Raw genomic sequence first — 112,630 nt, 5'->3', positions numbered from 1 at the left:
TGTGTGGGTGGATATGGATGGGTACATGGTTAGTGTGTGTGTGTATGTGCATGTGTTGTGCATTTCTGTGTTTGTACAGTTTGAGTGTGCGTATATTAAGTCACCTACCGTTTGCACTGAGCCTATTTTGAGCTTTAGTGAGTCTCTTGAAAAAACTGCAAAGGTGCTCTGAGAGCAAACCTTTCAGCGACTCCTCTGCACACTTCCCCTCTTGTTAAATCTTTATCTTTTGTTACTGGAGCCTAAAAGCACTCATCAAAAACACACAGGACACTAAAACCAGGGCGCTTTTAATGCAGGTGTTATTTCAGATTCACAAGCAGGACTGTGTTTCAAGAGGATCGCTGGCCGGGAGCGAGTGTCTTTGTAAACCGTGAATGTCCAGATGAAGTAAAAATGTCAAAGCCTTAATGGACTTGAATGTTAATTGAGGCATTTATCACAATGTTGAATCAAAGCTCTTACAAGGACATGGAAATGGGCTGCCCGGACCTCCCTGGCCCTGCCTGGAGTCCTCGAGGGATTGTCAGTGCAGCTCATGTTGAGTATGTGTTACAACATCCTGAGTGCTGTGGCCTTTAGGGGTTCTCCTCTCGACCGGCTGCAAATGAAAAATGAAAAACAATTCGATACAACTAATGAAAAGTAATGAACTTCTTTCGTGTCGGAGTGACAGGAAAACACAAAGTGATGAATCTGACAGCGTAACCTGGCCAGCGAGCGCACTCCAACTGTGCCAAGCAGGTAGCCTGGCTATAAATCACTTCCCTGTAGAGAGAATTGAAATAAGAGCTGAAGACCACATGCAGCTGAAGATGAAATCATCAGTTTAACAATTCCAAAAACACTGAATGTTTAGTTTGAAATTTCACTGTGATTAGTACCACTGATGCGATTCAGTTTAACACTTTCCTTTCTCATTATTAACTTATATTTATTATTAACTTTGTGTTTTATTGCATTTCTTGCCCCTTCTGTATTCCTGCTGTTTTTGTGCCATGACATTTTCCATTTTATTTTGTGAATCCCTTTATGTGCACGTCTTTGGTTGTTTTCTTTCCTTTGTTTTCTGCTCCACCCTAATCGTTTCCTCGTGTATAAATAGTCCTTGATTTTTGTTTGCCAGCTATATGAACCTATTCTGTATATACAGGATGGACATAGCTAACATGACAACAGCCACTGGTTTGTGAAAAGACCATTTAAAGCAGGGGTGGGGAAACTCCAGGCCTTGAGGGACGGTGTCCAGCAGGTTTTAGAGGTGGCCTTGATCCAACACAGCTGATGAAAATGGCTAAATTACCTCCTCAACATGTCTTGTAGTTCTCCAGAGGCCTGGTAATGAACTAATCATTTGATTCAGGTGTGTTGACCCAGAGTGAGATCTAAAACCTGCAGGACACCGGGGCTTGAGGCCTGAAGTTCCCCACCCCTGATTTAAAGCCTCAGCTTTGTTGCTATGACCATCACCAGTTTGGACGATGATTGGCTGTTGGTACAATTAACATCAAAGTTACTGTAAAAATGTTATTCATCAGATATTTGCATTAAAATTCTCCAAAAGGGACAAACACAGTAGTGAGATCAACTTCAGTGCCTGCTGCTGGCTTATCTGTCTCCTTGTGTGCCGCATTTAGGTTGTCTTTAAAACATCTCTTTCTGCTAAGATTTGTGTGTAAAAATACTGGGCAACAGATAACTGGACAAGTTATCTGTTGCCCAGTATTTAAAAACCAGATGTCTACAAACTTCTAAAAGTTACTGCAGGCTTGTAAATTTGGCAACAGCCATAAATAACTGTGTGGTTATTATTTTTTATAGGCTGAGCAGTCAGTACTTGCTGTAATTCAGTCATAAGCAGATAACCAAGTCGATGAGCTGATTCTTTAACTCCATTGTTCTCTTTGTATGACACTGTGAATAAGGAAATGTCAAATCTATCAAGGATAGCACTCTTTTTTTAATCACAGGAGCTGAAAATGTCACCTCATTATGACTCAAGAGCCATGACAACCTTGCTGGAAAAGAATCCTTTTTATATTGTTGGATCATAATGAGCTGTGTGTTTTGCCTACAGCTTCATCAGGCCTGATGATAATGACATACAGGTTTTGCCCATTAAAAACTAATGAAACAAAGCAGATTTTTCTGTGCCAGTTCAGTTTTTCCAGGTTTTTAAGCTATAAATGTTCTAACCATTCTTGTTTCTGTTACCAGCACCTTATGGCTGTTAATTTCTGCATCAACAAAAAGTGAAAAGTATACTTACCTCAACTAAATACCAGTCATATTTTTAAAAACTATTATTACAGCTGAGGTGGTTCGGGCATCTGACAAGGATGCCTCCTGGGTGCCTCCTGGGGTTGGTGTTCCTGGCATGTCCCACCGGGAGGAGGCCCCGGGGCAGACCCAGGACACGCTGGAGAGATTATATCTCTCGGCTGGTCTGGGGACGCCTTGGTGTTCCCCTGGATAAGCTGGAGGAGGTGGCAGGGGAGAGGGAGGTCTGGGGCTCTCTGCTTAGGCTGCTGCCCCCGCGACCCGGCCCCGGATAAAGCGGATGAAGATGGATGGATGGATGGATGGATGGATATTATTACAGTCAGATAATCAGAGCAAATTACCATTTTATTTCTCCCCAGTAGTGAACTGACACACAAAAATCAGCAGCAGCAGCTCAGAGGAATATAACAGTTTGTGTTTCTTTCTATTTGGTGACTTATTGCAGTGTTGCTTAAATTTAATCCCATTCACTTTGCTGTTTTTGTAGCATTTTTTGTTTCTTGACATTTTTGTGTGTAGAAGAGAAAAAAGATGTCCTCATTGTTAATGCTCCAAACAAAGCTCAGACTGTGCAGCACAAGCCCTGAGGGGCAAGTTCACAGGCAGGGTTTCCTTGTGTTAGCTGGCTTAATACAACCTAAAATCAGAAGTAATGGATATCATAGTTTGTGGTCGTTGCTAACCCAGGCTGTCTGTTCCAGGCTCTGTTTGCGGTCACACATAGCGACGCACAGTGCGCCCTGTGCTTCAGCTGAGAGGAACACGTCACACTATGAAAAATCCAAAACAATAATAACATGTCACAAATAAGGCAAGAAAGCAATATTTATTCATACTTCCCCCCTGAGTGCATGCTCAGTGCTGCTGTTCTAAAGCTGCCACGTTAAAAGCTCTGTGACTTTAAACTTGATACATTTGAATATGTTACTCCAGAAGCTCATTTAAGTCTGGCATTGTCCCAAAGTGAAGAGCACCCAGAAAATAAAGTAAAATTAAAGTGAAATCAATTTTCTGCCCCCTGTTCTGTTTGCTGCAGTAAAAGCGTTGTATTGTTATCAGGATGAAGCATAGAAATCTAAACAATACATGCATTTTCTGCATAGTTACTCAACACATGTGAATTCCTGCAGCAACCGTTTGTGCTGTTGTGCTGAAGTCACCAATCTGTGTGTAATATGGCAGACTGGTATCACCTGCAGTTGACTCCCATGTGTTTGCTGTGGGACATTGGCACTAATATGGCTGTGATTGGTTGGGTTGAATCAGAATCAGAAAGACTTTATTTATCCCAAAGGGGCAATTAATTGAAGGCACGTGCATTTAATTGTACTTATACTTTACTTATATTTCACACTTCAAACACTGCTGCTACATTTCCCTGTCTTTCTGCACAGGCCAGGGCCCATGCTGCCGCCTAAAGGTGGGATTGGCGGCCTACTCCGAATGGGGTCTGGGAAAACAACTGCTGTTCCCTGTTGCAGGTGTCAGCGTGTTATAGAACATAGCTGATCCTTGCCTTGGACTGTGCGTTTTGTTCTTTTTGGAAGTGGGACAGTGACGTGAACTGTTCTGCTTTCCAGTATCAAGGCAACTGTTTCCCCTTAAAGTCAGGTGTTCTCCTGAATGTTGGCCAGGACTAGAACCAGTGTGTTATCTGTGGCTCAGCTGGTTTTCTCATAAGTTAGTGCAGCTGCTAACAATCTATCCCACTCTATATAGGGGCCACTCTTAAAGCATATTAACAGGACGAGTATTAATGAAACGCTGGTGCTGATTTTAAACTCAAACAGCAGGTTAGGTGTTCAGCATGGGTTACACTGATGATTAGACTAGGTTAATAGAGAGACTTTGTGACATTCAAAACTGGCTTTAGGCTCAAAATACAAGTTGGGTCACCTGCCACTTTATTAGGTACATTTGTTCATCTGCTTATTTACTTAAATATCTGTTAATCTAGTAACGCAGTGCATGTAAACATGCAGGATGAAATTCAAACTGAGAATCAGAATGGGGAAGAAAAGTGATTTAAGTGACTTAGAACGTGGCATGACTGATGGTGCCAGATGGGCTGGTCTGAGCATTTCAGAAAGTGCTGAACTGCTGGGATTTTCCCACACAGCCATTACTGGGGTTTGCAGAGAAAGGTCCGAAATGGAGAAAATATCCAGTGAGCAGCAGTTCTCTGGGTAAAAATGCCTTATTGATGCCAGAGGTCAGAGGAGAATGGCCAGACTGTGTCGAGCTGATAGGAAGGCAATAGAAACTCAAGGAACCACTTTTTATAGTCAAGGTATGCAGAACAGCATCTCTGAATGCACAACACGGTGAATCTTGAGGCAGATGAGCTACAAAAGACCACACCAGGTGCTGCTCCTGTCAGCTAAGAACAGCAAACTGATGCTACAGTTCACACAGATTCATCAAAGTTGGACAATGTAAGACTTTGACCTTTTCCACTGAAACATTCAGAGTTTGGACAAATACCATTAAAGTATGGACCCATCCCAAGAATGGCACACTTTGGGCTCCTTATTTCTAGCTGAGCGTTGTTTAATGCCATGATGGCTTGGTAACCATGCAGATCCCTTTATGACCACAGTGCACCCATCTTCTGATGGTTGCTTTCAGCAGGATAATGCACCATGTCACAGAGCTCAGATCAAACGGGTTTCTTGAACATGGATTTAAATCTCTGAGGAATGTCTCCAGCACCTCGTTGCTGAAAAACACCATGAAGAATTGAGGCAGTTCTGAAGGCATGTACCTAAGGTGTACCCAACAAAGTGGTTATTGATCTTGTGGCTTCTTTTATTTTCAATAATTTGGTCTGTTTAAATTTGCCGACTATAAATTAAGTGCAAAAGTAAATAAAACACGTCTCCTGCAATAATTAGTGTAGAAAAGATCATTTGGGATACATTAAATGTAATGTTTGGTAAAAATGGAATTATTGGTAATGTATTGTTTTATTAAAGATAATATTTTATAGAAAGTTTAAAGGTAAGAAAACTGGAGAAACTGGTTGATTACTTAGTCCTCATTTTCTTTTCTGACATTGAACAACAAATAAAAACAATCCCGTTGCTGGGTTCACTTCCTCAGCCTGATGAGAAATGAAAATAAATAGATGCCGAGAGCTTAGATAAAAACAAATACCGAGGATGTTGTTTTACCATTTTCATGCTAATTATAGAGTGTGCAGTGAATTATTAAAAATTCATTTCATGTCACTGTTTGTTGCTCATTATTGAATTCATTGTCTTGAAACAAGCCTTAGATAAGGTTCACTTGGTTTCAATCTGGTCATCAGCTAGAGCAGATTTTCTCTTTTCTGAGTCGCACTCAGACCTAATCTACATTTCAGTGCTCGCTTGGTTGGACGTCCAGCTGTTCGCAGCATTTTCCCCGCTGACAGAGAAGGAGCCAGGCGCTGTTTTCTGCTGATAGCTCTCTTGAACAGCAGATAGAAAAGCTGAGCATCCCACTTACAGATGTTTGTGATCATTGCTCCAGTGAGATTAAATGCAAGCGAGACGGTGGCCAGAGATTCAACTCACAGAGCAGCGGCCTGGTCCTCGGGCGGCCTGCTGTATTGGTTTTGGAGGGCGAGCAGAGCTTTGGTGAAAAGAAGCTCCCTCGTCTGGGTAGAGAGCCAGTTTTCATGCGTCAGGGAGTTTGGGGCTAGATGTGCTACAAACGAGGGGTGAACGAATGAGCTTATGGTTCTATGGAAAAGTTCACACACTGAACAACTGACTTTAATACCTAGTGCAAGAGTTATGGTGTTGTCGTGAGTTGCAGTCTCTCCAAAATGTTAAAGCTCTCAGCCCTGCTTTGGCCAGTGATTTTGTTTCTTGGATGGAAGAAAGCCATCGGGGCTTTGAGATGTCAGACCTCATTGGTGTATTTATGGTGTGTGTGCATGCATGCCACGCTGTCTGTGAATTCTGCACGCTCACTTGTTAATGCTTGTCTGCCACGTATATGAGTTTTTATTAAAGGATGCATTCGTTTTTATCACGCTGTAAAATGTATTTGTCTTGTTTATTTTGACAGAACCGGATTAATGTTGGCAGAAAAATGTTAATGGCCAGTTACTGTGGCTTTTAAGAACGTCTTAGAGAATAAAGATGGAGAAGTCTTGTCCAAACGGAGAGATTTAGCTCAGTAAGCCACAGCATTGCACTGGCTGACATATTCCTTCATTACCATAAGCACGCACACTCGAGTTTATTTTGACTCATTCCCACATTTGCTGCCCTGCTGCCACTAATGGTTAGAGAGTACCAAATGTCTAATTATTCATGGCTGACAATAGTCCCTTAAGGTGTCTACACACAGTAAGACTTCAGAATTTTGTTTAGTTTACTGTGAGCTCTGTGTGGCATAGGTCTAATAAACTTGTACATGTAGGCTGTACAATGATCATTTCTACTGAATGCTAGACTACGATGACATCATACGAACATAGCTCCTGCTGCTACAACTCAACTTTTTTTTTTTTTTTTTTTTAAACATCCAGTCTGTTTGGTGTTGTTTTGGGCTGTTTGTTCTCAAGACCATTACAAATGACATGGGCTCAAAATGGGCTCTGGCAGGTGGAGGAACCATAAGATCCTGGTAGCGGTTCAGTTTTCAGTGAGGAAAAAAATGAGTCATCTCAAAACTACCAAACTTGTGAGCTCCAATTCACCCAGACTCTGAACAGGCTGTAGTCAGCTGACCTGTGCTGATCCCATAGATTGGCTGATGGCTCTGAGGTTTAGTTCTCTTTGTGGATTTAGCCAAATACATTTCACGATATATAAGCAGATGTTGCATGAGCTATCGTGGCTACTTTCCGATTGGCAAGTACTTCTTGTGAGCATCATCAGTTTAAATTCAAACTGACGTCTGCCGCCCTTGAACTAACCCGGTATGAGCGACACCAGGCTGTGATGGCTCTGACGGTCGAGCAGGTTGTGTGCTAATTGGACGGTTTGTGGTTTGATCCCTGAGTGTGATTTTTCACAGTGCATAGAACACATACATATGTGTCTGAACACGGCTTATTCTCACATAGCATGAAATTATTATCATTCAGTTTGCTGTGTATGTGTGAAATAACCAGATCATTTTAGCAAAACATATGCAGAGCTGTGCAATATATGCTTGGCGATACTTACGGAGAGAAAAGTTGCGTGTTAAATTACTTTGTGCTTTTGCTCCTGTGCTCTACCTAGATGCTGAAGTGAGCACAACTTTATTGACAACTGAATGGACACAGATCAGGCATGAGAGGAAAAAACCAGATGTGTGTATAGCTTGCAGGTGGGACCATGAGATGAATTTACTTTCTGAGCTCTATGAGATCACTTAGAAGGACGTGTGGGTAGAAGCACATACAAAAGGAACTCAGTTTGTATCGTTATGTATTAAACTGCCTGATTTGATTTATTTGTTATTACTTCATTAATTGCTCCCTTTAACTCCAGACAGTGATCATTTTTACCCTCATTCACAGTATGATCGCAGCCAACAGCATCACCAAGATCCTTGGGCACCTCTGGACTAACCAAGAAATTGCATTGTGGATACTTTGCTTAACACGTCCTAAACTCACCAATGTTTCATTAGCATTTTATCTGGACTACAGTTTCAAAGTTTTAAAGTTTTCCATTTTAAATGACAAGAAATGACTCTGTGCCTGACTGGCTGGACTTTACATAACTACATTCAGCTAATTATCAAGATCATGAGCTTTGCTGTATTACTAGTCCAATTAATCATCTGTCAGTCACACCATAGCAGCCTGTTTGGGCAAATTTTTGCACTGAATTAATAAGTTTCATGTCACTTAAAAATAAATCAACTGTGCTCGCTAACCCTGGAAAAAAGCAACATTATATTTCTGATATTTCAGCAGAATGCAAATGTGCTGGTAGCATATTTACCCTCAGGATTATAGATATGTGTCTGCAGTAACACTCTATGCTACAAATAAGTTGAGCAAACATTCTTCAGAAACATTTGTTTTTTGTGGGGATGGTGCTCTGCGATGAATTTCAATTCTATGTTTTCAGTTTGATTTTTGTATTCTGACTGTGTATGCATGTGCACTACTGTCGCTCTGTGTATCCAAACCTTGCAAAAACTAAACAATAATAGAGTGAATATCCTTCATTGCACCAGAGTATATATGTGGTGTTTGTTTTTTAGGTACAGTGATTTGGGATTTCCATTTACTCATTTTTGCTGTCTCTAGATCGTGTGTTCTGAACTTGACTTTTGCTCAGAATAGATTAAAATAAAGCGTAGAATTAGTTTAAAAAAGCCACAAAGTGAAGCTTAGCCCAAAATCCCAACAGATAGGTGATGACATTTATTTCCAACCCACATCAGCTCAAGGCTCAGGTAGAATATTTTTTGTTGGTAAATTTAATTCAAAGCATACTATTTAAGCTGTTTTACCGGGCCTACAGTTGCTGCGGCATCTGAAAGTCACTTTGCAATCCTGCTCATCTTCTTCATGATGTGTTTGGATCTTCTATGCTCTCCAAGCCTCGCACACTTTTCACATAGAATTCCACTGCAGCCAGACTGCTTGACACCATTTATCTCGCAAGCATCAGTCAGCTGCAAGATGGAACCAACTTAGCATCGCTGTTGAGTTTGACAACATGAAATAGTTGCATTTCCTACTTTGTTCCTTGAAAACTGTTCGCTGTTTTTCAGGTTTCTCCAACACCATCATAAATAACCTCTTTATGTCCCTGTAAATTTTAATATGTGCACTATACGGCAGTGGCTGTTCTGCCAGAGCCAGAATTACATTTTCCCCATTTTGTCACCTTGAAGTTTAGCATGATCTCCAACTCGAATATCCAATATTCTTGATCTTCAACGTGGGTGGGCGTGTTCTCGACACAGCAAGTCTCTTTCAGGACCACGCCCGCTGGCTCTAGCACCACCCATCTCACCCGCCTGCTTTTTATTAAAAATGAATTAAATGCTCGTGACACTTTCCATGTGAGAATCCCATTATGCTCGTATGCGTGTGGAAGGCCTGGAAGGTCTCAGAACAGAGCCATAGCAGCACATATAAATTATTGCACATGGAAATAATCTTCTTTTCACTTTAGTGGTGTTCTTTAGAAATGTTTGAAAACTGGATGAATATTATTGAAATTACACAGCTGTACACTGGTTGATCAAATATTGTTAAGAATTATTCAGAACTTGCTGATGTAACTCAATGTTGTAAGCTCATATGAATACTATGACTGTAACTGTGATTTTATCCAATGAATTGGTCATGGCCACCAGCATTAACAAATTAGGGCTCTTTTATTTTAAACTGTTCACCTTTTACACATTGACAGTTAACACAGACAAGCCTTTGTGGTCCCTCTGGCCCGAGACATGGTCAGTGACAATGTGTGCTGGATATCGACTGGGATGGCTTATGGTGGATGGAAAGCTTTCTCTCTCTCGCGCGCGCGCGCACACACACACACACACACACACACACACACACACACACACACACACACACACACACACACACACACACACACACACACACACACACACACACTTATGCAAGAACGGATACAAAAAACACAGTACAACATATACTAACCATCTAACATAGTCTAACCATCTAATGTAGACATCAACGGAGGAGGGGCTTAAAGTGCATACAGGAACAGAGGAGGGCTTTGCTCACTCCTACAATTTGTAACAACCTTTTAAATTATGAGTGACAGTAATCCTCCACCAAAGCAGTGATCTAAGTGCCACGCTGCATCTTTACAGAAAGCATATCCCCACCATATTTTAGCTCAAACGGCGCCTCGCTTCATGAAATAATGACACTGCATAGTTCACGGGGTTAGTCTTATATATTATTGCGGTACAATGTAGGTTCAAGTCCGGGGTCTAGGCATGAGCCATGGGCAGCAGGATGGCACAGAAAGCATGTAAAGTCCAGTGAGATTAGAGAAATAAATCCAGCATGAGAAAGCACCCGATGCTCTGAATGGAGGTTAATCCACATGAGGAGAGGTGAGAAACAGTACAGGTCTGATAATGACACGATGATGTTCAGTATTCTGGATGCATAGAAGGAGTACGTTTGCCGAAAGCACTCCTGGTCTGGTCTGGGTGACCCGTATGGTCAGTTCCTTGAGCAGAGGCAGAGTAGCTCCAGCTGGGTCGAACGGGTCAATAAGGGGCAAATAGGACTTGTGGATGGGAGGTCCTGACAGGCCCGGGGGCTGGGCGGAGCAGTGCAGCAGGCAGGGTTTGTGTCTGAAAGAGCGCAGGGGTCGGGGTGTGATTAGTGGCGCTGTTCGTGCGGTGCGTGAAAGAGTTGCCGATGGCTGCGGCAGCTGCTGCCACTGCCGCCAGGTGAGCGGGTATGATCTGTGTGGTCAGAGGGTGACACTGGCGCTCCTTCCCCAAAATCAATTTTATCTGGTGGAGACAGGGGAAAAAACAGTTAATACAGCCTTATATGTGCACAGGATAGAGAGAGCAAGGGAACGGTACAATCAAGACATCTCTGCAAAGCTGTCACACAAAGTAAACGTATACTCTAAACCAGGCAGGATACAATTCCTAGTATGTTACGTTTTCACAGCGATACAAGAATGTAATATTCTTTCATTTTAAAAAAACAAGATGGCTTTTGGTTATTGAATGTGATCTAAAGTTAGAGCAAATAGTTTCCAGGACAGGAGCATAAATCTAAATTAAACTGCTAAAATCAAGACAAGTTTTGCTGTTTGTAAATTAGACAAACTACCAATCCTGCTCGGTCTGCTTGGACCCACATTTTACAACGTTCAAACATTTTATTCAACTGCTGGATAATTAAAATAGGTCCTGCATACCACATCAGAAACTCTTTGTATTTGCTCACTGAACATATTAAATTTACTTTTTCCTGCTTAAGTTTCTGTTTTTGTTTACAGGTTGGTTGTGAGACCAGAGGCCTTTATTATGAAACAGGATTTTATCTTCTCCAGGTAACTTCAGGGTTAACGTGAGATTTCCTGTAATAGAAGGGGGTTCCAGCCCCAAGTCACATTCCAGATTAGTGATCAATAGATATGAAATCATGACCTATTGACTATCAGTTCTCCAGAAAATAGCATCAATTCTCAGAGCTCTGCATGGATAGTGGACGTTTTTTTTCCCAGATGAAAAAAAGTAAAAATTTATTCCTTGATATTTTTTCCTCTGTTGGCTGGGAACTATTTTTTGTTGGATAAGCATGAACGTGATCCTAAAGCCGGACATCTATTTGCACCTCCTGAATTTGCACATTGACTAAAGTCTAATTATATAATGAAATATTCAATATTAATTCATCAGATTCTCCCAAAGTTTAATGATAGAGTTGTGATATTGATAACTTCCACATTCTGCATTTATGCTGGATTTCTTTTGTGGCTTAGAATGGGGTAAACGTTATTAAGCTAATAGAGCTCTTCCAGTATCACTGACCAAACTGTTTAAAGGTCTCACACATTCATACAGCAATAGGCTAAATAAACTAAATGTGCAGTGCTTTTCCTCTCACACGCTCACACCGCTGTTCTCTCTACAGCCGCTGTGCTACTTCCAGTCTGTATCCTGTGTTTAAGCTCCTTATATTTTTCTAATATTCCAGTTTTATCTTCCTTTGTAAAATCCGCTGCTCTGCTGCCAGGAGGCAGAGCTGAAGTGGCTGGAGTTGAAGATGCTAAGATTCTAGTTTGAACAACAAGGAGAGACAGGATTTTCAGAAATGAGAGTATCAGAGGGGCAGCTCAGGTCGAGCGGTTTGGATTTAAAGTTAGAGAGGCAAAGCTGAGATGGTCTGAGCAGATACTGAGCAGGGAGAGCAAGTATGTTGGGCAAAGGACATTAATTATGGAGCAAGGAAGGGTCATGGAGCTACAGCGATGGAGAACAAGCAGAGTGGGTGAGACAGAGGCAGATGATGTGCTGTGGTGTCTGCAACATACTCAAACTCTAAACTGGGATAAACTTAACTGTAGTAAATAAAATGCATATAAGCAGAAAACTGACAGCATTGCTAAGGCTGTGAGATGAGGCAAGAGACTTCAATGGGGCATCAAACAGGTGTCAGAAATCAGCTGCTAATTGAAACAGTTTTGGCATTTGCCACAGCTGAGATGAGAGTGTGTCCAATATTGTTGAGCCGTGTTATCATCAACTCAACCTATTCAACTTACTAACCAGTTCTGCAGACCTAATAATGAGAATAATTCAGTGGCAGTGTTTCGTATAATCGAGATTATGTCCAAAAATGAGATAACTGCTTTAATAATATACTCTCACAGTTTTAACAGAGAAGGAAAATGACTAAAAAATGGAATTAAAGACAGAATATAAAACTCATGATGTGACAGGGACACAAACAGTGTCTGACCTCCAAGAAAAGCCTAAAAAAAGGGTTTAAAGGTCACCAAAGTTATCTGGCTTAATCTTCTGTATCAGTATTCTCATGGCACCAGTATGGCAGCACTTGTCATGGATTATCAATCACTGATTCAGGCACCGAAGCCCTGTGGGATGCATTCTTTACCCTGTGCTCATCAGAGAAGCTCCTCTCCGTTAACTCAGTCAATGATGGGTTTCAGAAAAAGTCATTTCCCCCACACTGGTAACCCCCATGCTTCGTCTCAGCAAACAGTGGGTGTGATGAATGCGCTTTTCTGGTGCCTCTTTTGTAAGATGAAAAGTTCGGCTGTCCTTTATCTTCCCCACTTTGATTCCATAGGGCTCATTATTGCATGCTGCTAATCATGTGTCATATGACACTCAAAAATCCTTTAGCAGTTGTCTCAACTCGCTGGGAGTGCGAGAGAGATCGAGTTTTCTACAAAATGCCAGAAAGTTAAACAATGACCTCAAGAAAGTACTTGAAAGTTTTCTTTTCAGTGCATTTCTCTTACTCTGCGGTTTGTCAGCTTGCCTGACTCTAATATGAACTGCTGTGATGCTGAAGACCACAGTCTGGGGCACTCCAAATAAGTTAAAACTGACATTTACAATCAAGTCTAAACAGCGTTCAACGCGAGCCTGCCTTCCACCTCCAGCACGCTGGCTCAGAAAAGCCTTCAGCCGTGCCATTTTTGTCAATAAAATGTCAAGTTTTCAAATTAAATGGCATCGCACACTGTCACAGGTTTTTAATAAAAGCTGGATAAGGGGTGATCCTGTTATGAGAGCTGACATTTTACTGAAACAGGAACCGTCGAGTGGACTGAGCATGCTTAATCAAAAAACACTTTAGTAGAGATGCGCAGGATTTTGTGCTGACAAACAAAGAAATTCTGAGTGTTGGTTTGTTTTCTGTTCTTTCCCACAAAAACAAAGTACGACAACAAGAAGCTGCAGCACCTGGAAGAGGTTAGAAAAGGAGAGAAAGACAAAGGATCTACAAAGTGCTGCTCGTGGGTTGATGAGTCGGTCTTCCAGGAGCCCATTAGCTGGGAGTCACTTTGCCTGTTGTGTTGATACCGATGGCCTTTCTAACAAAGCAGGATCAACATACCCCGAGGGGTTAGTTGGAGATTAATGGGGTAGTAAGGTGTGCTGAGCCCAAAGCCAGAGATTTCACGATAACAGCTTTATTTATTTGCCTGGCTAGGTCGCCATGGTGACCTATGTTAAGCATGTGACATGGTCAAGAGCGGGTTCTGCTCATAGTTTTGTGCAATATGTTTTTATTTTATTTTACAGGGAGCTTGATGGGCTGCCGTTAGTAACACTGCTAAATAAAGCCATGCAGTAAAATCTGAGCAGCACAAACTGTCCGGAATTTGCATGCATTCGGTTGGTGATGCAGAAAATTCCCAATCTGCTGCCACGTCTGTTCTATGCTGCTGAAGTCGCAGCCACAAGAGCACAGATTAGAAAAATCAATTAGTCTATTATTTGTTGCAGAGAACATTCAGTCAATAACATTTATTTCACTTTAATCTTGTGAAAAACTAGATGAAGTGTTTTGACACCTTTGTCATTGGGCTAAAGGAGTGCGTCAGACCTGAACGCACTTTGTAGCTTTCACACCTTTAATATGCAGCTATCATGTATCAGAAATAAACAGCAGCACTGACAGTGGCAAAATCCATATATTAACTTGTGAATTCACAGGATTAACCATTTTCTGCCAGCACGACTCGATTTCCTTCTTTTTATATATACACACACACATATATATATATATATATATATACATACATATACACATACATACATACATACATACATACATTATATATATATATACACATATATATATACACACACACACACACACACACACACACACACACACACACACACACACACATCTATATACATATATACATCTAGCCCGAATAAAAAAGAGAGCAATTTTTTGATTGATGTTTTGTTTCCTTTACAATATTATACTTTAATGTATAATATTGTAAAGGAAACAAAACATTAATCAAAAAATTGTTGAAAAACAAATTACAACATTGTATAAAAATTACAATCATCAACTCAAATACTTGGTTCTAATTGAACAGAAATTTCTATGAACTTGTAAGAACTGTGTAGGACTTGAATCAGTCTGTGTCAGATCCTGAATTTGAAATTTCCACTGAAGTCACGGGTAAGAGACAGTGGAACCAAGATCTAGGCCATTTGCTTTTTGAAGTTTGCAAAGACTGCTAAATTTTGCCAGCGGTAGTTCACTCTTTGCAACATAGTACGCTGTTCTAAACAGATTTTTCAGGTTTATTTTTAGTATGTTATTTGCAATTGGTGTTTGTTCTGGGAAAGATATTGCAGACTGAGCAATAATGCATTTCTTGCATTTCTCATGGGTTCTAATGGGGGCCTTTCTTAAAATGACTGGTCCCAGTAACAAAGGCGCTTGTGGACTCAGAAATCGAGAGAAAACCAACAACACACCCGGCAGAACATTATGTTATTTACACGGGTGCACATAAGTGGTCCGCATGTGCGCATTCGCTGTCAAAATAAAAGACGCGCGTTTGCGTCCATATAAAAGGCTGTTTTTGTCCGCTAGAGTGGGATTTTCACGGCACATTCCGCACCACATCTCTGTGCGTTCATCATTTGTTTGAAGCCAGCTCACCTCCTGCAACCACTTTTCCGAGAATACGCGCTTCTTTTGTGGTTCGGACTCCTTCTGACATTTCTTTGGAGGTGGAGGAACATCACAGTAATTGCTTAAAGGAGCTTGCTTCTTCGACATCTTTAAGAGTTCTAAACAAATGTCTGTCCTCCGCCTGAAAATCTTATGTACGCAAACACCCGTTGCAACTTCTTATCTTGTGCGCGTTTTTTATTTTGACAGCGAAGCCCCGGGACGTCGGGCTAGCGATTTTGCGAGCCCTGTATCTGATTGAGGAATCACTCATCTTTGGAAAAGAGAGTTTATTACAGAGAAATGGCTCTTTCCAAAATAAAAGCTATACTATACGCTTCTTCTGGGCTATATTCTCAGCAGCATATTGTAGCGGGTCAGGGCTGTTCGGGGTTCTGTTTGTACAGTTATGTTTTGTTTATGTTGCCATAGTGACGGGTGACGCCCTCTCGCTGCGACGGCGTGTCCTTCCGGGGTCAGAGGGCGCCTTGTGTGTTGTTGTTGCTGTGCGGTTGCCGCGCTGAGCAGTTAGCTAGCGGCAGTGTTCTTCTGCAGATGTCAATAAACGGCTGTGCTCCCTGGCTAGCTCACGGGAAGCAAGACCAAACGACACCTCCGTCTCCTCCTTGTCTGAGCTCGCCACATTGGTGTCAGAAGTGGGATGATGGTGGCACCCCATGTTCTGACCCGAGTGACTTTTCCCCCGCCGGTCGTGACCGGTCGGTGCGCCAAAAGAAGGCACCTGGACATTTGGAGGACTTTGTGTGGGGTAATGGGGTCGTCGGGGACGACTGACCCCTTAGGTGGGGCTATGTAGCGGGTCAGGGCTGTTCGGGGTTCTGTTTGTACAGTTATGTTTTGTTTATGTTGCCATAGTGACGGGTGACGCCCTCTCGCTGCGACGGTGTGTCCTTCCGGGGTCAGAGGGCGCTCTGTGTGTTGTTGTTGTTGCTGTGCGGTTGCCGCGCTGAGCAGTTAGCTAGCGGCAGTGTTCTTCTGCAGATGTCGATAAACGGCTGTGCTCCCTGGCTAGCTCACGGGAAGCAAGACGAAACAACACCTCCGTCTCCTCCTTGTCTGAGCTCGCCACAATATTAAACATATCAGGTCCCCATAAGGAGAATCATGTGCTAACGGCTGTCTAAATGACTCGGGTAAAGTTTGTAGCATGCATGCTTGTTGTTTTTGTCTGCTTCCACTTGTCTTTGCACTAGGATGATGTCTGCGTAAATGTGCAGTCATATTCGTTGTGTTCCCACTAGTGCTGTCAGCGTTAATCTCGTTGAAATGACGTTAACGCCACAACACGGCAATCTCCTTTAACGAGCTACCCCTGATCGTGGGGCTAGACGGCCAACACGTTAACGAGCTAACTGCGCTAACACACTAGTTCCCACCCATGTAATTGAGCATTGCGTGGCACATCCAACATACTGTTTTACTTTAGTCCATGATGCGCTTACCTTCAGAGTCATACGTCACATGAAAACCAAAATAATTCCAAACGCCAGATCTGAATGAGGGTGGGGGAGGTTCAATTTGTCATTTTGCAAGGAGAGCTTAACTTCTGTCTCGCTGGCTTGCCATGCGCTCTTCCTTCTGACGATGCTGTCTGTGTTAAGCGCTCAGTGGATCTGCGCTCGACAGTGCAGCCTAGGCGGAGTAGTCGAACGCAGATTCACTGAGCCAGGGCAAGCTAGCGAGACAGAAGTTAAGTTAATGCTCAATTACATGGGTGGGAACTAGTGTGTTAGCGCAGTTAGCTCGTTAAGGTGTTGGCCGTCCAGCCCCGCACGGGGCGTTAACGGAGATTTGCCGTGTTGTGGCGTTGACGTCATTTCAACGAGATTAACGCTGACAGCACTAGTGGGAACACAACGAATATGACTGCACATTTAAGCTGACATCATCCTAGTGCAAAGACAAGTGGAAGCAGACAAAAACAACAAGCACGCATGCTACTAACTTTACCCGAGTCATTTAGACAGCCGTTAGCACATGATTCTCCTTATGGGGACCTGATATGTTTAATATGCTGCTGAGAATATAGCCCAGAAGAAGCGTATAGTATAGCTTTTATTTTGGAAAGAGCCATTTCTCTGTAATAAACTCTCTTTTCCAAAGATGAGTGATTCCTCGATCAGCTAGATTTATTTTTTTATTACTTTGTTGTTTCAGCAACATTAAATTTAAAAACTGTACTTTTGAGTTAAAATATATATTTATAATAATATATGTAGAATAAATGACAAATTAAAAAGGCATGAACATTTTTTTTGTATCAAAAAAATATTGAACCGTGACACCAAAGTATCGAACCGAACCGTGAATTTTGTGTATCGTTGCACCCCTTATATATATATATATATATATATATATAGGGAGCCGGAGATCGACAGACGGATTGGGGCTGCAGCTGCAGTAATGCGGACGCTGCACCGGTCCGTCGTGGTGAAGAGGGAGCTGAGTGTAAAAGCGAAGCTCTCAATTTACCGGTCGATCTACGTCCCTACCCTCACCTATGGCCACGAGCTGTGGGTAGTGACCGAAAGAACAAGATCGCGGATACAAGCGGCAGAAATGAGCTTCCTCCGAAGGGTGGCTGGCCTCTCCCTTAGAGATAGGGTGAGAAGTTCGGCCATCCGGGAGGGGCTCAGAGTAGAGCAGCTGCTGCTCCACATCGAAAGGAGCCAGCTGAGGTGGTTCGGGCATCTGACAAGGATGCCCCCTGGGCGCCTCCTGGGTGAGGTGTTCCAGGCATGTCCCACCGGGAGGAGGCCCCGGGGCAGACCCAGGACACGCTGGAGAGATTATATCTCTCGGCTGGCCTGGGAACGCCTTGGTATTCCCCCGGATAAGCTGGAGGAGGTGGCTGGGGAGAGGGAGGTCTGGGCCTCTTTGCTTAGGCTGCTGCCCCCGCGACCCGGCCCCGGACAAAGCGGATGAAGATGGATGGATGGATGGAGATATATATATATATATATATATATATATAAAAATATATATATTTAAAGATCTGCATCACTTTTTCCTCTATGTCCAAAGCAAGCAACACTTCAGTCCATTTTTACAGAGACTGAAATGACACGACAAGCACAACTTTTTTTAAGGTGGATTAACAAAGCAAGCTGATAACCGCCGTTGTGGTAACCACAATCTCAAACTGGGTTGTTAACACAAAGCTCGGTTGGTCAGGGTCACATGTATCGGTCTATAAGCTGAGCTTTGATTGCTGCAACCTGCCATTGTTACGCTTGGTAGTAATGTGCCGTGTAAACACCTAAATCGATACAAAAAAAATGAATGGCACACAGATATTCCATAAAACACATGTAATACATAATAGTCTGTTAACGTCAAGGCAGAAACATTCAGTTTCTACAGCTCGACCTGCGTCTGCTTGTAGAAGACTTCCTTTATTTGTATTCCAGTAATTTCAGGTACAGTAAGTGTTATTCACCATTTATCAGCTGTAACTCTTATCAGTCAATAACACCACCACAGAGTAGCATTATGAGACAAACATGTAAAGCATGTTAGATCAGGTAGTTGCAGTTACTTCTTTTCTGCTCTGACTATTAACCAGAATCAGTTTATACCGAGATTTGTTTGAGTAAAAATGATAAAAGTTCCTCTAACCTGGAGCACAAATGGAGAAAAACTGATATGTTATCACATGATTAGTGTTTTACTGTGAATATAAATTAGAAATTCCCACAAAGAAAAGAAAGGTGTACGCTGTAAGTTATATTTCCTAAAATTAGGATCGGCCCAGAAAATTGAAGTTGGTGTATCTCTGCTAAAAAACCCAGGGCTAAATCTGGCTAAATCCTGCTTTGTAACGCAGCAGTCTGGACCCGTGTTGCTGATAAGATAACAGAGGTGTGCAGTGACTCACCGGCTGCTTGGTCTGGCCTTTCTGTGGTTTGCTGTAGGGGCTATATTTCGGTTTGGCTGGTTTACCTGCTGCTCGGTCTTTATGACGCCGGCTGCTGATGTGCTGGAAATGAGAGACAGATTCAAAACGAGTCACACTTTAATGTTGTCCTTTTACTGCGGTTATTCCAATATTAAAATGACTATTAAGTCATTTGTTTTTCTGACTTAATCATTAAACCACCTCCAACACACAGAGCAGGGAGTCCTCTTCATGCTCTACTGAAAAATATCCACATTCAGTTTCATAACAATCTGTCTGAGACAGCCTCTTACCCTAAAACTGCAGTACCGCAGCAATAAAATGTGCAAATGTGGTAAAGTGTTTTGAATGTGTGCACCAGTCTGTTAATGTGAACATGGTTTGTACTTGTACAGAAACAGTCAAATGAAAATAGATTGGGAGGCATCACTCGGGGAACAGAAAAGGAGGTACAATAACCAAAAACATACCTCTTGACTCATGGCAAAAGATCTTACAGCTTTATGGTTTTCACACCTGTGGTGAAAATGTCTGCACTTCTATCGCTGCAAGTTACACTGCAGAGCTTTTTACTAAATGCCACAGTATATCCCATTGTTAAATACAATTCATTTTGAAACCCTTGGAGATTCGGGCCAGATCTGAATAAACCAATAAAACAGAAGACAGAGAATTACAGTCTGACCTAAAGCCAGCAAATTCAGAGTGGGTACATGCTGACAACAAAAGGAAAATTTCTGGCTGTGTCTAAATTTCACAAGTCCTTGCAGTGGGCTTAACAATCATACTTTTCTTCTGCTTTCAGCTCTAACTAAAATGTTTCATGCTGGATTCTTTTCACAGAGAATTGCTGCTGTTCAGAAGTACTCAGCAAAAGTCCTCGCATGAAAAATTCATACAAATCCCGTCTGTCTTCAGGGAGAGAACTCGAGGTTAGCTCAGACTAAACAGAGTGGTCTTCAGCTACTGTAGAAGACGTTCCCCACATGACAGAATGATCAGCACTACAAGAAAAGAAGATTTGCACAGCGTCCCGCAGGAGCTATAAAGATACACACGAAGCTATTTCAGTCACAGTTGCATCTTTGTCACCTCTTATCGTACCTCACTTAATCTAAAATTAAAACAGGCAACTCCTTGACCGCACACTTTAACCAGCTTTTTTTAATAAATTTTTTTAAGGATTTCCGCATTCATAAAGACCTCAGACAGATATCCAACAGGAATAAAGGCAAAAGTCATTACTAGTTGCTCTTAAAATCCAGTCTGACTCGTACGTGACCTTATATAAGTTCGTTTTCAAAGAGGAACAAAATACCATTTTTCAGATTCAGACATTCAAACATCACAGAATAATAATAAAATAATCCTCAACTGAAAGAAACATCCATAAGCGGCAGGTTCATATCTCGAGGCGAGGATGAATTTGCTCTCCCAGCAGCTGCAGGTAACTGCAAGTTTTATAGTAATATGTTTAAAATAATAATGTAGTGTACTGTGCTTTCCTGCCTTCATCTGCAGTCTCAGATGGCACTGAAAAACAGACACTCACACCTGCGGCCAAGTTAAAGATCACCAATTAACCAAACAAGGACTTGTTATTTAATATATTCAGGTTTAAGATTGGTAGATGACAGGACTGCATTTCACACCAAGACACCCTGAAACAGCCAAGCACATTCTGCTTGTTGAACCAACGCTGCCTGTGTTGGTTGGGGTATGTTTGTCACATGGAGGATAAGAAGCTAGCTGTGGACAGCTAGCTCAGAGCACCATAAAAAGTCAGTCATCCCAAGCTATGTTTTAAGAAGGACAAAGGAAAAGCTCTTCCGCTGCCTGGTGATCTTTGGAGAGGTCAGGTCACTGCAGAGAGGATGCGCCCTGTGGCAACCACCTAAACCAGGACCTCCCAATTGATTTGCACCAACTGTAACACAGACTTCATGCGTCAGCCTGCAGTGCAGTAGCAGATGGTGTCAAGGCCCAATGACCATCTCGGTTTCTTAAGTCTGAGATGCCAATGGTAATTATTTTATAGTCGCAGTTTTCCCAGAGTTTCTCCCTCTCATACTGTGTTTATGAGATGTGTTTGTACTGTGTTTGTTTCCCGTCCTCGTATATCTTTGTTTAGAGTTGGTATTCATGTCTGCTTTGGTTGGTTCCTGTTTTCCTTCATGTCCTGTGTCACTTTTGCTTCCTTTCTGTCTTCCCCTGATTCCCTGACTGTTTTATCCTGTTGTTAATTGTGATCACCTGTTTTCCTCTCCCTCCTGTTTCTCATGAGTAATCAGTCTGCTGTGTACTGTATGTAAAGCCTTGTTTCCTTTTGTCCTTGTCGAGCTGTCTGCGAATGCTTCTCCATGCTACCTTGCTTACTATTTATAATCTGAGTTCTTGTGTTTATCTTCCAGGATTTTCTGCTCTTCTGTTGTGTCTTTGACCTTTTTTCAGCTGAAAGTAGTTTGGTTTTTGTTTGCGTTATCTGCATTCTGTGTTTCAGATCTTCAACAGTCCATATGACACTGTAGGCACAAGGAGAAAATGGAAGCTACGCACAACAAACTGACGAGGAGAGTCAAACCACTGACACTAACCACAATACCACTGTGGTACCCTTAGTGAAAGGCAGTCATAGAAAAATTGCACTTACAAGTTCTAATGTTTGTGTCAGTTTTCCAGTCTAGCCATCCTCCTTTCCCCTAAACTGTGAAATGACTCATTTGGATACACATTTATTCAATCAAACATATTGTTTTTACTTTAACTTATTATATATCCTCCCCCAGTCTGATCTAATAAAGTCACAATGGCATTAAAGAAAGTGGTAAACCTCCAAACAGACCTTTTTTTAATAATAGCAATGAAAATATGAAGCTAAGTTTCATTTAGCTATTGTATGTCATGCACTGGGTTTTATTTCCATTTCCAAATGCAGGGAATGTGTTTGACAGATATGGAAATAAAATCAATCCTTTCACAAATTAGAATATTTCGAGACTACTCCCTCAAAAGCCAAATGATTCACTGAATAATAAAAAAAAGACGTTGATGACTTTTAATTTTCTTTGATATTTATAATGCACGATGAACATGATGAGTAAAATGCCATATTATTATAAAAATTTTGATTTAATGTCAGTCTAATCCGTATCCGGCTTTGCTTGTTTAATAAGATCTTGTGATCAATTTTACACAGAAATCCATTTTCCAGTTTACTACTGAGCGAGTGTCTCGGGCTCCGTTTATATCTCTCACCTGTTTTAGCTGAGTCTCTGAGTTGACGTGCACGTCACATGTCTCACAGTAAAACGTTTTGTTCTGCAGGCCTGTGGATGATTTGGAGGATGTAGCCAGTTTGCTTTTGACTCCTGCTCGAGGAAAAGACTTGATGGAACCCACACCGCTCCTGGCCTCGAGCATCGTCTTGTGCTTCGTACCTGCAGGTTCAAACAGGAAGCAGTTTGGTCAGTACATGAATCTGACTCAACAGAGGCCACCTGAGGAAAAGGGGTCAACTTTTATATTATCCTTATGTCACAGATCAAAGTAAGTGAACAGTCCTATTAAACGCACTGAAAGTTGACCTTTTGACCAAATACTCCTCAGGGCTAGAGAGTAAGGGCCCGGTTGTACGTCACTCCCTGGAACGATACCTCCCCGAGCACTTAGCTACAAGGGCCAAGACTGGTTCACTGGTTCAACCAAAAACTCTTCTGAACTTGTTTCAGTTTCACTCAAACAGAAGCTCAAGTCATCAACACAGATGTCACTAATATGGGGCACTTATGCAGTAAATTAGCATGTTAAGCTGTTCATTATTCAGCAGGAAATCACTACATTTCAAATTGAAATGATTTTTGGGCAAACCTCTGGCAAACGATGCAACCGCTATTTGAAAGCCATTCGTTTAATCCAGATATATTTAGGTCCAGCTCTTGTAGCTCCGTGGTGTAATCCAACAGGTTGAAGAGCTAAAAGAAGGAGATCCAAGTTTATGCAAAACTGTCACTGCCAATTGAACTCAAGCACTGAACCCAAAGACGGACTTTTCCTTAATCAAAAGCAAACGGAGAATTTTAGCTTTTACAACTGCTTAAAAATACTGTTGACAACAATGGGCTGCAAAGCATGGTCGAATGTTTATGAGATGACCAAATACTCTGTAATGAAGAAGCTTGATTTGTGTGAATTCGTGTAGAGCTTTGTGGTCACTTGTGAAATCCAGCTGCCCGATGAGTATTTCAGTAAGTGTTCGGTGTTTTCATGGTGGAGAAACTGTTTAGAAATCTTTATTTGACTGTTTTATGTTGTTGAAACTTTAATGAAAAAGTCAATGTTTAAAACAAAGATATCGCAGGCAGAAGCAGAGGAACAACCTCAGACTGAAAGCAAAGATGACAGTGTACTGTCATTTCCCTGTGTTGTGTCTGTGTGTTTGTGTGTGAATGCAGTATGAGAAATTTGTTTGAAACAATGACTGCTTTGTTTTCAAAAGCAAGGATGTCTCACAATACCTGATTAAAGTTTGATAAAAGGTTCCTATGGAAACTACAGAAGGATAATTGAAGAATTGTGTTTTTTCAAGCCCCGGAATGATTGCTGAAGACAGCGGAGATAACTCTACAATAACGACAAACAAACGCTTGAACACTGAAGGAACCCAGCAGATAACAACCTTCCCCACAAAAAGCACTGACTCACTGAAAAAATTATTTCAACACAGATGCTGTCATGGAAATTTCACAACATGGAATGAAACAATCATGCAGAGTCCGTGTTCACTGAGAAAAACACAACCAGCAGGTAAACACCTCATTCGTACAGCAGAGCCAACCTTACTTTTGTTTTGTTTCAAGTTTGGGGGAGAAAAAAAAGGTCTGTCATCCACTCAAACTCTCCACGTTTGCGGCAAATCTTGGCACACGTCTCTCACCGCTATTGTGAGCCTCCAGCTGTGACGCGGAGTTGACTGCCACTTTGCAGAGGGAGCAGTAGAGAAGACGGCGAGCTTTCTCCTCCTCCGTTTCTGCGTCTGTCTCCGCTTCGGGTTCGGCATCGGGCTCCGGGAGGTCGGGTTCTGACGGGGAATCTAGCTTCGAGTGCCCCTCGTCTCCCCCAGCAGCTGAGGTAGTCTCTGGGGCTGCGGCCGCCGTGCTGCTCGGCACTGTCAGCGAGGCCACAGGTGCTGGCGACGGCGTGGTAGGGGTCGCCAAGGATGCCAGGGGTTGTGCTGTTCTGAGCACGGGGGAAAGCGCTAGGGGCGCTGTTCCAGGGAGGCCATCTGTAGGGAGAAATAAATCACACAAAGAAATGTCTTTGGTTTGAATCATATTGCTCCATCCATCATTCACGGACAGAAATGTTTTATTCATGTGGTGTTCACCCAACAGGTGGCTTAATGTGTCTTTATTGAGACTTCACAGGATCATTTCTATTTTTATTTGTTTGCTTTATTAAAGAACATAACATGAAATATTGATCTAAAGTAAAAGAGGTACTGCTGTACACTGCTATGCAGCCCATGCCTGCAGTGCTGCCCTACTTTTTTTGCCTCTGTCTCTCTCTCTTCTCCTTTTCTATGTTCATGAGCTTTGTTTCTTTTCTCTATCCTATTGCGTGCCGTGTCCAGCCAGAAATCAGTCTCAGTGTGCCATCCTTAAGGATAACACCCTTTGCACAATATACACAAACTAGGGATACATTGTTAGAGTATCTCCTAACTCCTAACAATATTTCATAACTCATTAAACTGGAACTAGTTCAGCACTAGTACTGACTGATACTTGAAGGCAAGGCATCTGTATCATATTGCAAATGGAAAAAGCTGCATCTAAAAACCACGGTGAGAGGGGGACTCTGCAGATATGTATTCATGAGCTGTTTCAGGTATTTAAGATGATCAGCTGTGTAATCAAACTGTCTGCCCTTCACTGTTTGTGTGTCGAGGCCATATGTGTGTTTTATAAATTAAGAACATGAATTTATCACAGCTCAATCTTCTTGTCACAATTAGCCACGCTGTGAATTTCATTCATGGCAGGCCTAATTATATTCAGACATGAACAGTGCTACTCGCAGTGGTAGATGGTGTAGATGAGCCGCACGTCATATTTAATAGATTCACCTGAATCACTTTAAAATGATGTCTCTGAAGCTAGCACAGTTCGTTTTGTTAAACGTGCTAAAGCTCGACTCCTCTCTCCTTGCATCTCTTCCACTACTGAGTCTTTGATGAGAGGGACTAACACACATGGAGATGAGGTGAGGAAAGGAATCAAGGATGCACAATCTGAGAAGGTAGGTCAGTGTTTGTGTGCAGCCCTGGGTGTGGCTTTCTTCCACCGGCACCAGGACTGCCGCACATGGCTTCAATCAAGTACTCATCAAGCTGCAGTGTTTATATTCCTTTCACTCACTTCCTGCCAAACTGTTTGCATCACCGGTGTGGTAGCAACTCCTGGCCCTTTTATAAAGATTTTCTTAGTTGTAACTTGGCTCCGTCCTTCTTCACAGCTCACTGCCCGCTCCAGTCTCACACCAAAACAACACCGTTCATGTGCCCGTCCACTCTCCACCAGTTACTCCAGCTTCTTCCCCCTACTTGCTCCTGCTTTGCCAGCTCAAGACTCCAACATGGTCTGTTTTTGGGGCATGCCAGCTTTTAGTTCTAAAACCTCAAAGTATATTCAATTCATGAAAGCCGAGATTTGGAAATGATGGCTTATGATGGCTGGATTCAGATCAAGTTATTTTTTCTATTAATTATATAAACAAAGCTGAACGGTACAAACTATATACAAGCGGATCCTTGAAAAACAAACATCCAAAAGCTTTTCCATCCAGACATGTTCGTTGTTTGGGAGCAGACAGACGTCATTTTGCAAAATCAGCACATACGGAGCGGTTGAGAAGCTACAAATACAACATGTTTTGTTGCTAAAACTTGGAGAAACAAACTGCACCGAAAGCAACAGCTCCACAGTCACAACAGCCTTAAACATATACTGCAGATAAACGTGGCAACATGACTTTGGCAACATAAACCCTGCTCGGTTTCGAGACATCTGTCATGAAACAGAATGGAAACGTGCACTTCCAAACACTTGTGCAAGCTGATGCATGTGCATCACCATCCAGTAACACACAGAACGCAAGTGCAAGAGTTTCAAATGGCAGCCATCAGACTTGCTCTTGTCACTTGTTCTAGTGTTTCTCTCAGAAAAACACCATCACACTCACTGGAGACTCTGACATGATAACACAAATAGTGCCCTGAAGGATAAAACAAAAAGAGATTTTAACTGATGAATGAAAGTGACAAGATGTGAACTTCATAGCTGAGGGAATGTGTAACAGTTTACAAGGGTGTCAACCTCAGTTTCACTAAAGGCCACAGTGGGAAATAAGAATCACATGAAGGCACAGACATTTGTTGACTTGCTTTAACTTTATCGAAAGAGTAAACGCAATTGAAGTCCTAAAGTTGTTTAGCCATTATATCATTCAGTCAAGCAAAATAATGATAATGCGTTCTCATTACAATTATACAAGTTGGCTACCATACAGCCAACTCACAACACACCAGCCTGGATATGACTCCTGGGTCATTTATTAAACCAAATGCATCCATCCATCCAGGTGTAAAGCAAACCAGAGAATCTTTTCATTTTGTTCTTGCATGTGTGTCTGAAAGTTTTACACAGTTTGTTTCACAGGCCTGAACATGACAACTCTGTGTGGTACATTTTATTTTAAAAAAAAGACCTTTGATTACATAGATTATATGTACCATGCAGCCTTCTGCCACTAAAATAGACTGCTCATAAAATTTAAACTGCCTTTTGCTCCATCGCTTTATCTGAGCTGAATCTCATATTGTGCTGTAGTCAGTTTTTTCAAAACCTCGAACATCAATATGATGGCTCAGATTGTGTTCCTGCAAAACAGAGATGTGTCATAGCAAATACATCACTCTTTCAGGACTGAATATTGTTTCTCAATCGAAGCTTATTTCCAACACTAAACATTTGTTCTTGTTTCTCTCTTTTCTTTTTTTTGGTCAAAATGTGGGATTATTGCAAATTTTATTTATTTTTTTGTGGATTTTGTGTTACTTTCTTAGCATTTGGAGTGAGAAACTTTCAGACCAACCCTAACACTATTTTGAGGTAATAACCCGAATTTTTGGACAAGCGTCTAGGAACCTCTTGAAATCACCTTTCCCTTTTTCCTGCCTTTTGTGGTAAATATTGCTGATGTCTACAACAACAGACTGCATATAAAAGATGGATTTGGCAACCATGCTGTCGCACACTGTTTTGCTCTGTTACATTTTTGAAACTTTGAGCTGATGTTTTTTTGCTATTGCTATCTTAGCTTGTTAAAACAAGGCATCAGGAGTACGGAGAGGATCCGACTGAGGAGAGGTGCTGCTTTGCTAATCAGAAGATTTGCCTGTCGATGAGCAACGTCATTATCATGTTTACATGATGAAGAATCAACGAGAACAAAAGACGATCAAGTGTTTACTGAGGTTACAGATCAAAGGAGCCGTAGACTTCTTTATGATCATTCTTTTTGCAAACACAGTAGTTATCCACTGCTGCCAAATGATTTCACTCTTTACATGTGGAACTGATATCCATTTTTCATATACAGGGTGTGCTTACAATTAGGGGGACCAAAACATTAAAAGTTATATACAGACTAGATTAAAAATTTTCAAAGGAGTGAATTGAGCTCTGAAGGACTAAGTTTGATGTCTCTGATTTACACAGTCAGCTCTTCTGGTTGTTTTTAGCTTAGTCTCTGTAAAGACGGACCCAACACACTGTTACGATTATGGGTTTTTAATAGCACTTTCACAGGTTGAGCCTCTCTGTTCGCAGCTTGTCTCGGCACACACATCTCCTGCTCCAGTCTCCGGCTTCACTATAAGAAAAGAGACGTCTTATTAAGCAGATCGTCACCACCTGTGGCCTCACCTGCCTTCCCGGCACCACCCGCTTAAGGTCTCTGTACCACCCCTCCCCTGCAGCTGAGGGACCACACCTCCACCACAGTCTCTAAGCTCAGTAACCAGGAATATAAATTTTATTGCTATATATTAGTACAGCCCAACACTGTAAATATACCACATTCTTCTGAACATGGAAAAACTTAAGTATAAAATGAAGACTAAAGCAAAAGAAAGAAAGTATTAAAGTTTAAAATAAAATGTTTACTTCATCGGCACAAAAACTGATTCAAGCCGTACAATCAGACTCAAAAGAACACACATGACTTTCTAGACCAAAGGCAAGAAGATCTGATTTCTATCTAAGGTGTTAAAATTGCTCCAAGATGAGTTGTTCAGGCGATTACTGATTACATGCCAGATCAGGCACATAAATATGAAACAAACTATGCAAGCAGTCGCACCTCTAATCTGCTATTTGTATGAGAGATCACATTAACGTGTACAAAGAGGCTGCTGAAAGACATGTCTGATATTTTTAGGAACAAACACAGCAGCAGATCAATATATTTGACTCCTAAAACAACATCACGTGTCACAGTATGGAATACAGAAGACTGCTGCCACATCTGCGAAAATGAAATTTTGCCTTGGCGGCTCCGTCTGATCGATGCCAATGCCTCACAGTTCCCCGCACTCCAGTGTCACAAAATGAAGATCAGCCAGCCAGGAGAGCAAATCAATAGTGAATTATGTCATGCTATTTTTGTGGGCCATTATATATGGTTCTTATTTATCCCAGTTGGCGCCACAAAACTCTCCGAACGTACATTGTGACTGAGATCGCTCAAGCCAAAGGTTACAAAATATATCAGAGTTGAAAGCAGCAGACCTCCAGCAACAGAGCTTTATATGCTTTACATCTAAAATGATTGCATCAGGTGAATACTGCGTATAATTAGTGAGTGCTGAATGGTTTCTAACTGTAAATTTTAGACAGTACACTTTTGTCCATTAAAGTATTGATTGGAAACCGCACTAATTTTCCTGGCATTGACTGTATTCATGCAGCATGTCTGTCTTCTCTGAACCACCAACAAAACCACAGACCACTCCATGAATCTACTTCTCCACAGCCACAAGGAACATCTATTTTTAAAATTGTGATTTTTTTTTTTTTAAATAAATGCTTCATCCAACCACTTTTCTCCACATTTTCACAGTTGTCCAAAGTGGCAGCCAGCAAAGCAAAGTGGCCAATATTTCCTTCCCCTGAGCCACATCTCTCAGCTCTTGCTGGGATGTGTAGTCCTTGGGGTGTTTGCTGCCTGAAGGCTTTTCTTCTTCTCCTTGAACATGCCTGGAACACTTTTGCAGGAAAGCATCTGAGAATCCGCTCAATCCTGAAGCACCTGACAGCATTACCTTACTAACAGGGTTTTTGCACACCAACTGAACACTGTGCAGAGAAAAGCCTCTAATTTTACAATGCTGTGTTGCATTTCCTCCTAATTTTACAGAAAAATGAACAAAATGAGGGGATTTAGAGCAAAATAGGGGATTTTAGAATTTATATGATTGTTGTTGATCTTGCTGAAGAAAGGAAAAAAAAAGTAGGAAAGTTAATTTTATACTTCTGGATTCAGAGCTTTAGAAATCATCTTTCCTATTTTACAAGGAAAAATGCTTAGTGTAGCATCCCAGTCAGCCATTTTCTGCTGGTGTTCAACTTCCACGCCATTTCAGTATCCTACGAAAACTATTGGCGCGTTCTTGTTTCCATGGTGCCAAATCCTGCCATTCTGTAAAAGCTGCTTGCGTCTTCTTAGCATTGTTCCTGCACAACAGTGCACCGTGGGTAAACATGTTATTTTTCCACTGAGCAGATTTAATGTCATAAAAGATCACATTTCAACCTGAACCACACACAGCCAAGCAGCTTTCAGCGCCTAAAGAGAACCAACAAATGACAGGGCAATCTTCAGTCACATGCCGGGGCGGTATTTGACGCCGTGAGATGAGAACACATTGAAGCTATTTTTTCTCGGGCGTCTGCTCTGAAGCCGTACACTGTTTGAAACTCATTACAGCTGCTCAGACCTTTGATCTCATTCTTTGGTTTTGATCAGCTCGTGACTGACAGATTGACACTGAAACTAAAAGCTTTGCCTGAGACTGGATTTATTCTTTACCCCGGCAGTCTAACCGAGCCGCTGACAACTCAGAACCAATCTGCTTATCAATCTCACACTCTTCAGACTCCTTCGCGTATAAATAACACCCCGCAAAATTCAAAGCAGTCACTCATTTTTAAAACAGTGTTTTCCAAAAAGCCACGCAGAACATCATTTAGATGCGCATCGCTAGCAGCTTTTGCTGTTAACAAATATCTATCCATTAATTTCTGTGAACCTCTAATCCAATTCAGGGTTGCAGGAGGATGGGTGACGGGTTGAGCTGCTATCATTGGTACACCCAATCCATCACAGCATTAACAATTAAATTATAAGAATTTTACTTTTTTTATTTCTATTTAATTTTGTATAATCAAATTATTTTATGAATTTCATTTTGTAGTATGTCTTTGATCAGAGCTGTTAAGAAAGAATAAGAATTACATTCGAGCCTGTTCTCACTGCATGGGCATCAAATAATACTGTTAGTCGAGTGTTTAGTCAAAGTTCTGTGTCACGGAATTCTGAGACCATTATCACGACATCATATGAGTAGTTAAAAACCAGCCAACCAGTTAGTAAACGGAAAGAAAGCAACGAGTGAAAGTTAAACTCAACATGAATCAGTTTCCAGGTGCACAATCATGTGGTTTGTATCACTGGCACATAGGGCTGGGTGTCGTCACTGATTTCTAGAATCGATTTGATTCCGATTCACAAGGTCCCGATTCGATATAATCCACGATTCAATTTGAATTGGAGAAATTTAGCCTCAGACAGCCAGAAATATTATAATTCTGATCATTTATGATTACATATCGATTTTCTATATCTACAAAAAGAAAGCTGACACTTGTGAGACTTCATCAGAGATGTTAGCATCACAGCAGATGCCTTTGTATCAAAATAACAAAACATTAAAACACATGAAGATCGTCCTGTTCCAACTTTGTTATTACCCTTCAAATATTTGTTGAACAGTTATCCATCTATCCATTCTCCTCCATTTATCCAGTTCCAGTGGAGCCTATCCTAGTTACCATGGGGCACACTCAGGATAGGTTACCAGACTATCGTAGGGCCAGCACATGGAGACAGACAACCATTCACACCTACAGGTAATTTATAATCCGACCCCACTAACTGTTGGAGGAAGCCCAGAGAGAACCCACACATGCATGGGAAGAATATGCAAACTTCACAACGAGAGGCCACAGCCAAAAGGTGGATTCAAACCCACAACCTTCTTTCATCGTTAGCAGCAATGCTAACCACCGTGCTGTCCCCACATGTTTGTTAAACATGTGTACATCGTATTTTAAACATATTTAAGATCTTTAGACATCAGATAAGAGTCTTATACAACCAATACTTATAAATTAATATACAATTTTTTCATGAATAAAGTTTAAATGATAAAAGTGCCATTGATTAATTATAGCTATTATAAAGTGATACTGACTTAAGCTGCTGATTTTCAGCAGTTTAATCACTTTTGTGTTGCTGCAGTTCTTTTATCTGATCTGTCCTCTCAGATCTCAATAGATACCCTGGTTAGAGTCTATTGCTTGCCGACTATACTAACTTCACATTTTTGAGCATGGCACAGTGTGCACGTGAGGATATCTAAACTCTTCTGTTATGTCAGTAGATGCTTTGGATGCCTGCAGAGTGATTTAAGGAAGAACATCTGGTATTAAAAGACTATAATTTCCAGGTTCTGCAGTTATAAACATGACTTAAACATTTACTTAAAAATTTAAACTCAACTTGATAGGGGGAAATAACTTCACCAATTAGCTGTGTGTATATCCTATTTTCAGTGAAGCAGACTTTATACAAGGACGAGAAAATCTACCCAGTCCTGTCAATCACAGCACAGTCAAAACACCACCATACCCAAAGAAGTAATTAATTTGTCAAAGAAGAAAAAGTCGATCTTGGGAGGAGACAAAACAATCCCTTTGGAGTAGTGTGAGTAAGGGCATCTGCTGCTAAATTAAACACGAGGAACTTCAACTGGTTTAACAGCAATTTTCAGCATGAATGTGGCTTTACATCGCATCCCATCAAGCCATTACTACAAGAACAATAATTAATTAGTTAACTATTTATGATATGGCTGACCCTCCCAGTCCAGATAAGTAATGTTTATGCCACAAGCAGAGCAGAAAAGCGACCTCTTTGCCCCCTGCAATTACCCACCACTTTCTCCCAGTCCGCTTGGGTATGCCAAGCGTCAAAACAACCTGAAATCACAGCGATTAACTCGGGCAGCCTCGCTGCGTTCACCAGCTACCAAAAGTCTGCCATCACACCTGCTTCTCTGGGCAGATTTTCAGTGGCGTGGTGAGCAGTCTGAGTGCAGTTTCAAAACAAGTTCACGTAAAGGTTTTAGTATTCTTGCGAGCCAGCAATTCTATGCCTGTGAGTTATCATTTAACTGATTTTGGCAGGGGTTCTCACAATTAGAGAGCTGAACTAGATGCACCACCAGAATCTGAGATACTCGGGTCTATACTGGGGATTTTCTGTCCTTCGTGTATCAGAAGTAACATCATCGTAGGAGAATAAATGTCTGTATCAGTCAGAAAACTGACAGGCTAATGAACAGCTTTGCAGGGTGCTTTTGTTGAACAAAACTTCAACATTTTGGCAACATCCTTGTGTTTTGATACCTCAGAGAGACATCAACCAGTTCTCTTTGTGAAGTTGGCAAAGAGACAGATCTGTTTGGTATAGTTTAAAACAGCGGCTTCAAGCAGAGGGAAATAATTAGCTTCCACGAGATAAAGCGCTCCTTTATAGAGTTCCAGTATTATGAGGTAGTGAATGGTGAGTGTCAGCTTGCTAACATCAGTAAAGACCACATTAAAGAACCACTAGGGTGTTGTTCAGATGTAGGAGAAAAAGTAAAGCCAAAACTTCCTCATGAGGTGAGGATGCTGATGTTCAGCGATTTCCACAGATGTATTTTGTTTGTATTTCTCTTCACAAGCTTCTCCTCAGCAAATATTTTACTTGCCAAGTGCTTTGTGTGAAAGGTCAGTATTGCTTGCTTCTCAAGTGAGTGTTTAATCCTGCAGATGAACTTCAATTCCAGCATTGTGAATTGTTATAGTCCTGGTTCTGCTCTGCAGCAATGTGTAGCTCAGTCAGTGGTTTTCCACCTGGTGCAGGTTCTGGCTGGTATGGACCTCCACTTAGAGAGACTACACTTTACTACATGCAAGCTTCATTTAGGAACAGCGGCTCTGGAGTGCAGCCCCAGGTTAATGCTACCACAACAATTGGTAGAGTAACACAAGATATTATTGGCCAGCGCTATCTACTTAGCAGCAACTGAGCTTTCAAAATAAGAGCGATGTGTTTTCAAGTACATAAATCACATACAATGTTATTTTCTCCATAGAAAATGAAAACACTGCTAAAACATACACCAATATACTCGAGTGGCCATACCTGGGGAAACATAATATCTCATTTAGGATTGAAAGCTTTGGGTTGGCTCATTTCTAGTGAGCTTCAAAGATGTTGTTGGCATATTTTTTAATTTGCACAGATGATAGAAGTTTCCACCTGCTTCCAGTCTTTATGCTAAGCCTACTTAATCAAATCCATCGATACATTAAATTTTACTTAGCTGTGTGAATTATAGCTCGTGGATATATTTAACCATTAACGTTTGATAAAAATGCAAAGGAAATCTGTGAGGTTCTTCTTCATCTGCTTCCTATAGAAGCTGGTTGGTGAGCCCATCCCATGTTAAGTCATGCATGTATTTGCCCTTGTGTTGGGGTGAACTCATCTACCACGGTGTCATTAAAGAGCCATTTGCTGTTCGAGGACCAGGTGATTAAAGTGTACTTTGGCTGGCCTAGGACGCCCTGCTCTCCGGGAAGCCTCTTGTAATCCATATCCCCAGTCAGTGTGACCTAACTGGCTGTGCAAGGCCCAGTTAAGAACTCAATCCCATCTCATTAATGGAGGTAATGACTGTGATCAATCTAAAGTTGGTAAGGGCGAGCCGGGCAGGGTATGTGGGAGAGAAAGAGAGAGATAAATATTGAGGGCCAGGTAAAAGAAGGGGAGAAGAAACAAAAGGGCTGAAGACACAGAAAGATTGAGTTGGAGCGAGAGAAAAATAAGTGAAATAAAAAGTGAAATGAGAAAAGTAAGCAACCTGTGAGACCAAAACAATGGGAGACAAAGTGTGCGAAAGAAGGAGGACGAATGACAGACGGTGGTAGAAAGAGGGGCGTGTGAAGGTGAGAGGAAAGAGATAACATTAAAAGGGAGCAATCGAGTAAAGGACACAATTAAAGAGGGAGAATCTGAGAGGCTGAGAGTGGTGAAGGCAACAATGATAAAGAGAATTGAGCGAAAGGCAGATGGGGAAAGAAGCCGTGACCCTTCGAGACAGAACACAGCCTCTTTTCTTTCCTCTGTTTGTACCCCAACCTCTCCCGACTCCCCTGACATTTCCTGTGGCGATAGAGGAGAAACGTGGCTCGGAAAACTTTCCGCCCTGTTTAAGCTTTCGGGCAGTCACAAGACTCCCCAGAGATCTGATTACCTTCCTCAATGAAGCTGGATTAAGCTCTTTAATTAAAATGATTGGGCCTTATTATATGCTGTCACAATTTAAAGGACATAAATCCCTCATGGCCCTTGAGTTCTGTCAAATTTCATTTGACATCCATGATTTTTTTCCTCCCCTCTTGTCAGTATTCAAAGTGAGTAAGTGAGCAAGGCTGAATATTTCCAGCACAGAAGACTGATAAGATGACAAATTTGCATTTACAAATAAGTGTGCGTCAGTGCTTGCAGTCATCTTTTTTTGTTGTTGTTTTTGTCGAAGGGGAAAAAAGCTGGATTATCTCAGACACTTAAACACAGCAGGCGTTATTGATTTGAATTCATCTCTTTCCAGTTTCATTCTAAAGCAAATGATCCGTATCTAATTTCTATTGGAATGTTCCTGTGGTTACACGTTGGCGTGCAGAAACCTCACAAATGAGAACGTTTGCAGCGCTGCGCAGGTATGGAGCCAATCTGGTCACACGCTCATCAGGTATGCTGCTGCCTCTGACGTCTGTTAGAGGCTTTTTTTGAGCTTGCGCGTGTACATGGATACACAAAGGCTAGAGCAGGGTGGGGTGGAAGGGCGGTGGAGCTAGCCTCCTGCCTCCCTGCAGCCTGCCCCATTGTACAGCTGCTGTCAGTGCTGGCATGGCTCCCCTGACAATCTGCTCTTTAATAGCTAATATCAGGGTACATTTCCTCAGGCACTGGACTGGAACTGAGAGATGGCGGGCTGTGCTATGGGCATTTCTCTCTCTCTCTCCCACGTTGCCTTTCTCGCTTTACCACTGCTCTCTCTGGTGCTGGTGTAAAGACGCGCACAAACACACTTGACAGGCAGCAGCTGAGTCATCTGGCTAATCTGCTATCTTACAGTGTCCAGTTGCACATTCTTCTCATAGAGCACGCAGGTACAGTAACATTATGATGTAAAGAATTTAGATGCTATAAATGTAAGTACACACTTTGAAGCAGACCCGTAAACGATAGGCTGATGTTCTTTGAAATGTATTTTTTTAAGTGGTGTTTGCTTGCTCTGGTTATTAGAGAGGCTTTCAAAAAGCCTGGAAAATGTTATCCCTAAACTGCAAATACATTTAGCTAAACCAATGAATTATAATCACTAAATATACAAACATGCTTTTGCAATTTCACAGTAATTCAGTGTAATATTTAGAGTTTTTAGAAAGATCTAAACATTGGTTAACCTGACCTAATTTGAAATTAGCAGTTGAATTATTGCACTGTGTTTAAAAAGAATATTTTCTTACATGCTGAAGGATGAAGGAACCCGATGCTCTCAGGGTTTAGTGCGTACAGATTGATGACAGAATTATTTTCTTTGCTGGATAACAGCCTGCAGTCGTCTCACACACGTCTCCGGAACAATCCTGGCCCATTCTTCTTTGGCAAATCTCTGAGCTCCTCCACATCGGATGGTTTCATATCATGGTTCTTTGTCCTCGGTTCAACTCAAAGACTTTCATAAGGATTAAAGTCAGGACTTTGTGCAGGTCAGTCAACAATGTTTTGGGTCGCTGTTGTGTTGGACACCAGAACAACAACCCAAAGCCAGTTTGGGTCACTGACTGCTTGAGGTTTTCTTTCAGAATATTTACTTCCGTCTTTCTTTAGGATTTTGTCCACCGTCATGAGATTACCGTGTTACAGAGGCACTGAAGCCTCCCTGCAGGGTAATATTCCCCCCACCGTGCTTCCCTGAGGCGAAAGTGTTCTCTGGGTTGTATTTCTCTCCCTTCTTTCTCCAAACATTGGCAGTGTCTCTGTGGCCAAAGAGCTCTTGTTTTGTCCACCCAAAGACCGGCTTACATTATGCATAATCATTATGCATTTTGCATAACCTTTCTCCAGGTTGTTCTTAGCAAACTTTAGTATAGCTTGAAGGTGTCTCTTCTGCAAATGTGCAGTTTTCCTTGGTCCAGGGTTCTACTTATTCTCCTTTTTTAAGATGACAATCCCTGCCTTGGCTGTGTCATTCACTAGTGTCTTGGCAGTTGTTCTGGGGTCTTTAGACACATCTCTCACTAGTTTTCTTTCCAGAATCTTTGAAATTTTTCACATCCTTCCTCTGCCAGGTTTGTTCTGTACAGCGTGGCTCTCTTTGAATTTATTGACGATACTTCTTACTGATCAAGCACACACATCCATACATATGCAATAATACTAAGTGCAATAATCCTTTCTGTCATCGTTGTATTTTTACTCAGTTGTATATAGCATTTGTATTTGTATTCTATTTTTATCTTATTGTATATTTATTTTATTTTATTCTACTGTATATAGTATTTTATTTTATTCTATTCTGTACAGTTGTGTACTGTATTTATTCTTATTGTATTCTAATTTTTGCCTCATAACTTTTGCACTGTCCACTTCCTGCTGTGACAAAACAAATTTCCCACGTGTGGGACTAATAAAGGTTATCTTATCTTATCTTATCTTATAACTTTGTGTCTCCTGCTTTGTAAGCATTAACATTTTTTTCCTATTTTTAAACTGATTTATTTCAAGTGACAGCTCAAACCCTTCCTGAAGTTTATATACAGTTAAATCACAGCTGTGGTTTGCTGTGTCGATCAGTAAAAAAAAAGTTAATAATACTGATTATGTTGCATTTTGTTTTTCTTTTCTAATTCTGTCATTGTGTGCACACAGATATAATTTATGTTTTTAAAGAAGACTAGTGTTTTTAGAAATGTTGTGTTAAAAATCACTTGCTCTGTAAAAGAACAACAAAAAAAAATATTTAAATTTCATAGGGAGGCTAATTATTTTGTCCTCATCTGTATGTAGAAGGGGTTAGTTACTTTTACTTACTGCTAAAATCTTAATTCACATGACACAACTGAACTTCACGCAAAACCAGCAGGCAGGGATGAAGTCCCTTACCATGTTGGCCAATCAGAAACACTGACACTTTTGGTCCCGCCCACCTGAGAAGCAGAGGAGTTTATTGCAGTGTCGTCAGTTTAAATCAGTGTCAATTAAATGTGATGTGGACCACAGCTGCATTACCTGTTGTATTGTTAAGCCTACTGCAGCTTATTTTTAATTAAATCCACAACATGGCAGAATGTGACGGATATCACAGATTTTTGTTTTAACACCCACCCACACGCGCACCAAAGGTGAAAGGAGGAAAGTGTGATTTTTGCAGTAAATGATGTTAATGGCAAAAACAGCTTATGAATACAAATGCAGAGGTTGTTCGTGGAGTCCTCCTCCCACTATTATTTGTATATTCCAGCTGTGCGTGATGTCTTTTATGCATCCACGCTCATAGCTCCTTCAGCACGCCTCCTCTCTCCTTGAGATGCATTTTTGGATTTGAGATATCCTTTGAGATGAGCAGTGAGATCAATTTCTGGGTCAGAGGAATCCCGAGAAATAGGGGCAGAGGAGAGAAATATCAAGGAGGGAGAAAACTGAAAATGGACCTTTTTTGGAAAATTCTTGCAGGGTGAAGATTTTCAGCTCTGACTCCTCATTTTCCTGCTATTTAAAGTTTGTGGTCGACAGGCAGGAACATGAAGAACAGGTGCTGTAAAAAATAACCCGGTGTATAAGTCGACAAGTTTAACCAGCTTCAAAAGTTTCATATTGTATTCGCAAACAAAACAAAACAGTAAAAAACTCTCGGCATTAATCAAATATTCACCCAACTGCAGAGCTCTCATTACAGAACACTTGCAATCAGATGTATTTCTACCAAACACAAATGAGCAATCAGATTACATTGTTTCCACCATGGATCTGTTGTACTGAAATTATAATGGAAATCATGTATTTTTCCACTTGTAGTTAACAGAGCAAAACAATCTAATTGAAAGCCCACTCTGCAAACGTGCACCGAGCTCTGCCTCCCTTTTTCCACCGACTCTCACCACGGCCATTACTCTTCTGCGATCTCGGCATTTCATTAGCGCCAGCTTTGTGACCCTGATATACCATCAAATACTTCAGCCTTACAGATAATGCAGCATTTACCCGCCTCGACAATTAATTCTTTTGACATCTGAGTACATTAATATTCATTACCCCATGCCACTTGTGACAAACCACCACCCCCACAAGCTGTAGATATGATCGTGAGATGCTGTATAGAAATATAGTTGTTGTTTTTTTTCTCCCCTCTCTTTTTTTAAGGGCATTGAAATGATTAATAGCCATTTGTCTGTGTGGTTATGACAGCTTGTTGTTTAAGGTCCCAGAGGTCTCTGTCTGTGTATAATGTGTTTACAATTTTCCCCAGGCTTGAGTGTAAGTTTAATGTCAGAGCTGTGTAGAATCCATTACAGATGAGTATCTCAGTTCAGGTGCAGTGGGAGGAGGTCAATGTCTGAGCCCTACCTTTGTTGTTTGGCCTTTTTATTTTTTATTTTTTTTATCTCAAGAAAACGTGCTTTTCCCTCTGGCGTGCAGCGCTATTTCGCGCTTTAAATTGTTTCAGTGTCGGTTGGCCAGTTTTTAGAGATCCCTTTCTTCCCTTAAATATAATGCAACTGAAGGATGTTTGCCTTGTGATGTTCAAAGCACAACATATATAAGTTTGAAGAACTTTCTGATGACTACCAGCTGCACACTTCTTTTCAGCTAGCGCAAAAAAAGTGTACAGCTGGCGAACATTAGTAGGACAACTCACGTCAGCGAGCCATCATCGATGCTTTCATCGTGTCTCAGTGTCGGGAACATGAGACTGTTCATGCACACTTTCTTTTGCATAGTACTGCAGTTCTCACTCTGGGGTCGGTGGGGGAAAACGGCTCATTGCAGAGATTAAGACCTCAGAAATCTGCAAACTTTGTGGCTTAACTGTATCAGCTTTTCAAATTATTTTTTTTCTTTTTGTTTGGTTTTATTACTGTTGCAACTTTTAGCACAGCAACATAAATGATATTTAGTTTAATCTTATTCAAGAGAAGGCGACCATTACAGAGATATCTGCAAAACTGACATCAAAGCAATCCAGATGGCTTTTCAGGAGGAAGTATTCCTTTAAGGTCTGAATGTCTTCACATCTATCAGCTTTTTCCACTAAAGGCTGTATGATTTTATAGAAAAATATTCAATCACCGTCACTGCATAGCTAACTTTCATAGTTACTGTAGCTTTGGAAATATTTCAGTCAGATTGAGTTATATTGGTTTGATATGCTGTGTAGCAGGGCTCTGCACTGGGATTGAGGAGGTAAATTAGAAGTCATCTTTTCATTTTCAAGAAAGAATGAATCACAGATGTGCCACTTCTAAATGACTTTCTACAGGGTCATTTTCTACTTCACAGAAAAAAAACACACTGACTTTGATGATGTTAGACAATGATGGACACAAACGCACAGCAAGGAAACAGGCTATTGTGGCTAAGGTGGTCTTCAACAAGCATACGTGATAAATATTACAAATGATCAAACTGCTCTTACTTCAAAAAGCAACTTTACAATAAAAAAAAGTCTTTTTTGTTTGTTTTTTGGAGCCAATTTGACCAAAAAAATGTCGGAGCCACAAAATTTATTTGGGCCTTATAATGAAGGTGATACAGCCTATTAAGTATGAATTAGCCTATCAACATCACTAATAGGTGTAAATAATTAAGATCATTAACCACATGAGACTACTCTGCAATGCGATATTTACTACTGAACTACTAATGTTGAAGGTAAAGCTCTTCTGTTTTCCTCAGCTGCACATCGCAATCGACCTTTAGGTCTGTAAAAACAATATTCTGCTTGTTCTGGAAACATCTCACCACATTACTTTTTTCTGTTGTTTGCTAATTTCTCATTGTGGTTCAAGCGTGAGAGTAAGTCAGCAGCATTAGCACACAACTCTGTCCAAACACACTGTTAAAGTCTCTGTTTTTCCTCCCTGGATTTTCTTTTTGTGGATTAGGAATCCACAGCTAGAGGGACTCAGGACCAGCCATTTATTTGTATACATCCATGTGATCCACCAGTGTTGAGGTATATCAAAACTAATAGAACGTGGGTAGCTATGGACATTTTAATTGACAAAATATGAAAACAATTGGTAAAATTTAGGTTACACGTTTTTACAGCTGGATAAACATGAGGCGTCATGTACAGAGATGATAAATAAAGTCAAGAGATTGGACTCACTGCACAGCAGTCTAGCATGTCTAAACTTTTGGATGCTAGTGTATAATACAAAAAATAAATAAATAATAACTTTTCCACAATCACACGAGCCAAAGACGGCTCCATAATCACAAGTTGTCTACTGATACAGTCTATTAAATCTTATTGTCGAATTAAAAGAACAACATAACTAATCAGTGTTTAAAGACAACCTCGTTTTATTTCAGTCCATTGTTTCATGTTGATTCCAGCTGTGTCTATTTTAAAATTCCAGATTGTTTATTTTACAGTTTAATTCTTCCTCAGTGACCATTACATTTCAGAAGACACGTTTCATTGTGACATTTCATCAACGGGGCTTTAGTGCTTCTGTCTGCTGCTTTACTCAGATAACTCGCATAACCGCCGCTGCCATGTTTGTCCTGAATGACTGACAGAAATGCTCAAGAGGAAAAATTGTGTTATGAAATAAAAGTGGAGACAAAAATGACAAGCAATTAAGTCGAAATGTTTGTCAAAATTACATGTTGACGAATTCATTATCTAATGTGGGATTCGTTCAAGATGACATTTAAAAATTCGATGGAAGCAAAAGATGACGGGAGATGCTTCACAACTTAACTTTGTAAACGTTATTTTCAAACATATATATCTGCTATTGTGTATTCTTAAGTAACTTCAGGGTAACCCCCTGACCGTGGCTCAGGGGGTTGGGAAGCGCATCAGTAACTGGATCGATCCCCGGGCTCTCTGTCCTGGTCGTTGTGTCCTTGGGCAAGACACTTCACCTACCGCCTACTGGTGTTGGCCAGAGGCGCCGATGGCGCGATATGGCAGCCTCGCTTCTGCCTCCACCAGTGTGTGAATATGAGAGCGAATGAATAGTGGTATTGTAAAGCACTTCCAATCCATTATTATTATTAATCACAAAAACTCTTCTGTAAAACCTGATTTCTTACAAATCCAGTTGCTTAATTGCTGAGTCCTGAATGCTCAAAGCTCCCACTAAATATGAACTTCCCACAGTTCACATGAAAAGAGTAAACAGTGAATAACTATTTAATTAAAATGTAATTCTCAGCAGCAGCCGGGGGGAAAAACACATTCAGTGCATTAAATATTTAGGAATATTAGATATAACATGTTTCCTATGTTGGTCAGAGTGCGTCGACTCTTTTGTGACATAAATACACGAGAAACTTAGATTTTTAGCTCAAAGTAAAGTTACTTAGCGCATAATATAAGTATTATAAATTTAGCCATAATTTCTGAAATGCATTTAAGATTTAATAACTACTGTCCCTTCAGATGTGTGACCTCCAAAGTCATAGCTTGACTTAGCATTACATCACATCACATCCCCTCTCTTACGGTAAATGTCGATAGACTGCAGTGTGGGTTGGCTTCAGGGAAGCTCGAGTGCAAATTGCTTCTGTTAATGGTTTGACATTTGTATAGTAGCTAAGTAACTCTGCGGGGTACGAGACAGACTGCAGCCAGGTGTGAAGCTCTTAATATAACTTAAAGACTAACACATGATGTGCACCATGTGAAATATATAAGATTAAACTGCCTGTTTGTTAATGCTCTTTTATGATACTGTTTTAGGGGATACAGAAGAAAATTGTTATCCGGCTTATTTGAGGACCCTGGATATTCCACTCATCCATTTTCTTAACCACCTATCCAATTCAAAAGCCACGAGGGGGTTGGAGCTTACGCAGACTATCATGGGGCCAAACCCTAAACAGATTCACAGGATATTCCTCCTGAGAATTGACACAGTTTTCAAACATTGCTATATAACGTTTCACCTCAAGTATTCTTTAAAATGCCCGTATGTGGCTTAATAACAGGTTCATTTTTTGTGAGTCTACTATAATATGTGCATGTTTCAATGTGAGGAAAAACATTACTGCATCTCTTTTTTTTTTTCTTTTTTTTAAAATTTGTAATCTTTTCCTGAAATGCTCAGTTTTAGCTGTTGTGCCCTTTTGATCTCCCTCTGCTCTCCATGAGTGCACCAACAAAATTAGGTGTTAGTTAGCTTCTACAAGGTCTACAAATGTGGTTGTACAGCACGTGGCTGACAAAATCCTTGAGTTTATTCCAGTTTGAACTCAAATCAGACCCAGATAAAGAAGAGAATCCTGCATTCATCCTTACATTATAGATTTTACAGAGATTTCATTCAATACTATTTCTGAAATTACTTATTGTGGCCTTCAAATCTGTATTTCTTTGTGTTTATGTTGTTTAAAAAAGTATCAACTTAAATTTCATGTGACCTGGTTGAGAAGCAAAATTTAAATCAAATGTTCTTCTTCTTGTTTTTAACATGTAACATCAACGAATAATAACAAAAAAGCTAAAAGGTTCCACAATTTGTGGTTGGCCCTAAAAATTACAACTTTAACTCACCTCTGACGTGTGGGAAAGGGATTCAAATTAGTGTTGGGTTGTGGCTGAGACGTAAAGTTGAGGAAATCGCTCTGTCAAATCATCTAAGGCTCTTGGAAAAAAGCTGAACTGGACTCTTCATCTCTCATCTGAGAAGCTTCAGTTCTACAACCAAATGGTGGAGAATCCCAGGCATAAAAACCTGGTATAAATAGAAGTTCAGTCACTGTCCCTCCAAGCTCCTTAGAATACCATGAGAACCCACAGACTCTGTCAAGTAACTAAAAATGATGGGCAGTGAGGAAGCTTCTTTTTTGAGGGTATCTCAAAGTAACTGCAAGTTAGAATGCAGATGTGTGAGGCAGTGATGAGGCTAACTCTGTTTGGGAAAACCACAAAACATGTCACATGGGTGCTTTAAACTTCAGGCGTCAGGGCTGTATAAGGTTCTACATATGTATAGGTCACAATGCAAAATGCACTCCAGAAATGTGCTCCTAATTTAAATACTTTGGAACGTTGGAAGAAGACATGGTTTAAGGTTGAAATTAATCCCAGAGCAGAATAGCTCAATGTGTTTCTAATTACTCTAAAAAACTTCTAGTGTTACAGTTGAAGGGGAAGACTTTCATTGGGCCAATTTTATGACATAATAATAGGCAGCTTAAGGAATATTACGCTTCAGAAGACAGAGAGGGCAGGGCTCCTCGGCAGTGCTTTCAGGTGCCAAATACGTTATCCTCCACAGGGCCAATATGGGACACAGAAGATAAAACCATTTAATATATTGTACATCTGGTTCCTGTCAGGCGCTGAAAGTTGCAGTTAGTTTGTGTTTACCTTTAAACATGTTTTAAGCAGACGAATACCACAGAGACCCAGACTCTAAACACCTGGCCAAGATGACTGGATTTAGAAAGCCACCTGGCTGCAACATGATGAATATTAAGATACACAGAGTCAGCACACAATAATGTGAACCAGAAAATTAAAATTAAAAATGGAATAAGGGCAGATGCAAAGTAGAAAGCCAGAAGAAGAAGATGCAAAAAAAGCAACAGGGTGCTTTGTACCAGGAAGTGAGGTGTAATCCAGAAATTACAGTCTAGATTCATCCATTAGAAGTGCCCAAACATCTCACATCTGTTTGTAATGTATCAGAGAGGATATTACAGCAGTGGAAAGTTATGGTGCAAGTCATTTCAGCTTTGGTTAATATATTGCAAGGTAAACAGCAGGAATACTGGTGTGCACGTAACAAAGTGCCTGAGCTTGATGTTTTCTTTTTTTTTGCCAGATTACCATGTAATGATTTCCAGTTGCCCAGCACGTTGCACCAATGGAATCATCTCATGCAAATGAGCGGGCATTACATGTTTTGTCACAAAGTGTTGTTGCCTGTCAGCACTAGATAACACAAAAAGCACACTTAGGCCCTACCTCATCCCTCCCATTGCCAACCCAGGCAACACAGGGCTGATATAATCAACAGTGAGTCTATCCAGGTCCTAAAGTGATTACAAGTTGAGTGCAGCAAATCAAAAATGCCAAATAGGAAGGCTTGGAGGTTTAATGATGATTCCCAACAGAAGGGCTCCATCTACATAAAGAACAGCAACAAAGGTCTTGCGTTAGGAATAGGCAGGAAAATACAAACCTTTCCTCTCAGTGTTGTTGGGGACCTGTGAGGTGTTGATGCCCTTGGCCATCTCCTGGTTGGCGGTTTCCTTGGTGACCACTGAGCCTTTGAGCTTACTCTTCGGGGCGTCCAGGGCTTTTAGCTTCTTGGCATGTTTGGTGCCCTTGTAGTGGGCCAGGGCCTGGCTCTGTGAGAAGAACAAATAACAGGCTGTGGGAAAGTGGCTACAAAGTCTGGATGAATTATTAAAATATGAAAACTAAAAGAACACAGACTAAACATAATTAGCAGGCTCAATATCCCTTGCAGCCAATTTTAGAAAATAAGTATTAAAGCTAAATGTTTAATACACCGAGGTACCACTGGCGTTCAAAGTTATTTATGTGGTTTATGACTGACTGAATAGCTACTACCTTTCCTCCACATGTACTAGTAAAGGGAGCATTTTTGGATCAAATATTAATTTGTTGTTCCACAGCCAATGACTAGTTTATAAGGCCTGGATGTCAAATATTTTACCTATAAGAGGAATTTTGCTAAATCAGCTCATTATATCAACAATATAGTTGCTGTTGCACCTCCTGGATAGCTGCTAAAGTTGAATTTTTCTGGCTACTTCAGCTATAGCCATAAAAGTTTGCATGAAATGATCATTAAGTCTAAATATGAGGCTACTTTCTCCAAATGGGACCTGTTATGATTATTTCCAGCTCCAGATTTGTATTTGTGGAATCTACTAGAACAACTTTGCATGAGTCACAGATCAAAATGTTTTTATTTATCCTAAACGGAGCCTTGCTGCAGCCCTTTAATTCACCCTCTCTCTGAATTCAATTTCATTTCAGTTCAATTTGTTTATAAAGCACTAAATCCCAACAGTGGTCACCTCAAAGTGCTTTATATAGCAATGTAAAGACCTTACAACAATACAGAGAAATCCCCACCAATCAAACAAGCCCCTGTGAGCAAACACTTGGTGACAGGGGGAAAGAAAAACGTCAGATTAGCAGGAAGAAACAAGCTCAGGGAAGGGCAGCCATCTGCCATGAGCGGCTGGGGGTGAGGGGAGGAAGACAGGACTGAAACAAGATGTTTTAGTTCCTCTTCTCTCCCTTGGAGCCATCTTTCATTTGATTTGCTGGACTTACAAACAGAAGGTTTGAACAGCAGGTGGGTGGGGCTTCTGTGCTCACCCACACCTGTGTGCCTGATATGATCGTCCTCGGGACATCCATTTTCACTAGAGTCACAATGGGGAGGAAACCTGGGCGTTTAGATCAGCTATTTATATCTAAATCCATGCATCTACATATCTACACTATATATTTTACAACAATAATAACTTGATGTCAGTGATTAAGAAATTTTTGTGACCCATGAAGTTTAATTTATGCAGTGGCCATTTGTTTTAAAGTCTGAGCACGTAACGCCACCAAGATTCACCTTCACAACAGATTCATCAAGTCGCACAGAAGGGGGACATATGCAAAGACTTTGAGCTGCCCTTGTTTACCTCTGCGCACTTTGCCTGTGGCAGGAATGAAGGTTTTAGGACGTATCCAATTGGAATAAATAAATACGCCAAGCATGCATCCCCAGAAGACACCGGTAAGCAGTTTTATTTATGCACCGCGGTGGGGATATTTACCAAAGACTGCTGGGATAGAAAGCCCTTTCCAGGTAGTATCTCTGGATTAGCATATTGTTTCTTTCTGTCCTTTTCAGTAATTAGTGTGCAGCGGTTTGGATTATTTTTAAATGAAAGGAAAACAAGAACTCGGGATCACATAACAAAGTTCTTGTAACATGCCTTTTGGGCATTCAGTATATTACCTAAAATGGTCCGCAATATAGTGTGCAGACTGTGAACTTTGGCGAATAACATGAGAAAGTGCACTAGAGTATGTGACAAGTTAATAGGATGAGACAAGTAAAGAGGTGTCATTACACTAGGTGCATAAAGTTGCCAAGAACTCATAGTTCAGTAATTTTGTTGGCAAAGGAAATTGCTGGAGTGCTTCGAACATTCCCCCTTCATCCTAGGAACCACTTTTGGATGAAGCCTCACTTTTTCAAAGAGCGTGTGCATCTTGTTCTGGCAAGAAACCATTCATTTTAGCCCGCATTCATCACCCTCCAGGTATCAAAGACATAAGTTACCATTTGTCATGAGACACAGCTGATATGGATGGGTGTTTAATGCAACCACAGAAATAATTCATCTTTCATTAAAGCAATGAAGTGGAAGAATTGCCTGAACTCCGAGTCTGGCACATGCATGATTAAAACTAGAATGGAAATCATTTGTTTCCCTTTCAGGTGCTCTGCGAGGGGTGAAAACACATCAAACAAACCAGCGTTGCAGGGTTTCTTTAGGATTTAGAGAGGCTGCTGGAAACCGAAAGGTCACAGTTTAAATTCCAGTGTATCCATCAACAGCCGTGAACAATTCAGCCCCCTTGTGCATCATAAGTAAACCTCAATAAAAGTGCTGGCAAAATAAAATGGAAACTCTAAGCTTTGTTTTGCCGTGACATTAGGCTGGCATGTTGCCTGATTGTTTTGTCTACATAGAGCCTGAATAAGGTTCAGAGTCACGATGGGAAAAGTTATGACGAGAACTTTTCTGTGAAAGGTGTGCAACCATATTCATGGAAAAACCACAGCAGTAAAGGGTCAAAACACAAAGACACATCACAGTACAACTACTTTAACCAGTGTTTACACATTACACACGTTTTTCTTTTCTAAATATGTATATTTAGAAAGTACTCTTCTTGTTGACCCTATTAAGGGCAGCTTGAATAGCTAATTCAATAGCTAACTGAAAAGCCATCGCATTGTATTTGTATAAAAGATCTTAATTTTATTTAGTTTTGGTTTATTCTCAGACCTCAAATTAGTTTCATTTCCAGTTTCATTTTTACTCCACTGTAAAATTCCCATTTAACTTTAAATGGTGCGTCTAAACTCTAAAGGCCCAATTATCTCCTTTATTTGTTAGTGCAGTCTAAAATGTCGGTCCAGGTGACCAGAAATGTGATTTAAGATAAATGTTAATGCTCTCTGCGGCTACTAGATTTGTAGCCTAAATAAGAAACCAGTTGATAATATTTTAGAAACTTTAGAACAGTTTTAAAATTCCCCTTTGTGAGGAAAACAGACAAAAACATAACCTACATCTCAAAGATACTATAAATGTTCTTTTCATTCCCTTTTTGTGTTATATTAATTCTACTTTGATTATCTGTATGTCTATGCATTTAAAGCAATTTTAAATAAATCTTGTGAAGTAACTGTTATTTCAGCTACTGCAGTTTTTCAGTCATGTATGGGACATTTAAAAAGTTCAGCTGATTCAATTAAACATTTGTACAGAAGTTGGGAAATTCAAAGGAAAATAACCAGAATCCTTATACTGGCCACTGTCTCGCTGAAGAAGATTAGTTGGTTTTGACTTCACAATTCAATTAATTTAATATCATTTAAATAAGACTGACCCATTTCTTCCATAAACAGAAAAGCTGTTTTTGGTTATTCAGAGCAGATGAAACTTTAAATTCAGGGGAAAGTTCACAATCCAACATTAATGATTAATGTAATATTCAAATAAAATTATCTCCAAAGCCCAAAACTGATGCAATGGAGAGTAAATCTATTCATTGTATTTTTTTCATATGTAGATTTCTTTTTTAATGGAGATGGAACCATCTACCACTTTTATGTGTAGTATTAAGTTTATACACCATTTTTAGCCTGCCATAAATCTTTATGATTTGCACAGTGTGTATACGAACCTTTCTAGCCAGTAGTATCATGACGGTGCACGCTATGGAACTCAGAAAGTTTGTAGTGATGTTGTTTTAGGGGATTTTAAGTTCTTATTTTGAAAAGAGCTGAGTCTCTTACACAGTGCATGCAACCAGAAACCCACCCATTCACAGTCCTGTGGATGAGTTAAGACCCCAGTAAATGACTCCAAGTCACAACAAAGAAGCACCAGTCGCTGTTTTAACCCATAACAGCCAGTGTGCGGGCCTCAGTCTGATGGGGAGCAAGGGCATGTCTCACAGCAAGAAGCCGCTCCCAAGTCTGATTCATAGTGTGACTCAAATGTGTTGCGACTTACGTCAAAACCAAATGAAAATAAACACATTCTTAAAACACATTTTCATCTGGTACCAGCCTGCAGCCAACACCTGGTTGCTGTTGAGTTATTATTAGATTTCCCTCAATAAAGTTAAATCCAACTCGATGGTTCCTGTTGCTGTAGGGTAGGGTCATAAATTTTTAAAGATTAAACTGATTTGTGAATAAATGTTTAATCCAAAGTAAAATATCTGTATGACATTCTTATGTATTATTTACTGTACTACATGTACAGGTCATCAGTAACTTTAACTACTGAAGTTAAACTTTTATTTTTGTAATAAAAAATAGGTTTATGTTAATAAATTATTCTAATACATCAGTAAATTGTGTTTCACTATTGTAGCTTGTAACTATGAAGCTGTTTTTTAAGACTAAAATAATGACTTTTTCCTTAGACACCAACTCATGTCAACCTCGGCCCTCATGATGAACAAAATGTGGCTGTTATTACTGGTCTTAATCAGGCAAAGCAAGATCAATGAAAAACAATGACACCCAGGATTATTAATATATATATGAGGGAGTCTCTTTCCAGTCATTATATATGACATACGTGAAGAAACTGTCCAAAACTGTGCAGATGCTGAGCGTGCCTTAATAAAGAGTTGAGTTGTCCCAATCAAGATGTCCAACAAGCAATCCAAAACAAATCCCTTTTTTCTTCCCAACTCTTAGAACAACTCCTGAAGCTTCTTCATTTGTTTGCTAAGCGGAAGAAGCTGCTTCATGTGTTTCCTCACCAAATCCTGGGCAGCTGCCGTTCTTGATTTCACTCCCAATGGTGCTGCAGCCAACACCATGAAGAACACTAAGAGCAGGTCCAGGAAGAACAGAGCCAGCAGGCAATGATTCTCTTGAATCACTCCACACCAGCCCAGGAGCCAAAAATCAGAGTCACGGTGGGGGTTCTGGGGTTGTTTTTTTGTTTTTTTGTTTTGCTTTTTTTGGTTTGAGAGATTCTTTACTCCTGATAGGGATTAACACAACCCCAGGGAGGAGACACACATCCCTTTCGTGTTGTGTCAGAAAGGACTTTGGGGGAAAAATCTCAAATGGGTTCGCTGTGGCGAACTTTGTGAATAAGGAATCGACTGAAAGTATTGATAAAGTACTGAAACGTAAAGTTGAAGTATTTTATGACGCATTGTATAAAACCACTTGAAGCCAAAGTAAGTCAGCTATTGTTTGATGAAAACAGGTGTTCACCTGTTCCACAGGTGGGTCTTGCTTTGTGTTTCTGATGTCCTTTTTCTCTGCCTGTTTCTGTCAGTGGGTGCAGTCAAGTCGAATTTGTTGTGGAAGGTTTTTAACTGAGTGATGTGACCTAAACTGAATGACAGTCTTAAAAAGAACTGCTTAAATGAGCTAAGTACTAGGAAAAGGTGCTTTAATGGTTTCTTTCTTACCTCCTTTAGCACTTTGCTTACAAAAACAATCAGCATAACTGATGAGTGGCACAAATCTAATCCTTAAATATTAATTAAAGGTCCGCTTTCTATTTAATGCCATAACTTGTTGACAGGTTTTAAATTTTCACTGGCAGACTGTTAAATCAGCAGCTGAACTGTGAACATTATGCTGCTGTAACAAAATCTCCTTCTTATCAAGGCGGTTTCTTCATTGCCTTCTCTGTCTGCTGTTGTATTACTGGCCTTTAGAATTATCATGAAATTAATTTTTACCTTAGGCCAGATGGGATAAGAATAAAATGCTCTATTGGGATAATATCATACTCTCAGTTCTTGCAGATATGATGGGTCTGATGAGTCAGGATTTTGTATGTGAGAAGAAGGATTTTAAATTAAATTCTGGTTTCAATATTAAAGACCTCTGGTACTAACTAAGCCCCCCTAGTTCTAGTACTTTTGCTGCAGTGTTTTCAGAGATTGTTTAAAACAGCCAGATAAGAAGGAATTATAATAATCTACCAAAGAAGTAACAAATACATGAAATTGTTTTTCAACATCATTCTGAAGAAGAATGTTTCTAAATTTAGGAATGTTTTACAGATGAAAGAATGCATCTTTATTTGTTTAATGTAACCACCGAAAAGAATATGCTGGTCAAAAATAACTTTAAGATTCCTCATAGTGTTGCTGTGCAATGCCAAAGTAATGCCATCCGGAGTAAGCATGTGGTTGGACACCTTTCTGAGGGTTTTAGGACAAAATAGTATAAGCACTGAAGTACTGCTTATCCTTCTCTCTTTAATACATGCCTGATAGTAGTTTAACTAACTGATCTCTGTCATCTGGCGTCACTGATAAATAGAACTGGGTATCATGTGCAAAGCAATGGAAATGTAAAAACTGTCTTTTTTCATGCATCCCTAAGAGAAGGAAAAAAAAAATATTGGTCCCAACACGGAACCGTGTGGAACTCCAAGAATAACATCTGTATTCAAGGGGGAGTCCCTTGAACTAGTCAGATGGATATGACTCAAAATAGTGCAACGTGTTTCCTTTAATACTGCGTCATTTAGTCTCTGTAGGAAAATGTTGTGAATAGCACTATCGAATGCTGCATTAAGGTCTATGAGGAAAAGCAGAGAGATGAGCCCACTGTCAGTGACCACAAGAAGATCATTATTTCATTATTAGTGTTGTTTTTGTTCTATGATGAGCTTTAAATCTAGACTGAAAGTCTTCAAATAAAGTAAGATATACTTTACTTATCACTGACTTGGGAAATTCTTTTGTTACAGCATTTAAAAAAATAAACACAACAAAAATATAACACGTAGCTTTAAGAAGTAGAATGATGTATGTCAGTAAATAATACAATGTTGCAAAAATATCTGAGTCAGGTAACAACTAGTCAGAAACCAAAATAAATATGATAAAGCAAACTAATCTGGGTTTAAATGACAAATATTAAGTGTATATAATTAGCTAAAAGAATTCAAGATTCTGTGCTCCGCTTTTAGTCGCCATTCTGTTTTCCACCTCACTATTTCCAATTATATTTCATTTGTTTTTTTATCAGCCTTCTGGAGTTTGTTCTCTCTGACTTTCTATAAGTTCAGTAGGCTTTGTATTAAAGCTCACTTTTTGTTAAGTAGTCTGCATTTGGGTCTTCATTTTGGTAAATTATAATTGCTTTCCTTTTTCCTGAAGCCACGTAATAGTATTTTTTCAGGCATTATCGCTGCTTGTTATTCAAATTACAGAAAAATATGGAAGGGGGAAAAAAGAACAGGCTTGAGATTATTAAGCAAGGTCTCCGGAGAGGAAATTATTTCTCTTTTCCACAAAATAATGCCGATACAACTAATAACACAATAATGATGAAAACACTATTAAAGTGGTGACAATTCATGTTGCCAGAGCAGTGAATTAAAATGTCACTGATAGCTCAGAGGCTGCGTTACTGATAGTTTTTTAAAACTTGTTTTGCCATTAAAGCCTTAATTAATTGTCATCATGAGCACAAGGAACATTAAGCTGAGTTTTAATTCATAAGCTGTGCAAAGGGTTTTGGTGGATTTGCAATAACTTGCAAAAAAAAAAAAGTAAAAGCAATAAGTAGGTGTTCCAGATTTCCTGTTTTTGTCTTCTTCTGCTATGATGGGAATATTATTTTTATTCACTAACGTGATATTTAAAAAAAAAAAAAAAATCTACCAGTTCACTCACATCTTTTCACCAATATTATTTTTGTTGTGCACGTGCATGATACAATGTCAAATAAAAAACAGTCCAAACTGTAGAGTTGTCTTTGTCTGCATTTATTAGAGCTAGCACAGCTGCAGCTTTACATCAATCTGAGAGAGGGCAATTCAATCTCATCTCCTGCCGAACTGCTTATGGAAATATTATTACTGTTGTGTTGCACCTAAAGAGACCACAGTGTTTATTCCAACATGAGACCGACATGTTAACTTGTCATAATAATAACATCAACGCCAGGGTTTGTCAGTATGAATTTTGAAGAAAACAGTAGCTACACAGGGTGGACTGAAAAGCCTTGTCCTTCATACTCAGAAAGAAAAAGAAGATGCCATAATTTTTTAAACCCTGGGATATCACACATTTTCAGACAGCCTCTTAATGAATGCATTTATAGTGTTGCTTCGGGTTACAAAGAAAAACGCTAAGATCAAAACACAAATACAAAGCCTGACTCATCATCACAGCTGGACATTGATGGCATGGAGTGGGTGTGAATGTTGGAGTGTTGTTTTCTGAAAGTGACAGATGATGGGCGACACAGGCTGACCATACAACACGCAGTGCAGACAGAACAACAGAGAGAGCATCCTTCTTAACCCTCTGTTATAAAATACCAAAAGCACAAACCCAAATAGACTTATTGGGGAATTGGAACAGCCAGTGCTGAGTAAAAAATCCCAATCAGTGCCACTCACAGATTTAAAGAATGAAAATGCACTTGATTTGGGAACAGCATATTTTTGGATAGAGTCCAGTGGTGATGCTTAATTTTCTGCATCCAACTGACACATTATCAGTTAAAAATCATTTTCAGTATGCCTCATAAACCTGGGAAAAGTAGTGAAGTAATAACACGATAAAACATCAGGTTTGTTCTTTAGAATTGTGAAAGCTGTATTCTGTATACGAGATCAGGGTCGAAAAACAATCTTCTGTTTACTTAAAAGTAGGCAACACAGAATCACTGTGTTGTCTGTGAAAAACGGAGAGAAAATAGCTCCAGAAGTGGAAAATAAGAGTGACCTCCACAGCGTGACTATTTAATTATGCTTTAGGACATAAACACTAGGAAACAATGGGCTCATCAGCATTTCCTAGCCTTTTTTTTTCCATGTACTGATTTTATGGAATATGGATATACATGAACACACATCAGCACACACCTTTCTTGCAGGTTATGTCTTTGTGCTTGTTTCCTAGGTTATATATTGGCAACCTGTCCAGACAACAACCCCCCAGAACCCTGAGATAGATACACTGTTAAGAAAATAAATCAGTGGATGCGTGAATGAATGTCCAAAAATGTTTTTTCCCCTCACCAAGGCCTTCACCAGGTTAAAGAAAGGATTCCTTGTCCAGTCAAATAAATCATTCACAACCTTTACTTCAGTCAGGACCACTTTAAGAAGATTGTGGTTTCCATCATGTGGAAAGCTGGAGGTGAGGACAGCAGCACAGAACACAGCAGAGTACTGACAAAGTCACGGTTCACAGCAACAGGGTTCGGGGTTTGAATCCTGCCTGGGGCCTGTCTGTGTGGAGTTTGCATGTTCTCCCTGTGTCTCTGTGGGTACTCTGGCTTCCTCCCACAGTCCAAAGACATGCATGTGGTTAACTGGTGATTTAAAATTGCCTACAAGCAGGTGGACTGCTTGATTTCCTTGTCTCTCATTTTTTTAAGGCTTCAAGGAGGCAAGCTTGATGTATCTTTCGTATTACATACGTGAAGCTCTCATTAAAAAAAACACCCACCCTTATTCAAATGTTGCTCAATGTTTTTATTTGACCGTTGAGACATAAAAGTTCTCAGATCATCAATTCATATGATGTTGGGGCCCAATAAGTGAATTTACTCTGGTTTCTATGTAGGTCTGTTCCTCAGTGACTCCTGCTTTTATCTGAGCTCCCAAACACAAAAAAGTCAGCCCTGGTTGCAAGGCAGGCAGGCAATGAGCGAGACAAGAACCTAATAATTATTAAAACAGGCCATCCTCAGAGCTTGACAAATAACATTTGTCGTGTGGTCAGACAGATTTGGGTAACCTAAATGGAACAAATTAATCAAAACAAGAAAGTAAATTGTACTGTGCACACAACAGCATTCGTGCACTGTGTAGTAAAACAAGGTCGTGACATACATAAAGTGTTTATTTCTCCTTAGTGCAAATAGCAGGATTTATAGATGTGAGAACAGGGGTGTGCGTGTGCGTGTAGCTGTTCTGTAACAGCCTGCACATCATCATTTGCACATCACTGAAAAAGGTAAACAACGTGGAAGATCATCATGTGTAATGTTACTGCACTTTGGCATGACACTTCTCAGGCCAGAGGCTGCAGACTTATCAACGTGTTCTTCAGATGGCTGCAGGAATTTAATGAAGTAAAGGAGAGCGGTTTTCATTAAGCAGCAGTGGACAACAAATACTAAAATACCAGCGATTCTCTCTTCATTACCTTATTTGATTAAACCTCCCACCCCTTTGTTCCCTCCCTTTGCACTTGGCACTAAAATCCTGCACAGGTTGGCAAAGCAATTTTCAGTGGAATTTTTTTCTGCTTATGTAAACACCATCATCATGTGAATTAATAATCAGCAGCTTCTCTGTGTGTGTTTGGCTCACATTCTTTCTTGCTTGCTCTCTCTGTATCACACACACAAAACACTAACTAATGTCACTCATGATCATTTTGGTCTCAGCCTCTCCTGACACGCTTACTGTGACGTGTACATTTGTTCCTTTGTGTTTCAAGAAAGAATATTGAGAAAGAAAACCTATTAGCTTGTAAAAGGGCTAAAACGTTAACTGGATAAAATCCACAAAAACAAAAGTCAAGGTAAATAAATGAAGGACTTATTTGAAATGCAGTCGATGTAAACTGGAAATAAAGTGCTTCTTGTGATGGAGCAGATGAGACTATCTGGTGAATCACTCGCTCTTAACAAATTGCAGACTTGAGGCATGTTTATGACCCTAACTCATAAACATGACTGCAAAGTAAAGCAGAAAGATCTTAAAATCCATTAAAGCTGAGAAGGTTTTTTTCTTTTTAAGATCTCAGGCCATTAACTGGTTTTTAACTCGACTGTCTTCTGTCCTCAGAATGTTTCAGTATTGAGTATGAAGGACAGGTCGAGCTTCTCTCCCTGCATCATCTCACATTTATGATAAACGATCACTGGAGCAAATTAAAACAATTCCCTGTTGTATCCTTGAATAAAATAGAAGAAAACAGCTCCTGAGTTCATTTTCAACCCCCTCTCTCTCTCACAGTGCTACCTGTCCACTGACAGCTGAACACAGGCTCTATTTCTCTAATGAAGCTTTAAATTAGCAGCTGATGGATAGTAAATATATACTAAGGCAGATTTCCCCATGTAAAACATAATAATCTCATTCTGAGTAATCACCTACCCATTCAGTGTTTGAAAAGAATTGATTACTCATTTAATCATGGAGCCACCACACTGCTATTTGGGGATACAGCTGATTTAACGGCGTGCAGCAGGAGCCGTGATTTTCCTTTTAAATTTTTTGATTACTTTGAAAATGGTATGGAAATCAGGTGCAGGAAGAAATGAAACCCATCTGCCTGTCCGTCATTTAAATTTAGCGAGCTAATAGCATTGCCATGCATTTCATTACAGCATATTAGAGCGAGCACATATAATCTACATTCGGTTTGGAACATATGATATATATTACTGAAACTCAGTGTGATGATGACAAATATAAGGACAAGAAATCCTATCATACTGAAGCTGTTATGAGCTTTGCAGAGCGAAAGAGAGCTACACGGCATTCTGAAACTCCTCAACGTGTCGAGACACTTACGTTTTGTATCCAATCTCTCCAGATGATGTGGAAACACAAATTTAATGATTACCCGTTTTAAAAAGGGTTGTTCCTATCCATGTTTCTAATTTTGTGTTGATATTTTTTGGACCACAAAAACTTTGCATGAATCACTTTAAATCATGTACATTACTTCATCCTCTGTCCATTAAAGCTCTTTTATTTCACTTTAAAACAACTTTACTGTGACTGGCCATAATAAAGATGTTATTAAGATCCAAAAACAGAAAACAGTTAGAAACCATTACCACCACTGTAGCCGTATATAGTTAGATCCATAATTAGATATTAATGCAATTTTTGTAATTTTCCCTCTGTACACCACCACACAAAATACTCAAGATATGATTAAAGTGCCGATTTTAAACTTTAATACAAGAGTTTTATCAAAAGTATTGAATTAACTGTTTCATAGGCTCAAAAGTAAAAAGCTTATTTCTATGAGTTCTAAAGATATGTTGATGTGAGTGAAGGACGCCATAACTGTGCTGAAAAACCAAAATAAACTATCAGAGAGTCAGCAAAAACTTTCAAAATAACCAAATCAACAATCTGGTACATTGTAAAAAGAAGGAATGCACCGTCCTGCTCAGCAACCCGGCCACAACAATCCAGTTCAGCAACATCAGAAGCCTGCAGAAAACAACAACTCTGAATAATCACAAAATCCTTTCTAGAACACTTTCAAGCAGGTCGAGTTATCATTGTCGATGTCTACAATTAAAAGATGTCTTCATCAGTGTAATCACAGAGAGTTTACAACAAGGTGAAAGCCAGTGGTTGCACTCAAGAGCAAGGAGATTAAACTGTCAGAAAACGCTAAAAAGAGCGGCACGCTTCTCAAACCAAGATTGACTCGTGCGAGAATGATGGGAAGAGAAATGCATGAAGAAACGCCAGCCTAGTCTCATAACCAAAATCTGTCCATAAAATGAACACAATTCTCTGTTAAATAAGGTTTCAACTTATGATAGCGATCATGAACTCATTAGGAAATGTTCTTGAGGCAATAATCAAGTGTTGCCCTTTAATGTTGCATTCACTTTTTAGATCTATGTGCAGTCTATGGGCCAGACTTACAAACATGTTACCCCAGTACAAACTGGGTTTTGGTGTAAAAAAGAAATGGTCGGTATTTACAAAAAACCCACAGTGACAAGGTTGTGTGTCTGAGGTGAGAGATCATTTTTGCAATGATCTTGTGGAAAATGTAGGGAGGAGAATATTTAAATCAAGCGTTGAGACTGATGTTTGCACCCATTTTATTGATGAGAGCACTGATATTTAAGGCATGTCTACTGCGAATATCCATGACAGTTTTATCTGTACATGTTCTGTTTCATAGGTGAGCTCTATGCTTTTTTCTTTTTTGTTTGGTACACAAATTGTTTTCTCTCCTTCTCTTCCTCACTATTTCTCACCTCTCTCACAACAAGGTAGTGAGGCTTTTAATTGTGTTTTTCAGTGGATAAATGGAGACTCTCCTGGGGTGTGAAGAGGACATTTCCTCCACCAGGTGTGCCGTGGATTCCAGCAAGTTTTCCCCACACAGGAGACAAGCCTGACAGGAATTATTATCAGGATTTAATCACAGGAAGTCAGCTGCAGTTTTAGCTGCTGAACTGTAGGTCAAACATGATCCAGAAGAGTGTCAGGTGGCTCTGACTCGAGTGTGTCGATTTTGAATATGAATATACTTTATAAAAATTATAGGTTACATTTTCTTTTTCTTATCTAACTGTTGTTGTTGTGGGCGGTACACCCTATTTCAGCTGATATAGGGCAAAAATCACACACTATTCTATGAGATTTAGAAATATTCCATAAACCCTTTAAATTCATGCTCTCCATAGAGCCAAAGATGATGCACTGATGCAGGCTGTTTGTAAAGCAACGACGTGGTGTAGATGGAGCTTTTTTCTGGTTTTTTTTGCAGAATTAAAGCCCGGCTCAGAAAAATCAAAGGCACCCATCTGGTAACACTGGACTATGATTTACAAAATAAATGCCATGTTGTAGAAAAAAATAATACTTGCAACTCTAAACTCATCCTGGTAGGCATTAATTAAGAGTCAGTTTATCATAGACAATCTGGGCTCCATCTGCAAACCAAGATGAAACCTCCAGGGCTGAAAAATGAAGAAACATGGAAGCAGAAAAAAAAGCAGTTCCTCTTGGTGCCACTCGGGGATGACTTCAGAAGACACCATAGAGCTGTATGTTAAAATGCAACTGAAATATTTACAGCCTGGTTAGGGCAGTGATGGGCAGTTGTCGCCACCTGGTAAGTCTCATCTACACTAACTGGACTCACTGACATGGACCTTTCCACCATGTTCGTCCTATTGATGCAATTAATATTGGCTGCTGTGCAGTACCCACCATACAAAAAGCTTGTATTTTCTACTACAGAGAAAATGAGAAAGTAGAGTATGATATGAGGTGCATCTCAGTGTCAGCCATATATATTTACATTGAGCAATATACTGGGATAATCATAATTAGAGCTATTTGTATCTATTAGACATGTTTTATAAAATTTTGTATCTTTATAATATATTTTATTATTTATTATAGTTCCATTAGTTTCTGTTCTTACTGTCATGGAGCAACTGTGACCACATAATTTCCTCAGGTATTGATAAACTATTCTGATTCGGATTGGTGAGATGACCTCTTGTACTGCATTGGACCCATGCAGTTTATGCAGCTTGCTAACCCAGCGGTTCCCCACTGAAGAGCATTTAAAAGAAAGCAGGTTGTAGGCCCACCCACCCACACTGACTTCACTTTTCAGACCCTAAGATCAAGGCCATCTTTTTATATGCAGTCTATAATGATTTAATAATAAGTACGCAGTGGCTCGTAAGGTTATTAGAATGCAGAGTTCCTGTCATTATGTCCTGTTTCATTCATTTACATCACAAAGATATTTTTTATATCATCCTTTTGTCTTGTTCACAGCTAAAACCAAACCCTAACAGAGCACGACATGCACACACATTTAATGCACTGCTAAATCGCTCTTTGACTGTCCCCACGCAGTGAATGAAGAAAATTCCACCTTTTCTCTTTAAAACTTCTATGTTACCCTTTAATCTTACCCTTTAGCCACAGTGACAGTATGTGTTACCGTGTGCAATAGAATACCTTCAACTTCAACAGAGCATTAAGACAGTATGGCTGACAGCAGGGCAGGAAGAGTTTTAAACTTTCTCCTGTGCAGGTTGTGATGTGATGCCATTTTTCTCATGTCTTTCTTTTTCTTTTCAGTGTTCATCTCTTGCAGGAGTACTTGTGACTTTTGAACTTTCTTTCCTCTTCAGAAGAAAACTTCCTCACCTGTGAGTTGAACCTCAGTTGGCAAACGCTGCAGGAGACGTGCTTCCTCTTGGCGGTGGGAGGGAGTCCGAGGGTGTGATGGAGGACGGCTTTCTGCACCGGGTCCATCTGGAGGATGGAGAAAGACACACAGAGAGAGGATAATTAAAACGGTGCTAAAGCCGACCTGTAAATCAGCTTCATTCCGCTCGCTCGCTTGACTGTGAAAAGAAAACAGGCTGCCTGGGGCTTTCTAGAAAGCCAGACATCCATCTTTCCCTTCAACAGGTGATTTCTGGCTCAAACATTAAAACTGAATTAATGGTCTATTTGCTTACTTTAGGCATACGCCACCACTCTTTACTAATCTTACAGTAATGGCTTTTGGCAAACTCCCTCAAGGGAACAGTTACAGGACACCTGTGGCTTTTTTTATACTATTTTTAACAGCATGTTCTCACCTGAAAGCACATTAAATTTAACTTGCTAGAAGGTGAGCGAGATCTTTCCTATGCCTACCAAATCTCAGATAATATACTGTTGTTGAATGGCCACTTGAGCTTGGCTCCAAATTCAAGCCAATCTCTGTAGACGACCATAACATGCAGAACTTAACAGCAAAAATAAACACAGTGGCTGTGTAGTGGTTAACACATTTGCCTAACAATCAAAGGGTCCCAGGTTTGATTCTGGGAAGAGACACAAATACCTTTAGTGCTGCCTCAGGAAGAACATCTGTTAAAAAAAATCTGCCAAATCAAATGTGGAACTACCTGCTGAGGTGATCGCTTGAGAATAAAGGAGCTAACACCAGAAATAAACATGTTCACAGTAGATTTGCGACCTGTCCAGGGTATATCCTGCCTCGTGCCCTACGACAGCTGGGATAGGCTCCAGCTTCCAACATTGCTGCTGCTTTCTCTACTTTCCATGTACCATACACATGTGAAAGAGACCAGAAAAAAGCAAATTGCTCTTTCACTTTCAGCTCAACTCATTAAACCCCAAAAGCACTGTAAAAACAAAGCAGTGTGTGTTACTCTCTGGATATTGGAAATGCAGCTGCTTTATTGTGAACTGCAATTCTTTATTGTGTACGCATAAGTGATATCAAGCTGTGCACAGATAATAACTGTTAGCACGATCAATTCTTTGTTCATTTGACAGAAGACAGAATACCAGTGCCCAAACCCCACAAATATGAGCAAATGCCCTTCAGCTGCACACCGACTGCACTTTAGAACTTGCACAGCTTCGTGTTGCTTGTCTGTTTGGTGTGTGTGTGCCTCCCTCTGTGTGCTGACAGAGCTTTGGGGAATGAACAAACACATCTGCCTCTCTCATGAAAAAGTCTGAATAGGCACCACTTGGCTGGGGAAAGTGGAAAGGTGCCGGCTCCGCGTGGGAGGATTAACTAACACACCTCGACAATTGTGCTGCAGAAGGTGGGCACAGTGATGTTATACTGTCGCTTTCTGTGGAAGCTGTTCAGCTGAACTGAAGCATTACTTTAAAAGTATTTGTGTGCAGAGGTAGAAAAAGAAGCTTGATGCATTTTTTATTGTGATTAGAAAAAAAAGAAAAAGACGAACAGCGGTGCCACAAAGTGGAACCAGGCAGTTGTCTTTTTTAAAAAATTCAAATCTTTGGTCATCTTTAAAAAGTTTTACCTCTTATTGGTCTATACTGACAATGATTACTGACATTTTGATCTTCACCCACGTCAGCCATGGGCAGGCAGCAGGAGTCAGACAAACAACTTGAAAAGGACTAAAACAGGAAGGGCAGTAATTGTGTGCAGGTGACAGCAATGACTGGAACGTTACAGCAGCTTGGCAGCAACAATCTGGAAAAGACCGGCTAAAAACTGTGTCTCTGCTGGGACTCAACGAATGCCTAGTGGGTGGGCAGAGTAGCCGCAAGGTCAGCTGTTCTCAAGAGGAGGTAAACTCTCTGAGGGCAACTTGAGTATAGCTGACGTAAGACAGGCAATGGAAAATTCCAGGGAAGACACAGGAAAAGTGGGAGAAGAAAACTGCTGAACAAAAGAGCGGAGGAGGAGTTCAGACATCATCCTGACAGAAATCCTGCTCTGATGATAGAGATCCCTCCAGGAACCTAGACACATGATGAGCAGGTTCACACTGACCTAATGGTGAAGCAAATATTCTGGAGCAGAGTAAAGCACTTTGGAGCAGTGAATTACACTTCTGATTTCTAACGTAGTTCACTTGAATTATTTCCTATTGATTAAAACCCAAGACAATGTCTGGGAAGCACGATTTGTTGAAGCTTAGCCAGAGGCAACAGGCTCAGAGCAGAATCAGATGTGCTGCTTTAATGAAAGACTATTGTAATGGGAGTTTGGTGCTTTTAGTATAGTTTTATAAAGTCACCAAAACCACAACAGAGAAATGAAAAAACAAGTTTATACCCTAGAATTGTGTGTTAAAAGATATGCCCTTTAAGTAAACTGTGAGGTCATGATCTAAAGTTTTTCCTGGAAGAGAAAAGAACTGCAGTGAGTGACTGCAAATGCACAACAGCAAGCACGACTGGGCTGTCAACAGCGAAGAGAATGAATCTGTGTTTCCTTATTTGACAGAAATCTTATCAGAAATGCTGTTTTTGTTCATTTGAAATGCAAATATTTGCATTATCCTAGAGGAAAAGCAAACTCAGTCACCAAAAGTTAAGAATAAGAATATGAAAACTGCAGTGGATTTTCCTTTGGCTCTAACTTACACGTCTTACAGATTTGTCCTGTCTGTATGCAGGACAAATCTGTAAGTATTGGGGAGACCAAGACTACGGACATAGAAATGTCAGGACTATCATGAAGCCTAATGCAAGAAGTGCTTCACAATTGCCATCTTGGTGGAGATCATTGTAATACTGAAAAGTACCGCTTATTACCCACTGTATGGCAAACAGAAGCAATATTCAAAGCAGTCACATTACTGTAACTGTATCTACTTGCATAGCTTTAAAATATTTAGCCTACAGACTGTCAAATTTGTTTAGATGCTGAGCAGGCTGAGCATTCAAGGCAAAAATCTCTATTTTTCCATAAGATTTAACAACTATTCTAGTCATGACTAGATTTTAATTCTATTATGAAGTTAATAATATGTTTGACTCAAATGCCCTGATGACGTGTTACACTGTAACGAGCGTGTATTCTAGAGAACATCAGTATTAGATGGGGTAATTACTGGTTCTCTTGTTCAGTGTGTCTTTTGCTGCGTCTCCCTCCTCCTTACCCCCAACCGCTCAGCCTGGTTCTCCCAGACGGTTCTTCCTGTTAACAGGGAGTTTTTCCTTGCCACTGTTGCCAAGTGCTTGCTCATAGGGAGTCATGTGCGGGTCATGTGCTCATTGGAGGTTTCTCTGTATTACAGCAGGGTTTTTAACTTAGTAGTATAAAGCACAGATGACCAGATGACCGCAAGATAAAAGAAAGGTTTAAACACAACCATCTAAAGTTTAGGTAGTAAATTAAAAGAAAACTGCAGACCCAGGTCTTACATCAAAATCCATTTTGATTGCAGAGTACGTGTAATAACACATGCTTGCTTTTACTTGGTCTGCCCTGCCTTTGTAAATATAGTTTGTGTTGTTTGTATTTTCATGAAATGTTTGTCTCAAATAGAGTTGAAATCGCTTATTATTGTCGCTTTGGCAATCAAAGTCCTGCAATAATAATACAAGAAGAATTGTACCAGTTGAGCTGTCACAGAAATGAGGGTGTCTCTGACAAATTACTCACTATTGTTCACAGACAATCAGCAGTATCACAAAATAATCCTCAATCCACTGTAGCAATCATCAGTGAGGGGTGCAACTGTGTTTCATTATTACCATGATCAGACTCTGCAGTTTACCGTTATTGTCTTTGAACATCCTGTTTTGGGTTAATGTGATTTTTTGATTAACTTAAAATGTAAGAACATAGAACATAAAATCAGTCTCTATGCGGATGATGTGTTGCTTTTTCTGCAAAACACACAAACCAACCTCTCTGAGGTAATTACTTTAATAAACTGGTTTTCAAGAGTTTCAGATTATTCAATTAACTGGCCAAAATCTACAGTTCTCCCCATTAACTGCTCCTTCCATAATTCTTCCTCTGCCCCACTGCAATCCGGAAATATTAAATATTTAGGTATTAATGTCTCTCCTAAGCTTTCAGACTTAACTAAACTAAACCACATCCCACTTCTAAAGAAAGTAGAAGGCGATCTGACTAGATGGAAATCTTTACCCATATCACTCATGGGAAGGGTCGCCACTATAAAAATGATGATCTTGCCAAAAATAAATTACTTATTTTTGATGATCCCTAACAAACCATCACAAGATTGGTTCAGATCTCTGGATTCATATATTTCCAAATTCCTTTGGAAAGATAAATCCCCGCGTATTAGCTTAAAAACGCTACAAAGAACCAAGGATAGAGGAGGATTAGATCTGCCTAATTTTCACCAATACTTCTTAGCCAACAGGCTTCAGTTCATCTCAGAATGGTTAAAACATACCTTCTTAGTTGAGCCCTGGCTAGATGTTGAACAGGCACTATGCAAGGATCTAGAGATTTCAGACCTACCATTTATTAGCTCAAACATCAAAAGACATGAATGCTTTAAAAGTATCAACATCAGCTTTTCTCTAACAGCATGGTGGGAGTTTCTAAAAATAACGGAGTCTTCATTAATCCCATGCAAACGTACACCTATCTGGAATAACCCTGACATATTACAAAACAATAATATGATTAATTTCCCAGAATGGAGTTGTAAAGGAATTAAATACTTAGAACATATATTAGAGGGAACAGAATTTATTCCATTTGACAGACTAGTTGAACAATATGGGATCAACAAGACAAGGTTTTTAGAATATCAACAAATTAAATCCATAGTAAAAAAGAAATTTAACCTCAGTCAAGTTGAATTACAAACACCACTAAGTGCGGCACATTTTCTTACTCTTAAATCCCCCAAATTATTATCTAAAATATACAGAACACTTTCTAAATTAGATGAATCAATATCCCTTCCTACTGCAAAGTGGGAAGCAGATTTATCAGTCAACCTAGACCAAAACTTCTGGTCTCAGATTTGCTTAAAAACTTTTAAATTAATTAAAAATCCCAGTCTGCAATTAATACAATACAAAATACTTCATAGAGTGCACTATACAGGTCATCGGATGTTCAAGATGGGCTTTACATCTTCCAACAACTGCTCACACTGTCAAGGCAATACACCAGACAATTACATCCACGCTCTTTGGTTCTGTCCACCAGTGCAAAAGTTTTGGCGCGAGATATGTGAAGACTTATCAAAGTGTCTGAAATGTAACATCCCAACTTCCCCCTTAGTGTGTCTACTGGGCAGCTTAGATAATGTCACTTCAGAAAAGAATATAGCCCATATGATCTTCACTGCCCTATGCATAGCCAAGAAAACAGTCCTCATGAACTGGAAAAATAAAAATAATCTTAATTCTAACCAATATAGAAATTATCTATTAGATTTCATTAGTCTTGACACAGCCTCTGCCACCACATTAGATCAATTGCTCTGGGCCCCTTTTATCAGCTCCATCACCTAGTGGGGGTGGGGGGTCATAGTTTGGTCCCGCCTTCACTGTTGTGATTGGTGAGGGGGTAGGGACAGGCTTAGGGCGTCGGGGGGTTCCCCGGAGGCATCTTCCTTGGGGAGCTCAACCCGGGGTAGCGGTCACGTCCAGTTGGGGGCTCTGTTGGCTCTCAGGTGACTGTTTCCTCGCGGCTGCGTGCAGCGGGGCTAGGGGAGGGTCTGTGCTGACGGACGTGGGTTACTGACCTGGCAACCTGGCTGCCCCTGGGTGGGTCCGGGATGGGCGTGAGGTTCTGGGGGCGCTCCGTCTCTGGGCTGGGGCCCGGGCCGGGCCTCGGGGGCTTGGGTCCTGGTTGGTGTGTTGCCGGGGTTGTGGGCGGGTGGGTGCATGGGGGCCCGGCCCTGGAGCAGGGTGCCGCCGGTGCGTCAAGCCGCCTGGGGGGCTCTTCAACTGGTGGGGGGGATGGTCACATCTTGCAGGAGCTTTCTTCTCTTCAGGAACTCTCTGCAGGAGGGGGAGATACAGGAGAGGTGGAGGAAGATCTCAGCCTGGGCGTTTACTGTCTTATGTAGTCTGGAAGATGTGTGGATGGTGGGGTGGGTGCAGTTTTCTCTGTGGTGGGGTTGGGTGGACTGTCCAGGGCTCTGTGGAGCCGGGGGGCGCTACTGCACTGGGCCCCGGTCTGATGGGCCTGGGCCCCCCTTCCCTGGCGGGTCGCGGAGGGTGGGAGTGCCTACTGGGGTCAGCGGGGGAGCTGGCCCCAGGGAGGGGTTACCTGCCCCTCCCTTCCTTCCCTCCCCATCTCCAGCTGCCTCCCTCTTCCCGCTCCTCCACAACCACCCACACATGCAGGGCCTTGGAGTGGGGGTATGTCACCAGGGTGCAGAGGAGGCTACCCCCCCCCCCCCCCCCTGTCCCCTTCTGGCTGCCTCTGCCTCAATTTTATCCCACAACTTAGACATTCACATTATTCACACTCTCATTACACATACATATAGGATCTTGGGGGTGGGCACAATCACGGAGTCCAAATCACCATCAGGGTGTATACCTCACCCCTGACGTCGTTGCCCACCTCTCAATTTTAAATACACTTAGTCATTGAGGGCTAGCAGGAGGGACTATGCGCTTACCTGCTGCTCCTTGGCAGGTAGCTCCATGCCCTCCTGGGTTTTAATTGCACCTTAGAACACATATGCATCAACACTACAATGAGCGGGTGGAGGGAGGTTTGGAGTCTTCTCCCACCCCCATTCTCTGCGGCCTGCTGGAGCGGGAGGGCTAGTAGGAGGAGTTGGCCGTCCGACTGCGGTCTGGGGTGTGGGGCCTCCCTGCTGCTGCGGAGTCGGGGTGGTCTGCCTCTCCCCACCGCAGGGAAAAGGGTAACACCACCTGGGTCTGGGTGCAATTCCCCCCTCCAGGGGCAAGGGTACCTAGACCCGGTTTGTAGAGTACGCTTGGGGAGTGTGATTGTGTGTACAGCGTCTCTTTATGTCTGTCTCCACGTTGGTTGAGTGTGGAGTGAGTGCATATGAGAGCATGAGGGTGGGAATGGATGTTTGTGTCTGTGTGTGCCTGTATGTCTGTGTCTATATGTCAGGTTGGGTATCAGACGCCACCTCTCTGGGGACACCTCAGGCCCTCCAAGGTTTGGAGGCCTATCTCCACCCACCACCACTTCCCCTGCCGGTGGCGGACTCCCTCAGGTGTCGGTGTGTTGGTGGTTCTTTGTGTCTGGAGGTGGGCGTCCGGGTACACACCGGCTCACTCCTTGGCGGCCGCTTGTCGGGGCCTGGGGCCTGGGGCTCGCTCGGGCCCCTTTGGAGGTGGGGTGCCCCCGGCCTCTCGGCCTGGGGCTCGGTCACTCAGGCACAGCTGGGGGCCGGCGGAGCTCACGGGCGCGTCACTGCAACTCCCCCTGACTTCTGCTCCGCGGCTGCTGGGCGAGCCCTCATCTGGGACTCTCCTCAGCTCTTACTGGAACAGTGGCGCGGCTGCCCCTCTGTTGGTCTTCCATGGTCTCTTGTGTTCTGGGGGCCTCTGGATGTCTGGAGTTTTGATCTCCTCCATACCCGCTTCACACCCTGGAGGACGGGGCTGTGGCCCCCCCACACTCCCTAGCAGATCATTACATGGAGAAACCTTTGGAATGCAAGCATGCTGATCCACACAGGTATGCACACATGGGTATTCACAGACGCGGACTAAAGCTTTCTTGGCTGCTGCCTCAAAGCACACTGTGCGCTGTCTATCTTGCGTGCTGCACAATATCGTTTATTATTTAGTAAATATTGATATCTATGACTAGCTAGTTTATTGTGATGGTGCTTTGTTTTCTCTATTATTATGTTGCTCTTTGTTGTTTGCTGTCTCCTCTGTTTGTTTTTTTTGTTTGTTTTTTTTTTTTTTCTCCATACAGGTGACCCAGGAGTTCTTTTTTTTTTTTTCTCTCTCTTCCCCCCCCTTCTCACCGTCTCTTCTCCCCTTTGGTTTTCTTTCTTTCTCTCCCCCTCTTTCTCTCATTCATTCCCCCTGTCCTATTTATTAAAAAAAAAAAAAAAAAAAAAAAAAAAATGACAAAAGATGAACTGAAGCTCTGCCATCACGTAATGTCGCATACTGCTGTTTCTGATGTCATTTAAAAAAAAAGAAAAAAAAAAAAAAAAAAAAAAAACTTACACTGCCCTTATTTACTTAATTTCAAACCAGGGGCACTCTAACTGTACACTATTAAATATCAGGGAATCAAAATTAGGGACAAGGTGGTAAACACAGGGGAACAGTTAGGATAGAGCCAAAAGGAAAGTCAATAATGGACTTTAAAAGTTCCCACACTTTCCCTGTTTCAGGCTTGTGTGTATTTACAGAGCGTCCCTAAAGGGTTTGAAACATTTACTGTTGCCTAAAGATGAATGTGACACTTTTAGTGTGTTTGGTTGTTTAAAAGTGCTTCCAGACTGGCTGGAAAACAAAATGCAAACAGTCTAAGGTGCGAGATACCTAGGCAAAGTTGCTTTTCTTGTGTGGAAAAATACTTACATTTACATTGAAGTGTGCAGCTATTCTGAGTTTCACGACTTCTGATTATTCCGTGACAGAAGCAGAGAAGAGGGCAGACTAATAAAAGCTTTTCCATCTCCACCAGTATTCTCAGCAGGTAGAACGACCTAACACGCCTACTCAACAGATGGGAAACTGGAATATGTTATCAGCTTTAATGAAGAGTGTACTGACAGAAAATAAAAAGAAAATTAACTGTTAGAAACACAAAGGCAGTTCTAACATTTCTGATATCAATAAAGAAACTCTTTAACATCCTGCAGCTACACAGCCCAGTCTACACTGGCCACTTCCATACATACATCTATTCAGCTGTATGTATTGAAGCACAATGAAGCACAGTGTGGCTGATCAGCCACATGGTTTGAACTGGAAGAAAGGGGAGTCAAGTAACTTGAACATGGATGGATGGAATGGTTGCCGACGCCAGACTGGCTGGCCTAACTATTTCCAAAAAAGCAGATCTACTGGGATTTTCCTGCGCAACAATCTGTAGAAAAACTGAAAAAGAGAAAATATCCTGTTGATGTCAGAGGTCAGAGAATAGCCTGACAGCTTCAAGCTGACTGGAAGCTAACAGTAACTCACATAATGACTCATTACAACCAAGGTATGAAATCCAAACAACTTGAACCTCGAAACAGATGAGCTACAGCAGCAGGTGGCCGGTTAGAGGGAGGTCTGGGCTTTTATGCTTAGGCTGCTGCCCCCGTGACCTGACCCCAGATAAGCGGAGGAAGATGGATGGATGGATGGATGGATGGATAGTTGCCATGACGTTATTACAACAGTTTTGTAAGGATTTCTGAGCATTTTTTCTAGACGTCGAGTCTAAAACTAGTTCCTAAATGAAAATGGGATCATTTACATAATGTCTGTCTGACGTCCACAACGGAGTTTGTAGCTAGGACAAGTCTGTGTAACTTATATTTTTCTATAAAAAGGTATTCCATCATGAGGCATCCTTGAACCTGTGATTCTGCAAACCAGTATGGGGATCAATATATCAGCATATAACAAGTATATTGTTAACATGGGACAGACAGACGAACGCTGTCATAGACTAATAAAGGAAACATTCAAAAACACAGGTGCAAATGGTCACAAGTGAACATCGTATTAAAAACCAAATTTTAATGAATTTGCTTCCATTATTGCAATAATATCAATATTTATTGATTTATAAGAGAGGGTCTGACTCAACTACTGTTGTAAGTAGAATTAACATTAACATCTACAGTGCAGTGTTTGCAAACAGTCTTGACTGGGAAGAAAATGTCAACGTTTCAAGCATGTTTGCTGAAGTGCATTAGTCGTGTAGGCAATGTCAAGCAGGTAAAAGAAAATAATGGCCGCTTTTTTAACCGAAACGCACTCGGTATTACGCAGTGAAATGTGAAGCCTGGCGAAGATCAGCCTGGAAACATTAAAACACTGTCTCTGCACTGCATTAACAGAGAAGGGACTCTCCTCAGCCTTTGCCCTGACACACTTTGTTGCTGAATTGGACAGAAAGACAGAGTTATGCAACTGTCTACCTTTGTACTGTAAATCTTGCCCAAGTTATTTGGAAAGAGAGAAGAGGATGACACACGGATCTGGCGAGGCTCTCTGGCTCAGGAAACTCTACAGCAGAGAACCACACTCGCTGCAGCCTGCTGGGAAAGTGGAGCCTGTGCTGTGGAAAGCTAACGCCAGTTAAAAACATCTGGGCCATAAGAGAATGGGTGACCTCTTACTAGAAACACGCACTGGGCAAGAAACATGTTATTCCTCTTTCATTCTGCCGCAGATGCTGTGAAATGAATCCGCAGTGACGAGGCCACAAAAAGTAGCATAATCAGTGAAGATTTTTGTAGCTATTCGTGGAAATATCATTAATCATCGGGCATAACGTGGTGAAAAGAAGACTCAGGACTCTCTATCTGAATTTATTCTTCTGTGCTGTTCTTGGCTGGGCTGTTAATTTATCAACAATTCTCCATCGAAAACCCCCCCGCCACTGCGCACGTATCTTTTTAAGAAATCCCCCTGTCATGTATCATTTAATTCCTCCCCACGCCGATGTGTACGGGGCTCGTCTGCAGAGAGCAGCTGCAATGCCAGAGCTATGTTATTCCTTTGCTCCCTTCAACCACCCACGGAGCCACCCTCACACTCCACATGGACCACGCCTGCCAGAGACTGAAATGTTGCCGGAGCAAATGTACCACGACCCACATATAATCCACTTGCAAAGCACAAACACCCACACACCAAAGGCATATCACAGGCAGACTCCCATTCTGAAGCCTGCAGCAGTGTGCAGTGCACCATCTCCAGCTGCAGCAAATTCAGTGTCATCTTTCAAATCACTTCCTAAAGCTCTAATATGCAGTTTTTCCTCAGCTGGTCGAGTTCCAGCACCAAAACCTGTCAATCATCCTGATGAGCTGTCTGCCTCGAAACAGCCTCTCGCCCCGGGCTGAGGTAACCGTAAAGCCACCACAGCCGATCAGTGAGCAGATGGCGAGCACAACCAATCTGCAATTAGAGAAAAAGAAATGTTTGCGGTGCTTTTTGAATAGGTCTTGCAGTCACGTAAACATCCCTAACAGGGTTGATAACGCAAATTTAGGTGAATGTTGCAGGTTTAAGATTGCAAGCCTAATGTGAGATTAAACACGTCTATATTTAAGTTTAAGAAAAGCCTTTTCTGTTTCTTTCTCCTGTTTACAAAAAAAAGTAAATGTATTTTTCTTCCCCCCGGCGTTCTGTCTGTTGGTGTCTCTTTTCATTCCTCGGACTGTGTTTGATTTCTACTGATGTCTTTGTGTCAGGGGAGACGTCGGCAGAGTGTCGACAGCGAGGGAGAATAAGCAGGTCATTTGCTGGATGCTATCTGACAGCCCACAGAAGGCCTGTCCATCTCAAAGTTCAGCACAGCATCCGACGCTGACGCTACCCCACTCAGCGCTGCCGGATAATGTGACAGGACATGACAGTGATGAGCTGAGATGGCGGTCGACACTAGCTGACGTTTACAGCGGACGGCTGGTAAAAGGGTCAGAAACACACACTGAGTGCTGTCTTTTCTGGCTTTGCAAGGATTCAAATCCCATTACTCGCCGATATGGGTTTGTGTGTGACAGCAGTTAGTGCCAGTCAAATAGGCTGGATTTGAAATACACACACAGAGCATCACATAATCAATTATTTGACATTTCGGATTAATTTGTCCCTCTGAGTTGTTTTCAGGGAGATTATAATCACTTTGAAGCAGCAGTATGTCACATTTTTACTGATCTACACCATAAAATGGCTGCAATGTAACTGCAGGAGGCTGGTAAGTCAATACCAATAACTTACTGGCCCAGCAGGGAGATTCTTATATTTAATGTAATGTTTTTGTCACTGTTCTCTGTGAGCAACAGCATTTGTATATGTACCTTTATGTTGGATTAGAATCCTCACAATTGAGATAAATGAGTGTTTTGCATTTGTATGTTTTCATCTTTATTATGTCAAGACAGTTGAGAATTGGCATTGTTTTTACATGTGGTTCATTGCTCCCACCTGTGTCTTGATATTCAGTCAGTCCTCCATTTGCATGTAGCCCTGTCTGCCTGTGTTCACTTATATAAAAAGGGATGTTTTGCAGGTCATGTGACTTGCATACAAAATGATCCCTATGAGTGCCACCGATTCAGATGTTGATGATGTTGATAAAATGATTAAAAATATTTAAAGAACATAGAAATTTAACAGTAAAATGCAACACTGTTGCAAATAAAACAGAAGTTTAATGCTGCAGAAAATCATTAATCTGGTGAGTAGCTGCACAGAGCAATAAAATTAAGATTTTAGTTTATTTTTTTCTTTTATTTATTTATTTATTTTTAGCTCTGAATGCTCCTACTTGTTTCTGAGGTCTTTGCTGCACATTACAGCTCTGAAGTGACCAATCATTTAAAATGCACACTTTAAATTTTATATTACTCTACAGTGCTTTTCCTCTCACGTGCGCTCACTGTCCTCTGCTTTGTCTGCAGCGACTGTGTTGCTTCAGTCTCTGTTCCAATTTTGTTTTTAATCTCTTGATTTTTCTCCATAATATAGTTTCATCTTCCTCTGCACAATTACCCACTTTGTTGCCAGTACACTTCTCAATAACTGTGACTGATCAGGTGCTCCCAACAACATCGCATTAGTGTGAATGCAGAGGGGAAACCCTGGTTTAACTTAGTGAGTGGATAACTAACTCTAAGTCACCGCTAATCCTGATCTCCACTGTTAGAGTAACTAAAAATTACCTGGAGTACAAGTACCAGCTGTATAAAATACAGAAATATGTGGAATAGATAGACTGCTAATAGGAAGTGCAGAGGAATGAGAGAAATACAAAACATAATGACCTTAAAGAAATCACATATGAACAATAGAAATAATAAAATAAAAGTATATCGAAACATATGAAACAAATGAAGGAAAAAGATGAGCAAAAATGCTAAAAGCTGTATTCTAACTCCATAAACCGCAGCTAAATTCCAAGAAGCTTATTTTGTTCATCTGGACTGAGGGTTTTCAAAATGCTACGTCCAGATGAACAGAATCAACTTTTTGGGATTTTCTTACCTGGACGATTGAGCATGCATCAATACATCGAACAGCCAAAATATAAGGCCAGTGTCTCCAGGTGTAGTGCACAGAGGCGCTCTTTAAGAGAGCAGCTCGCTGTAGCTCAATGATGAGAAGCCTCAGCAAGGGCAGAGAACAAACTGGTAATTACATTAAGAAGTCCACAGTGCCTCACAGCCTAACTGCACCTGTGTGACTCAGTTTAGTAGATTTGTTGCTGGAGGTGAGTCTTTCCCATTGTGTGTGTGTGTGTGTGTGTGTGTGCACAATTGTATTCATGGGTGTGTGTGAGAGAGGAGTACTCACAACCACAGAAAACTGAAGGCTGTGAGTGGTAGTCACTTTACTTTAGTCAGCCATAAAGTGTGCAGATAAGCTGAGGCTGCAGTAAAGAAGTTACTGAAAGGGAAGAGAGCCGTTATAAACAGGACCGCGGCTCCCAGCTGCACCTGATTGTTTACCATAACATTATGTGAACATAATGTGATCATTTCTTTTATTTTAATTTGCATGATTATCATTAGTTTGGGTATAATACAATACCCCATTACAAATAACAAACACACACAGAGCACATATAAACAAAAAGTTTTTTTCTTTCCACATTTTTTCTGTGAAACGGATACTTTGTTAACACAAACGTATGTTTGTAAGCTTTATTTCAGATGTGTTGCAGTTCTGGCTGATTTACACCAGTAGAGCACGTCTCTATTTTGCTTTATCATCTTGTAAGCAAAAAACAAAATGCTGGTTTACTATGCAGTATAACTCAGACCTTTTCATTATGCATGTGGATGTATATACATAATTTATGTGAGCAAACAAATTACAGATTGCGGCTTAGAGGTTCTTATAGGTGGAAATCTGCTCTCTGTGCACAGAACTGGAAGCAGCATTCCTGGTTTTCAAATCCACCGACTCTGGACAGAAAAAGAATCGACTCTTCTGACATTACAGGCTCAATACTCCATACGTGAAGATTTTGGATTTAGTGCGTAATATTAAAATACCTGATTATGGCTTGGAAAACATCACTGTCCTAGAAACTGGAGCTCAACAGACAGGACTGGATCTGAATCTGCACTGTCCCAAGTTTTTGTGGTTAATGCTTTATTTGTTTTTTTTTTTAAAAAGAACACACATCATGTATTAACACATGAGGATTGTTAAATCTTAATAGCTATAGTTTGATGTTATTGCTATTTTCACTATATTTGTAGCAGTTGTAGATGTGGATTCTTTAAAGTAATTTATATGCATATTCTTTAAGCAGCAAGATAGCACATAACTGCCCAATCCCACATACACAGTGCATACATAACAGAGGACAGGAGCTCTATGCACACAGTGTGCTGTATTTTAAATATGTTTATATGTTTAACATGGTGTTTAAACATGATACAGAGAGGGAGAGAGAATGACTGGTTAATGAGGTCTAAATGCTCTGTTCACCATCATTCAACTTGCTTACTATTCACTAAAGTGGAATGAATGACCTGTCAAACCTAATTCTTTTCTCTATGTGTCTCCCAATTACATCCAGCACCTGACCCAGTCCGTTACTTCATCATCAGACAACACTGTAAGTTGCTGCGACACAGAAAGGACTCCACTCCAGGCACTCATAAAAAAAAAAAAATCAAATCAAAACAAAACAAAGGTTAAGCACCTAAAAATAATCTTGTTTGGTAAATTAATTAGAATGTGTAAATAGACAAATTAAGTGGTATAACTTTTCTTTATCTTCCAGTCATTTCTCATGCACGGGCATGCCCATTATCATTAGGTATGCATATGGTAAATAGAAATGTGGTGAAGAAAGGACATGCTTTGCACAGAAAATGAATAAGCAATTAAATGTGAGTGACTGGAGACAAAAATATATATTTTTTTATTTTATTATTTTTTATTATTAAAATGGAACACTAAAGAGACACGATAACCTTTTACTATATGTTTTGAAAACATAAAATGTATAAATATAGCAATTGCTGAGAAGGAGCAGAAAACGTTGCTCACACAGCTAATGGGTAACAGACGGCCAAACCTGCAGAAGAAACTCCACCAACCTAAGCAAGCTAACTGACAAAATAGTCCAGTAGCTTCTCACTCCAAAACAGAGCAATAGACAATGAGACTTTAGACCATTACACACCAAACATGTTTCTTTTTTGAGGAAAAAATTGTCCTCAAAAACAAACTGAAAAAGTTGAAGATTAAGCCATGATCAGCTGCTCCTCATGTTTCTAAACAAGAAAATTTAAGAAATTGAGAATCTGGGTTCATCCTATTCTCAAAGGAAAACAGCAGCAGGGAGAATTTCATGGTTTAATCCAGGCAGAGAAATCATTTGCTCGGAGCAGCATCTATGCGTGTTTAGTGCCATTGCGCGTTTTGAGGTATGGGCCGGCTTGTTGCCAAATGCAGTAATCTGATTGGTCAGATCTCATTATTTAGGTGCAATACATCGGAAAAATTGAGCATGGTGGAAAAAAACGTATATCCCCAAAGTTTGATTCTGTTCATCTGGACGTAGAGCTGGGCGATAGAACGATAACGATATGTATCGCGATATAACTTTTACTCGATAGAGAAATTAAGCTATCGCGATAGACCTCGCCGCTCTTGTCCTCTTCAAAAAAAAAAAAAAAAAAAAAAAGGTCAGCCGATCCAAATTCAGTAGCGCAGAGCTGAACCAATCACAGCCGCAGCGTCACGTCGCGTGACTTGCTACGTACAGCACAAGTGCCAAGCCGCACGTGTGTTTGTTTGGGAAGCAGCCAGCGGGTAATGGAGCCAGCGCATAATGGAGGAAATGAGTGTGCCGACTAGAAAAATCAACCGAGCGTGACCGAAGAGAAAACAGATGATGGTTCCAATGCCGGAGAGATTGTCGAACGGAAGAGCCATAGAAATTCCGTAGTTTGAAGGTATTTCGGCTATTTCAAGTCTGACAAAAAACAGAGTAGCGTGCACTGTAAATTGTGCCGAAAGCAAGTCTGGAAATACAATAAACTGGTGCATGCGTCACACTGTGCGCCACGTTATTGTTTCGGTGAAATGAATTTCTACAATACTGTTAATTCTACTCTCTGCAGTGTTTAAATGCTTACATATACACACAGTTACTGTCCCTCCACACATACGACTCGGTTCTGCTTCTATGCCGCAGCTTTGTTTACTTTTTCCCACCGAGGCTTCTAGACTTCTGATTGGCCAACATTTCTGCACGGTTAGGAATCTAGCGCCACCTGCTGCTTTGGCATGTTCATAGCAGCGTTTTCCTTCATTTCTGCCTTTACGTGTGAACGGGATTATTTTTTAAAACGAAAAGGGAAAATCTCAGTTTTCAAAAATACCCGTGTACGTGTGGACGTAGCCTCAGTCTCTGACTGGAAGCGCTAATTCGTCATTCGGCTTTTGTCAGACTAAAGTAACTGTTAAAACTGTTTGAAAAGCTCAGCTATACAACAAGGAGAGATTGAGAATTTCCTTTTAGTTCTCAGTTTATTTGATATTGACAAAAGTTAGTCAGTTTTGTCTGTTCTTCTGTAAAACAAACTAAGATTTATTTTTAGAATTAATATTTTGTTTCTAAGTGGAATTGACAATTTAGTCTGTTTCATTTGTTCTATTTTGAAACTTAAACGCTTTAGCGGCTGCCTTTTGTGTAGTTTGCAATATTTGCCTTTATTTATCTGAAAAAGTCTCATGTTCCTTAAGTACATCTACCCTGTTGAACTTATTATGGGAAATAAATATTTAAAAACAAGCTGCTGATTATTTCACATTTTACTTGTGAGCAACGGCACATTTAAATCTTACAAATATAGTTATTTGGCTTATATCGTGATAGATATCGTTATCGCCTGAAATGAAAAAAACATATCGTGATATGAAAAAATCTCATATCGCCCAGCTCTATCTGGACGTAACGTTTTCAGTGGGAGAAACGTTTCGTCACTCATCCAAGTAACTTCGTCCACAATCTTATAAACAGTACATTTGCATAATGACCGAAATTAGCACCACTGAAGGAACAATGGGCTGGCAGGTCAGTTCCTTCATCATTAATATGCAAATTCTCATGACCATTGATCAACAACCACTGACCAATGGCCATGAGTACCATTCACAGAGTTGGGGAATGGCTGCAATCACAGCATTTTACGTGTCTGGTAAGTAAAGGACTTTGCACCAATGTACGCACAAGCCAGGCCACACTGCAGACCTGCAGTACTGTTTGTACTGACCAGAGCCGGCTTGTGTTTTCTCCCAAATAATACAGACACTTGGTTTGGACACATGGACAAAATGGACGATATTTGACCCCACCTGATTCACAAACTCCTCCATGCGTCTAAGTATAATCAGCCATTCCAAACTAAAGTCATCCCTTACTTGCCTTTCATCAAATAACATCTGTGTTACTATAGATCTGTGCCTACTGGCTGGTGGTCATTCGTTTAATAAGCTACTGTTTGCATAAGTTTACATGGCTCCCTACAGAGACTGACTTTGGCAGTTTGACTTTGTCCAGTGTTACCGTAGTGTTTCTGTTAAAGATGTCACTTGCCCACTGCACTATGTTCCATTAACTTCCCCGACTTGTTAAATGAAGTAAAAAGAGCACTATTAAAATGATCTTATTTATAATTTAATAACAAAAAAGCAGAGAGTTTTGCATGCTTTCATTCTTTAGATTAAAGTTATCTTTGTTCCTCCCAATTATCTGGAAGGTCGGGTGGCTGTAATGTTTCTGCCCGCATGTTTCTGCTGTACACATGCTCCATTTACTTATGTGAAGTCTAATGAATATAATGACTCCAACTGTAGATAGATAAAAGGGGGGGGGGGGGAAGAACAATTTAATTGTTGAGGGCTTCACTGAGCAGGAAAATTCACACTTTGAATAATATTCATAAAAGCCACGTTCTGCCTTGATACTCTTTGTACATATTCTGATGGGATTAAACGGGTTACTAAAAATCTATTTGACCTTGTTAAAACTTTAAGCTTCCCCCTTTAAAGCCTTTGGGGAAAGTCTGTTTCCACTTGATGGTTATATTTGTTTACCTGCTTTTCATTTGAGTGGAGGCTCTTCAGACGGTAAAATCTCAACAAAGTGACTAAAATCTAATTTTCCACATTTGTTCTGCAAGTCAAATTGATTAAAATGGATTAACAGAAGTACAACTAACTAAAAGTTCACTTCTTCCAATGAACTCATCACAGTTTTTAAAGCAAAGTTCCTTATTGATGGGATTTAAGCAGTGCAATTATGGAAAAGAAAGGCTCTTTGTGAGTGGATGAGTTTTACACTGAAGACCGAGCACTGCACTCTCTTTGGTTTCACTCTCCAAGACATATTGTTGCTTTTTCTTTGTTTTTGCTTGAACATATCTCCACCTTCCATTACTTCAGCTTTTTTCTCCATTTTTCGCTAACCCTGAACCTCGTTTTTTTCTGCACTCTTTTTCTTCCTCCCTGCATTTTCTTTGCAGTTCTCTCTGACAGACATGGTGTTATTCAGCAGGTATGCATGTTCCCTTCACATTTTCCCATTGCTCTTCCCCACTGACCCCTCTCAAACCACTGGCCACCTTCAGGATGAAATATTGAACTGGGCAAGCTCTCAGCAGGCATTTGGCAGCCTCACACTCCCTCGTGAGTCCAGGTGAGGTGAAATATAAAAATGTAACACCATAACCACTTCTGCGCCAAGTCCTCCCACAGCCTTCAGCCATTACATCCCATTCAGTATTATCACAGTGTTCTAGATTTCGTCTCTTGTGGCTATTTAAAGTAATTATGTTTGAATTTGTTTTTATTAGAGCTTTATTTGTATTTCTCAACAAGCCGACGAGCTTCCCTGTCTTTTAAATCAAAGCTTTTAAAAACGATTTCCATGTAAACAATATAAGTGCGATTTATTTTTTTTCTAATTTTTGGGCAACATTATGAGAAAACAAAAACCTTATTTTCTGTGCAGGTTCTGCAGGATCAATACTTAATCTTGGTCCTTGAATCAATGCAGGTCCTACTTTCATCTGCACATGACTTTTTAAACCTATAATCTTTCTGCACTGAGCTTTACGGGTCAAACAATTAGATGGGCTAACATGTTGGCATTTTGATTGTTCACAGGTTTGAGTTTTTGTAGAAAAATATTAAATGCTCCAACGTACTTTCAAGAAATACTCATGGCATGGCTCCACCTCTTCTTTAAGCTTTGTTGTACTGCCTTTAACTACGTGTCTACAAATATCATAATTTCTTTGCACAGAAGCCTCCACTGTAGCCAGATTTAATTTAATTGCATGTTTAGTATACTACAAAAAATATATTGTGATTGTGTTTATCATTGATTGTCAGCTGATGGATTTTAGCTCAAATCACTGAAACGTCATATAGGGCTACTAGATTGACTGCAGACCTTTTTTTAAGAAGACCAGACAAATTCTAAAATTGTCTTCTTTTAAATCTTTTTCACCAGTTTTTGTTTTTTTTACCATTAGACACAAACACACCTGTATCATGATTAAAATTCTGGATTTAATAGCAATGGCATCTCAGACAGCCAATGTGAAGAAAACTACAAACATATAATGTTCAATATTTATCACTGAGATATATTTATTCAGTACCACCACAGTACCGATATGTAAATATGAAACATCTGTTAAAATATGTGGGCAGGGCTAGCTGCCATTTCAGTTTTGGAGCCTGACTAACACTGCACTGTATTTTGGGGCTGAAAGCGAGACCAAAAATCTTTAAATACACATTCATCACATATAATACTGAACGGACACATATATGTATATAAGGAAAGGTTTCATTCTCAAAGAACAGTGAACTGTCTACAAGCTAGTAAGCAGCTTACATGAAGATACCACTGACTCTGCACTGTCCTCAGCTGTGGTGCTTCTTTAGCACATTTGCTTCAGAGCTGACAGTATCATAAACAGTTAGAGACACTCTTCAACAAACTATGTTACTATTCAGTTCAAGTCAATTTTATTTATGTAGACCAGATTCACAACAACGATCACCTCAAAGCACTTCCTACTACTACTAAGTGACCCTAATAAAAAAGCAAAAGCACAGACTTTATAGTCGCCGTGACATGACTCTCGGTTTATGTACGCACATTTTAAAGTCTTGAGTTTCGCATTTTCTCTGTCGACGTCGTTTTATAAACCCTACATGTAAATGTGTCTTTTTTTTGAGTAAAGCTGTAAATTTTAGGGGAATACAATTTCAGTCCAGATGCAATTTTTAAATAAAAAAATGAAAACCTTATTGCTCCATATCAGCTAACATATATGCTAATACTGAAAAGCCAACGATGGAAAATTATTGTCCAGAATCATCAGCTATGGATATACCAGATATGCTTTATTGAAAAAGTGTTGCATTAAGACTGTCACTGAAAAAACTGTATGAAGACGAAGTAGAATAAGTGTGTACTCAAAAACTGCATGTATTTACCTTGTAATATGCATCTTATTAAGCTAAAGAAAAGTGCAGCGCCAGGACAATGAAAGTCTTTTTTGCATATAAATGACCAAACTGGAACTGCTGTTCGATTGTGTTTTTGCTAAATTCCCTCGCAGGCTAATTTCTAATCCGTCATTCTGTCAAACTGCTTCAGCTACTCCCACAGAATGAAGGGGAGTGTCTCACTCGACAGCGTTCAATAAAATCTAAGATTAAACGATTTATCTTCTCATAATATTCCACCATGAATATCAAACAAGGCGGATTCTGTGGTAATGAGAGAGGAGCCCGAGGAGCGTGGCCATCTATTGGATTTCCAAAATCGATGCCCTCCAATATAAAAATACATGAGCCACCTGCAGACACTGAATCTTAACAACGCAACAAATGCGCCGTATTCCCTGTAACTCCTCAAAGGGCCTGTAGGGATTTAACTTTCTAATCCTACGCTCATCGATGTTGGTATTCTTTAGCGTTGCTTAATGCTGGGAACATTTGCTGAGCAAGCATGCTCTTTATCAAAGCCTCCCTGCTTCTCATTTATCCAGGTCTACATGTTATCTGTTACACTAAAGCCTGGTGCTATTAAATATGAACTGTGTTCGCTCAGAAGTTGAAATTTGGGGGCCTCCCCTGTGGTTGTGTGTTCTTCTCAAACTGCACACAATGTCAGCTGAGTATTGTATTTTCCCAGGCAAAGCAGGAATTTAAACCACTGAGTGTCTCAGCCCAGTTTCTTTAACTCCACAGCGACTGCCACCCTCTGATAGGAGCTTTGCAGTATGAATGATTTATTGTTGGCCCTTGTTTGAGTTCTCTGGGTCCGCAAGGGACACATTTTTGTGAGCTCACGGAGAGAAAAACAGTACTCAAAATTTATGTATGAGAACGGAGGGGAACTATCGCTACATACGAACAGGGTGTGTTCGAAGACCTCGTGTTGTTGGCACGAGGCTGTGCGAGCCGCAGGCTCCCTCATCAAAATTATGATTTAGTCCTGGGAGTCCGTCACACTCGTAAATCCCCAGTCAACCTTGTCTGCGTGCAAAAAAAGACACCGCTGAACTCTCCCTCTGGAACTCGTGTGCTTTTCATTAAAGGAACGATGGTGTTGCAGGTGCAAACTGTTCCCACTAGCGCTCCAGCTGGTTCTACTTTGACGATGAAACACGGTAAAGCACGAAGCTAACGCTAACACACACTGTGGAGGAGATTACTAAGGGACGGATGTTTGAATGACTGAATCTGAGAGGATGTTCAGTTCTTGGAAACTGAAAAACAGCTGTCTTTAAGAGCAGCAGCACTTGATTTACCAACGCTGTGTTTGCAGTGTTTGAATTAATAACGTTTCAATGATGCAAACACTTCTGTGAGGCAGAATCTCTGGTTAAGTTTGAGCTCAGAGAGCAAAGAAAAAAACTCAAGTTTTCTGGCTAATTAACATCAGATTTAGGTCTGCAGGGAGAATCACTGTTAACGTGAGAGAGAATAATACTGTGACACAAATGCTCTTCCTTATAAGCTGATAAAATTCAATCGTTTGGTATTTTCCACATTTAATACAGCTGTGCTGAATCAGTCATCCACTGCATGTCAGTGGTGTCAAATCTTTTTAGATTGAAAGGAGCAGGTTGCACTGAGAGCTGTGAGAAGTTAAACCAATTATGTATCTATTTGAATATTTTGAATAAGAGTAAATTTAAAAATATCATATTCGATAAGCAAACGATAAAACACAGAACTACCTACATAAAGAGTTGAAATATTTTAAAAAAGTCTTCAAATCAAATAAGTTATTGATATAAATTATTTAGCCAGCTTACTGTGATGAAAAAAAAAAGTTTTACTTTTTGTTATCTACAAAAATCCAGTTGTTGTTCCTCAGTAGTATTTTCCCCAGTGACACCATTAGTTCCTGTCAGTTTTCATTTTATAATGTCACCGCTAAAAATAGCTCACGCTGTGAAGAGGAACCCCAGCAGATGAGTGGGCCATAGTCACTATGGCAACTTGATCTGATAATGTGAAAAACGTGGCTGCAGGTATCGATAGTAAGACATCGCCAGTCGATTCATAAAGTTCATGTACTTTTTTTTCACTTTGCCACAGATTTCAGTTGCTGTTACTGCCAAATTATTCTGAAAACTTTAAAGGAGGAAAAAAAGATGATCAGTGCCAAATTTGACGAAGCTCTGGCTGTGTTTAAAGTATTTATGGTTTCAGACTAAGTGCAACAGAGTGGCCATATAAATCTTGTCCATATGAGAGGCTGTCAGGCCCAATCTGGATTTCCTAAGATAACAGTAGACAAAAAATACAAATTAAAAAAAAAAAAAGGGGGGGGGGGGGGGGTTCTGTAGTGCCTCCCAGTGGACAACTGTTCTAGATCTAGACTGAACTAGATAGATGTAGACATTATGACATCCCCCACTGGTTAGTTAACTGTAAAGACTTAAACTGCGTGTTTTGGCTTTCTTGACATAAGGGGTAAATCTGACACTGCATGCTCATACAGCAGTGACTTTATAATCATAACAAAGGAATGCCTTAAATCTTCATTATTCTTTTTGACTCTAATCAGGATCAAAAAAGGACCAAAATAATTTTAAAAAATGAAATTTATCTTGCAGTGAGTAAGACAAGAGTCCATAAAGTGACAGAGAAAGGGAGCCAAAGAGTCTTTTTATTTTGGGGGAAGATCAAAAATGTCAGTTATAGACTTCATTCAGTACCACCTGAATTCCCCACCAGTTTCACCAAGCCACTCATACAGTGAAGTGCATGAAACCTGGTGAAAAGTATCAGGACTTTCACCAATCAGTGACACAAAACTCAAAGTGGTGGTGTAGTGGTTAGGATTGCTGCCTTATAGCAAGAGGGTCTGGGATTGAGCCCTTAGTGGGGCCTGCATATTATCCCTGTAGCCCCTCTGGGTGCTCCAGCTTCCTCCCACAATCATAATGTTAGGTTAATCGGTGGTTTTAAATTGTCAGTGGATGTCAGATTGCTTATATGATCATTTATTTTATATATGAATCAGTTAAGCACTGGGTAAACATTCTTTCTGCTGATTATAACAGTCTAATTCTGTAAAATGAAATTCTTTGACTTCAGCTGCTTTTTGTCTTTGGTGTAGTTGGGTGGTTGTGTGCCTATAGTTTAGCCATTAACTGAACCATAGCATGGTCACATAGTTAAGACAGTAAATTTTAATGCAGCTTAGTTAGTTGAAGCTAATCATGATTAAATTTTATCTACATCCCCCGAGTCAAGAAGAGGGTTGTGTAACACATTGCTGCAATAATGATCCAAAACTGTAAGCATTCCCGCCTCCCAAAACAGCTGTGTCAGCATCGTGATAATCTGGTCTAGATTTGTGGTCATGCGTGCAATAACTAGAAATACAGACTTTGGAAAGGACTGCGGCATTTTCAGGTGCTTTTGTTGCACAAACATGAGCTCTTTTAAAACTAGTCAGGCAGTTTCAATGAACCTCAAATCCTTACATGTCTATTGCTTTTACTGTTGTTTACGGAAAGCCAGATACTCTCTGTGACTAACTTCCTCTAAAATCCAAATCAGAAACACACTCTGCCTTTCTTAACTGTTACATAACGTCTTGAATTCTCAAATTGAGTAGTATTCCTGCTTTTTAAGATGACCAGATGGGCAGTTAAAGTTGACATATTTTTGTTATCACCTCAAAGAGCCCAGGCACATGGCACCACCATCAAATCAGAAACAGATTGTACCCGTCTTCCATTTCCATTTATATCCTGAACTCTAAAACACAGGAGGAGAAACTGTCCTTCTTCTCAAACCCTGGCATTCAGTTGTTAAACAGTTGATACTTCCCAGAATTTAAACACTCGGAATTTAAACACTCGGATGAGCGTTGAGAGCTGTTAGGCCGACTGTAGTGTACAGTATGAGCAGGTCACTCAGACAACGAGGAGACGCTGCACTATAGCATCAGCTCTCCTGGGAAGCTGGCACTAAACACCTCCATAAAAAATCATCTTGAGCTCTTTGCATTCCACCAGAGAGAGCTGTGAGCTGGCAGCTACCCAAAAAGAGTGAAATATTATCGTGGGAGAACACATCGAGACAAGCTCTGCCAACATAAAGCTTCCACTCAGTTCAGGGGGTTAAAAAGCCCCAGAGCACGAGCTAAATGATAAGGACCGCTGTGCCACGCATTAAACAGATATGCACTCCACTCTGCTCCAGGTGTGACTGGCTGGAAGGCAGCGCCTGGCACTGTGGTGGTCCGCTCACTCTTTCTACCTTTGATCATTCGCTGTTGTTTTGCGGCCTTGCATGCTTCCCCCAGGAATACAATTTATAGAGTCCATTAGATGTTTATAGGACATGTATAAATCAAATGAGAGTCTGCAAAGCAGGCTTAACTCACCCTTTGTTCTTTTTATTTTTTATCACCATACAAAGCCTGCTTTGAACAATCGTTTGTCATTTATGAGGCAACAATTTTAATGAAAGTTGCAGAGTTGGAGTGGATGCTGGATCTTTAAGTGCGTTTTATCCCTACAATTCCTTTTTTTTTTGTTTTAGAGTCCTGTATAGAACAATACCACATTTAGATTAGGGTAGATTATAACCTAACCCTTATAATCTAACCTAAGAAATAACATAGTTGTTATTTTTTAAATTATTTGTATCTCAAAGCAGAACATTGTTGTTAAATTGCTCAGGGAGAGCATAAGTAGCTGTAAACACCACAATATTATGACCTTTGAAGTTGTTCTAGCTAAGGCTTCTTTGCAGATGTGCACATGGACATCACCTGTACTTGTTCTTATACCACTGAAGGAGTTTCTGTTCCAACAAATCAGGAGTAAAATTCTCATTCTGTGTAAGTTCGGGGTCCTTGGTGAAATTGCAGGCAGACGCTTTTTCAATGTCAGATGCTTTGTGCACATCACAAGGTTTCTTTTGCCAGTATTAGTAGAGAGAAAGCTTTAAACTGTCTTAAACATTCTTCCCTAATATGTATATCTGCACAGGATTGTTTTTTAATGACATTGTCTGTGCAGCTGCTCCACAATCATCAGTTAAAAAGAGTAAATTAACACCAGGCTGAAATACAGTTTTGCTGCTGGTTGTCATTACATGTGTTCAGAAGTGGGGTTTTTTTTTTTTACAGTCTACAGATTCACCCAGCAGTGATGTCAAAGGTTTCTGGAGTGCACCTGTACAACACTGCAGCAAGGTGAAAAGGTCAGCAAAGATGGAGATTATGAATAAGCTGATAAAATGCAATTTGGAAATCTAAAATATGTGCAGAGATTTGGAGCTCGGGCCGGTTTGGAAGTCTTCCACTTGTCAGTCACCAAAAAACTATACAGAAAATAAAGAGGACTTTTGCCCAAATAAACAAAAGAACTCCTCCAGCTTTACTGCTACTGTGTTATGTGCTTTGTCAAAGAGCACATTTCCATTACAGTCACTGATGCTAACATTGACTTAGCGAGGGTAGGTACACATTGAAATGGACTGTGATGTTGTCTTGAATGCAGACGGAGGCCGGTGTGTCACTGCAGCTGCAGGACTACAAAGCAATTTCCCAGCGTGCAGATCTGTGCCCAGAATCGATAAATCACATTCCTGATTACTCTGCAGGGGGAAATGGAGTTTGTATTGTTTCTCCAAGACAAATGTACACTCCAGGCAAGATGGATCTTATTTCCAGAGCCAAAGAAAGACAACCTAAATGCACACACACTGGCACACACACACCACCTCTTCGGCAGGGCCTTCCACTCTGTTAAACCGAAAACTGCTTCTCCCCCTTTCACTTTTCTCTTTCATTACGCTCCAAAACTCTCCCGTTTCTGTCACGCGCTCCCTCCTTTTCCCCCCTTTTCTTCTCTGGCTTGCTCCATTTCTTTCAAGGTAGCAATTTCAATAACTTCTCCGTGATTGAATCAATTGAAAGTTGCAGAGCAATTCCAAAAACTTCTTCAAAGCTGTTTGCAAACTGGCCTTTTTGCTGAAAAGGAACTGTGTGTTATCTTCAACACATTTCTGTGTGTGTGTGTCAAGTTTTGTGAGGTGTCAGCTGTAACAAACAAACATAACAAGTGTACATTTGTGGAGCAAAAAAATGTGTTTGTTTTTTCAATTTGGGTGACATTTCTAAAGTTTCATATCAGTAAGAATGGTTGATATATTTCAGTGACAATTGGATGCAATGAAATTCTAAAGTGTAGCTTTATTCTATTAAAAAAAACACAGAGGTGCCAAGAATCCTCCCAAAGTCGTTTTCCTCCTTTTAATCTGGGCCACGGTGAGCATGGTGGTAGAGTACTTAGGACTGTGGCCTCACAGCGAGATGATTCTGACTTCAGTGCTTCTGGCGGGTTAGGGTCTTTCTGTGTGGAGTTTGCATGTTCTGTTATTTCCTCCTACTGTACACAGACATGCACCAATGACTTTGGGTTCCCAAGCATGGATGGACTGATGGATTTTGGACCAAGTCTTACCACTGGTAAGGATCAGACAAAAGACAAACTGGATCATTCACATAACATCCTGAGTAGTAACTACACTCAACAAAAATATAAACGCAACACCTTTGTTACTGCTCCCATTCCCCATGGGATGGACGTAGAGACCTAAAATTCATCCCAGATACACAATATAACCATCCCTCCCAAACAGTGGTCACAAATCAGTCCAAATGTGTGGTAGTGGGCACATCTGCCATATTGAGATAATCCATCCCACCTCACAGGTGTGCCACATCAGGATGCTGATCTGACATCATGAGTAGTGCACAGGTGTACCTCAGACTGCCCACAACAAAAGGCCACCCTGGAATGTGCAGTTTTTTGCGCTATTGGGGGTCTGGGGACCCAGAACCGGTCAGTATCTGGTGTGACCACCATTTGCCTCATGCAGTGCAACACATCGTCGCATGGAGTCTATCAGATTGTCAATTGTGGCCTGTGGAATGTTGGTCCACTCCACTTCAATGGCTGTGCGAGGTTGTTGGATATTCGTGGGAACTGGTACACGCTGTCGTATACGCCGGTCAAGCACATCCCGAACATGCTCAGTGGGTGACATGTTCGGTGAGTATGCTGGCCATGCAAGAACTGGGACATTCTCAGCTGCCATCTGCCCTGAACAATGTGAACCATGATTCATCCGTGAAGCGCACACCTCTCCAACGTGCCAGACGCCATCGAATGTGAGCATTTGCCCACACAAGTCTGTTACGGCGACGAGCTGGAGTCAGGTCAAGACCCCGATGAGGACGACGGGCATGCAGTTGAGCGTCCCTGAGACGGTTTCTGACAGTTTGTGCAGAAATTGTTTGGTTGTGCAAACCAATTGTTCCAGCAGCTGTCTGGGTGGCTGGTCTCAGACGATCTTGGAGGTGAACCTGCTGGATGTGGAGGTCCTGGGCTGGTGTGGTTACACGAGGTCTGCGGTTGTGAGGCCGGTTGGATGTGCTGCCATATTCTCTGAAACGCCTGTGGAGACGGCTTATGGTTGAGAAATGAACATTCAATGCACGGGCGACAGATCTGGTTGACATTCCTGCTGTCAGCATGCCAATTGCACGCTCCCTCATTGCTTGTGGCATCTGTGGCATTTTGCTGTTAGACAAAACTGCACATTCCAGGGTGGCCTTTTGTTGTGGGCAGTCTGAGGTACACCTGTGCACTACTCATGATGTCAGATCAGCATCCTGATGTGGCACACCTGTGAGGTGGGACGGATTATCTCAATATAGCAGATGTGCCCACTACCACACATTTGGACTGATTTGTGACCACTGTTTGGGAGGGATGGTTATATTGTGTATCTGGAATGAATTTTAGGTCTCTACGTCCATCCCATGGGGAATGGGAGCAAAAACAAAGGTGTTGCGTTTATATTTTTGTTGAGTGTACAAACTACACTGCTCAAAAAAGACAATGGGATGAAATCCTTGGAGCCTACACTGGTGCAGTGGATCCTAGGATCCTCCTAATGCATGACAATGTGTGGCCTCATGTGGCGAGAGTATGCAGGCAGTTCCTGGAGGATGAAAGAATTGATATCACTGACTGTCGCCCACGTCTTCCCTGACCTAAATCCGATAGAACACCTCTGGGACGTTGTGTTTCAGTCCATCTGACGCCGCCAGGTTGCACCTCAGAGTGTCCAGGAGCTCAAGGATGCTCTGGTCCCGATCTGGGAGGAGATTCCCCAGGACACCATCTGTCATCTCATTATGAGAATATCAGACACACACAAGTATGTAGGGACCATATGAACTGCTGAATACCATTTTGAGTAGGATGGACTAGTCTGCTGCATATTCTTTTCACTTTCTTTTAAATTCAGCCCTCTGATTGTTAATAATTTTCATTTCCATCAACCAGTGTGGCGTCCTTTCATTCCTTACACATTATCCAAACCATATCAGTATAGATATCAAGCATGATATGTTCCCCATTAATATCTGATGTTTTCAAAGTGTTCCTTTATTTTTTTGGAGCGTGTAATGACAATGCACCAGCTAAAACCTCAAAGAGTGACTGCATCTTTCACAATTTTGTCTGCAGACAGGCAGACAGAAACACCTCTCAGACTATTCAAAACCATCTCTTTGTTAGGTACCGGTATAGTAGGGGGTCTGCAGAACCACATTTTTTAAAACACACACATGTACATACAGGCACAGACATCGACAGCCCCATGAAGGTAAAACAATTTTGTTATATAGCAAGAAAACTCTCATGATAGAAAGAAAAGCGAATCTTCACTGTGAAATGCATCAATATACTGAACAATTAAATAATCTCACACGCGATTGTATTCAGAATAATCTTGGATATATTTGAATTATCATGCTGTATTAATAATTGCAGCAAAACTTGTATATTTCAAGAGCAAAATCAATAAAGAACTCTACTACTTGTGCGCATTTTTTGCAGTTTTTGGATAATCAAGTAAATCACATCTGTATAGAATAAATGAAAAAATCCATATGCAAAATCAGTAATATGTATTAATTGTTGTTGCAACTTTGCTCACAATGGTACAAATATTCAAAAAAATAGCAGCTTTACCCAAGTGGGAATAGTATAGTAAAATATTATGTAAGGTGCCGTATATTACACCATAACAACATTCTCATTTTCACCCTTTTCTGAACTACTAACATCACTGTGTGTGTCTTAAAGCTCCTTATGAACCGGAAAACTTGCCCTAATAGAATTTCTCCCCCGTGCGTTTCTGAGCACATGTAGTTGCATGCATGAAGTCTTCTTCTATGGCTTGAAGCCACATATTTCCTGTTACATTTTATTGTATCAAGGCGCCCCACTGGGGGAAAAGAAAGTAGACGAGAGAGAGAAAACAAACGCTGTTTCTTCCCCTCTGGCTAAGGACTTCCTGAATGTGTCACTCATCCCAGAACAAGAATATACAAAGCCCCAACTAGAGACTTTGGTATTATTCCCTCTGCATGCAGGTGTGGACATGCAAACACTTACACAATTTCTTTTTTTTACTCTATCACAATCCATCCAATAATACAAATCCTACCAAGAATGAGTGTGCTCCTACTGCTGCAGTGCGTTAATGGAAGAACTGTCATCATCACCTATAGGATCATGTCGCTTTTTTTTTTTTTTTTTTTGAAAAGGGGAGCTTAAATGTTTATTGAGCCCCGGTGGCACATAAGAAGATCTGACCTCATCTGGGCAGATATAAAGCGTCTGCTTTCAGTGGGAGTACAGATGGAAACTAGCTTCAGCTTGATCCGTAACTCACTAAATCTGCTCCACCGAATCAAACAGCTGTTTGGTTTCTGTGCACAATTAAAATCAGAGCTCCTCTAATAATCTGCTTGAGTGAAGACATATCGTACATGTGCAGAAGGGGGAAAGCAACTTCTTAGTTAATCCTAACAAAGTTGCTTATGTAATTTACTTCTTTTTAAATTTCCACTTGTGCAGCTTAGTACTTAAAGTCTACAACTTTAGGCGGAAATGTTGTATTTGTACTCCTAATTTCACAGTAAACACAAGAAAATTAAAGGCAAGCATCATACAAAAGTGTTTGTGCTTTTAGAAACTACTTGAATTCAGAATTTTCCTTCTTCTTCTTCTTCGATATTTTCAGCACTGTTTGTATAAGTTGAAAAATATCTCTTCCCACTCAGCACACCACCTGCTGTGTGACACATAAAGAAATCTGATCAGACCTGTGAGCTGGCAAACAGGCTCCTTTGTTGCACCTTTGAATCCAAACTTACACCGGTGCTGAAAGCGCTACAAAGGGATTGTATAGGCAGAACAACAGCATGCAGAACAGTACATGCATGAACTTTCTACTTGTTCTCGAACTTTTAAAAGCGCACCACATTCTTCTGGTGATTAAGAAATCAGGAGCTCAGAGCAAAGTCTGAAAGAACATGAGACATGGAGGGAAACAAAAGCTCGCAAAAGAAAAGAAGAAGGTTGAAAGACTGAGATGGTGTGTGTTAGTGTGTCTGTGCGACAGAGTGCAAGAGGTGATTACTTTGTGTTAATCTAGTATCAGCTTTCCACCATTTGGAGGCTTCCCAGTGTATTACTCATTATCTGCAGACAAGTCTGTTAAATACAGATTAGACAGCGCGAGTAAAGGGACACAGTATTCCTGAACTTTCTCATGAAACTCTCCTTGCAGAAACAATCTGTCTTCCCATGGGTTATCTGGGCTTTTCTCTGTAATGTCCCACTTTTTTCACCCTTCATGTTTTTTTTCCTCACTCTTATCCAGCTGTGCTCCATATTTCAGCCCTTTTCGTTTGAGCACATTTTGAATTGAGCTATCCCGGTGTTTCAAAAGGGCAGCAAGGAGAAAAAAGAAAAGAAAGAAATTAGGATAGGTTATCTATTTGAGGTTTTTTTTTCTTCCAGAAGTCAATGTATTTTTGTGATGACCTTGTTGATTTGAGCTGGTGAGGCCACATTTTTTTTCTCATAATTACTTTCTACTTTCAAAAAGAAAAATCAATAGATCCATACGGGTGTACACATCCTGCTACAGTAAGTGCACATCGGGTGAGTGCTCCATTTAGAAGGTGGCTCCTCACAGGTCACAAATCTAATAAGGTCTGTGCAGCCACATGCTATCACTGCATTCCAGAAAGCTGTTTACTACTGTTACTGTTTAAAAGGATGAGCTGTAAAGGAAAAGTATTAACAGATAAATATAGAGAATAGGTATACAGCAAAACAATCACTGAAGAAATTAGAAAGTGCTTTGAGTACCTGGGCATAAATTATATATTGTGTTTAGGTTTTGATGTGCTTCAGTTTGTCAAAACTAAACCTACAATCGCAACAAAAAACATTACTGATGAATAACGATCCTAAACCCAGAGATAATCAGTTTAACATCATAATAGAATTTCAAATTATGACTTGTTTTCAGGATTTCTGCTTGAAAATTGACTTCAGAACCAATATATTGTTGAAATGGTTGTTCTTGCATTTTCTTATGTTGATGTAATGATAATTCAGATAAGAATTATTCCTAGCAGATAGTAGGAAGTCTGTACACAAGCTTCTAGATTCATTGTCATAAAACAAGAGGCTACATAATTCCTTTCACATCAGGAGCCTGTGTTTTACTTTCAAACTAAGTGAAAGACAGGCTGGTTTAAAGGCACAGTACGTAATTTCTGCCTCTGGGGCTCTTTCAATCAGAAGTATGGGCGACAACATAAGCTATTTTTGTGACAAAGGAGAGACATTACCAAAGGATTATATTCCTTTTTGAATTTAACTGAAATGAATGTATTCACTGTGTAATTTAAAAAATGTATATACTGTATATTCTGTGTATTTATTATTTCACTCTTATTGCCTGTTCTTATTGTCCTTATCTTCAATGTTATGCTGCTCTGTTGTTTGTTAATTGCCCCTTGGGGATAAATAAAGTCTTCTGATTCTGATTCATTTTCACTGTACACAGTACAATGAGATTCAATGTGCAACTTCTCCAAAGAGCCACGTGTGGATACAAACCCTTACTCCAGGTCTGGGACAGATTTGTTTCTGAGGTGTACATGCAGGCAGCAGAAATAGTGACCACCTGTCACTATCTGTGGTTGAGGTAGGCAGTGCTTTGTAGGGATCTGTAATATTTTTGTATTTGCTAAGCGTGTTTGATCCCCTGGTGAGGTTTTGCAACTGGTGGGAAAAAACGTACGACCAAGGCTCAACAACTGATATAGTGGAAGTCCATGTAAGTCTGTGCTAGCTTAGCATTAGCTTGAGTGAGAATGTAGATAAGAACAGAAAACTCCCTCAGGAAGTAAAATCGCCTGTATCTGGGAATTACGTATACCAAATCTGGGGAGCAGTAAGTTCCTATAGTGACTTGGTTTGTGTAGTACTCAGTATTTAAATAAACGTAGAGCCCCCTTCCATTGCTCTTGCCAGAGTTCGCTGTTGTATCAGCTAGTTTGCGCCACAACTCCATGGAGCTACTGAGACAAAATAACATGTTTTTGTAACAGTCGGCATTGCTTTGCCATCCATTCATCCATTTTCCTCCACTTTTTTCAATTTAGAGTCATGAGGTACATTTTGTGTCTGCAGTATATAGTTTGTAGGGATGTGTCACCCTGGCAACTGGGAAACCACAGCTTTACAAGGAAGTGGAAACTACTGTGTTTTAACTTTGTGAAAAATGGACAATGTGAAAAACAATTGGAAACACTTTGAGTGTAAAGTCTTAATATTTTCTCTGAAGTTTTCTGCGAGTGATTCTGTAAGAAGTTACAGAATCACTCGCAAAATTTCATGTTTGTCTGCTTCTAAACAAATTTAACAGTTTTTGATGTTCAGCTGACCAGCTGCGCATTGACTCTCGATCTGACAGCAATTACTCACAAATACAAGTCTGAAAAAGTAACCTCTCAACACTGCGTCTGTTTTCCTATAATTAATAGCGAACTACACAGTTCTTTCCAGGAAACATCTTGGTGATTATCAGCAAACTATTTGGACAAAGACACATAAAATGAAGCCAAATTATTTGCAACATTTCTGCAGCCGGACCTTTGCTACCATTATGAGTGCATCTTGAAGCATGCTTGTGCAGGCTCACTGTGCTCTAAGAAATACTTAAGAAGCCATATTTTTAAAAGAAACAATGGCTGGTTTTGAAGACACATTTTGGATTGTGCCATTTTACACTGCTTGGATGCACACTAGTTTTCAGCATTTTCTACAGTAAGCTACATCATCGTCTGCGTCTGGATTAAAAATAAAAACAGATGTGAATGTCAACAAGGAGATGAGCTGTCCTCTGCAGACAAATTCTTCCAAGAGAAGTAACCTCCTCTGTTTTTATGAGTTTTGAACTTGGAGCTTAAAGGCAGAGCTGTCTATAAATCACATAAAGATAAAACAGATTAGGTTAACTCTTAGCAGAGTAAGTGCACAATAATCACAATAATCACACATACAGAAATGCAGAAACACATTAGTGGAGCACTGAGAAAAGACAAAATGTGTGGTTCTATAATAGATATACAACGAAATGGTTGGAGATCAACGTAAATGGCTTCTATCTAAATGTTTGCATAATAAAGCATTTATTAATCCATAGACAGACATAGGCCTTTTCAGAGAAGTGTCAGCCACATTATACATACTCCTTCCCTTTCAAACTCACATTTAAGCTTTGAAAGAATCATCCTAATTAAATGGTTTATGTGCAACTGTGTGAAAGAGTGTTTGATAAAAAGACGTGGAAAAAAAGGTTGAAGCTTATTGCCTCAAAGCTAAAAGCTCCTCATTGTATCTTTTTGAAGCAGTAATAACAGCTTAAACAAACATGCTGACAAATATGGCAAAAACACAACTGAAATACAAAATCTGTCTCTGCTGCTGAGATCACAGAGGGTGTCCTTCACTGTGACCTTAGCAGGAGTCAAAGAGAATCTGAAAACCAGCAAGCCGATCACATGACACAAGGAGATAAGGATGACACTCACTGTGTTGAATCCTGGAAAGAGGCTGACCGCTGAGGCTGTATCCAAAGGAATAGGTAGAAACTGCTTCATGGCCAGCGAGGTCTGGACAGCAGGCAGGGTGGGACGCACCAATGCAGGCATGAGGCCATTTTGACATGTGTTACCTGCAGGAGGGAGAGCAAAGGCAACATGATGAACTACAGACAGCAACAGGGCAAGATGCACAAGCCGAAATCTGGAAGCGTACATTTAAATTAATCTTCAGTGCTTGTTTTATTCAGGTCTACGACATCATGATGCCCCTGCTTTCGGTTTGTACAAATCATTTAATCTACCACTTAAGCACCTCAGCCACCACAACTAATTCTCCAGGGAGTGACAACACTGGATGGGGTCATGAGAGGAACTCCTTCACAAGAATCATTTTTGAAAACTGTCACTAACTGAAAAGGCTACACACAAATAAAAACTGTGGTCCAGCGATGAGGTGTAGAAACTTTTGTGTTTGGTGGCTAACGACAGAATCCAGAGAGAGCTAGACAGAACGACCGAAACGAGAAAGTGTACCAGGAGTTCGTAGGAAAGTTTGTTTTTAGAACTTATCCATCTAAATGCTGATAAACTTTAAAGTTAGGGCTGTGGCTGTTCCTGTTGGTTGGTTGCTCAACACAGAGATCTGTAACCAACGCCTGGGAATGATGATGACTTACAGTAGAACTCCACCTTCTCATCTAAATATGGTATCGTCTAGGTAAAGAAATCCAACATCGCTGTTGGATTTCATATATTGTCAATAGTGAAGACTGAACAATTTTTTAAAGAAAAACAAACTAATAAGATTTACAATTTCATTCTTTGGCAGGGCGTGGTTTGTTGCACGGCTGCCGGGGAGGCTGACACACCGGAGCTCCATCAGCTCACCACGCCTCCCTTGTATAAAACGTGCAGGGACCTGAGGTTGGGGTTGTTGTTGTTGTTGTTGTGTGTGGACGCAGCTGAAAAGCTGTGGCCATGTGTTAGAGGAACAGCAACCAGAATAAAAAAAGAACGAACTATGTGAGGTCTGTCATTCTTGCCACACATTCAGTTTTAAATATATACATCATCCTTCTCTGTATCACTTTGTTTTAAATCTTAAGTCAGCATTTTTCTTTTTCTTCAGCCAAAGCTAATGAAACTGTTACTACATGTCCCAGCCGTTTTTGCACAAGAGGGGTCATGCTCCCTGGATGCTTGCTCAATGAGCCACTAAATAGTTTAACGTCATATAACTGACAAGTACTCGCCATGCCCTACAGCCTCTTCTACAATTGCACCTGACTGGATGAATACATCTGATAGACTTTCTGCTCCTGAAATTCAAACTTAAACAAACACCATGGCTGTTTCACAGATTTTCTTTGTCACTGCAAAGAAAGTGTTCTTGAAAACCTTCAACATGAGAAATAATCCATGCTGATCATGAAGTTATGTAGTTCTCAGAGGCAAGTCAAGAAGTTTAAACCTCAACATTATGCAACTCGTTGCTCTATTGTTCAGAAATAAAATGCAGCTGCACCACAATTGCTCAGCTAGTTGCACAGATAATAAACTCAACGTGGAAATGATGGATCCTGTGGAAACTCACCATTAGGTATATGGCTGTTGATTTCAGAGTCAAGAACTCACCTCCATGATCAATATCATATCGACAATTCGCCAATAACCATTACAAGTTATATCATTATGGAAGGGTTCATTCTAACTGTTTTACTTACTCTAATCTTGCAAGTGCAGTCATTAATGTGCGTTACTACACGGTTAAGAGAACACTCTGTGAGTTGTTTCAGTGTTTCACTCTACTCTTTCAGGTTGCAGTCTTGTGAATTCCCTGAATTCATTTCCTTCTTGTAATCACAATAAGACCAAAACTGTCTACCGAGAGCAAGCTTTATATGCAGATAACCGCCGTGTGATTCTGCAATGATGTTTATCTCTTCAAAACAGATGTTCTCGTTCTGAAATCGTCACCACAAATAGCTGACGTGGAATGACTGCAGCGAGCGCAATGTTTCAATCAGTCAATGGCAAGTGAGGTCTGGCCCACACATCTCTAGGAAAAACAAAAGTAAATATTTCATTTTTATTGTCATGTGAGCGCGCCACGCCAGCAGAGTGCTTTTAAAACCACCAATTAGAAACAGCACAGGACTGATTTCAGTACAGCCAGGACCGAACGAAAAAGAGCAGAAAAAACGGTCACAAGCTTCCAAAACATTAGGAATTAAAGAAGCTATTCCGTAAAGCTATAATGAAAACCAGAGGGATGATTTTTTTTAAATCACTGCACATTTAACAACAGTGGAACTCCGGGCCAGCGTGGCTCTAAAGCGCTGGCAGATACGATATCAAACCACTGTCTTGAGACAAATAAAAACAAGTTTTGCCACGTTTCAGTCCCCAGGCAGTGGTTAGGGGTAAATAAAAAGCAAAAGTCATAAAGATGAGAGGAGAAGAGGGGGAAAAAACCCCACAATTTGTCCCCCCTTCTCCCATTCTGTCTTCTGTCTTTTCCCTCCAGTTGCCGGAGCGCTGCCATCTGTTGGAAAAAAGAGCACATGCTGTCTCTCATGTGGAGGCACGTCCTAGTCCCAACTTTAACAAAGCATGTCCTTCTGTAGGGATCATTCAACCGTGCCATCTCTCAACATGCCGGCCTGACGTCAGCCTGCAGGCTCGCTTCACCTCTCTCTCAGCCAAAATCCGCCATTCATCAGCTCGACGCGCACAGTCAAAACAGCCCGCTCAAAGACACCGGGAATGATGTGTCAGATTAGTCTGCAGTGAGATGAGGAGTGACAAACTGCATTTTTTTGATAGGGTCACATTTGGTTTGCTGAGTGATAGGATATGAAATCTGACTTCCCACCATTGTTGAAGTCTGAGATTTTTTATATACAAGTAACTGATTTGTTCCATCACTGAACAGGAAATCGCAATAAAGTTGTGTTATTTTATTGACACAGTTACTAGTGGGAAAAAAATAGCAATTTTATTTCGAGACACATAAAACATCTCCATTACAAGCCTTTCATAAGTGGTCACTTTTAGAGTGTTTTATAGCTCAAGATTTTTGAATTATTAGTACTTAATTAAGAGTAACAGCTTTAATATTTTGAACTGTAGCTTTATGCACTATTGTGAAATTAAATCAGTGGCACTGCCTTCTATTACTCGACCTTAAATGTTGAAGGGGAAAAAAATGACTGAAATGGATAAAAGCGAAATACTTTCAAAGGTGAGTAACTGTACTTAGCTTTCTTTCCACCATTCGAGATAGAATCTGTTGCTTATAAATAAAGCATCTTTAATCCACACTATTCACATGCCTCACAATAAAAACAATATTTATTTTTCATGCAGTATTTTTCAGTCTCTTTAGTTTTCTTAAATTCTGTTTTATTTTTTGCCAACAACCTCTAGTATTCTACTGGTTTTTATTATCATTATTACCCCTCTCCTCAGCCTCAACTGGTTGACCAGATTCAGTTCAATTCAATTCAGTTTTATTTTTATAAATCACAACAGTCTCCTCAATACTTTTTAAATTGTAAAGAGTAAAAAAAAAAGTAAAAGAGAGAAACCCCGACAATTAAACAACTCTCTGTGAACAAGCACCAGAGGTGTGGACTCGAGTCACATGACTTGGACTCGAGTCAGACTCGAGTCATTAATTTTATGACTTTAGACTTGACTTGAAAAAATGTTGTAAGACTTGTGACTTGACTTGGACTTTTACACCAATGACTTGGGACTTGAATTGGACTTGAACCGGTTTACTTGAAAAGACTTGATATTTTACCCCAAATATAAAATTTAACATGCATATTATATAGAGATTGAAAATGTGACGTCATTCACGGGTAGAACCGCAAAGGATTCTGGGAACTCGTGGCAAGCGGTACTAGCGCATGCAGGCTTTCAATTAAAATCAGTTACACAGCGATAAAAAGAAACACAAAAATGTCAAGAAGCTGTTGTATTATTAACTGCAATAGCCGGTCGCATGACAGCCACGGGAAGCCGACGGGTAAAGAGATCGGTTGTTATCGGATTACGTCGTTGAAGAGAAATTGTTCAAGCCATGTTTCCGAAGTAACAAAGAGGCGACGGATGGCCTGGATTGCAGTCATTCAAAGACCAAATATCCGGTTGTTCAGTGATGACGCGACGAATCCTACTTCCGGGTCTAAAGTAGTCTGCGTTTAATATGGCTTTTGTGTTGTTAACATGTTTAATTTTATGTATTTTCTTCTATTTGATCTCAAAAAGCTCCTAAAACAGTCAGTGATCCCTGTTGACCTCCCTCGGCTTTTATTACCGCTAATCATTTATTTAAGCTCAGTTTTTAAAACCTTAGGATGTAACTACAGCCCAGCCCATGCAGCAGTATATGAATGACTAATCTCGTATTGTGGATGGATTATCTCAGTTGTTCTCCTGGCTGAAGTTTGGTCCTTTTACAGCATCCTGCCATGCGATTACATTTGTTTCTGACCACCGAGAACACTCACGTTAACTTTTATCGAGTGGGAAAAAAGTTAGCTTGTTTATATTATGCTAACATAGCACATCATTATATACCAGCTAGCCCAACTTCAGTAACCCTACAAACGTCACTGCTGTTTAGTTTTCTGTCTTCATTTATGCTGGAAGTGATAGCAGAGCTGTACGTTTTAATTTGTTTCCAAAACCCCGCAGTCAGGACATGCTATATTGTATTTAGATAGAAGCTAGCGAGCTAACTCCCTGCTAACTTCTAACTCCGTTAAATGTCATAAATTCCGTTTTCATGGATGCCTGGATGTTAAACTCAATTGTTACACCTGGTAGAGCAGAACGCTGATCATTTTATTAAAGATGAAAGACTTTAGACAGTTTTTCAACTCTCAGTAATGCCATAGTGATCGTTTGATATATGGACCTGCAGCAGAGTTTAGGTCCAGACACGGCTAGTGACGTCAGACTGAACAACCGGATAACGTCCCAGAACCCTCCAGCTCACAGGTTAGTCTGCTCCAAGCATTTACACAAAGGTCAGTGTTTTGTAGTAGTTAATACGTCATTTTCATAACATAATTAGTGATATAGGTTACAAGCAAGTCTGGCGCTGAACAGAAATGGTCGCGCTATGCTCCTTTGTTTATTGTGCATAAATAGTGAATTGTCCTGACACAATATTGCGTTTCGCTTCTGTTATTATGGTACATTGACAAAAACATATACTTTTATTCACAGGATAAAACAGTTGTTTTGTATCACTAATTGCCCAGTGCGATTACAGCATACAGTATTATTGTCACTGCTACATTTCTGTGATGCTACCAGAAATTATTTCCACTGCTAATTAATTACCATTGAGCTCAAAGGTCCTATTAATAAACGGTTAAGGAATGTGTATTTATGAAGACGATTTGTGAGACTGGTAAACTTATGATACGTACGATGGTCTTTACTTTCTACACGGTGCATTTCAAGGTCCTGCACCCATCCGTCGGTAAACTGTACCTGGGCTTGTTGCAGTGACCGGAAGTTACTAAACTTCATGAGTGTATGCGCTCACTCCAAGAAGCGTATAATTATAAATATGCATATAAATATGCTACGATGAGATAGCTGACTTCATCTAACTAGCAAATGTTTTCCAGGCTACGTTGGTGATGCAGTTTTTTTTTTTTTAAATGATATTTTAAAAAAAATATCATTTATTTATGTATGATATTTTTGTCATGCGATTTTAAAGCCGGTCCTACAACCGCATCCAAGAATAACATGCAGCTTATCTCAGAACTGTCGGTGAAAATTATTCTTGGAGCTAGGTTTAATTGAGCTGCATTTTAAAGAGGTGCAATTTCACAATTTGTGTATATTTTCTAAGTTCACTATTTTGTCATGTGTTGAGAAAAACACAGATTTAAAATTACATGGTCTAATATTTACATTTAGCATAACTGCAACATGCTTTTTTTCGTTTTTTTTTTAAAGACTCGAAAGGACTTGAAATTCAAAATTTCAGACTTGTGACTTTACTTGGACTTTTACACCAGTGACTTGAGACTCGACTCTGACTTGCCTGACATTACTTGAGACTTGACTTGAGACTTGAAGATAAAGACTTGAGACTTACTTGAGACTTGCAAAACAATGACTTGGTCCCACCTCTGACAAGCACTTGGCGACAGTGGGAAGGAAAAACTCCCTTTTAACAGGAAGAAACCTCCAGTAGAACCAGGCTCACGGAGGGGCGGCCATCTCATCATCCCCAATGGGTCGTGACAAATGGCTGCCCCTTTTCTTCCTGTTAAAAGGGAGTTTTTCCTTCCCACTGTCGCCAAGTGCTCGGATATAGGGGGTAGCTGGAATTTTCTCTGTATTACTGTGGGGTGTTTACCTTACAGATAAAAAGTCTTGAGGTAATGGGTATTCTGGGCCAAGCTAACCGCGCTAACATGTTGACGCTGTGCAGCCTCACGCACGGAGCAAGCCGCGGTAACTCGCTAACTGAGATTTGCCGCGTTAATGCAGTTATGGCGTTAATGTCATTTTAACGAGGTTAACGCTGACAGCACTAGTTTTGGAACTATATTAATAAAACTGAATTATTATTGTTAGTAGAAGTAGTAAAGACATCTAAAGGCATTTAAAGGCACTTTTTGGGTGTCAGCTTGTTGTTATTTGAAAACACGAGTGAGGGGTTTGACTATAAAATCAAGGGCATTTGATATTCAGTCACCTAAAAGAATATACTGATTCTTACATCATAGACCCTCTTCATAACTGCTGGGGTCACTGCCTGCTGGAAATGAGGAACAATACGGGTCCATCCATGGCTAGTCTATAACTTAACATTGCAGTGCTTTCAGCTAAATACTGACATCAGGGTCCAAACCATTTAATTTAATTTGTGTAAGATTCACAATTTCCCTTTAGCATGCTAACATATAGGCAAGTATTCATTTTTCTGGACTTTCACTTATTGTGTAGGATTCCGTTTCCAAATCTGGGATTCAGATATTTTGGAAATATAAACTCTCTCAGCTTCTTCACCTGACATCCATCTGGTTCACATCAGTAATAATCACACTTCACTTCACCTGTTTGTTGTTGTTTTAGCAACTTTGTCACAAGATTTCGTCACTTTTTCATACACCTTTGGCAGATCACGTCTTTTCAAACAAGGCCTAGCAACAGCTTTAAAGCTGCACATCATCATGCTCTACGGGCACAGTAACGATGCGCTCTCGCTCTCTCCCCGTCTGATGTGCTCATGGGGTGGAGCGAGTGACAGAGAGCAGCGGTGCACAGAGGGAGACATAAAAAGTAGAGACCTCCTGCTGCTCTCAGAGAGCTCACTTTACATGTAAATGTAAAACGTCTTTAGCGTGTGTGTATGGTGATTTTAGAGAATCAGACATGAGTACTTGTCCCGCTGTCGAATATCTGTAAATTTTACAGGAACTGATGCAATTATTCTGAGATATTTCTCACTCTGGTGCAATATGAACAGTAACAGGATCACCAAGGTCACTGGACAAATTCCCTGGGTTTTTTTGTGCAAAAATTCATGCCAATAAATTAAATAAACTTTTTATCTGGTCCACAGCATTGGATTGGTTTCCAGCCTTAATTCCACACATATTGTATGGCTAATAATCTAAAGAGCTCTGAGAGTAAAGAATTAAGGTCTTCCATAATTTCCTAAGCCTGAGGTGTAAAAAGGTAAAAGGTAATGCAACAACCACCAGCAAAAGGTCACCATAAAAGGCAACAAGGAAAGTAAACTTTGACCCCAGCTACTGAGCACCATACTCCTTTCATGATACTTTAACACAGTGACAGAAAAGGTCAGGTACAGGAGGCTGTAAAAGCACAAATGGGATACATGTTTCATACATGTCAGAGAACTTCTGTGTGCCTGACTTAGTGACTGAGTAAATCCAGGTGACGGTGTCATCTACTTTGCATCAAGTCTCTCTCCGGAGCCACTCTGAAAGGTCATCGGGTCACATTATATTGAATACTGAAAAACCTGCAAGTCAGAAATGACGAACTTTGCCGGGCCTAGTCGTCTATTTTCCTTTCAGGAGTATCTGCTGAAATCATCACAACTAAAGTAAACAAGCAAAAGCCAAACAAATGGAACAGTAAAGATCACTGGAACAAGAAGCCTGGTTATGTGTCAGGACAGTGGCCTCCAAACAATCTCTCTGGTACTGATCTGTTTACATAGTGCGGAAAGTGCTGGAGCTGAATGAAGACCTCTCTGTGAGCTTCTCGTGCAGGCAATGGCACCAAGTATGCGAGAGCTAAATGTAAGATTTATGAGTTGTTGAGGTTGCAAAATGTTTGTTTATGAAATGTAACCGCAAATTTGTACTTGATGCCACACAGAAAACTGCAAAGAGAGCTTACTGTCTCCCTCTGCAAAATGTGAAACCAATGAAATCAATCAAATAAAATATGAAATAAGATGCAATCGTTGCTTAAATGAAGTCTCAGCAAAGATCTGATAATAGGCTTCATTTACAGTGTTTCTGTGCAATTTTGCTTTAATTAGACCAATACTACTTTCTTTATTTGTACCCAACTATTGGTGCGCTGGATTTTTGATTTTGCGATATTAAAATGGAAACGTTTAGCTTTCTCAGCTTGTCCACCTGACATCGCTCTCGCTCTCAGCAGTGACCGTCACGCTTCAGTTCACTTGATTGTTGTTAATTTAGTATCTCTATCACTAGATTTAGCCGCTGTTCATCCTTTGCCACTTCTTGCTCTCTCAGTGTTGCTTCAACATCCGGCTATCTTATCTTATGCATGAGAGATCATTTTACATGTGAATGCAGCTGAAATCACAGTACAGCCATTGGACTTGGATTTTTTTCCAGAAAAACTGAATCCAAGAACTACGCTCTTTTCTAATTTGTATTTTAAATTAACTGTATGTAAATGGATAAGTATCACTTACTGTAGAGTGATAATCTCATAGAGATTTGGCACTTGACCCTGCTTCCTCGAGCTCAACAAAGTGTTCATTGTTTTTGCCCAATGCTTTACTGTTTGGATTCACTGGGTCTCATCAAATCATTTCCAGCCACAACAGACAGTTCTGTTCACCACAGAAGGCCGTGATAAACACACTCGATGCTGCCCAGTGCCAAAATCCAAGCAGACAAAGTCAGCAATTTGTACGGGAACATAACAATTAAAAAACCCAAAGATTTCGCTGAAGAGTAGGCGGTGCCCAAAGCTGAGCTAAAAGAAAAATATTAGCACAGCTGTCATTTTTTCCCCACATCATGAGAGCAATCCAATGCTAATGATGCTCTGTGTCTGCAGGACATGCAAACACATCAGCATAATGCAACTTGATAACATTTTAATGTCAGCTGAAGGCATGCTTTAGGGCTTATTTTATTAAAACATAATTCCAATGAATCAAATTAGGCACAATCGAGCTGATACGCATTCAACCTCGGGCTTTTGAAGAAGCTTTTTTGCCCGCTTGGCCCACAAGCGTAAGGATGTAGAGCTGAGATGAGATCTGACTTCTGGAAACAAGATCGGAATAGATTCAAGTTTTCACCCACCGGCCTTTGCTTATCCATTCCTTTTGAGACCGTGTTGCTGCACACACAGTATGAGATGTTAAGAGCAGCTCATTGAACGAGATGTGTGTGTTTGTGTGGTTACTGTATCGTACTGTGCTTCAGACTCTGACTGTCCTCTGCATTGCCCTTCCTGAAGGATTTGCGTATCTGGGGCTCAAGCTTTTTTTACTCCTGCGGCACTATGTCGAGAGAGGGAGAGAGTAAAAATGATGTCTGGAGGACGCCGACTGGCATTAATAATGAATCATCTCGTGCTCGCTCTCCTCCACCTTCTGCCTCCTCTTACTGTCCTGAACCTGGCAGTTCCTCCGATAAGATCTGCCCAGAGAGACCAAGAGCCAGCGCTGCCAGAGAGTCTCAAAATAACAAGCTTGCTCTCGCGCGGCCATCTAGTTCTCTCAGCAAATATAAATCCAATTATTAGATAAATCTGAATTCCCCTAAAAACTCATTCATATGCTGATGACGTTCCAGATGTGATTAACACTTTTGTGTTTTTGCGGAGTTTCCTGATTGTATTCTGCGACCCTTAACATGCTGTGAGATCAGCAATACCCTTCAAGCACGCAGCATAAACTCATTTCACCCCCATTAAAATGAACAAAGTGAGTACAAAGGGTAGATTTAGAACATTCTTACTTTTTGAAAGCTACACGTTCACCCATTTTCCAATTAACCTTTACAGGATAAACTCTCTACTCTTGAAATTTCATAAATCTCAGCGGCGTGTGGCATAAATCTGGCTTCCAGCTACATAACACATGCTACCTCTAGTCCCTTCAGATTAGCATACTGTAGTTGTCATGAGTTTAGCCCACTGATAAACACAGCTGTCTATGAATTGGCTCCAACAATCACTTCCCATGCACTCTGTAATCTGAGGTTAACCAAAAAGATGTTTATGTGAGGCTAAACGCCGACCACAGTGGCAAACACACCGGCTAGATATCTTCTGGGCCTCTGACTCAACAGCGCTAATAGCTTGTATGATTGCAGCCCACACTCAGCACCTATTACCCCACTCAGAGTTCATTTACTGATTGTGATGTATGAGAGATTAGCATTTGTTTCTGCTCTGTTTATTTTTATTCCTACACTACTGGAATCTTGTTTCGAAGAGGTCAGCATAAGTCACTTGATATTAATCACCTCAATGGAAAACAAGCTCCAGTTAAAACTGCAGCAATGCAGAGCGAGAGTACAAACAGCATTATTAATCTTTTAAGAGATACCATCCATTTTCTCCATACAGTGCACTCAGGATTGCGTTCATAAATGCTAAACCGATGCACACCCAGTATGCAGTGACCTTTACCCTTTCATTTGTTTTACACTGAGCAGTGGCGATGAGGTGCCTCTTAGTATTCCACCTGATGAGAATGAAAAGAAAACAAGCGTGACCTTCTGACGAAACCTCTGAGTTCTTCTTGGCGTTTTCACTTTCACTTCTTATGATTTTGGGTTAAACGGGCCCAAACTTGAAACCCACTCATCCAGCCCGACCAGCACTACCTTTATTTTTTCTTCGCTATCCAGCAGTTTCACACCTGACCGACATCGACTGTGGATCTCAAAGAGCTCAAGCTGTCTCTACACCTGACAGCTTATTCATTTATAAGCTTCCAGCTCTCCTTTCCTCCCTCCCTCCCTCCTCCTCCTCCTCTGTGTATGGCATAACAAGAGAAAATCCTTCTGATGCTTACAAGCCACGGTCTGTAACTTCAGATCGCTTTAATCCCTTGAATAGAGAAAAGTATTTCATTTAACAAATCGCCCCCTTAGAACTCCGGATCCCTGTGTAATCATTCCTCCGATGTGACTGTAAGCCAGCCGTGAGAAGAGCACTTGACTTGAAGTCGCTCGCGCATTAAGTCTTCTAAAGCCTCCTTCAGTCTTCTCCATAAAAACTAATGGAAGGGGCCTTTCGTCAATTTCTTTAACTAACCTACACTGAATATCAAGTTGCGCCCAAGCCAGGAGACTCCAGTCTTATTTAGATTCCTCCAGAGTGTCAGCTGGTTAAACATCCACAATGAAATCCAAAGCTTGGATTCTCAGCCACCCAGGATTGAGTCCAATAAACTCATACATGAGCTTTAGGAAGGCGTTTACCTGATGAGCAGGTTCATTCAACATTTTTAGGAGCTCTCCGTGAGCAACTTCACGCTTCCAGCGAGCAGCTCCCCTAGCCGCCTTTTTTTAGTTTCCAGAACAAGTAACAGGCAGGTTGTAACATATTTACATTTTGGAGAGGAGAAAATGTGCACTTTCACTCTGCATTTGACTGTGATAAAGCAGCGAAAACACACACGCAGACAAAAAGAGGTCTCTTAGGTTTGTAACTTCACGCTCTTTTCCTGCAAAGGAAACCTGTGCTTTTACTCCCATGCTTTTAAAGGAAGGACTTTGCACTGATTCTCACACACGATGAGGAGGTGCTCTGTGTAAACACTCCACAACCACACATAAATATAGACACTCACCAAAGAACATGCTGCTCTCCATAGCTCCTCAGGCTCGGGGGTTTGCTGTATTTCCTCTCTGGTGCCCTGCCAGTGTGTGTGTGTCCATGGACAGCAGCCTGGGCATGTCTCATACACTCCTCAGGGGTGTGTGTGTGTCCGCATGTGTGTTCAATCCAACAGCAGCGTCAGTGGCCAGTCTGCATGCTGCACTCTGCACGCCGCTGCTGTCTGTGGACCTCCGTATCTGCCTCTCTCTCCCTCTCTCCTCGTACTGGTCCTCCCTTGCCTCTTTCGTCCCCTCCCCTCCTCTTTAGCGCTTCCCTTCCCTCCTCCTCCTCCTCCTCTTATCTTCCTCCTCCTTCTCCTCTCTGGCCCCTCCACGAGCTAAATCCCTGCTCTTCTTTCTTTTCTCTCTCCGAGGTGTGTATCTGCATTTTCCAGCAACAGCTTCTTCTCCACAAATGCCTCTTTCGCTCTCTGTAGTTGTCTCATCTTTGTTTTATGTGTCAACCAAGCCTCTCCCTCTCCTGCGCTTTCTCACTTCTGGTTTCCCCCGCTGTCACTGCTTTATTTTATCGTATTCTCCTTTCCATGCTTCCATCTCCAGCTCGCTCCATTTACTTTTACTTTACTCTGACTTTTCCCATCTTTCTCTTTTGTCTTTCTCTTCATATCTCTCTCAGTGTTTCCACCTCTTTTAATGTCTTTGCCCCTTGTTTTTTGTTTTCTTTCCCTTTCTTGTTGCTTTTCTTCACATTTTGTCTTTTATCAACATCTTTTTCTTACACCGCACATTTGCATGCATACGAAAAACTTGGGAGAAATCAGGTTATGAAGGAGATTTAGCAACACGGAAGCAGACAAAAATGTCAGGCATCAAACTTCTCGATAAGCATTTCATGGAAGCGTTTCAGGCACTCAAGCATTAAGAACAAACTTTGCGATATGAACTAAATTGTGGCAGTCAAATTTCATTAGACCAACAGTATTTTTTTGTCATGTAAACAACAGTAAAATGCATGGGAAATATTTCAGTCAAGGCAGAATTAAAGCTCTGCAGAACATTTTAGTATCGTTTAGCTCATGTTTTGGCTTTTTCCCCATCTTTTTCTTATTATCTTTGGTTTCTTTGCCCTGCTGGTGAACAAATTAACTCCACAGCAGAGCAAGACGAGCCAAGTGCAAACTCTTTTCTGTATTTTGAAAGATACCAACATATACATGAATACAAATTGTGTAAAAACAACCACAAAACATTCAGTATATAAACCATTTTAAGATACCAATATCACAGCCAGTGGGATTTTCCATAGTGTCCTGGACAGAGCGCCCACTTACATTTTTTTTCTAGAATAAAGATAAAGTAATTTTATAATTCTTGATGTGTAAGTACAATCATGTAAGTTAAAAAAACACTTTCTCTAAATGAGAGTGCAGGTGTGCATGAAACGTCATACACACTGCACCTGCTGCACGATGGCATGTGCATGGACTCACACCAGTCACTACAACAATGTCAATACTTTATATAGAGCGATGCAAGAAGTAGTTACTTGTGCATTATGATATCGAACATAACATGAAGACATATAAAGCTTATGTTCAACAGACAACTGAAAAAAATACTAATTAATATCCAAGTTTTAGGACTCATTTCTGCAACTCTATAAAGATGTGGTAGTTTCCTACTTTGTTTTTTAATCTATTAATCATGAAACCATGGTGACCTATTGAAGTGCTGATTTGATTTTAACACTATTTCATTGTTTTTGGAGTCATAAGTCATTACATTTAATGGGAAGATGGAGTGCTAAGTTATCAGATAACATTAATAGCCTTCATTAGCAAGCTGCATCCATAAACTGTGTGGGTGCATGCCACAAAGACAGACATCTGCTAATTAGTAATAAGCAACATGCAAATGAAATGCTTTTATGTGACTCACCAAGACTGATGCACAGCCATCTTGGGCAAGCTGTTAAGAGCACAGCAGGACATAATATTAATTATTAAAATTGCTTCAAAAGGCACCAACACACACAACAAACAAAAAAAACTCCTGGATCGAGAGTCCAGTTCGCAGATCCAGGTTAGCTGTGCTTAACCCCGGAGAACCAATGGGGTCAGAGCCGACCCCATTGGTTTTCTAGGGAAACCATGGGGTCAAATTTGACCCCATGGGTTCTCCAGGGTTAAGTTTAGCAGGCAGCTAACTGCTACAGCCAGTATTAGGGTTAGCTTCCACTCAAAGCAGCCAAACACCTAACAATGCAAACTTTAATTCTTTATGCAGTTTAAAGAGGTGAGGTATAAAATAAACATACCCAGAACAGTTCAATAGCAAGATAAAATCTTGCTATTGAAATAAAACAGCTTTTGTACCAGTAACAACATTTTGTTTTTCTGCTGTAAAGTCGATAATTATAATATTGACATCTATCAAGAAGGATTCATTTTTGGAGCCAAACTCAATGGCAAGAGTTGTTTTAAACTTTATTGCCCAGTCATTGAGGTTGACACATGATCTAAAAGCACACACATATCAGCACTCAAGAGTTAAAATGTACCAGACTTTTTGGAAATTTTGTAAAATAACAACAACAACAAAATTTGCTGGTGGGGGCAATTGTGGCTCAAGAGTTGGGAGTTCGCCTTGTAATCGGAAGGTTGCCGGTTTGAGCCCCGGCTTGGACGGTCTCGGTCGTTGTGTCCTTGGGCAAGACGCTTCACCCGTTGCCTACTGGTGGTGGTCAGAGGGCCCGGTGGCGCCAGTGTCCGGCAGCCTCGCCTCTGTCAGTGCGCCCCAGGGTGGCTGTGGCTACAATGTAGCTTGCCATCACCAGTGTGTGAATGGGTGGATGACAGGTTGTGTAAAGCGCTTTGGGGTCCTTAGGGACTAGAAAAGCACTATACAAATACAGGCCATTTACCATTTTAAATATCCAGAGATTTTTCTCTGGGTTTTAGTTGCCTCATATCTGTCTAATGTTAAATAGGCCATTGTGTGCTAACATGTTTACCATGGCAACTTAATGAGGTGATAACATGTTGATGCTATGTTTACAGCTTGTTTGTTTTGACCCGCGAGTGAAAGAATGAATTAATGCAGGATTACCAGGATAAAAATGTTTGGCTGATGTAAAGCAGCAAAAAACATTATTTATTCTGACTTCCATTAACGTCAGACCTTATCAAATCAAAGACAGTGGGAAGGGATTTCTTTCTCTCACACTGACTGGCTCAGCAGTGCTCATTGCTGCCATGGGTGGCTAATTTATTTTAATCACAAGCTGAGTGCACTGCGCTTTTTTTCACTTCTTGTTTTTTCTCTCCAAGTTCCAAGGAAGATTAGCTACCACCTGGAGAGTTTGTATTTTTGTAACTGTTAGGATTCTCAGCACCTCCCATGTGCTGTGTTTATTTTAAGTTTGAATTTTCATTTAAAAAGGATATGAGGCGTTGCAGTAACGTAGGTAGACAGGCCATTAGTTAAAAACACACATGCATGCAGCAGGTCAGTAATTAGATTTGTTCCATATCCTTAGATCTATTGTTTTCTTTTTTTGGATGATTTGGACTAATGGTACAGAAAGCTCAAAAGTAGTGCTTTCAGTTTTCAATTTTACAAACAGCTAAGATTCAAAGACTTCACTTTGTATCTATTTCAGCATTATTATTCACATGGAGCATATATGATTTTGAAACATTTTGCCTTGCTTCTAATGATGTCTCCACTCTGAAGTCCCAAAAGTCTGATTTCCTGACTTCCTAGTATTCTGCATATATGTCACACTTAGGTGTTTATGATCGTCAAACAAATATTAGACAAAGATAATCTGAGTAAATGTACAATGGAATTTTTAAATGATGATTTCGGTGTTTAAGGGATAAAGGTTATCCAAACATACCTGGTAATCGCCCCTCTTGCTAAATCATGAATTAACTGTTATTTACCACATTTTTTTGTGATTACTGGCAGACCTGTTGAATCAAGAAATCACTTAACTACAACCAACATCATGCCATGAGCCAAAGAAACACTGGAGAAACAAACATCTATGACATTAACTACAGGGAGTGCAGAATTATTAGGCAAATTAGTATTTTGTCCACATCATCCTCTTCATGCATGTTGTCTTACTCCAAGCTGTATAGGCTCGAAAGCCTACTACCAATTAAGCATATTAGGTGATGTGCATCTCTGTAATGAGAAGGGGTGTGGTCTAATGACATCAACACCCTATATCAGGTGTGCATAATTATTAGGCAACTTCCTTTCCTTTGGCAAAATGGGTCAAAAGAAGGACTTGACAGGCTCAGAAAAGTCAAAAATAGTGAGATATCTTGCAGGAATGCAAAATTGCAAAGCTTCTGAAGCGTGATCATCGAACAATCAAGCGTTTCATTCAAAATAGTCAACAGGGTCGCAAGAAGCGTGTGGAAAAACCAAGGCGCAAAATAACTGCCCATGAACTGAGAAAAGTCAAGCGTGCAGCTGCCAAGATGCCACTTGCCACCAGTTTGGCCATATTTCAGAGCTGCAACATCACTGGAGTGCCCAAAAGCACAAGGTGTGCAATACTCAGGGACATGGCCAAGGTAAGAAAGGCTGAAAGACGACCACCACTGAACAAGACACACAAGCTGAAACGTCAAGACTGGGCCAAGAAATATCTCAAGACTGGTTTTTCTAAGGTTTTATGGACTGATGAAATGAGAGTGAGTCTTGATGGGCCAGATGGATGGGCCCGTGGCTGGATTGGTAAAGGGCAGAGAGCTCCAGTCCGACTCAGACGCCAGCAAGGTGGAGGTGGAGTACTGGTTTGGGCTGGTATCATCAAAGATGAGCTTGTGGGGCCTTTTCGGGTTGAGGATGGAGTCAAGCTCAACTCCCAGTCCTACTGCCAGTTTCTGGAAGACACCTTCTTCAAGCAGTGGTACAGGAAGAAGTCTGCATCCTTCAAGAAAAACATGATTTTCATGCAGGACAATGCTCCATCACACGCGTCCAAGTACTCCACAGCGTGGCTGGCAAGAAAGGGTATAAAAGAAGAAAAACTAATGACATGGCCACCTTGTTCACCTGATCTGAACCCCATTGAGAACCTGTGGTCCATCATCAAATGTGAGATTTACAAGGAGGGAAAACAGTACACCTCTCTGAACAGTGTCTGGGAGGCTGTGGTTGCTGCTGCACGCAATGTTGATGGTGAACAGATCAAAACACTGACAGAATCCATGGATGGCAGGCTTTTGAGTGTCCTTGCAAAGAAAGGTGGCTATATTGGTCGCTGATTTGTTTTTGTTTTGTTTTTGAATGTCAGAAATGTATATTTGTGAATGTGGAGATGTTATATTGGTTTCACTGGTAAAAATAAATAATTGAAATGGGTATATATTTGTTTTTTGTTAAGTTGCCTAATAATTATGCACAGTAATAGTCACCTGCACACACAGATATCCCCCTAAAATAGCTAAAACTAAAAACAAACTAAAAACTACTTCCAAAAACATTCATCTTTGATATTA

The 112,630-nt window shown here is 40.6% G+C and overlaps 1 protein-coding gene and 1 long non-coding RNA gene across 2 annotated transcripts; one reads left to right on the top strand and one right to left on the bottom strand.

The window, feature by feature from the left end:
- Positions 1–9,593: 9,593 nt before the first annotated feature.
- On the bottom strand, positions 9,594–107,388 carry znf385d (zinc finger protein 385D). The gene is made up of 8 exons (XM_080895404.1): positions 107,120–107,388; positions 95,011–95,153; positions 60,231–60,338; positions 45,230–45,398; positions 24,277–24,624; positions 22,599–22,780; positions 19,323–19,424; positions 9,594–10,740 (listed from the first exon to the last, which is right to left on the bottom strand). Exons 1-8 carry the CDS (start codon positions 107,139–107,141, stop codon positions 10,489–10,491), a joined length of 1,326 nt encoding a protein of 441 aa, XP_080751530.1. The 5' UTR covers positions 107,142–107,388; the 3' UTR covers positions 9,594–10,488.
- LOC308405024 lies at positions 66,404–68,395 on the top strand. The gene is made up of 2 exons (XR_013973251.1): positions 66,404–67,986; positions 68,233–68,395. It is a non-coding gene; the product is annotated as an uncharacterized lncRNA (long non-coding RNA).
- Positions 107,389–112,630: the final 5,242 nt, after the last annotated feature.

Source organism: Rhamphochromis sp. 'chilingali' (assembly GCF_963969265.1).
Source record: "Rhamphochromis sp. 'chilingali' genome assembly, chromosome: 11".
Classification (NCBI taxonomy): domain Eukaryota; kingdom Metazoa; phylum Chordata; class Actinopteri; order Cichliformes; family Cichlidae; genus Rhamphochromis; species Rhamphochromis sp. 'chilingali'.
The sequence above is the reverse complement of the archived record's forward strand: the minus strand, read 5'-3'. Positions and strand labels throughout refer to the sequence as shown.

Excerpts from the sequence above, each read along its gene's own strand:
- znf385d (XM_080895404.1), bottom strand. The coding sequence starts at position 107,141 with ATGGAGAGCAGCATGTTCTTTG. Across the intron at positions 24,625-45,229 it reads CAACAACACTGAGAGGAAAG|ATGGCCTCCCTGGAACAGCG; the intron begins GTTTGTATTTTC and ends TTCTCCCTACAG. Across the intron at positions 10,741-19,322 it reads AAGGCCAGACCAAGCAGCCG|ATAAAATTGATTTTGGGGAA; the intron begins GTGAGTCACTGC and ends TGTCTCCACCAG.